The sequence below is a fragment of the Ovis aries genome, chromosome 4 (assembly GCF_016772045.2).
Source record: "Ovis aries strain OAR_USU_Benz2616 breed Rambouillet chromosome 4, ARS-UI_Ramb_v3.0, whole genome shotgun sequence".
NCBI classification, from domain to species: domain Eukaryota; kingdom Metazoa; phylum Chordata; class Mammalia; order Artiodactyla; family Bovidae; genus Ovis; species Ovis aries.
Window position 1 is genome coordinate 89,680,450 of NC_056057.1, and position 121,768 is coordinate 89,802,217.

The 121,768-nt window shown below is 39.3% G+C and overlaps 1 protein-coding gene, 1 long non-coding RNA gene and 1 other non-coding gene across 6 annotated transcripts; 2 read left to right on the forward strand and 1 right to left on the reverse strand.

The window, feature by feature from the left end:
- Positions 1-37,025: 37,025 nt before the first annotated feature.
- Positions 37,026-75,272, forward strand: LOC132659720 (uncharacterized). The gene is made up of 3 exons (XR_009600459.1): positions 37,026-37,264; positions 70,296-70,467; positions 73,140-75,272. It is a non-coding gene; the product is annotated as an uncharacterized LOC132659720 (long non-coding RNA).
- LOC114114661 (small nucleolar RNA U3) lies at positions 65,152-65,357 on the reverse strand. The gene has a single exon (XR_003589280.1). It is a non-coding gene; the product is annotated as a small nucleolar RNA U3 (small nucleolar RNA).
- Positions 75,273-87,828: 12,556 nt separating the features above from the next.
- On the forward strand, positions 87,829-113,327 carry HYAL4 (hyaluronidase 4). Of its 4 annotated transcripts, none has more exons than XM_042248761.2 (4): positions 87,833-88,131; positions 101,187-102,187; positions 108,454-108,543; positions 111,245-113,327. In XM_042248761.2, the coding sequence occupies exons 2-4, from the start codon at positions 101,234-101,236 to the stop codon at positions 111,644-111,646; spliced, it is 1,446 nt and encodes a 481-aa protein (XP_042104695.1). In that variant the 5' UTR covers positions 87,833-88,131; positions 101,187-101,233; the 3' UTR covers positions 111,647-113,327. The 4 variants fall into 4 exon arrangements, with proteins under 4 accessions (XP_060271071.1, XP_042104695.1, XP_060271070.1 ...); XM_060415087.1 differs by lacking the exon at positions 87,833-88,131 and adding an exon at positions 91,837-92,022; XM_060415088.1 differs by lacking the exon at positions 108,454-108,543 and having other exon boundaries at positions 87,829-88,131.
- Positions 113,328-121,768: the final 8,441 nt, after the last annotated feature.

A 121,768-nucleotide genomic window follows, 5' to 3' on the forward strand; every position in this document is an offset into this window, starting at 1 on the left:
ATTCATATGAATTAAAAAATAAAATGATACTGCAAAGGTTATAACAACAGGGAAACCCAGAAACTCTGTGCTTCATTTGCTATCCCCTTTGCTCCCCCAAGAGTCATCCAGTCTGAACTGTTTCTTTTGGCACTTATATATGTATTTCTAAATAATATCTAAGCTACTATATATTGATTGATCAACTGAAATAATTATTTATCAACTTCATATTATATTTGCTGAGGATTTATCTCGCTTAGATTCAAGGGATTAGATCTGATAGACAGAGTGCCTGAAGAACTATGGACAGAGGTTTGGGACATTGTATAGGAGACGGGGATCAAGACTATCCCCAAGAAAAAGAAATGCAAAAAAGCAAAATGGCTGTCTGAGGAGGCCTGACAAATAACTGTGAAAAGAGGAGAAGCAAAAGAGAAAAGGAAAAATATACCCATTTGAATGCAGAGTTCTAAAGAAGAGCAAGCAAAGATAAGAAAGCCTTCCTCAGTGATCAGTGCAAAGAAAGAGGAAAACAATAGAATGGGAAAGCCTAGAGATCTCGTCAAGAAAATTAGAGCTACCGAGGGAACATTTCATGCAAAGATGGGCTCAATAAAAGACAGAAATGGTATGGCCCTAACAGAAGAAGATATTAAGAGGTGGCAAGAATACACAGAAGAACTGTACAAAAAAGATCTTCATGACCCAGATAATCACAATGATGTGATCACTCACCTAGAGCCAGACATCCTGGAATGTGAAGTCAAGTGGGCCTTAGGAAGTATCACTACAAACAAAGCTAGTGGAGGTGATGGAATTCCAGTTGAACTATTTCAAATCCTGAAAGAGGATGCTGTGAAAGTGCTGCACTCAATATGCCAGCAAATTTGGAAAACTCAGCAGTGGCCGCAGGACTGGAAAAGGTCAGTTTTCATTCCAATCCCAAGGAAAGGCAATGCCAAAGAATGCTCAAACTACTGCACAATTGCACTCATCTCACACGCTAGTAAAGTAATGCTCAAAATTCTCCAAGCCAGGCTTCAATAGTACATGAACCATGAACTTCCAGATATTCATGCTGGATTTAGATAAGGCAGAGGAACCAGAGATCAAATTGCCAACATCCACTGGATCATGGAAAAAGCAAGAGAGTTCAGAAAAACATCTATTTCTGCTTTATTGACTATGCCAAAGTCTTTGACTGTGTGGATCACAACAAACTGGAAAATTCTGAAAGAAATGGGAATACCAGACCAGCTGAGCTGCCTCCTGAGAAATCTGTGTGCAGGTCAAGAAGCAACAGTTAGAACCAGACAGGGCAAAACAGACTGGTTCCAAATCGGGAAAGGAGTATGTAAAGGCTGTATATTGTTATCCTGCTTATTTAACTTATATGCAGAATATATCGTGCTAAATGCTGTGCTGGATGAAGCATAAGCTGGAATCAAGATGGCTGGGAGAAATATCAATAACCTCAGATATGGAGATGACACCACCCTTATGGAAGAAAGTGAAGAAGAACTAAAGAGCCTCTTGTTGAATGTGAAAGAAGAGAGTGAAAAAGTTGGCTTAAAACTCAACATTCAGAAAACTAAGATCATGGCATCCGGTTCCATTACTTCATGGCAAATAGATGCGGAAACAAAACAGTAACAGACTTTATTTTGGGGGGCTTCAAAATCACTGCAGATGGTGACTGCAGCCATGAAATTAAAAGATGCTTACTCCTTGGAAGAAAAGTTATGACCAACCTAGACAACATATTAAAAAGCAGAGATATTACTTTACCAACAAAGGTCCATCTAGTCAAAAATACGGTTTTTCCAGTAGTAATGTATGGATGCCAGAGTTGGGGTATAAAGAAAGCTGAGCACTGAAGAATTGATCCTTTTGAACTGTGGTGTTGGAGAAGACTCCTAAGACTGCAAGGAGATCAACCAGTCCATCCTAAAGGAAATCAGTCCTGAATATTCATTGGAAGGACTGATGCTGGAGCTGAAACTCCAATACTCTGGTCACCTGATGTGAAGAACTGACTCATTTGAAAAGACACTGAAGCTTGGAATGATTGAAGGCAGGAGGAGAAGGGGATGACAGAGGATGAGATGGTTGGATGGCATCACTGACTTGATGGACATGAGTTTGAGTAAGCTCCAGGAGTTGGTGATGGACAGGGATGCCTGGCATGCTGCAGTGCATGAGGTCAAAAAGGGTCAGACACAACTGAGCAACTGAACTGAGCTGCCCTTGGAAAGTTAGTAATGGTTGAATGGATTGGAACCATAAGATAATATATCTTGATGTCATCTATGAATAGCTATTTAGCTAATCCATTAAACAACATTATAATATATAATATATATAATAGTATACTATGTTGTCAAAGCCAGTGATATATAGCTTTTCTATTTGGAAATTATCATTACTTTTTTTTTAAAATGAGTATAGTTGTTTTACAGTGTTGTTAGTTTCTGCAATACAGTGAAGTGAATCAGCTATATGTATACATATAGCCCCTCCATCCTGGACCTCCATATCATCCCTCACCCCAGTCTCACCCATCTACGTCAGCACAGAGCACTGAGCTGAGCTCCCTGCACTATACAGCGGGCTCCCACTAGCTATCTGTTTTACACATGGTAGTGTATATCTGTCAGTCCCAATCTCTCAATTTATCATATCCCATTCCCCCCGCCCAGTGTCCATGTGTCCATTCTCTACATCTGTGTCTCTATTCCTGCCCTGCAAATAGGTTTATCTGTACAATTTTCCTAGATTCTATACATACGCATTAATATATTTGTTTTTCTCTTTCTGGCTTACTTCACTCTATATGATAAACTCTGGGTCCATCCAGTTCTCTACAAATGACTCAGTTTTGTTCCTTTTTATGGCTGAGTAACTTTCCATTGTATATCATTACTTTTTAAATGTCTATCTCCTCCATTATTAGTCTTAAGTCTTTCTCAGAGCTCGGACCATGACTTACTCATCTTGATACAATATCTTTTAAATTCTTTATACTGAACCTGTATGCATTGTCATTTCAGTCACTTCAGTTTTGTCCAACTTTTTGTGACCCTATGGACTGTGGCCTACTAGGCTCCTCTGTCCATGGATTTTCCCAGCAAGAATACTGGAGTGGGTTGCCATTTCCTCTTCCAGGGCATCTTCCTGACCCAGAGATCAAACTCAGTGTCTCCTGCATCTCCTGCATTGCAGGCAGTCTTTACTGATGAACCACCTGGGAAGCTCTAATTGATTTACAAGTATACATTTAATATTGTATATTGTATTGTATAATATTGAACCTATATAATATTAAATGTATACTTGTAAATCAAATGATCATTTTTGATCCACAGCACAACATTTGAGTATTTTTCATGAGTTACAAAATAGCTATACAGGCTCTGAAATCAAGTCAAGAAAACTTCACGTCTTCTCCAAACTCTGCCATACACTACTAAGCATGTGATATTCCAAGAGCCCTTGGAGAGAAAATACAATCTGCAGAAATCAGCACACAACCTAATGGGAGCAGGGAGAGGGGTTGTGGCTAACAACAATGAACAGGAATGGCCTCAACCTTAGTTGCCCAGCAAACTAATGCACGTCCAGAGTATGAAATGCTGTGTTTTTGTTTTTGTTTTTGTTTTTGTTTTCCTGAGAAGTCTTAGGTATCCAGGGGCCCAGTCTGAGAGGAGAAATACAGAGCATATTGTTAGGGGTTTCTGGGAATAATCATTTTTAGCTCGATTCAGTTGCCAGAACAGTAAACCAAGGTTGACTTGGTCTGGAAAGCAACTTTGGAATGAAATACTGTAGTGAGAACAAGAACCAGAACAACATACAATACACTGGCCGTCTCTAGGGACTTAAGGAGATAGACCAGTAGTTCTCAAAATGTGTTTCCCCTCCCCGGTAACCTCACTTGGGAACTTGTTAGAACTGTAAAACCTCAAGCACCACGTTGAATCAGAAACTGAATCAAATGCTGAGGGTTGGCCTCATCAGTCTGTTTAAAAAGAACCATCCTGGTGATTATGATGTATGGACCTTCATGAGGATATCCAGAGGATTAAATTTACCTCCACCAACAACCACCTCCTCCTCCCTCAACATAGAATACAGGAGTTGGTTGCTATTTCCTTCTTTAGGGGACCCAGGGATCGAACTCAGGTCTCCTAGTTGCAGGCAGATTCTTCACCACTGTGCCACAAGGGCACAGTCCATTTCTTTTAAAAAAACTGAATGTCTTTCCCCATGGAACTTATTATACAATTTTAAGATGAAAAGGACTTTGTCAAGTTGCTTCAGTTGTGTCTGACTCTGTGTGACTCCATAGAAAACAGCCCACCAGGCTCTGCCGTCCCTGGGATTCTCCAGGCAAGAACACTGGATTGGGTTGCCATTTCCTTCTCCAATGCATGAAAGTGAAAAGTGAAAGTGAAGTCTCTCAGTCGTGTCTGATTCTTCACAACTCCATGGACTGCAGCCTACCAGGCTCCTCCGTCCATGGGATTCTCCAGGCAAGCGTACTGGAGTGGGTTGCCATTGCCTTCTCCTCTTTAGCAATCATTAATTAATTCCTTTCATTTCACAAAGAAGTAAACGGAAGCACAGAGAAGTTGAGTAACATTACTGAGACTAGAAGAAATGGAGTAGCCCTCATAGTTAAAAAAAAAAAGAGTCTGAAGTGCATTACTTGGGTGCACCTTCAAAAATGACAGAATGATCTCTATTTGTGTCCAAGGCAAACCATTCAACATCACAGTAATCCAAGTCTATGTGCCAACCACTAATGCTAAGGAAGCTGAACAGTTATATGAAGACCTACAAGACCTTCTAGGACTTACACCAAAAAAAAGATGTCCTTTTCATCATAGGGGATTGGAATACAAAAGTAGGAAGTCAGGAGATACCTATAGTAACAGGCAGGTTTGGCCTTGGTGTACAAAATGAAGCAGGGCAAAAGCTAAAGAGTTTTGTCAAGAGAACACACTGGTCATAGCAAACACCCTCTTCCAGCAACACAAGAGAAAATTCTACACATGGACATCAACAGATGGTCAATACTGAAATCAGATTGATTATATACTTTGCAGCCAGAGATGGATAAGCTCTAGCAGTCAGTAAAAAGAAGACCTGGTGCTGACTGTGGCTCAAATCATCAGCTCCTTATTGCAAAATTCAGGCTTTAAGAAAGTAGGGGAAACCACTAGGCCATTCAGGTATGACCTAAATCAAACCCCTTATGATTATACAGTGAAACTGATGAATAGATTCAAGGGATTAGATCTGATAGAGTCCCTGAAACTATGGACAGAGGTCCATAACATTATACATGAGGCAGAGACCAAAACCATTCCCAAGAGGAAATGTAAAAAGGCAAAGCTGAGGAGTCTTTACAAATAGTTGAGAAAAGAAGAGAAGTGAAAGCGAAAGATGTACCCAACTGAATGCAGAGTTCCAGAGAATAACAAGGAAAGATTAGAAAGCCTTCCTAAGTGAACAATGCAAAGAAATAGAAGAAAACTATAGAATAGGAAAGATTAGAGATCTCTTAAAATTGGAGAAGCCAGGGGAACATTTCATGCAAAGATGAGGATGATAAAGGATAGAAACAGCAAGTATCTAACAGAAGCAGAGGAGATTAAGAAGAGGTGGCAAGAATGCACAAAAGCATTAAACAAAAAAAGGTCTTACTGACCCAGATAACCATGACGGTGTGGTCACTTACTTAGAGCCAGACATCCTGGAGTGTGACATCAAGTGGGCCTTAGGAAGCATTACTAGGAACAAAGTCAGTGAAGGTGATGGAGTTCCAGTTGAGATATTTAAAATCCTAAAAGATGCTGTTAATGTGCTGTACTCAATATGTCAACAAATTTGGAAAACTCAGCAGTGGCCACAGGACTGGAAAAGGTCAGTATTCATTTCAATCTTGAAGAAGGGAAATACCAAAGAATGTTCAAATTACTGTACCATTGTGCTGTTTTCTCATGCTAGCAAAGTATTTCTCAAAAATCCTTCAAGCTAAGCTTTAGCAATAAATGAACTGAGATTTATAAGCTGGAGGATTTAGAAAAGGTAGAGGAACCAGAGATCAAATTACCAACATCTGTCGTATTATAGAAAAAGCAAGGGAGTTCCAGAAAAACAACTGTGTCATGGATTACACAAAAGCTTTTGATTGTGTGGATCACAACAAACTGTGGAACATTGTTAAAGAGATGGGTATACCAGACCACCTTACCTGTCTTCTGAGAAACTTGTATGTAGGTCAAGAAGCAACAGTTAGAACCAATTATGGAACAACACATTGGTTCAAAATTGAGCAAGGAGTACATCAAGGCTGTATATTGTTATCCTGCTTATTTAACTTCTATGCAGAGTACATAATGAGAAATGCCAGGCTGGATGAATCACAAGCTGGAATCAAGATTGCTGGGAGTAATATCAACAACCTCAGATATACAGATAATACCACTCTAATGGCAGAAAGTAAAGAGGAAATAAAGAGTCTCTTGATGAAGGTGACAGAGGAAAGTGAAAAAGCCACTGTAAAACTCAACATTCAAAAAACTAAAATCAGGGCATCTGGTCTCATCACTTCTTGGCAAATCAGTTAAGTTCAGTTGCTCAGTCATGTCCAGCTCTTTGAGACCCCATGCACTTAAACACGCCAGGCTTCCCTATCCATTACCAACTCCTGCAGCTTGCTCAAACTCATGTCCACTGAGTCAGCGATCCCATCCAACTATCTCATCCTCTGTCGTCCCCTTCTCCTCCCACCTTCAATCTTTCCCAATGTCAGGGTCTTTTCTAATGAGTCAGTTCTTCACATCAGGTGGCCGAAGTATCAGAGTTTCAGCTTCAGCATCAGTCTTTCCAATGAATATTCAGGACTGATTTCCTTTAGGATGGACTGGATTGATCTTCTTTCAGTCCAAGGGACTCTCAAGAGTCTTCTCCAACACCACAGTTCAAAAGCACCAATTCTTTGGTGCTCAGCTTCCTTTACAGTCCAACTCTCACATCTGTATGTGACTACTAGAAAACCCATAGCTTTGACTAGATGGACCTTTGTTGGCAAAGTAATGTCTCTGCTTTTTAATATGCTGTCTAGGTTCAGTTCAGTTCAGTTTAGTTGCTCAGTCATGTCCGACTCTGCGACCCCAAGGACTGCAGCACGCCAGGCCTCCCTGTCCGTCACCAACTACCGGAGTTTATGCAAACTCATGTCCATTGAGTCGGTCATGCCATCCAAACATCTCATCCTCCATTGTCCCCTTCTCCTCATAGATTCTCTTCCAAGCAGCAGGTGTCTTTTAATTTCATGGTTGCAGTCACCATCTGCAGTGATATGGAGCACCCCCCTCCCAAAATAAAGTCTGTCACTGTTTTCAATGCTTACCCATCTATTTGCCATGAAGTGATGGGACCAGATGCCACAATCTTAGCTTTCTGAATATTGAGTTTTAAACCAGCTTTTTCACTCTCTTCTTTCACTTTCATCAAGAGGTTCTTTAGTTCTTCTTCACTTTCTGCCATAAGGGTGGTATCATCTGCATATCTGAGGTTATTGATATTTCTCCCAGCAATCTTGATTCCAACTTGTGCTTCATCCAGCCCGACATTTTGCATGATGTACTTTGCATATAAGTTAAATAAGCAAGGTGACAATATACATCCTTGATGTACTCCTTTCCCTATTTGGAACCAGTCTGTTGTTCCATGTCCAGTTCTAACTTGCTTCTTGATCTGCGTATAGGTTTCTTACAAGGCAGATCAGGTGGTCTGGTAGTCCCATTTCTTTCGGAATTTTCCACAGTTTGTTGTGATCCACACAGTCAAAAGCTTTGGTGTAGTCAATAAACCAGATTTAGATGTTTTTTCTGGAACTCTTACTTTTTTGATGATCCAGTGGATGTTGGCAATTTGTTCTCTGGTTCCTCTGCCTTATCTAAATCCAGCTTGAACATCTGGAAGTTCTCAGTTCATGTACTGTTGAAGCCTAGCTTGGAGAATTTTGAACATTACTTTGCTAGCGTGTGAGATGAGTACAGTTGTGTGGTAGTTTGAACATTCTTTGGCATTGCCTTTCTTTGGGATTGGAATGAAAACTGACCTTTTCCAGTCCTGTGGCCACTGCTGAGTTTTCCAAATTTGCTGGCATATTGAGTGCAACACTTTCATAGCATCATCTTTTAGGATTTGAATTAGCTCAACTGTAATTCCATCACCTCCACTAGCTTTGTTCGTAGTGATGCTTCCTAAGGCCCACTTGACTTTTCATTCCAGGATTTCTGGCTAGAATGCGAATAGATGGGGAAAGAGACTTGGCAAAAGTGTAAACAGTGACAAATTTTATTGTCTTGGACTCCAAAATCACTGCAGATGGTGATTGCAGCCATGAAATTAAAAGATGCTTGCTCCTTAGAAGGAAAATTATGACAAACCTATACTCCATATTAAAAAGCAGAAATATCACTTTGCCAACAAAGGTCCATATATTCAAAGCTATGGTTTTTCCAGTAGTCATGTACTGATATGAGATTTTGACCATAAAGAAGGCTGAGTACCAAATAATTGGTGCTTTCAAACTGTGATGCTGGAAAAGACTTTTGTGAGTCCCTTGGACAGCAAGGACATTAAACCAGCCAACCCTAATCAACACTGAATATTCAATGAAAGGACCATTGCTCCAATACTTTGGCTACTTGATGCCAAGAGCCAACTCACTGTAAAAGACCCTGATGCTTGAAAACATTGTTAGGAGAGGGCAACGTAGGAAAAGATGGTTGGATGGCATCATCAACTTAATGGATATGAGTTTGATCAAACTCCAGGATATAGTGAAGATCAGGGAAGCCTGGCATGCTAAATTCATGAGGTCGCAGTTAATCACAACTTGGCAACTGAACAACAACAGTAAGATAGTGCAAAAAAGAAGATAAACCTATATTATTCTTTTCATTATTACAAATAATCTGTTTGTAATGAATAATATTCATTCATAAAAATGAATATTTAAGCCTGTTTATTAGTCTGCATTGTGCCCCTGCCTCTTAGAGGGGCACGAGAAGAATTATAATCCTATGAGTGTAAAATTCCTACTTTTAATTACCTCAGTAGAATATAATAGGTAACTGGTGACTATGATTCATGGATTTATTGCTCTAATATGTATAATTCATATTCAAAACTAGATTGTAGATACTTCTCTAGTTGTCTAGTTTTTGAGATGCCACTCTTCAGTGAGATGGACATGGGTTCATCCCTGGTTCAGGAACTAAGATTGCACATGCTTCTTGGCATGGCTAAAAAAAAAAACCCCATATATTCTATACTACTTGATAATTTTAAATCAATCATGCCTCTCAATTCCCCTTTGCTGGAAGTTACTGTCATTTTTTTAAAGTACCTAAGTATTTGAATGCTCAAATAATTTAGCCAACATCAGTGGTCATGTTTGAATAAGTTCCTTCTTTGTTTCGGAGTCAAGGGACCTTAGCAATTATTAGTTCAAACCCTTCATTCACTAATGCTTAAAAATGGAAAAAGCAAAAAAGTATAAGAGTATACGTTGGATATCTTTGGTTTATTATTTAGCCACAGCTGTCAGTTAAATGTGTCTAAAAGTTTTATTGAGAGGCAGTATAATATAATGAAAATACTGCAGATGTTATAGTCAAAGAGACTTAGGTTGATGACAGATCCTTGACTAAGATACTACTTTAATTTGAAAAAGTTGTTTAAAACTGAAGTTACATATTTTTTTTTCTCACATTTCCATCTTTGTGCCTTTAAGAGAGTTAGGAAGATAAACACAGTGGAATACTGGTACTTTTTTTATCACCTGGACACCTTTGGCACTGAATCTTGTATGTTTACTTTATATTCAGTTAGACTAAGAGTCTGAATCGATGAAAGAGGAAAACTGTAATGAGCAGGAAAACTGACTTGATGTGATGACTCAACTCCTACGTAATAATGGTGTCTATGTTGTTGTTATTTAGCCAGTAAGTCGTGTCTGCCTCATGCACTGTAGCCTGCCAGGCTCCTCTGTTCATGGAATTCCCCAGGCAAGAATACTGGAGTGAATTGCCATTTCCTTCTCCAGGGGATCTTCCTGACCCAGTGACTGAACCCACATTTCCTATTTGGCAGGCAGATTCTTTACAATTGAGCCACCTGGGGAACCCAGCGTCTATGTGCACCCACATTATAAGGTCTGACACACATGAGGGGAATGTGTCCTCCTATCATGGTTTCCTGTTTTGATGCAAGTTCATACTCATCTCAGTGTTATGTTCCTCAGGCTCTCCAAGCACCATTGGATTTACTCTAGATCTACAGCTCCAACTGGGAAGCTCCATAAAGCCATCATGCACAAGTTCAAACGCATGATCTCTGTTACAAATCTTTCTTCTTCAGGTGCTTAATCTTGTCTTAGTGAATAACACTGATATGTACTCTGTTCCAGTCAAAAACCTCATAACCATCCTGTCCTCCTATTCCTTACACTACCTCTGTCCTCTCATCTCCAGCTACTATAGCTTATCAATTGTACCTCCTATTCACTATCTATCATCACCTATTTTTCATCTCTTCTGCCCATGCCTCAAAACAGCCTTTCGATATCTGTCCCTACCAACTTATTCAACCTCTTGCTCTGGTAACTCCTCCCCCTGCACCCAACCCCTCAGTCTTCACACTCCATTGGTCTTGGAGTTGCCTCAACAGGCCACATTTTTCACACCTTATTCCCTCTGCTTGGAATGTCTTCTCGCCTGTTTCCTTAAGGTTGTCTCTGTGGCAAGTTTGTACTTCAACAATCAGTTCAAGTATTTATCACTTTTGTGAAGCCTTTTCTGAATTTCCCAGGTAAGATGCTCCTTTCTCCTCTGTGCCCACATGGAATCTTGCATGTAATTCCACTACAGCTTAAAGCAAATCAAACTTATTTATATTTATGTTTCCTCACTTGACTCTAAGGTGATGGACCTTGTTTTTTTAGGTGCATGCAATCCCGTATATTTGTATTTTTCAGGTACCTGATCCCCTGCTGCCTAGCACAGATTCTCGATAAATATTTGTTGACTAAGAATTGTAGAAACATAAAAGGGAAGGGAGGAAGGATAGAAAGAGAGGGAAAAACTAAAGGAGGACAGTTCAGAGTTCTAAGAAACTACTTCAGATCTTTGTATGTCTCAATCTCCTTTTCTTCTAAATAATCTTGGCTCTCCCAATGCAAAATTTCTGAATCATGGCTGAAACTTCTGTTCTCACTCATCAGGATGTAAATGTGGTAACTACCCTCTGCAGCCAGCTAAGTTCCTTCAAAATTCTCCTATTTTCATTGGAAAATCTGCCATGTACCAACTTCCTCTCTAATCTTATTTACTTTTCTCTGACACTCTTGATATATATAACATCTCATAAACGAAGAAACCAAAAATTTGTTTTGAAATGTGGTAATGAATCTGAATGATAAAATACATTCAAGAGTAGTGATGGATTGCCCAGGAATTATGTATTATATTTAAGTAATCTGTCTGAATATATTTCTGCTGTAAAAATGTAATAGTAAGGGTTTAGAAGCTTATTATTTTGAGCATTTTATTCACTATTCAAAGTATATATTAATCAAAAAGCTTGTCAATTTCTCATAGAAAAATGAACATCTTTCTGGAAGCTCTTGTCTTTTATTTCTTTTGAATTAACAAAACTACAAGTGATAAGTAAAGATGAATTGTCACATTGAGAGTGAAGAAAGGTGATAATCAAGTGGTGATGTTGCCTGTATGGAATAACCTTCTTGTTTTCTAAGTAAGTTAGGCAGGAGTATAAAAGAGGGCTGAGAAGGCTATGGCAGCCCACTCCAGTACTCTTGCGTGGAAAATCCCATAGACAGAGGAGCCTGGAAGGCTGCAGTCCATGGGGTCGCTGAGGGTCTAACACAACTGAGTGACTTCACTTTCACGCATTGGAGAAGGAAAAGTCAACCCACTCCAGTGTTCTTGCCTGGAGAATCCCAGGGACGGGGGAGCCTGGTGGGCTGCCGTCCATGGGGTTGCACAGAGTTGGACACGACTGAAGTGACTTAGCAGCAGAAGCAGCAGCAAAGAGGGATGTCATGTCAGTATAAATGAAGAGAGAGATTGACAGTATACAATTGTTTGGGTTATAACATGTTATGGATTTTTGCAAGTTAATTGTTTAAAGTGTAATCATTAGTGGAAAAATCACTGCTCTAAAGACAATATTGGTTATCTGTTAATTCTATGGGAAATATGGTGAGAAGGAAACTTAAGATCTTTTACTCTAATATTTAATATTTTACCTTTAATTCCCTTCTTAATTTCCATAAATTTCTAAGAAGTAATATATGCTAATAAGGCAGTTTTTCTTGCAAATAGGTATGCAAGTAAAAGAAAAGTAACAAATCTTTAAATTATCAGAAATGAAGGTTTAAAGGAATAAGTGCTTTTGTAGTGCTTCTTTCTAGAGTCTGCATTTCTTCAACTAATTTACTGCAAAAACAGTTCAGGTCTTGGTCTTATCTTCTGGTGTCTCAGACAGTAAAGAATCTGTCTTCAGTGCTAGAGACCTGGGTTCAATTCCTAGGTCAGGAAGATTCCCTGGAGAGGGAATGGCTACCCACTCCAGTATTCTTGCCTGGAGAATTCCATCAATAGAGGAGCCTAGCAGGCTATAGTCCATGGTGTTGCAAAGAGTCGGACATGACTGAGCGATGACTACTTTTCATATTTGTTTAAACCAAGGCTATGATTAAAATTGTTTCATACATAAAATAAAAAACAGTGTACTCTTCTTGCTTTCTACGTATAGCAAAGCATTGTCCCAAGTTCAAAGCAATATCTCAAGGAGCTTTATTCTTTGGGTATGTTCTAACACTCTTCTGTTAGATCAGGTTTTATTTTTTAACACTTTGCTCTTCCTGTTTCATTTGTTTCCCAAAGTACGCTTTCCAAGATCAATTTCTGATGTTTCTCTCATTTGCCTATTGCTGTTGTTCCACTGGGCTTCCCTGGTGGCGCAGATGTTAAAGAATCTGCCTGCAATGCTGGAGATCCAGGTTTAATTCTTACCTCAGGAAGATCCCCTGGAGAAGGGAATGATTACCCATTCCATTATAATTGTTCCTTATTTTTCTTTCTTTAATAAATTGTTAGGTTTCCCACTCTTCAATTTGTATTTCTATAGTTCCTAACTGAAAAGATCTGCTAAAAATGAATTTCTAATAACATATTCTCTCCTATGGGACATTATGTTGATATCTTACCTATTATGAGAAGGTTCCTAATTGTAGTTGATACAAAAGTCTTTGAATTACAAAAAAGCCTTTTCTTTTTTGTCATCAATAATAGTTGTCTTTTGTTCTCTTGATTTTGAAAGCCTCAGAGTCTGTCCTCAATTAGAAATGTAGAACACCAGTCCTTCAAAACCACTTAAGAAATCATTAAACCATTATTTTTTTGCTATTCAGTTACTCCCAATACCCAGTGAAAAATGTGGGATTTTGAAAAGTTTTCAAAGGAAGTGCTCTCGATTGAAACCCCTAAGTAACTTAATTTTTATTTTTGCATTAAATTAGATTCCTGGGAGGCTGCATGGTTATACTGCATTAACTTAAGCCTCCTATAGAACCAAATGCGCTAAATTATAATGTAAAAACTCTTGACTTTGATGGAAGATTGTTGTAAGAAAAAGTATTATGGATTTACTTTTATGTTGATGATAAGACTATTGTCCAGAATATTTTACTTAAGTTATATAAGTTAATAGTCTTTCTGTAAGATTGCTAAGTGAGAAATTTCTTTTGGATTTTACAGAGAATCAGCTCTCCAGAAGCATTGGTACATTTTCTCTTTTCTGATGCTACTTGTAAAATAATGTGTTTCTTTCCACATCCCACCCCCCCCCCCAAACCCCACTTGCCTTACCTCAGTCTGCTCAGATATTCAGAGCAAAATTTAATGCTATCATGTCAACTCTGTCAATGCTTTCAAAATTTCAGATATTTGCATAACACCTTTATGCAATATTCTCATAGCTCCAGAAGAATTTATATTCTAATCTTAATCAAGCCAGGTTTTTACTTTTAGAGATGTATTTTAATAGGATACTTGGATTTGGCATGCTCACTATATTTTTAATCTACTTCAAAATATTGTTAAGGTGTCAGAATAAATGAATTGTATAATGTTTAAAATATACATATAATCAGTAGTACATATATCAGACATTGGAAAATACTGGACTATATTAACTTAGGATTGGCTTATTTTGCCCTCCTATATCTGGTTCTGATTTTCTTTTAAATAATTCTATTGTGTATACCTTTTGTTGCCTCAAAATGTCTTTGCTAAAAGGGACTCTTTCCTGCAGGTGTCAGAAGCTAAGTGCAACTAGCTTATGTAAAGAAAGAAGAAGGAGAGGGAGAACTGGGTCTATTAACTGACAAGTTTGAGATAGATCTCTAAAGGCTTAGCTGGATCTATCTTCATTGATGTCAGTAGGTCTCAGTCCTTTATTCTCTACCTTTCAGCTTTGTTCGGTGTAGCCATGATCCTTGGGCAGTCTCCCTCAATGTGCTAACTCCTTGCAGCTCCTGGGCTTATCATCTACCAGTTTAGCAATAGTTCCAGGGGAAAACACACAAGCAAGCTCCTCTTTTCCTGCAACTAAAACAAAAGTCTTACATCTAGTTCTCATCACCCTGAAAAGCATCATGTTACTTAACTAATCACTGTGGCATAGAGTTTTGCAGTGTTCTGACTAGTAAATTTGCATCATGTGCCTGGGGCAGATGGGTCAGCTCTGTCTACACCATATATAAGAATCCTAGGGTAGATAGTTTCTAAAGTAAAAGAGGGGCATGGTTACCAGCTGTAATAGACTAAATGTTTTTATCTCCTTTCCTCCTGTGTATTGAAATCTTAAATTTAAGAGAAATTTCTTTTGGAATTTAGTTACAGAGAATAAGCTCTCCAGAAGTATTGGTACATTTTCTCATTGGAATTTTTGAGAGATAAGGAGAAAGGAGATAAAAATTCCAAAAGAAATTCTCTTAAAGAATCTTTCTATGTATTGGAATCTTAACCCCCACAATGTGATTCTATCACGAGGTGGTGCCTATTGGAGGTAACTTGGTAGTCAGGGTGATTTCAACAACTACATATAGGGCCGCTGTGCCTCAACACTATGGATATTTTGAACTAGAAAATTCTTTGCTTTGGAGGGTATTTTAAACTAACAGATTGATCATAATATCAGAGTCAAAGACAGCTCCTTCATTTTTTTGTTTAGTTTTTAAAATATCTTTAGTTTTATTAAAAAAATTTTTTGTTGGCATATACTTGATTTACAGTGTTGTTTAGTTTCTGCTATATGGCAGTCAGCTATACATATATTCTATAAATATATATATTTACACACATACTCCTTTTTAGATTCTTTTCCCATATAGGCCATTACAGAGTACTGAACAGAGTTCCCTGTGCTATACACTAGGTCCCTATTGTCTATTTTATATATAGTAGTGTGTATACCGGAGAAGGCGATGGCACCCCACTCCAGTACTCTTGCTGGAAAATCCCATGGACAGAGGAGCCTGGTAGGCTGCAGTCCATGGGGTCGCATAGAGTCGGACACGACTGAGCGACTTCACTTTCACTTTTCATTTTCATGCACTGGAGAAGGAAATGGCAACCTACTCAAGTGTTCTTGCCTGGAGAATCCCAGGGATGGGAGAGCCTAGCGGGCTGCCATCTATGGGGTGGTACAGAGTCAGACACGACTGAAGCGACTTAGCAGCAGCAGTCACATCAGACTCAGTCACATCAGACTCTTGGCAACTGAATTGGGCTCTACCCAGTACATGCCAGTAGCATTTTAATGGCCCCAAAATGTTCCCAGTGTGTATACGTTAGTCCCAGTCTCCCGGTTTGTCACTTTCCCACCTCCAAGGATAGCTGTTTAAATAAATGCAGGCATGTTTAACAATGTCTGCGCAGTATAGGACATTTAATAACATCTCTGGGCTCTACCAACACCAATAACCTCAGATATGCAGATAACACCACCCTTATGGCAGAAAGTGAAGAGGAACTAAAAAGCCTCTTGATGAAACTGAAGGAGGAGAGTGAAAAAGCTGGCTTAAAGCTCAACATTCAGAAAACTGGTTCCATCACTTCATGGGAAATAGATGGGAAAACAGTGGAAACAGTGTCAGACTTTATTTGGGGGCACTCCAAAATCACTGCGGATGGTGATTGCAGCCATGAAATTAAAAGACGCTTACTCCTTGAAGGAAAGTTATGGCCAACCTAGATAGCATATTGAAAAGCAGAGACATTACTTTGCCAACAAAGGTCTGTCTAGTCAAGGCTATGGTTTGTCCAGTGGTCATGTATGGATGTGAGAGTTGGACTATAAAGAAAGCTGAGCGCTGAAGAATTGATGCTTTTGAACTGTGGTGTTGGAGAGGACTCTTGAGAGTCCCTTTGGCTGCAAGAAGATCCAATCAGTCAGTCCTAAAGGAGATCAGTCCTGTGTGTTCATTGGAAGGACTGATGTTGAAGCTGAAGCTCCAGTACTTTGGCCCCTCATGTGAAGAGTTGACTCATTGGAAAAGACCCTAATGCTGGGAAGGATTGGGGGCAGGAGAAGAAGGGGACGACAGAGGATGAGATGGCTGGATGGAATCACCGGCTTGATGGACATGGGTTTGGGTAGACTCTGGGAGTTGGTGATGGACAGGGAGGCCTGGCGTACTGCAGTTCATGGGGTTGCCAAGAGTCTGATGTGACTGAGTGACTGAACTGAATTGGGCTCTACCCAGTAGATGCCAGTAGCATTCTCCATTTTAATGGCCCCAAAATGTTCCCAGATATTGCCAAATTCTCCCTCTTCTCAACTGGGGAGGAAAAGTTGCCCCACTTGAGAACCACTGCACTGTATGTAGATATTGATATACAAATATAATGACACTTATAGTTAGAAATGAGCCTCATGATTAATGGTTTGTGATTAATGGTAAAATGCTATTGGTGGTATTATAACCGCTCCATGACCATTATTTCCTTCCTTTTTACATCTACATTAAGACTACCCTTTGTTGTATGAAAGTGAAAGTAGCTCAGCTATGTCTGACTCTTTGCAACCCCATGGACCCATACAGTCCATGGAATTCTCCAGGCCAGAATACTGGAGTGGGTAGCCGTTCCCTTCTCCACAGGGTCTTCCCAACCTAGGGACTGAACCCAGGTCTCCCACATTGCAGGCAGATTCTTTACCAGCTGACACACCAGGAAAGCCCAAGAATATTGGATTGGTAGCCTATCCCTTCTCCAGCAGATCTTCCCAACCCAGGAATCAAACCAGGGTCTCCTGCATTGCAGGCAGATTTTTTTACCAGCTGAGCTACTAGGAAAGTCACTGATAAAATTTATTGAATTTATTACTTGTGCTTCTGTATCTTTACCTCACGGATTCATAATTATTTACACTCCAAATTACAGAAACCACCTCTACTGCATGTCAGAGGAATCTGTCAGTTGCTGCTGTCACACATAGTTCTATGGCCATTACTTACATGTGAAACTGTATTTTATTTCAGTCCATCCAAATTTTTCTTGTTTTCAGCCCATCATCCACATACGTTTGTAATTCTGCATTTTTCCTCCATATGTGTTCTTATAGTTGAGCTACACTATAGCATTATACCTTCCTGCTAGTATATTGGTTGCAACTTAGAACCTTTTAGTTATAATATTTTTGGCATTTTTGTTATGGGTGGTTTGTACATGATTCAATTACTTGGATTTGAAGAGAAGTCACTAAGACTAGAAGTGAGTGGTTAGTGGATAGAATCCATGGGTAACTGCATGTTCAGTCACAGTTCAAATGAAGCGGGCACCAAAATTTACAGTGGGTGGAAAGAGCATCATCAGACACTTAGTACTCTGGCATCTAGATGCAGTTGTTGTCTGAGGCCCTGGTGTATAAATAACAGTGTTTCTAACCATTAAAATGATGTTTCTGGTACACAAATTCAAACCCAGAGGCTGCAATTTAAAAAAAAATTGATGGCCCCTTATCTGAGTGGTGGGAATGATCAAGTAGGCAAGAAATTAGAATAGAAACTGAGAATTCTGGATAGCACAGAGGTCCCATTAATTCAACTACGTGGTATAGAAATCGTGACTTATGGAATAGTTAAGTGAAACCAGTGGTAAGCGGGGTATCTTTGAAACAGAATAATAGAAAATTGTCATAGAAAGAGAAAAATCAGGTAATAATTAAACTTTACCTGATGAAAGTGCCTACTCGGGCACTTTCTGCCTCAAGTCAAAAGTGAAAGAGCCCAGAGAGCTATCTTTGCACTGATGGGCAGTGGAAGCTAATAATCGATGTTCCAGTTAGAATACTAGATTTGTTAGCAGGCTGTACCACACCCATGAAAAAAGATTCATAGCATCAGCTATTGATGACACAATATGATGTCTCCTAAGATTTATTGGTTGTCTTGGTTTGATTTTCTTTTTCCTGTGTCACTGGAACCTTTATTCCCTTAGTAGAATATTTTTATAATGGTTTAAATCTATTCTTATCTAGAGAAGCTACTGGCAGTCTTTAATCTTTTTCTTGATTCTTGTTCAGATTTATTGTTTCCTTGTTCATATTTGGCAGTCAATTCAGTAGTTCTGGTACATGCTCTTCTTGTATGAGTTCCTGTTTGTGCCCTTGTACGGGACAGAATTGCACAAGCTGTAGCTTATCAGGTTTGAGCCTAGTTCTACATTTTTTTTTAAAAATTAGACATTTGCTATTTTAGTTATTTAATAATTATAATTAGGAAAAGTATATAAAGAAATAACATAAAGTTTGTTTTGTTGTACTTTTTAGTTTCCCTCTTTTCTATGTAAAGTTAAGATACATATAAATTGATCACTACCTTATTGGTTTTTAAATTTTATGTTAAATTGTACTAGTTCAGTTTTACACTGGTTTAGACTTTCACTTTTCACTTTCATGCATTGGAGAAGGAAATGGCAACCCACTCCAGTGTTCTTGCCTGGAGAATCCCAGGGGCGGCGGAGCCTGGTGGGCTGCCGTCTATGGGGTCACGCAGAGTCGGACACAACTGAAGGAACTTAGCAGCAGCAGCAACCGAGAAGGATAACTACAGTGTGTTTATATGTTCATCACATAGAATTTTCACTTAGCCTGCATTTCTCACATAGCGTTAGCTTTCTTTCCCAGTTTTACTTTAGTATGTGTGTGTGTGTTTTCTTTACATCAACCAGTGCATTGTTTGAGTCAAATCTTTACTATTTGCTTTACTTAAATCCCTTAAGCTTATGTTTCAGATCTCACAAGATATCACAGAAGTCTCAACCTAGATGGGAAATTTTGAGTTGTTCAAATTGAGCTGTCTTTTTCTTTAGCAATGTTCATTCTTTGTTTTAATCTTTCCCCTCAAGTTCTCTGCTTTTCTTAACTAATAAATGTATGTAGTCAGTCAATCAGTGAATTCATGTTTATCCATCCATTCATCATATATTTGCTTCATGCTATGTTCTACATGACAGCTGGCTAGGCAGTGGAGAATCAAGGGTGAATGAACTTTGCTTCACAAGCTGGAGTCTTGCTTCTATGCTTTGCTTACCTGTGAGGTATGCTCCCCTGTCCTGCGCCCTTCAATTACTGAGCAAATCCTGTCAGTTCTGCCTCTTTCTTACTAACTCTGTCTGTATGCCTACCTTTCTTACTAACTCTGTCTGTATGCCTACCTGTCTCTGTTACTGAAGTCATAAATCTGTGTTTTGTCTTTGTGTACATGGCAACCCACTCCAGTACTCTTGCCTGGAAAATCCCATGGACGGAGAAGCGTGGTGGGCTACAATCGATGGGGTTGCAAAGAATTGGACACGACTGAGTGACTTCACTTTCACTTTCACATAAGTCTATGTTTTGTCATCAGGATAAACTACAACTGATGAATCTCTCTTTCTTTGCTTCTTATTCAACTCTGTAGTCATAGGATCTTCCTGAAAAGCAAATCAGCTACTCATAAGCCCTTCTATATCTCTTGTCTCCTACAATGAAGTTGATATCATGAACGTTCTTCAAGGCTTTTACTGATCCAACTCAAATATGTTTCACCTGCCTTATCTCTTGATATTTCCTCCCTGAAACGCTTCAGGAACTAGAACATGTACTGTCTCACCTCTGGGTCATCTAAAGAGCTTTCCATTTTGACTCTTCACCTCCACAGTCTTGATCTTTTCACCTCCTTCACCACCCTTTCCCCAGATAATTCCAGTTCATACTTAATGTCTCAAGTTTGATATCACTACTTCCAGTGTGAAAGGAGAATAAAAATGGAGTTGATATTGCTGAAAGAGCTCTCTACAATGGAGCCAAGACAACTTTAAGGAAGTGTGGCTTAAATGCACATCTCAGCTTGAATGGAATCTGACTTTTGACCTGAAATCATCCAGAACACCAGCCAGAAATTCAAGACACTTATCAAACCCTTACCCTAAAATAACTCAAGACGGGTTATCTACTCATCAGACCCCTACCTTAAAATAACTTGTAATTCCATAAGGAGAAATATTTTCTGACTCAAGTTAGAGTCAATCAGAATTCTCACCAGGCAGCTTTTAACTACCTGTGGCTTTTTTGTCTTTTATAAGCCCCTGATTCTTTGCCTTCCTTGAAATACTCTTTTAGAGTTACCTGAATCTGTGTCTCTGAATTGCCTTAAGACCCCAGATAAACTCTTCTTCTTTGCAGCATCCTGCAGGTTTTTTTGAGGGGAAGGAGGTGGGATTGATACCAGTACAGCTTTTTAGGTATCTCTTCTATGGGTACATTTACCATAGACCATATTGAAATTTCTTCTCTTCTTATCGTGTTCTGTATGCCCTTATCTTGTTTTTACGTCTCTTCTTGTCTTTATAAGAAACAAGGGAAATGTCTTTTCCACTCTTTTTACCTGGAACCTAGCTTAGTAGTTGTTACATTACAGGTGTGAAAAAAGTACTTGTTGAATGAATAAATGATTGAACAACAGAAAAACTCATAAACTATCTCAAATATTAAAAAAAAAACACCCTCCAAGTCTTAAAATATGCCAGTAAAGTCCCTGTCCCATACTCCATACAAGGATTGTAAATAGAAAATAACCAATGACTTTGTTAGCTTTTGGCCATATCTGGAATAAGAAAAAAATAAATAAATGTAGGAAAAGAACCACTTTGCTTTGTGTCATGTATAAAATACTAGGTGCAGCCAGATTCAACAGGGACTTAGATTTAGATTTCTTCATTTTAATCTCTGGATTTCTTCCCCCCTCCCATTAACTAATACACAGAAAGAGTGCCCCCACAAACACACACACTTTTTTGTTATCATTTTCCATATGAATCCTTAAAATAGCAAACTTTCTAGGCAACCGTTATAATGGAATGCTCACTGAGCCAGAAGTAGAAGACCGACAGCAATTAGGAAAAATGGGACAGACTACGTTTATCTCAAATTGAGGCTTAAACTGGTTGGGCCACTTTTTCCATCTGGAAAATTAGAATTGGATTAGAAGAGGCTTTCCCAGAGAAACCAAATATTGAGATAGCCAAAAAATTCATTTGCGTTTATCCGTAAGATGTTATAGAAAAACCAGAATGAATTTTTTGGTCAATCCAATACTTACTATTCTATATTCAATTTTAAATAGGGATTAATTTACAAATTTTGAATTGATATAAAAGTTTCAGGAAAACATCTACTACATAAAATAAAGGTATATTTCTATAGATCTCTGCATTTAAATTACCTTAACTTGCATGTAAATTCTTATGTGATGGGAATCTCAACTTCAAAGTGGACTGAGCCCACTGCCAGGATTTAGGGATGACTAAGGATTTCTTGAAAACTGGTAGGACAGACCTAAAAAGAGTCTGCTTTTCATGAGTTGATTGTCATGAGGGAATTGTTTGGGGCTATGGAAAGTCTGAGGAAGTTTAATGCATAGAGACTTGCTCACTAGAAACAAATGCTGTGGAGGGCACCATGTTCCTTCCTGTAGTTGTTATTGTTTAGTCACATAAGTTGTATCTGAATTTTTGCAATGTCATGGACTGTAGCACACCAGGCTCCTATGTCCTTCACTATCTCCCGGAGTTTGCTCAAATTCATGTCCATTGAGTCAGCGGTGCTGTCTAACCATCCCGTCCTCTGCTGTCCCCTTCTATTTTTGCCTTGAAACTTTCCCAGCATCAGAGTCTTTTCCAATGAGTTTATTCTTCACTTGCTCTTATCAAGTGGCCAAAATACTGGTGCTTCTGCTTCAGCATCAGTCCTTCCATGATTATTCAGGACCGATTTCTTTTAGGATCAAGTGGTTTGATCTCCTTGCAGTCCAAGGGACTCTCAAGTCTCCTCGAGCACTGCAGTTCAGAAGCATCAATGCTTTGGTGCTCAGCTTTCTTTATGGTCTAAATCTCACATCCAAACAAGACTACTGGAAAAACCATAGCTTTGAATATATGAACATTTGCTGGCAAAGTGATGTCTCTGCTTTTTAATATGTTATCTAGGTTTGTCTTGGCTTTTCTTCCCTAGGAACAAGTATCTTTTAATTCCATGGCTGCATTCACCATCTGCACTGATTTTGGAGCCCTGGGAAATAAAAAATCTGTCACTGTCTCCACTTTTTCCCCTTCTATTTGCCATGAACTGATGGGACCAGATGCAATGATCTTAGTTTTTTGAATGTTGAGTTTCAGGCCAGGTTTTTCACTCTCCTCTTTCACCTTCATCAAGAGGCTTTTGTTCCTCTTTACTTTCTGCCATTAGGATGGTATCATCTTTGCATATCTGAGTTTGTTGATATTTCTCCTGCCAATCTTGATTCTAGCTTATGATTCCTTCAGCCTGGCATTTCCTATGCTACACTCCATGTAGAAGTTAAGTAAACAGGGTGACAATGTACAGGCTTGTCGTACTCCTTTCTGAATTTTGAACCAGTAAGTTGTTCCATATCAGGTTCTAACTGTTGCTTCTTAACCCTCATACAGATTTCTCAGGAGACACATAAAGTGTTCTGGTACTCCCATCTCTTTGAGAATATTCCATAGTTTGTTGGGATCTACACAGTCAAAGACTTTGACGTAGTCAATGAAGCAGATTTTTTTTTTTTCTGGAACTTCCTTGCTTTCTTCATGATACAACAAATTTTAGCAATTTGAACTCTGGTTCCTCTGCCTCTTTGAAACCCAACTTGTACAACTGGAATTTCTCTGTTCACATACTGCTGAAGCCTAACTTGAAAGATTTTGAACATTACCTGCTAGATTTCCCTGGTAGCTCAGCTGGTAAAGAATCCACCTGCAATGCAGGAGACCCTGGTTCGATCCCTAGGTTGGGAAGATCCACTGGAGAAAGGATAGGCTACCCATTCCAGTATTCTTGGACTTCCCTGGTCCTCAGTTGGTAAAGAATCCACCTGCAATGCAGGGGACCTGGGTTTGATCCCTGGGTTGGGAAGATCCCTTGGAGAAAGAAAAGGCTACCCACTCCAGTATTCTGGCCTGGAGAATCCCATGGACTGTATAGTCCATGAAATCGCAGAGTCAGACATGACTGAGTGACTTTCACTTTCACTTTGCTAGCATGTGACATGAGCAAAATTGTACGATAGTCTGAATATTCTTTGGCATTGCTCTTCTTTGGGATTGGAATGAAAATTGACATTTTCCAGCGCTGTGGCCACTGCTGAATTTTCCAAATCTGCTGACATATTGAGTGCAGCACTTTAACAGCAATTGTCTTTTAGGATTTTAAATAGCTCAGCTGGAATTCCATCACCTCTACTAGCTTTGTTTGTAGTAATGCTTCCTAAGGCCCACTTGACTTCACACTCCAGGATGTCTGACTCTAGGTGAGTGACCACATTATTGTGGTTATCCAAGTTTTTAAGACTTTTTTTGTATAGTTATTCTGTGTTTTCTTGCCACCTCTTCTTCATTGCTTCTGCTTCTGCTAGTTCCTTACCATTTCAGTCACTTATCTTGCCCATCCTTGCATGAAATGTTCCCTTAATATTTCCTATTTCACTGAAGAGAATGTTTCTAATCTTTCCCATTCTATCGTTTTCTTCTATTTTCCTTGCATTATTCATTTAAGGAGGCTTTCTTATCTCTCCTTGCTGTTCTCTGAAACTTTGCATTCAGTTGTATATATCTTTCCCTTTCTCCCTTGTCTTTCACTTTTCTTCTTTTCTCAGCTATTTATAAAGCCTCCTCAGACAAACCAATTCACCTTCTTGCATTTCTTTTTGTTTGGGATGGTTTTGGTCACTGCCTCCTGAACAGTGTTATAAACACCCATCCCTAGTTCTTCAGTCACTGTCTACCAGATCTAATCCCTTGAATCTCTTCATCACCTCCACTGTATAATCATAAGGGGCTTTATTTAAGTCATACCTGATGGCCTAGAGATTTTTCCCATTTTCTTCAATTTAAGCCTGAATTATACAATAAGAGTTCATGATCTGAGCGACCTTCAGCTTCAGGTCTTGGTTTTTTTTTTTGACTGTATAGAGTTTCTCTGTCTTTGGCTACAAAGAACATAATCAATCTGATATGAGTATTGACCAGCTGGTGATGTCTATATGCAGAGTCATCTCTTGTGTTGTTGGAAGAGGGTGTTTGCTATGACCAATGTGTTCTCTTGACAAAACTCTTTAGCTTTTGCCATGCTTCATTCTGTACTCCAAGGACAAACCTGCCTGTTATTCCAGGTATCTCTTGATTTCATACTTTTCCATTCCAGTCCCCAAAAGATGAAAAGGACATCCTTTTTTGGTGTTAGTTCTAGAAGGTGTTGTAAATCTTCATAGAGCTGGTCAACTGCAACTTCTTTGGCATTAGTGGTTGGGGCATAAACTTAGATTATTGTGATGTTGAATGATTTGTGTTGGAAACTAACCAAGATAATTCTGTCATTTTTGAGACTGCACCTGAGTGCTGCATTTTGGACTCTTTTGTTGACTATGAAGGCTACTCCATTTCTTCTAAAGGATTCTTGCCCACAATAATAAATATGATGGTCATTTGAATTAAATTCACCCATTCCTATCTATTTTAATTCACCGATTTCTAAGATGTCTATATTCAATCCTGCCATCTCTTGCTTGACCATATCATTTACCTTGATTCAAGGACCTAACATCCCAGGTTCCTATGCAATATTGTTCTTTATAGCATATGACTTCATTTTCACCAACAGACATTCCACAACCTAGTGTCATTTCCCCTTTGGCCCATCTACTTCATTCTTTCTGGAGCTTTTAGTAATTGCCCTCAACTCTTCTCCAGTACCATATTGGACACCTTTTGACCTGGGGGTCTCATCTTCTGGTATCATATCTTTTTGACTTTTCATACTGTCTTTGGGGTTCTCTAGGTAACAATACTGAAGTTGCTTGCTGTTTTCTCTTCCAGTGGACCACGTTTTATCAGAGCTCTTCACTATGTCTCATCTAATTTGTGTGGCCCTGAATGACCAGGCTTATAGGTTCATTGAGTTATGCCTGGGCACTAGAAACAAATTCTGTGGAGGGCACCATGTCTCTTTCCTGATCTATTAAATGAGAGCCTCTTGGGAATAAATGCTTTGGGTGGGGAAGCTGAAGGAACTTTTAATGACAGAAGACGAGATTTGGGAGAGGGACATTTTCTACATTTTGGAGCACAACATTGCTTCTCTGAGACAATAAATTATGACTAATGTGGTTCCATTAGAACACAATGGAATGTGGTTCCATTTCTTATCCTTCAACTGCAGATTTAGAATGCACTGGGAGACACAGCCTTTGACAGTGATGATGCATTCCTTCAGGCGGTTTCTCAACTGAAGTAGGCATGGTGATTGTCTGTGAACATAGGCAATATATCCCTGGAAACTGAAAAAAATACCGTGATGAAGGAATATTGCAACACACTATTGTTATGCCAGGGCTTCTGGGTGACTCAGTGGTAGAAAATCCACCTGCCGATGGAAGAGATGTGGGTTTCATCGCAGGGTCAGGAAGATCCCCTGGAGAAGGAAATGGCAACCCACACTAGTATTCTTGCTTGGGTAATCCCATGGATAGAGGAACCTGGTGGGCTACAGTCCATGGGTAGGAAAGAGCAACTGAACAAATTCTTCTGTGGAAGCCACAGAACAATAAGCTCCCCAAATTTGAGTAATTGCTATCAATAAAAATTATTTTATATCCCTTAGGATGATGACACCAGGGGAAACTTGGATTAAATTTTCAAAATGGTCATATGAATACAGTTTCTAAGGCATACACTGCCATTGGGCTATTTTTAAATTTTTGTTTATTTTACTTTTTTATTCTAGTACAGTTCCTCTGTGTATTATATGTTACAGATGTATAATGTTGTGATTCACAGTTTTTATAAGTTATTTCATTCATAGTTATTATACACTATTGGTCATCTTCTCTGTATTATAGCTTATTTTATATATAATAGTTTGTACTTATTCCCCTACCCCTGTATTGTCCCTTTATTTTTCCCTCTCCCCACTGGTAAGCACTAGCTTGTTCTCTATAGGCTTGAGTCTGCTTCTTTTTGTTATATTCTAGTCTGTTGTAAACTATATCATGATAATATATATGACATCATACAGTATTTTATTTCTCTCTTTGACTTAATTTACTTAGCATAATGTCCTCCAAATCCATGCGTGTTGCTGTAAATGGCAAAATTTCATTATTTTTTACAGCTGAGTAGTAGATGGAATTCCAGCTGAGCTATTTCAAATCCTAAAGGATGATGCTGTTAATGTGTTGCATGCAATATGTCAGCAAATTTGGAAAACTCAACAGTGGCCGCAGGACTGGAAAAGATTAGTTTTCATTCCAGTCCTAAAGAATGCTAAAGCTACTGTACAGCTGCTCTTATTTCAGATGCTAGCAAGGTTATATTCAAAATCCTTCAAGCCTCAACAGGCTTCAACAGTGTATGAACCAAGAACTTCCAATTGTATAAGCTGGGTTTCAAAGAGGCAGAGGAACCAGAGATCAAACTGCTAAGATTTTTTGTATCATGGAGAAAGCAAGGAAGTTCCAGAAAAAAGCACCTACTTCTGCTTCATTGACTACGCTAAAGCCTTTGACTGTGTGGATCATAACAAACTGTGGAACATTCTTAAAGAGATGGGAGTACCAGAACACTTTATGGGTCTCTTGAGAAATGTGTATGTGGGTTAAGGAGCAAGAGTTAGAACCAAATTTGGAACAACTTACTGGTTCAAAATTCAGAAAGAAATACAACAAGGCTGCATATTGTCACCCTGCTTATTTAACTTCTATTCAGAGTACATCATGTGAAATGGTGGCTGGGTGAATTACAAGCTGAAATCAAGATCGCTGGGAGAAATATCAACAACTTCAGATATGCAGATGATACCACCCTAATGGCAGAAAGTAAAGAGGAACTAAAGAGCCTCTTGATGAGGGTGAAAAAGGAGAGCAAAAAAGCTGGCTTGACACTCAGCATTCAAAATCTAAGATCATGGCATCTGGTCTCATCACTTCATGGTGAATAGAAGGGGAAAAACTGGAAACAGTGACAGTTTATTTTTTTGAGCTCCAAAATCACTGTGAATGGTGATTGCAGCCATGAAATTAAAAGATGCTTGCTCTTTGGAAGGAAATCTATGACAAACCTAATGTGTGTGCGTTAGTCACTCAGTCGTATCTGACTCTGCAATCCCATGGACTGTAGCTCTCCAGGCTCCTCTGTCCATGGAGTTCTCAAAGCAAGAATACTGGAGTGGGTTGCCATTTCTTTCTCCAGGAGATCTTCCCAACCTAGGGATTGAACCCAAATCTTCCACATTGCAGGCAGATTTTTTACTGTCTGAGCCACTAGGGAAGCCCTATGACAAACCTAGACAGTGACATCATTTTGACATCATTTTGCTGACAAAGATCCATATAGTCAAAGCTGTGGTTTTTCCAGTAGTCATGTACGGATATGAAATTTGGACCATAAAGAAGGCTGAGTGCTGAAGAATTGATGCGTTCAAATTGTGGTGTTGGAGAAGACTCTTGAGAGTCCCTTGTACTGCAAGGAGATTAAACCAGTCAATTCTAAAGGAAATCAACCCTGAATATTCATTGGAAGGACTAATGCTGAAGCTGAAGTTCCAGTAGTTTGGCAACCTGATGTGAAAACCTGATTCACTGGAAAAGACCCCGATGCTGGGAAAGACTGAAGGCAAAAGGAGAAGAGGGAGGCAGAGTATGAGATAGATAGCATCACTGACTCAATGGACATGAATTTGAGCAAACTCTGGCAGATAATGAATGGCAGGAAAGCCTGCTGTGCTGCAGTCTATGGGGTCACAAAGAGTAGTGCACAACTTGAAGACTGAACAACAACAACAGCAAATGGTAGTTCTAGCCTTAGTTTTTGAGAAACCTCCAAACTGTTTTGCATAGTGGCTATCCCAAGTTACATTCCCATCAACTGTGTATGAGGGTTCCCTTTTCTCCATATTTTCCCCAACATTTGTTATTTGTGTTCTTCAAGGAGATCCAACCAGTCCATTCCAAAGGAGATCAGCCCTGGGATTTCTTTGGAGGGAGTGATGCTGAAACTGAAACTCCAGTACTTTGGCCACCTCATGCAAAGAGTTGACTCATTGGAAAAGACTCTGATGCTGGGAGGGATTGGAGGCAGGAGGAGAAGGGGACGACAGAGGATGAGATGGCTGGATGGCATCACTGACTCAATGGACTGAGTGAGTGAACTCTGGGAGTTGGTAATAGACAGGGAGGCCTGGCGTGCTGCGATTCATGGGGTCGCAAAGAGTTGGACACGACTGAGCGACTGAACTGAACTGAACTGAACTGATGATAGTCATTCTCCCAAGTGTGAGATCGAATCTCATTTTGGTTTTGATTTGCATTTCCCTGATGACTCGTAATGTTGAGCATCTTTTCATGTAGCCATTTCCATCTGCATTTCCTCTTTGGAAAAAATGTCTATTCAGTTCTTCTATTTTTTAGTTGGGTTGTTTGTTTCTTTGATGTTGAGTTGTATGAGCTAATTATGTATATTGGAAATTAATTCCTTATTGGTCATACCATTTGTAAATATTTCCTCCCATTCAGTAGATTGTCCTTTTTGCCCATGGTTTCCTTTGTTATTCCTTTTCAGTTTAATTAGATCTCATTTGTTTATTTTTGCTTTTATTTCCTTTACTTTAGGAAAGGGACCCAAAAAAAATATTACTTCAATTTATGTCAAAGAGTGTTCTGCTTATTTTCCTCTAGGAGTTTCATAGTATTTTGTCTTACATTTAGGTCTTCAATCCATCTTGAATTTATTTTTGTGTGTGATGTTAGAGAATGTTCTAATTTCATTCTTTTACATGTAGCTGTCCAGTTTTCCCAGGTCCATTTATTAACAAGACTGTCTTTTCTCCATTGTATATTCTTGCTTCCTTTGTCATAGATTAATTAACCATAAGTGGGTGAGTTTGTTTCTGGGCTGTCTATCCTGTTCCATTGATCTTTGTGTCTTTTGTTTGTTTATTTTTTAATAGAAGAAATTCTCCTATCACTCTTTTGTGTGCAGAACTGTAGCCACTGGTCATATTGGTCTGTTGAGTACTTGAATTGTGGCTCATCTGAATGTAAATGTGCTGTAAATATAAAATACTGATTTCTGAGACTTGATATTAAAAAAGAATGTAAAATATCTTAATATTTTAATAATTTTAATATTGATTGTATATAGAAGTATTATTTTGGATATGTTGGGTTGAATAAAACATACTCTCAAAATTAACTTCATTTCTTTTTACTTTTTAAAATATGGCTCTAGAAAATTAAAAACTATCAACACACAAGTGACCTGTATTTTATTTCCATTGGACAAGGCTGACTGATAATTAACATTTGAGCCCTAAAATATATGGCATTTATTTGAGTTTTTAAATTATGGATGCAAAAATTTTTTGGTTAATAAAATTACAGACTCCTTAAGGATAAATTCTGTGTTTCTGTTTTTCGTTTTTCCAGGTACTTGTACTACTGATAACATGTAATAGATTTTACTGCATGCTTATTAATTTGAATTGATGTAATAAGACTATTTGTTTATTTCCATAAAACTGTGAAGTACTTTTAGACTGTGGCCTAGAAAAGTGTATAAACAGACCTTTGTATTGTAAAAAGTATTCAGTTCAGAATATGTGTTAATAAGTAACAATTATTTTAATTCAATTGTGAGCTTTTTCCATTTTCCATTTTCTTGCTTTGTATTTTTAAAATGCAAGTTAAGAAAGGTTTTAGAGCAGTTTTATTCATCAATGTGTTTGTTTATTTTCTATAAACCTTTTGATAACTTAGTATAATTGGGAGAAATTTTAGCTGAATTTCTAAAATTCCAAATTAGTATATTTCTTTTTAACTACTTATTTCGAAATAATTTTCCTATAGAAGATACATAAATAACATAAGAAACTCCTGTGTACCCTTCAACCAGATTTATCAATTATTTATATTTGCCACATTTGCTTTATTATTCTCTGTTTTGCCATCTATCTATCAATATTATTAATGTTTTCATGAACCATTTGAGAGAGAGACACAGACATACTTCTTTACTCCAATTTATGTTATATCTCCACCGTCCACCCCCTATCATTGCCCGGTCCAGGGTCTAATTCAAGAGTATGCTTCGCGTGTAATTGCCATGTCTTTTTCAGGTGCTTTAAATTAGAACAAGTTCCCCACCCTTTTCTTCCTATATGGGCTTTCATGACAGTAATTTTTTAAGAATCTGGGACAATTGTTTTATACTGTGTTTTTTGATGTGAGTTTCCTAGTGATTAGAAGCAGATTATGAATATTTTGAAACATGTATAATAAAAGTGATCCTGTGATAGCCTCAGGCCTCACATCAAGAGAACATGATGTTGGTTTCCCATTTTGGTGATGTCAGCTCCATAAAGGTGGTGTCTACTAGGTTTCTCCACAGTAAAGTTACAATTGTGCTTGAAAAACTGTATGTTTTTAATGAAGTGTACTTCATAAACCCAGGGATCGGGGTTCAATCCCTGGGTCGGCAAGGTCCCCTGGAAAAGGAAATGGAATGGATAGAGGAGCCTGGTGGACTACAGTCCATGGGGTTGCAAAGAGTTGGACACACCTGAAGTGACAGAGCACAGCACATTTTTAGAGTACTTATTGAATTTGTTACAATATTGCTTCTTTTTTATGTTTTGATTTTTTGGCTTTAAGGCTTGTAGACTCTTAGCTCCCATCCAGGGATTGAACTCGTTCCCCCTGCACTGGAAGGTGAAGTCTTAACCACTGGACTGCCAGGGAAGCCCCTGTAAAGGGACTTTGAGAACAAAAAGTTTAAGAGCCATTGTCCAAGACCAAATGAAATGCTGACACTACTGCTATAACCTGGAAATTTCTTAGGAAAGTGGCAGTGAGGGGGGAATTAAAGCTGAGATTCTTAAATTAAATCTATCTTTTGAACAATGGCTGATGTTCACTCACTTTGCGACCCCATGGACTGTAGCATGCCAGGCTTCCCTGTTCCTCACCATCTCCTGGAGCTTGCTCAAATTCATGTCCATTGAGTCTGTGATGCCATCCAACCATATTGTCCTCTGTCAACCCCTTCCCCTCCTGCCTTCACTCTTTCCCAGCATCAGGGTCTTTTCCAGTGAATCAGCTCTTCACATCAGGTGGCCAAAAGTATTGGAGGTTCAGCTTCACCATCAGTCTTCCAATGAGTATTCAGGGTTGATTTCTTTTAAGATTGACTGGTTTGATCTCCTTGCAGTCCAAGGGGCTCTTAAGAGTCTTCTCCAACAGCACAGAACAATGGTATACTCAGTATAAGCCTGAGATTTTCTACAGGAAATTCTTACCTTTTGGAAGTATATACTATAATGAGAGGTGAAATAATGTGATGTCTGAAATTTCTTTAATACAGTGGTGGTGGTGGTAAGTGAACAGATGAAATGAAATTGTGCTTTCAGTTGTTGAAACTGTGTGATTGGTACTTATGGATTCATTATAAAATTCTGTTTTGAGTATGTTTGAAAATTTTCAAATTTATTTCAAATGTTTCATCTCTACATAAACATTTTAATGTTATAGTCTTGGACACGAATAAAGCCTATTTGCTTGGAATGTCATAATAATTTAAAGCATATAAGTTACAGTTTTTTGGATATATGTAAATGCCTTTCTTCTAAAAAGTTCAAACTGATTTACCTTGACTGGTTTTTACAACATGAATACTCATTATCTATTTCTTTGACCTTTGCAACATGTTAGGGAAATTTGCAAAATAAAAACAGATAATTGAATACACATCAAAAGCTCATACAATGGAAAGCAATAGTATTGAATTTTTAGAATTAGCTGTAACACAGTATATATTATCAAAAAATCAGATCTGAGTTTGATTCCTGGCTCTGCTACTTTATATTATTGATAATAACATAACACTAATAGAAATAATGTACTCATGAGGCCAACATTAACTGAGCTTAATATGTGACAGGTTTTGTGCTAAATCTTTACATTAGTATATTCACTGAATCTTTTCAACAAAATCAGAAATAACTTTTGTTTTGTAAATAACTTGCCAGATGATCACATTTGGTAAAAGATTGAGTAGAAATTTGAAGCTGGGGCATGGATCAGCTGGATCAGCATCCTGGTTTTATCCTCCACTGCATGGCCTTGTCTTATCAGTGACTGCCATGAGCAAGTTATTTATTCTCTCTCAGCCTTAGTTTTATCTCTCATAAAATAGGAATTCAAATAGTAACTACCTCACACGCACAGGGATTACATTAGATAATACATGTAAAACACTTGATACAAGTGGCTAGCATGTAGGAAAATAAGAAATGCCAATTACTATTATTCTCATTACCTAGTTTGCTTCAATAAGTATTTGTGTTGACAACAGTGACAGGAAAATCAGAAGACTATTAAACGCAATGATGTATTTTATTTTCACCCAGAAATCATCTGGACAACCAAATACAAAATATGTCAGAAGTTCTAGAAGTTACTCTCCAATATGGTAACCACTAGCCACATGTGGCTACTGAGCACTTGAAGTGTGGTTGATAATTGAGTTAGGCTGTAAGTGATACACACATGTGTAATACACACATTCAAAGATTTAGAGTGAAAAAGAAAATATCTCATTCACATTCTTGGATTACTATAGCTATGTTGAGTTAAAAATATTAAAGTTAGCTCCACTTGTTATTTTTAAGTAATTTTCTAAGGTGACTATTAGAGTGTTTAAAATTACATAATGGCTCTTGTGTTTTGGGGACAGTGCTAGTCTGGAACTTGGGTTACTTCTAAGCGGCGTCACGCTTATGGAGCTTTTTGTATCCTTGTTCAAAAGTGTGAAATACTGCTACCTTCCTGAAAGTTAAAATCATTTACAATATGGCCAATCCTAGCTGTTGAGTGAGGAATTACATTGTGTTCTGTTCTTCCCCAATTCTATCATCACTTCCATCATTCATATTATAGACTTTCAAAGGAGAAGTTGTAAAAAATGGTGAGGATGGTTGTGCTGGAAAAATTGAAATATAACATTTGCTTAATAGTTTTGAAATTTTCATGCGCTGTACCATCCACTCAAATGCTAATATTGGATGTGTATTAATATAGAAATAGTTTTCAGCTTTGACTTGCTAGTTTAGCTTTTCTCAAAGTGTATTCCAAAAGAAAACTAATCCTGTAGAATTAGGGTGATCATACATCCTGGTTTTCCTGGCATAATCTCAATTTATACCTATTGTTCTGATACAAATATTAACGCTCATGCATTCAAAAGTGTCCCAGTTTGAGCAATAAATTATATGGCCACCCGATCTTCTCTAATGAAAAGATTGTTTTGTCAAATAAGTTTGGGAAATGTATCATACTCCACCCTCCTTTTAGAAATTTACAACACATACCGGGATTTGATAAGTCATACAATAAAGTAACTTGTTTAATTTCATTTAACTCATTGTTTCCTAAATTTACTTGATTGTGGAATTCCTTCTTTCCTGGAATACATATTCCCTAAGATGCATACATGCTCAATTGTGCCAATTCTTTGCAAAAATTCTGTGGACTGTAGCCCACCAGTTTCCTCAGTCCATGTCCAGGCAAGAATACCGGAGTGGGTTGCCATTTCTTCCCCCAGGGAATCTTCCTGACCCAGGGATCAATCCCACGTCTCCTGAGTCTCCTATATTGATAGATGGATTATTTACCACTGAACCACCTGGGAAGCATTAATATCCCAAGAACATACTTAAAACTGATTTAACCATACTTAGAATTTTTCAAGGCCAGATTTTTGACTAATAGTTGCAATTATTTTTATCACTATGTAAATAAATATAAAGTATTTATATAATAAACCTCTACCTTTTTTCTCAAGTGTAGCAGTGACGTGAACAGATACCTGTTTAAGGAAATGTCTTTTATTTATGATCAGGAAATCCAACACTGAAATCCTGATTCACTTAAGTAAATATTCACTGTGTGTCTTTTATACATCAAACCCCGGCCTAGTGCTGATAATTTAAAGAAGAATTAGACCATGATCATTATCTTCAGTTTGAATATAATTACACGGATAGATTTGCCTCCTCTGCAGGGACTTTTTCCCAACTTTTGGTTGGTTAGTTCTGTTTTCTAATTATATTTCTTTTTCTTGTCTAAAACTCTGGAAATGTTATGAAGTTTAGTGGTAGACCACATATTATCATGTTAGGTGCTTTAAGACAGGTGTAAACAGTGTTAGCAAAACAGAGAGGGTAACTGCTCAACCGTCCCCAGGGTCATTGAAAAGTACTTCACTGAGAAGGTGTTATGTGAGTTGTTGTTTAATCACTAAGTCATGTCTGACTCTTCTGTGATCCATGGAGCCCAGCAGGCTGCTCTGTGGGAGTAGAGAGCATTAAAATATTGACAGACACAGAAGGAGTAGAAGTATTTACAGGCAAGAGAATTATTTGTACAAAGAAGCAATGCCAGAAAAGCTTGTTTCATGCTGATGGGAGTAGATTAGGTGTGTTGGGGACAAATATAAGTTTGAGAAGATAATTGTGAACCACCTATATAGGCTCTTTAAACAGTATTTAAGGCTCCTGAAGAAATCTTGAGAAGTACCTATGCTTCTCATTACTATGACTTTATGACCTGGCTGAGTACTCATCTGTATTCAGCCATCTGTTTTGAAGATCCTGAAGAGCAACTTTCATAGGCATGTTAAAACTCTACCCAAAAAATACAATGTACTGAATCACCACTGTGTGTAACAGCATTTAGTCACTCCCCTTCAATAACATAATAATCATACTGTGCTTATATCTCATCTTATTATTTTGGCAAGGACTTCCTCTAGAAGGTACATGGTTGCTGCCATTGCTGGTGCTGTGTGCTTGTGTGTGCGCGCACACACAAGCATAGGCATATAATAGCATCGTATATATGTAAAAGGGGGCTTTATTCAGTGGTTTGGATGTCATTTAGTGTGAATGATTTTTAGATAATAAATAATTGTCCTAGTATATTGAGATGTTTCTAGTTTTTATCTTTTACAAATTTTTTAATTGCAGTCTGTTTACTAAAATAAGATGGCAAGGATAAACTGAAAACACACATACACAATAAAAAAATAAGATAAGTGGTTTCAGCATGTTCTAAATTAAGCACAGACTTTTAGTATGCTCTGTAATAGCAGTGTGACAGTAGGTTTTAGAAACTACTGGGATGTTTGGAATCAAGAATCTTTATTTTCCAACAGTTGAGAAGTTGCTTAATTCCACTAGAAAGTGTGACACCAGCCCCACACTGGCCTCACTTAACGATTAGCCAAATAGAAACAGAAGTTTAGAGATTTCACAGCTGCTGACAAAGAGTCCTTGGAAAGAGTTATGTTGGAATATTCTAACTGTTGCTAAAGAAAGGAATTAAAAAGGTCAGAAATAAGAAACCAGGAAGAAAACAAGCCTGTCAGCATTCAAAACTGATTACCAGGGAATTACTTCGTGGTTAAAAATCCACAGTGTTTCAGCAACTTATTTAGGAATGTTTATCCCAAGGACTGTCGCTGCATGTATTTTGCTACAAATAAATTTGCTTACCTTAACTCTATCAGAACTTTACAAACCACAACTGCTTGGGTTTGAATTTGCCAGTTTTCACAACAGCTACCAACTCCACTGGAAAACAGGAGCCTTCCAGGATGTGGGAGGGGCCCTGGTAGTCCCAGCGCCCAATTATGTGGCTGTCCCTTTTGTTATGGTTCACATTTTAGAAGAAGTCACATAATGAGGTGCAGCTTCTACCATTAACAACTGGGAGCCTGATAATTGTGTGGAAAGTGGAAATGTGCTCAGTCGTGTCCGACTCTTTGCGACCCCATGGACTTTAGCCTACTAGGCTCCTCTGTCCATGAGATTTTCCAGTCAACAGTACTGGAGTGGTTTGCCATTTCCTTCTCCAGGTCATCTTCCCCACCCAGGGATTGAACCCAGGTCTCCCGCATTGTAGACAGACGCTCTACCACCTGAGCCACCAGGGAAGCACAACCCCTTACACTGAGGGCTTCCCAGGTGGTTCAGTGCCTAAAGAATCCTCCTGCAATGCCAAAGACACAGATGTGGGTTCCACCCCTTGATTGGGAAGATTCTCGGCAAGAGGGCATGGCTACCCACTCCAGTACTATTGCCTGGAGAATCCCATGGACAGAGGAGCCTGGTGGGCTACAGTCCATCGCGTCTGAAAGAGTCTGACGTGACTAAGTGACTGAGCACACAGGCACCTCTACACTGAGTGTCAAAAAGGGAAACGGTGTTCTTCTAATCGAAAGCAGTCTGATAATTTACTTTCATTCTCTGTTGTTGTTCAGTTGCCAAGTCGTATCTGACTCTTTGCAACCTCATGGACTGCAGCATGCCCTGTCTCTCGCCACCTCCTGGAGTTTGCCCAATTTCATGTCCATTGAATGGGTGATGCCATCCAACCATCTCATCCTCTGTCATCCCCTTCTCCTCCTGCCCTCAGTCCTTCCCAGCATCAGGGTCTTTTCCAATGAGTCGGCTCTTCACATCAGGAGGCCAAAGTATTGGAGCTTCAGTTTCAGTCCTTCCAGTGAGTATTCAGGATTGATATCCTTTAAGATTGACTGGTTTGATCTCCTTGCTGTTCAAGGGACTCTAAAGAGTCTTCTTTAATTTGCTGTGATTCTCTAATTTCATTCTCTAATTTGCTTTGATACCTGTGGCATAAAAAATTATTGAAAAATTAAATACAATGATTTCTTTGAACAAACAAAAGAATCTTTCACTGGGATTAGAGAATCATAGTGCCTATAAAGGGGGGTACTGGGCTGGACATGAATTGAGCTTCAGAGAACCTGTACTCCATTTTCTACCTATTTATTGTTTGCTTAGTCTCCTCTAAGGTAGTTTAACTTTCTCAGTTTCAGTTTTATCATCTTTCAAATGGAAGTGATGATACCTGTAGCACAATGATGTAGGGATCAAGAGAGATAGTGTATTGCCAAAGTATTTCATTAAAACAGTAATTTACTATTCTGCCTCATTTTCCATCCCTGCCATAAACACAATTTTGCTGCTCTGAGTTCCTTGAACTCAGAGCTAGATTAAGGTGTGGGCCACATGGACAGCCCCAGCCCAGTGCCAACTTCTAATAGTACTGCACAGCCCTGAACTACATTGAAAATATGTTGCCAGATGATAGAGGCTTTGACCTGCTGTCCTCAGCAAAATGTAAAGTTTTTATCCCACTTCTGCCAAAAGAGGCAAGTCTTTGAGCAGATATAAAAATACAAAACAAAGCTCTCCTTGCTAGAATTAGCTCTCTATACTGAACTTTCTTGCAAATAAGCAGTAACAAATAACCAAAATGCCAAGGTCCAGGGCGTAGGTCACAATGCTGCTTAATGGGGATATGATTCATCTTTTCATTTAAAATTTTTAATCTATGAATAAGCATGCCACTAAGTGGTCACATTTTTTTTTCAGAGCATTGACTATGCTTTGGCCAGTGGAAGTCAACCAGTAAAGGAATTTGCTTTATGCAAAATTTTTTGTTGCTATAATTTTCCACACTCTTTGAATACATCCTCAACAAGTATTTTTGTATATTGGTTAAAAGAGGTGCCAAACCATTTTCCTGCCAATGATGCTCAGATTTTCTTGCATTTGTGATGCTTTTCCCATGTATTTCCATCTACAAATATGTTGTCTTTACTCCACTTTGCTCACTACTCATCTTTTGAGTACATTAAAACTAATCAGTTCCTCTATTATACCTTCCTGTCCCCCTTAGTTCCCCACAGGGAATTATAATATTTTCTTGATTCTAAAACAGCAACTTTTTTTTTGAAAATCAAAGCAAAGCAAATAAAATGTTAAAGATATGTATCAGTTTTAAGACATGTTCCAATAGCAAAACACTAAAGTGATCAAACAAGTTTTAAAATCTGGGGAGTGGGGTAATTGCTATCTCTTAGGAGCATTTCAGGCACACAGTATACTCTCTCTTTAGTATTTCTTTATCCATCTGACTGTAAGGAATATGAATTTGTCCCATGAGACTCACACGAAGCAAAAATCATATTGCCTTATGTTGAAAAATCAAAATAAACCTTGCTCCGAACTCTCTTGCTAGCATGTTTCATACTGACTGATACTAGAGAGCTCTTCCTTGAGATGGTTCATGATTCCCAGGGGCTTTGTATAGTATCCTGTGTCATCAAGGAGGAAAAGATTCTTGAGTTGAGTTCATTCTAGTTGTCTAGTTGTCTTGCCCGTTGGTCAAGCCCATGCCACCTAGTTTAAGTTAGGCTACTTTCTTGCTATGTAGTACCCTACCTCCATGATCGTCTCAGCCCCAGAAGCAATCTCCAAGACGCAGAGGACCACAGAGATAGAAATTGAGTCGGTCGTCTCCTACATCCATCCCCTGTCAGGGGTCCTTCTGCCTACTGAGATCTGAGTGGGCATAAAATTCAAGTCCCCATGCACCTCAAGAAAACACCTCTAGGTTTCAATCACCCCCTTTCTTCAATTCCAAATAATAGACTTCTATCCATGCCCTTTCTGTGATAATCCAGTATTATCTTCCTCAGTGGGCCTGAATCCAGAAAAGTTAAACTTCATTTCTAAAGAATTCTGTTTGCGTTTTTTGAGCAAGGAAGGGGCAATCGCAATATAAAGGGAGAAAGATCTTACCTTTTCAGCTGCAAGATAGTAAAGGGGATCATCTGTTTTACCACAGTGAATAGACAGAAGGGAAAACTAAAAGTAACATTAAGCAACAATCAAGATTTAGCAGTTGAATTAGTGTGTATGTCCACCCTCTCCCAATAACCAGTGGTCTTCCTGAGGGTGGGAGCTATGTTTTCCTCATGGATAGGTCCTCAACTCTCAATATAGTTTTATTATATGTTATCAATCAATAAATATTGGATCCATGGATTGAGTGTATTATAGATGGTTATAGATTACTTTCAGAGTAATGCTGGCTTTAAGAATTTTTAGGTGCATTAAAGTGTAAAGCTAGTTGAATAGAACTCAGAAAAATATTTTTGCTCTCCAACCATACCATTTCAATGAATTTTCCTTCTGAGATACAAGGAATATTGCTTGTCAAACATGTAAATTGGAATTTAAGTATTCTGGGACCTAAAATAGATTTCAGCTCTGTTTTTTACTCCAGAAAAGTCATTTTATCTTCTTGTGCCACTGTGTCTATTCACAAAATGCTAAGTTAGTAAAGTGTTCTGAATTTAGATGAAAAGTACACACTGTTCATTGAAGGCATAAAAATATCTTTGAAAGTGAAATATTTGATGCTGTACACAGATACTTGTACTTTGCTTTTGTTACATATTTAGCAGTGAATTTATGTCACTGATAAATATCAAGAACATTTCATGAGAGAACAAGGTAGTACCTTGGTTACTATGAAGTCACCAGAGTTCACTTCAAAGCCTGTGTGATTTCACTACCTCTGTTCATAAAATTCCCTCATTTAAAATGTCATTTTAAGCCAACTTTCAACCTTGTAGCTAAAGCCCCATGCTGTTGCTTTTCTGCTACTGCTAAGTCACTTCAGTCGTATCCGACTCTGTGCGACCCCATAGACGGCAGCCCACCAGGCTCCCCTGTCCCTGGGATTCTCCAGGCAAGAACACTGGAGTGGGTTGCCATTTCCTTCTCCAATGCATGAAAGTGAAAAGTGAAAGTGAAGTCGCTCAGTTGTGTCCGACTCTTCACAACCCCATGGACTGCAACCTACCAGGCTCCTCCATGGGATTTTCCAGGCAAGAGTGCTGGAGTGGGTTGCCATTGCCCTCTCCGCATTCTTTCACTACCTGATAAATATTCACCACTGGAGCTCTGTCACATGTGAGTGATCACAGTCACTCTGATAGAAACTCCTTATGGGACTTGTTATAGACAAATTAGAGAAAAGAGCTTAAACTCAAAAGACCAAAATAACCCACAAAGGTTTATTTATGCAGTATATATGTATCAAGATATCTTAGGCAAGGAGCTACTGCAGGCCCTGATGACAGCTCTGATTGATCAGTGTTATTTCCAGATGTAGGATTGCTATTTCCAGGTGTGGGAACAACACAAATGCAAATAACTACTTCAGGACATAAGGTGATGAATACTGTAAGAGGAACAGAGTCGAAAGGGGTAGTGACAACTTTCAGCTAGAGGAACTGGGCATTTCCCCTCAGGAGAGCCACTGAACTGTGCCTTAGAAAATGGGTTGCATACCATTCATACAAAGGATGACTAGGAGAGAAGGTATTCCAAATGCAAGGAGTGCCTTGAGCAAAGGCACACACTCAGGCCTCAACAAGCAAATCTGCTCCCCCAAACAACAGCAAACATTCATATTTCATCAGTCTTCCTACTTGGGTATATTCAGTGTGTACTTTTCACTAGAATAATAGAAGATATTATCATGAAACATACTCTATAATAACTATATATTCAAAATTGACCTAGAGAATATATGTCAAGAATAAATACAACTTTCTGAGTTTTCTTTGATTGCTTTTCACATTTTTCTAGTCAAAGTAAGTTCTTCGTTCAGAAGAGCTATTTATTAGAGAGAATTCTCGAGAAGCAGAACCAATAGAATGTGTGTGTGTGTGTGTGTAAATATGTGTGTACATGTACATGTATACAGATATACATATATCTGTATATACACAGATGGTCTGCTCTCCATATCCACAGATAAGGCGGGCCAACTGTATTCATTGTACTAAATCATTTTATTTAAAGGATTTGAGTATCCATGAATATTGGAATCCATGAGGACTTCGGCAATCAAACCTCCATAGATACTAAGGACTGACTTTTTACGTATGTCTATGCATATATACCTATATATACCTTTCATATTTATTCTAGAGAGACTGTTATTTTAAAGAGTTGTCTCATATGACTGTAGGAGCTGGCAAATCTGATATTGAGAGGGCTGGTCGAGAAGCTGGATACTTTAGCAGGAGTTGCTGTGGTAGTCTTGAGTCTGAAGTCAGCCTAGGGACAGAATTCCTTTCTTCAGGGAACTTCCATTTCTTCTCTCAAGGTCTTCAACTATTTGGATGAAGCCCATCTGCATTATGAAGTATAATATGCTTTACATGATTTAAAGAATAATGTCAAAAATGTAAAAATATATTTTCACAGCAACATCTAGACTAATGTTTGATGAAACAACTGGGTACTATAGCTTAATCAAGTTGCCACAGGAAAGTGATCATCATAGTTACGATGAATCATGAAACATGGCAGTAATGGAAAGGGATAAACAGTCTTTGTTTGTGGTTCATCACAGTTTTGCAAACATTTTTGTACATATAAGGTTAAAAACCCTCTGAGGAAAGAAGGGAACATATGGCTATCAACAGTTTCTAAATGACAAATCTGAGGCCCAGAGAAATTCAGAATCTTAAAGGAGCTAGAAGTGGCACAGTTGGTATCAGAATGGAACTGATGTCTTATGACTCATCTAATCTTTCCATTGCACTTTCTACTAGTGATCCAATCAAATTTCCTATAACATTTATTTTCTGTAACACTCTCTTGACAATTCTATCTCTCCAACTAAATTCGAAGATGTACCTTTTTTACAGACAACTCTGTTGTGTCCTATATATAATTGAATATCAATAAATGTTTTATAAGAGTGAATTCTGCTACAAATCCGATTTATGCTGAGTAACAATTTGTTTATATAGCTTATGGTGACAGACTCCTTGGATTAGTTTTCAAGGCATGTGGAAGAAACTTGTTGCAGTGATTTTATAAGGCTGCTGCTGCTGCTAAGTCGCTTCAGTCGTATCCGACTCTGTGCAACCCCACAAACAGCAGCCCACCAGGCTCCCCTGTCCCTGGGATTCTCCAGGCAAGAACACTGGAGTGGATTGCCATTTCCTTCTCCAATGCATGAAAGTGAAAAGTGAAAGTGAAGTCGCTTGGCTAGCAAGTCTGAAAAGCCTAAATTCTCCATATTGTGTACTGTGCTGTGCTAAGTTGCTTTGGCCGTGTCCAGCTCTTTGCGACCTCATGGACTGTAGCCCACCAGGCTCCTCAGTCCATGGATTCTCCAGGCAAGAATACTGGAGTCGGTTGCCATGCCATTTTCCAGGGGATCTTCCTGATCAAGGGAATGAACGCACATCTCCTGCATTGCAGGCAGATTCTTTACCACTGAGCCCCCAGGGAAGTCCAAATTCTCTACTCTGTGACAACCTGGAGGGGTGGAATGGGGTGAGAGATGGGAGAGAGGTTCATGAGACATGAGACATACATATACCTATGGCCGATTCATGTTGATATATGGCAGAAACTAACACAATAATGTAAAGCAATTATCCTCCAGTTAAAAAAAAAACTTTTTTTAGGTGAGGCTTATGAGTCCTGTGAACATGGGCAAGTTGCTTAGCTTCTCCAAGGACTGATTTCTTTATTTGTAAAAATGAAAATGATACCAGAACCTCAGAAATGTATTGTGTGAATTGAAAGTGTGTTGCTACATGTATAATAGGTATGAATAGCTCCATATAACTCAAGGTACAAGAGTTGTCATGGTTCTTTATTTTCTAAATATCAGTTCAGTTCAGTTCAGTCACTAAGTCGTGTCCGACTCTTTGCGACCCCATGAATCACAGCACACCAGGCCTCCCTGTCCATGACCATCTCCCAGAGTTCACTCAGACTCACCTTCATCGAGTCTGTGATGCCATCCAGCCATCTCATCCTCTGTCAGCTCCTTTTCCTCCTGCCCCCAAATCCCTTCCAACATCAGAGTCTTTTCCAATGAGTCAACTCTTTGCATGAGGTGGCCAAAGTACTGGAGTTTCAGCTTTAGCATCATTCCTTCCAAAGAAATCCCAGGGCTGATCTCCTTCAGAATGGACTGGTTGGATCTCCTTGCAGTCCAAGGGACTCTCAAGAGTCTTCTCCAACACCACAGTTCAAAACCATCAATTCTTCGGTGTTCAGCCTTCTTCACAGTCCAACTCTCACATCCATACATGACCACAGGAAAAACCATAGCCTTGACTAGACGGACCTTAGTCAGCAAAGTAATGTCTCTACTTTTGAATATACTAACTATGTTGGTCATAACTTTTCTTCCAAGGAGTAAGCGTCTTTTAATTTCATGGCTGCAATCACCATCTGCAGTGATTTTGGAGCCCCCCAAAATAAAGTCTGACACTGTTTCCACTGTTTCCCCATCTATTTGCCATGAAGTGATGGACCGGATGCCATGATCTTCGTTTTCTGAATGTTGAGCTTTAAGCCAACTTTTTCACTCTCCTCTTTCACTTTCATCAAGAGGCTTTTTAGCTCCTCTTCACTTTCTGCCATAAGGGTGGTGTCATCTGCACATTTGAGGTTATTGATATTTCTTCCGGCAATCTTGATTTCAGCTTGTGTTTCTTCCAGTCCAGCGTTTCTCGTGATGTACTCTGCATAGAAGTTAAATAAGCAGGGTGACAATATACAGCCTTGATGTACTCCTTTTCCTATTTGGAACCAGTCTGTTGTTCCATGTCCAGTTCTAACTGTTGCTTCTTGATCTGCATACAGATTTCTCAAGAGGCAAGTTAGGTGGTCTGGTATTCCTATCTCTTTCAGAATTTTCCGCAGTTTATTGTGATCTACACAGTCAAAGGCTTTGGATTAGGCAATAAAGCAGAAATAGATGTTTTTCTGGAACTTTCTTGCTTTTTCCATGATCCAGCGGACGTTGGCAATTTGATCTCTGGTTCCTCTGCCTTTTCTAAAACCAGCTTGAACATCAGGGAGTTCATGGTTCACGTATTGCTGAAGCCTGGCTTGGAGAATTTTGAGCATTACTTTATTAGCATGTGAGATGAGTGCAATTGTGTGGTAGTTTGAGCATTCTTTGGCATTGCCTTTCTTTGGAATTGGAATGAAAAGTGACCATTTCCAGTCCTGTGGCCACTGCTGAGTTTTCCAAATTTGCTGCCATACTGAGTGCAGCACTTTCACAGCATCATCTTTCAGGATTTGAAACAGCTCAACCGGAATTCCATCACCTCCACTAGCTTTGTTCATAGTGATGCTTTCTAAGGCCCACTTGACTTCACATTCCAGGATGTCTGGCTCTCGATTAGTGATCACATCATTATGATTATCTGGGTCGTGAAGATCTTTTTTGTACAGTTCTTCCATGTTTCTTGCCACGTCTTCTTAATATCTTCTGCTTCTGTTAGGTCCAGACCATTTCTGTCCTTTATCGAGCCCATCTTGGCATGAAATGTTCCCTTGGTATCTCTAATTTTCTTAAAGAGATCTCTAGTCTTTCCCATTCTGTTGTTTTCCTCTATTTCTTTGCATTGATCACTGAAGAAGACTTCTTATCTCTTCTTGCTATTCTTTGGAACTTAGATGCTTATATTTTTCCTTTCCTCCTTTGCTTTTCACCTCTCTTCTTTTCACAGCTATTTGTAAGGTCTCCCCAGACAGCCATTTTGCTTTTTTGCATTTCTTTTCCATGGGGATGGTCTTGATCCCTGTCTCCTCTACAATGTCACGAACCTCATTCCATAGTTCATTAGGCACTCTATCTATCAGATCTAGGCCTTTAAATCTATTTTCACTTCCACTGTATAATCATAAGGGATTTGATTTAGGTCATACCTGAATGGTCTAGCGGTTTTCCCTACTTTCTTCAATTTAAGTCTGAATTTGGTAATAAGGAATTCATGATCTAAGCCACAGTCAGCTCCTGGTCTTGTTCTTATTGACTGTATAGATCTTCTCCATCTTTGGCTGCAAAGAATATAATCAATCTGATTTCAGTGTTGACCATCTGGTGATGTCCATGTGTAGCGTCTTCTCTTGTGTTGTTGGAAGAGGGTGTTTGCTATGACCAGTGCATTTTCTTGGCAGAACTCTATTAGTCTTTGCCCTGCTTCATTCCGCATTCCAAGGCCAAATTTGCCTGTTACTCCAGGTGTTTCTTGACCTCCTACGTTTGCATTCCAGTCCCCTATAATGAAAAGGACATCTTTTTTAGGTGTTAGTTCTAAAAGGTCTTGTAGGTCTTCATAGAACCGTTCAACTTCAGCTTCTTCAGCGTTACTGGTTGGGGCATAGACTTGGATAACTGTGATATTGAATGGTTTGCCTTGGAGACAAACAGAGATCATTCTGTCATTTTTGAGATTGCATCCAAGTACTGCATTTTGGACTCTTTTGTTGACCATGATGGCTACTGCATTTCTTCTAAGGGATTCCTGCCCGCAGTAGTAGATATAATGGTCATCTGAGTTAAATTCACCCATTCCAGTCCATTTTAGTTCACTGATTCCTAGAATGTTGACGTTCACCCTTGCCATCTCTTTTTGACCACTTCCAATTTGCCTTGATTCATGGACCTTACACTCCAGGTTCCTATGCAATATTGTTCTTTACAGCATCGGGTCTTGCTTCTGTCACCTGTCATATCCACAGCTGGGTATTGTTTTTGCTTTGGCTCCATCCCTTCGTTCTTTCTGGAGTTATTTCTCCACTGATCTCTAGTAGCATATTGGGCACCTAATGACCTGGGGAGTCCCTCTTTCAGTATCCTATCATTTTGCCTTTTCATACTGTTCATGGGGTTCTCAAGGCAAGAATACTGAAGTGGTTTGCCATTTCCTCTCCAGTGGACCACATTCTGTCAGACCTCTCCACCATGACCCGCCCATCTTGGGTTGCCCTGCAGGCATGGCTTGGTTTCACTGAGTTAGACAAGGCTGTGGTCCTAGTGTGATTGGATTGACTAGTTTTCTGTGAGTATGGTTTCAGTGTGTCTGCCCTCTGATGCCCTCTTGCAACACCTACCACCTTACGTGGGTTTCTCTTACCTTGGGTGTGGGGTATCTCTTCACGGCTGCTCCAGCAAAGCACAGCTGCTGCTCCTTACCTTGGACGAGGGTTATCTCCTTACCGCCGCCATTCCTGACTTTCAACATGGGATAGCTCCTCTAGGCCCTATCACAACTTATCAAAGTCAATAAATGAAGTCCAGTATAAGTGATTAATTGAGGTTACCCTCACAGGAGCTTACAAAAGCCCTGAGGCTTACATATTCCTATGAAAATCTGGAAGAGCCTGGCTCTTGGTCAACAGGGATGGCTACTATCCATCTCTGGTTCTCAGCAATAGTTGGGCCCTACTTCTATGCCACATACTGGAGAGGGCCTCCTTGGGTGGCCTGACCAATATATAATTGCAGTGTTTCTCTCTATCAACTCCTTGGTCAAAAATGATTTACTCCAGGTGCTTAACATGCAGCCTTTAATGATAATTATCACAGGTATTCAAACATCCATTCTCATATGTGCTGTGCTGTGCTTAGTCTCTCAGTCCTGTCCAATTCTTTGCAACCCCATGAACTGTAGCCCACCAGGCTCTTCTGTCCATGGGGGTTCTCCAGGCAAGAATACTGGAGTGGGTTGCCATGTCCTCTTCCAGGGGTCTTCCTAACCCAGGGATAGAATCCAGGTCTCCCTCATTGCAGGCAATTCTTCATCATTTAAGCCACCAGGACTTGTTATCTCCAGAATGCTGAGTCAAGCACTCGAAGATTCTACAATCTTCCCCGTGTTTCAACTGGGGAACAACCTCCAGGGTTGGGTCACTCTTTTAAAGCCTCCATTTTTGTCTCTTTTGGGACAATGCAGTTTAATCCCTGTATTGGCAGTGGGCTTTGAAATGAGTCCTGAAACTCACTCTGAGGTAAAAGAAATCTAAAATTCAAAGGTGTTCAGTTCAATTCAGTTGCTCAGTCATGTCCGACTCTTTGTGATCCCATGAACCACAGCACGCCAGGCCTCCCTGTCCATCACCAACTCCTGGAGTCTACCCAAACCCATGTCCATCCAGTCGGTGATGTCATCCAACCATCTCATCCTCTGCCATCCCACCATCTCATCCTCTGCCATTCCCTTCTCCTCCTGCCCTCAATCTTTCCCAGCATCAGGGTCTTTTCAAATGAGTCAGCTCTTTGAATCAAGTGGCCAAAGTACTGGAGTTTCAGCTTCAATACCAGTCCCTCCAAAGAACAACCAGTACTGATCTCCTTTAGAATGGACTGGTTGGATCTCCTGCAGTCCAAGGGACTCTCAAGAGTTTTATCCAACACCGCAGTTCAAAAGCATCAATTCTTCAGTGTGCAACTTTCTTTATAGTCCAACTCTCACATCCATACCTGACCACTGGAAAAACCATAGCCTTGACTAGATGGACCTTTGTTGGCAAAGTAATGTCTCTGCTTTTAAATATGCTGTCTAGGCTGGTCATAACTTTCCTTCCAAGGAGTAAGCGTCTTTTAATTTCATGGCTGCAATCACCATCTGAAGCAATCTTGGAGCCTAGAATAATAAAGTCAGCCACTGTTTCCACTGTTTCCCATCTATTTCCCATGAAGTGATGGGACCGGATGCCATGACCTTAGTTTTCTGAATGTTAAGCTTTAAGCCAACTTTTTCACTCTCTTCTTTCACTTTCATCAAGAGGCTGTTTAGTTCTTCTTCACTTTCTGCCATAAGGGTCGTGTTATGTGCATATCTGAGGTTATTGATATTTCTCATGGCTTGTGATTCCAGCTTGTGCTTCCTCCGGCCCAGCGTTTCTCATGATGTACTCTGCATATAAGTTAAATAAGCAGGGTGACAATATAAAGGTGTAGGGCCCTGGTATTATTCCTTGGTGAAAACACAATAGAAAAAAATCAAAATATTGATTAATTTATCAATAAATTACATTGATGCACAGGCAAATCACTCAGCATAGAATAATTGCTCAACATATGTTCCTTTTTATCAAGTTATTTGGAAAACTGTAAGTGCACATTGATTATGATCCATTGAACCTTCTGTATTTCGGGAAGCAAAGGGTACGGGGCAATGATCCTGGCTTTTGCAGTCACACAGATCAGGCGTTGACTCCTGAGTCTGCTGTTTAGTATCTTTGTGCAGTTAGGTGACTCATATCACTCAGCCTCAGTTTTTCTTCTGTAAAATTAATTGTGCTGGTTCAATGCACATAACCTGTAGCCTTAGGCTTCAGCTGACAAGACACATAAGGATTTCACATTGAGGGCTTCTCTAGTGGCTCAGTGATGAAGAATCCACCTGCTGATGCAGGAGACACGGGTTCAATCCCTGGCCCTGGAAAATCCCACATGCTCTGGAGCAGGTAAATTTGTGCACCACAACTACTGAGTCTGTGCTTAGGAACCATAACTCCTGAGGCTCTTGCACCACACTACTGAAGCCTATAGGCCCTAAAGCCTGTGCTCCGCAACAGTAGCAGTCATCTCAATGAGAAGCTTCCCACAACAACTAGAGAGCAGCCCTTGCTCGCTGCAACTAAAGAAAAGTCCATGCAGCAATGGAGGCCCAGCACAGCCAAAAAATAACTGACTAATAAATAAATGTATTATATTTCACATTTATAATAATGTCTCTAACTCTCAAGGCTTTGAGACCATCTCCTCAACAATAAAAAAATCAGGTTTTTGATGGCAGCCCTTCCTGGTGGCTCAGATGGTAAATAATCTGCCTGCAACGTGGGAGACCTGGGTTTGATCTCTGGGTTGGGAATCCACAGAGGAGGGCATGGCAACCCTCTCTAGTATTCTTGCCTGGAGAATCCCCATGGACGGAGGAGCCTGGTGGGCTACAGTTCATGCGGTCGCAAAGAGTTGGACAAGATTGAGCAACTAAGCACAGCACAGCACTTCCCACTAATTTAATTGTGTCTGGGAGGCCCTGTGGGTGAGGTTTGCCTTCAGTCATTTTTTCTCCTGTCCCTACTCTTAGCCTCAGGCTGCTGTTCTCATGTTTCTCTCCCTTTCTGAGCAGTAGAAAAATTCCTGTCAGGTCTCATGATGAGAGATATTTCAAGTTAGTTCCCTAGAACCAGATTTGCAGGTAGGTCCCAGCTGTAGCACACTCATACCTGGTGAGAAGCAATGTCAGGGAAGGTCATGTGCAGACTCTTGCTGCCACATCCATGCCTTTCTTTGACATTCAGACAAGCTACCAGCTTAGAGCTGTTCTATATCTTCTCAGAACTTCTAAGATCCCTTTCTCCAGGCCGGCCTCCTTCAAAGAATCCTAGGCCCCTCCAATTGTTTGTGGGTGTCTGAATACAATATGTGGATCAGGTTTAAATTCTCACTTACAGATATCCTGTACCCGTGCAAAACAAGATGTGTGTCAAGATGTCTATGTCAGTCCTTAGGAGCACTCTGTGATGGTCACAAAGTCCCTGGGACATTTTGCAACAAGAAGCTGTGCTATTAGGCACAAATAGAGGATCTCATATCATGCTTCAACCTTGACCTGGTCCAAAATATCCCTTAAAGCAACTAGCGTCTTCCACACAGTAAGATCTCAGTAAATAGAAGTCCCTTTCTATCTCCTTTGCTTAAGAACAGTTTGATGTATTTGCCAGACAGTTGACTATAAATCATATTTTATCTTTATGCCAAGCAAACTGCTTTTATAGTAATAAAATCTGAGACCCAAAGTCCTCTGGGTCATATTGTTAAAACAGAGCTCCCCAGGACTTGGGATCTTACTATCAATGTAGTCTATGTGGTTGTCAGCTTAACTGGCTTAGTCAGAAACACAACTAGTGGAATGTACAGTAAATTACCAGGGAAAGTCAGGGTATTACACCATGGTAAGAGCCATTTCATGCTGTACCCCAACAAGCAAGAAATTCATACCAAAAAATGGAGCAGAACAAAACTGGCTCCTTGAGTGCCATGTGACAGAGACATATAGGGTAAGACACTATAGAGTTAAGAGTGTAGGGCCAAGAAAATCATTAAAATTCTTCCCCAGAACTTACAAATAAGGTAGGAAGTAAAGTGTTTGGAAGCTACGCTGCAGGGAAATGAAGCCTCTATAAAGTTTATATTTAGGTGAACTTTGATCTTTTGCCAATGTAAAGAATAAGCACTATTTATTAATACCTGTTGGAGAAGGAATCAGCAACCCACTTCAATATTCTTGCCTGAAAAAATCCCATGGCACTAAAGAAAAGTCTCAATTTAAGCACAGAAAAACACGGCTTTAGACATTCTTGGAAAAAAAACAATGATTAGTACTGGAAAAGGTGTCCAGGTCTGATGAAACCTGAGACTGTTCTTTTTATTACAAAAGGATTAGGATTCTCACAAAATCTTTAAAGAAGAACTTAAAATTGATTAAAAAAACACTTGTGTGATGTTTATAGTTATAAGCCTTTTACATAGTTACTTGCTTTAAAACAAGCATGTGAAGTACTGTTGGCTCCATTCTATACGAAAAGCAACTGAGGAAAAGTTTGCTTAAAAACACAGGGTAAGAAAAGAGGCAGAATTAAAAATCAAGTCATCATTATTAAATATAGGTATCATATAACCTAAAATTCCATTTCTAGGTTACGGTAATTTCATTTGAATTCAAATGAAAGCATATGTTCACATAAAAAATATATATATACAAAAGTTCAAGGCAGTATTATTCAGCCAAAATGTGGAAAAAAACCAAATGCCCATTAGGGGACAAATGGAGAAAAAAATGTTATTTCTACATATAAGGAATGAAATATTATTCAACTGCAAAAAGGAAAGGACTGATATATACTACAATATGGACAAAGGCAATGCCAAAGAATGTTCAAACTACCGCACAATTGCACTCATCTCACATGCTAGTAAAGTAATGCTCAAAATTCTCCAAGCCAGGCTTCAGCAATACACGAACCGTGAACTTTCAGATGTTCAAACTGGTTTTAGAAAAGGCAGAGGAACCAGAGATCAAATTGCCAACATCCACTGGATCATGGAAAAAGCAAGAGAGTTCCAGAAAAACATTTATTTCTGCTTTTTGACTATGCCAAAGCCTTTGACTGTGTGAATCACAATAAACTGTGGAAAATTCTGAAAGAAATGGGAATACCAGACCACCTGACCTGCCTCTTGAGAAACCTGTATGCAGGTCAAGAAGCAACAGTTAGAACTGGACATGGAACAACAGACTGGTTCCAAATAGGAAAAGGAGTCCGTCAAGGCTGTATATTGTCACCCTGCTTATTTAACTTATATGCAGAGTACATCATGAGAAACACTGGGCTGGAAGAAGCACAAGCTAGAATCAAGATTGCCTGGAGAAATATCAATAACTTCAGATATGCAGATGACACCACCCTTATGGAAGAAAGCAAAGAAGAACTAAAGAGCCTCTTGTTAAATGTGAAAGAGGAGAGTGAAAAAGTTGGCTTAAAGCTCAACATTCAGAAAACTAAGGTCATGGCATCTGGTCCCTTCACTTCATGGCAAAAGATAGGGAAACAGTGGCTGACTTTATTTTTCTGGGCTCCAAAATCACCGCAGATGGTGATTGCAGCCATGAAATTAAAAGACGCTTACTCCTTGGAAGGAAAGTTATGACAAGCCTAGACAGCATATTTAAAAGCAGAGACGTTACTTTGTCAACAAAGGTCCATCTCTAGTCAAGGCTATGGTTTTTCCAATGGTCATGTATGGATGTGAGAGTTGGACTATAAAGAAAGCTGGAGAAGACTCTTGAGAGTCCCTTGGACTTCAAGGAGATCCAACCAGTCCATTCTAAAGGAGATAGCCCTGAGTGTTCATTGGATGGACTGGTATTGAAGCTGAAACTCCAATACTTTGGCCACCTTATGCAAAGAACTGACTTATTTGAAAAGACCCTGATGTTGGGAAAGATTGAAGGCAGGAGGAGAAGGGGATGACAGAGGATGAAATGGTTGGATGGCATCACTGACTCAAAGGACATGAGTTTAAGTAAACTCTGGGAGTCAGTGATGGACAGGGGGGCCTGGCTTGCTGCAGTCCATGGGGTCGCAAAGGGTTGGACATGACTGAGTGACTGAACTGAACTGATGGACATACTTTGAAAACACTTTGCTAATTGAAAGAAGCCAATAACAGACTGCATGTGATATAATTCCATCCCCATAAAATGTCACAAATAGGCAAAACTGCAGAGATAGAGAGTTGATCAGTGGTTGCTTTGGGTGAGTGGAATGCGGAGTAGATGTGAGGTGGGGAAAGTGAAGCTAATGAGTTAAAAATTTCAAAAAAAATCTGGTTCAAGATTTGAACTTTCAGCTCCTGGTCTAAGCTATATTTATTGACCCCCAAAACTTGCTATCTAGAACTTCTTGCTCTGTATACTTGAATAGTTTAAAATACATTTAGTTTTGATATGCACAGGGGTGGGAAAGTGAGGTGAAAATAGTCCCTTCAAGGAAACTGGCTCCATGAATCTCAATTATAAATGGATGTGTGACATGTTGTATAAAGTTTCAACATCTATTTGCTTTGACTATTCTTGTATCTTCCCTTACTGTAGATCAGGTCTACCACTGTTCTGTTGCTACTGAACATCACAGAGAAGGAAGGGATTGAAGCATCAGAGTAGGGTATTCCAGAACAGGTTCATTACATTGTTCTGTTTAACTAATTTCACCTATCAACGAGGTGGTCAACTAGGACTCCAAACTTTATTTCTCAAGAAGCTGTGAAAAATTAATAAATAGAAACATCAATTAAATAGAGTTGGGAGACCAGAAAGGAGCTCTCACACCCTGCAGAGATAACACAGCCTTTGGGTAAAAGAAGACTCCTCTTGTTTCCTGGATGGACTCAATTAAAAGCCGTGGACTCCGTTTACTAGAGCTCTTCCAACTTCCTTTTCCCCTCTATTGGCTTGACCTGGTTGCAGACTCTGAATTCGTATTCTTACTGATCCCCAAACAAGCCTATCTTCACTGAAGAAATACCTGGCAGAAATAATTTATTTCAGCTTAACAAAGCAATCGTCAAGCTGTGAGAAAATGTCAGCTATATAAACGGGGCACAGATGTTTGAAAACTGAAAACAAATTTGTTGTTCTTCTTTTGTCGAAAAAAATCTCACCATTAGTTTCTGATACTGACCATAAATAGATGTGAAGAAGGGACCTCTGCTGACTCTTTACTATAAAGTACTAAGTGAATTGGAGGCGTGTACTTAGGGCCGTAGGCCAGCAAATTTTTTAAACTTACCAAGACACTGGGCTCTTTGATAGTAATAGTGTCAGTTTGGTTGTAAACCACCCTCTCATCATTACCACAGATTCCTCAGGTTCTCGTGAGCAGCTATCAATCAGAAATAATAAGGTGAAAAGTTTTTAAAAAAGGTCATACACCCTCTATTTGTCCCTGTTTTCTAAGAAGTTGATTTCATTCCTCAGGCCTCAATTTCAAAGCTCTTAGAAGCTTTTATCTGGAAGTCTGAATATATCTATAGCAATTATCATAATTAAAAAAAATTTTCCACAACTATGCATTTCCTAATAAATAAATCTCCAAATTCTCCTGTCATTCTTACCCACCAGGTGGTGCCACCTACATTTCCTAAAGACTCAATTTCTGAATTAACTTTTTACAGTAGGTTCAATTCTCTGTGTTAATATTCAAATTTGCAAACTTGTTATTCAAGACTTATAATGATATAAGAAATTTTGTAAATGGAACCCAGTTGTCGTTGAAAACGTGGTTGCAACACATTCAGATGTTTAACTTTGAAGTCACTCTTGTATATTTCAACCAGAAGTAAGGCCAAAGTTTAAGGGCAAGCTGTGGGGATAGAATCCACGCAACCAGCAGACTCCACTCTTCTATTTGGGTGGTGCCTTACTCCTGACAGGTGTAAGAGCAGATGTCTTCTCTGTCCATAAACACTGCTTCATTATAAAACACACATGATATTTCCTACAATGATCTTAGACTATAACTTAGCCTTTAATAAACTTCTAAAAATCTTGAAGTATTCTTCCTTGACCACGATATGTAAAGCAGTCTCTAAAACAAGGGTAATAGTATTTATCCTGAATGTAAAGGCAACTCTGGAAATGAAGGAGCTGAAGTTAGGAGGAGGCAGGATGCTGGATATCTGAATTATGCTCAAAGGAGGAAGCAGATCACATCTATTTGCTCTCCTGCATTTCCTGGTCACTTTGTGTTCAGTTCAGTCAGTTCAGTCGCTCAGTCATGTCTGACTCTTTGCGACCCCATGAATCGCAGCACGCCAGGCCTCCCTGTCCATCATCATCTCCCTGAGTTCACTCAGACTCACGTCCATCGAGTCAGTGATGCCATCCAGCCATCTCATCCTCGGTCATCCCCTTCTCCTCCTGCCCTCAATCCCTCCCAGCATCAGAGTCTTTTCCAATGAGTCAACTCTTCGCATGAGGTGGCCAAAGTACTGGAGTTTCAGCGTTAGCATCATTCCCTCCAAAAGAAATCCCAGGGCTGATCTCCTGTAGAATGGACTGGTTGGATCTCCTTGCAGTCCAAGGGACTCTCAAGAGTCTTCTCCAACACCACAGTTCAAAACCATAAATTCTTCGGCGCCCAGCCTTTTTCACAGTCCAGCTCTCACATCCATACATGACCACTGGAAAAACGATAGCCTTAACTAGACGGACCTTAGTTGGCAAAGTAATGTCTCTACTTTTGAATATGCTGTCTAGGTTGGTCATAACTTTCCTTCCAAGGAGTAAGCGTCTTTTAATTTCATGGCTGCAGTCACCATCTACAGTGATTTGGGAGCCCAGAAAAATAAAGCCTGACACTGTTTCCACTGTTTCCCCATCTATTTCCCATGAAGTGATGGGACCAGATGCCATAATCTTCGTTTTCTGAATGTTGAGCTTTAAGCCAACTTTTTCACTCTCCTCTTTCACTTTCATCAAGAGGCTTTTAGCTCCTCTTCACTTTCTGCCATAAGGGTGGCATATCTGCATCCTGCATATCTGAGGTTATTGATATTTCTCCCAGCAATCTTGATTCCAGCTTGTGTTTCTTCCAGTCCAGTGTTTCTCATGATGTACTCTGCATAGAAGTTAAATAAGCAGGGTGACAATATACAGCCTTGACCTACTCCTTTTCCTATTTGGTCACTTTGGGTAGTTGAGTCCAAAGAACTAGTTCTGACCAGCAAAATACTAATTGATGTAAATGTATTATTTGAAATGCCTTTGCAAGTGGCTTGTTTCCCTCCTCCCCTAACAGAACACCCGAGGAAGTTGCATGCTCAAGCTGGAGCAGCTACGGAAGGGCGGCAGCTCCTCTGGCTTGTGTCTCTGAATGATCGTGTGGCACAGAAAGTCAGCCAACTCATATGGGAGATGTAGTGTGGACAAAAAATAAACCTGTGTTTAACTCAGATTTCGGGGTTTATCATCACCTTTGAGCACATGCCCAGATGATTTCAGCTTTCAGCAAATATTTTCTGCTCTCTTTCATCATTCCTAACCAATACATGACTTCAATCCATTTCAGATTATTTACCTTTGGGGTTCTTTTCAGGGCCTCTAGATCTAATCAACTTAGATTTTGAGTTGATCTGTACTCATCTGTATTACACATCAGGAAGACCCCTGGATAAGGAAATGGAAACCCACTCCAGTATTCTTGCCTGGAGAATCCCACAGACAGAGGAGCCTGGCAGGCCATGGTCCATAGGGTCGCAGAAAGTCAGACAACACTGAAGTGACTAAGCATGTACTAAGCATGCATCTGTATTACATATTGTATTGGAATCCTTAACTTTAATCCTTTCATTTTCTTCTCTTTGCAAGGATTAACCCACAAAAATTTCAAGAAAAGGAATTTTAGTTTGACCTTGGTAGATAGAATTGGTTGAAATCCCAATGAGGTCATTTTATAATTTGTGTTACATAATCTTGGTGAGCATGAGTTATCTCTTTTCTAAATAGGATCAAGAAGAGTATCAATCTTAGAAGGTTGATGTGAGGATTGGTTAAATTAGATAATAAATATATTTTGAGTACTTTTAAAAATAAATAATATAATTTTCTTTTTGACTTTTCTGAATTCATGATTTTACCTTGGTATTGAGAGTTTCCATCTGTGAAGGCTGAATCTAAAGCTCATTATATGAGGAATACAAATACAATAAGTTAAAATTCTGCTTCTGACATCCACATTTGATCATGTAATAAGATGACAGCCTTATAAACTTGTAGGACTCAGCTTAGCAGTTCATCAGTGATGGAGAGATCTTACCCCTTCTACCTGTGACAACAGCCAGGCCCTCTCTAGGGTAAAAGTCACCACTTTCAAATGAAGGTTAGTTATGGGAAGAAGAGAAGAGTAAGAGAGTAAAGAGAGAGGATTCTCCACATTTTCCCCTCTCTGGGTTGTGGCTCTGGCCTAGATCTGAGCATTCTTTAAGTGAGAGGAACACCAAGAGTGGAGACGTTCACTTTCACCCTCTACTCTCCATCTGTGGTTCTGAGGAAGCAAACACGTGGGCTGTCATATTCCAACCTGAGAATGAACCAAGGTCAGGAGGAGGAAGGCCTGGAGCTTTAGGTTTCCTGTGTTGCCTTTGAGCTTATATAGGATAAACTGACCCCAAGAAATTGAACATCAGGCTGGAGAGCTTTCAGCAGCATCCTGATGGAGTAAGAAATTCCACTGAAGCCAGAAGAGGCAACGGACATGACACTCAAGACCCCTGATCTTTCCCTGCTGAGATGAGGTTGTTTAAGTTGCTCCCACATTGTTCAATTGCTCAGTCATGTCTGGCTCTTTGACATCCCATGGACTGCAGCACAACAGGCTTCCCTGTCCTTCACTGTCTCCTGGAGTTTGCTGAAACTCATGTCATTGAGTCAATTATGTTATCCAACTATCCTATACTCTGTCATCCCCTTATCCTTCTGCCTCAGTCTTTTCAGGGTCTTTTCCAGTCAGTTGACTCTTTGCATCAGGTGGCCAAAGTATTGGAGTTTCAGCTTCAACATCAGTCCTTCCAATGAATATTCAGGGTTGATTTCCTCTGGGATTGACTGGTTTGATTTCCTTGCTGTCCAAGGGACTCTCAAGAGTCTTCTCCAGCACCACAGTTTGAAAGCATCAATTCTCCGGCACTCAGCTTTCTTTATGGCCCAACTCTCACATCCCTACATGACTACTGGAAAAATGATATCTTTGACTATATGGACCTTTGTGGACAAAATCACGCCTCTGCTTTTAATATGCTGTCTAGATTTGTCATACCTTTCCTTCCAAGGAGAAAGCGTCTTTTAATTTCCTGGCTAGAGTCACTGTCCACAGAGATTTTGGAATCCAAGAAAATAAGGTCTGTCACTGTTTCCATTGTTTCCCCATCTATTTGCCATGTAGTGATGGGACTGGATGCTATGATCTCAGTTTTTTGAATGTTGAGTTTTAAACCAGCTTTTTCACTCTCCTGTTTCCCCTTCATCAAGAGGCTCTTTAGTTCCTCTTCACTTTCTGCCATAAGGGTGGTGTCATCTGCATATCTGAGGTTATTGATATTTCTCCCGGCAATCTTGATTCCAGCTTGCGCTTCATCTAGCTTGGCATTTCTCATGTTGTACTCTGCATATAAGTTAAATAAGCAGGGTGACAATATACAGCCTTGACCTACTCCTTTCCCAATATTGAATCAGTTCTGGATGTTCCATATCCAGTTCTAACCGTTGCTTCTTGACCTGCATACAGATTTATCAGGAGGCAGGTCAGGTGGTCTGGTATTCCCACCTCTTTCAGAATTTTTCACAGTTTGTCATGATCTGCACAGTCAAAGGCTTTAGCATAGTCAATGAAGCAGAGGTAGATGTTTCTCTAGAAATCCTTTGTTTTTTTCTGTGATCCAACGGATGTTGGCAATTTTATCTCTGGTTCCTCTGTTTTTTCTAAATCCAGCTTGTGCATTTGGAAGTTCTCAGTTCATGTACTGTTGAAGCTTACCTTGAAAGATTTTGAGCATTACCTTGCTAGCATGTAAGATGAGTGCAATTGTGTGGTAGTTTGAACATTCTCTGGCATTGCCTTTCTTTGGGATCGGAATGAAAACTGACGTTTTTCAGTCCTGTGGCCACTGCTGAGTTTTCCAAATTTGCTGACATATTGAGTGCAGCACTGTAGCAGCACGTTCTTTTAGGATTTGAAATAGCTCAACTGTAATTCCATTACCTCCACTAGCTTTGTTCATTGTAATGCTTCCTAAGGTCCACTTGACTTTACACTCCAGGATGTACCCCTGCATGAAAGGACATCATCCTCATCCTTAGGGAAGAGATAGAAGAAAGAAGAAGACCAGATAAGACTTTTACTCTATAGAAAAAAACATTATACTTTAAAAGATGTTGGATCGGATTAATTTTAATGGAACTGGATCGTTAAAGTTTTTCTTATTCAGATGTAGGGGATTCAAATTGAAAACCAAAGTATTTAAGGATAAAGCAATTACATTCTACATAATTTACTTAAGATAATAAATACATTCATAAATAAACATATATATGCATGTATGTAAAATGTATATATTGCATATGTGAAATGTATGTAATATATATGACATAGTATGACTCAAAATTATGAGCTTCCTCTTTATATAAAATACTGAACACAGTACTCAAAATAAGTGCTTAATAAGTTTTCCCTTTTCTTTTATCTCCACATCTAATCCAGCAGGAAATCTTGTTGGTTTTCTTGTTAAATATGTGTTGAATGTTTCTTTCTCCCTTTCTTCATTATATAAATTTAATGAAAACCAATTGGATTTCTGCATTTCCTTATCAGGAAATTGCCTCATCCATTCTGTGTTTCCTCCAGAAGTCAATGTAATCTTTTAAAAACATAAAAGTAACTCTGTCAATTCCTTGCTTAAAACCCTTTGATGACTTTCCATTGATCTTGGAATAAAACCAAAACCCATCACTTCATCAGCAAAGCCCTGCATGGGTTGTTCTCTGCCTGGCTCTCTAACTTCATCTTTCTCCACTCTCCTCCTCCCTCCCACAGCTCAGATCTTACAGGACTCTTCTATTTCTCAGTCATGTTCTTTGTGTCTGGAATTCTCTTTCTCTGGATCTTTGCAAGACTAGCTGCCTCACAGTCCACAGATCTCATCTCCAATACCTCTTCAGACTTTCCTGACTATCCTTCTCATTCTTTATCAAATGTTTATCTCCATTATAACATTTATCACGATCCATTACTATTTTCATTTAAAAATTCTGCTTGCCTGTTTGTTGTCAGCAGACTATAAGCTTCATAGGGGCAGAAATCCTGTCTATTCACTGTTGTATCTTCATAATCCAGTACCATTAGCTGTACGTAGAAGAGTTCAAGAAATATTTCCTGAAAGGAAGAAGAGGGAAGGGAAAAAGAACAGAAGGAAGAAAGAAAGTAGGAGAGGGAACCAGGAAGGAAGGAAAGAAAGATGTGGGTAACAAATGAATGCGCCCAAGGCCAAATCATTAATAAAGTTCATTATGATGAATATAATATATATTAACCTATTTTCTGCTATATAATTCAATAACAAACCACTTATTATTTATAACAAAATTAGCATAAATATTTCTACAATCATTGTGTATTCTGAACCAATTTCACAGGAAATTTTATTAATCTTGGTTACTAAATTGTTTTACCAGTTTTGAAATGCAATTCACTGTGTACTATAGTTCTAGTCATGAAATATTTCCAGCTTTTTTCCTTCAGGTAAATGGTAGAAGTCTATTTTCTGGGCCCTGTTTTGGTTGGGTGGGGCCATGTGATTAGTTCTAGCTAATGAGTAATGAGTTGTAATGGAAGTGGTGGGTGTCATTCCCAAAGCGGAGCGTATAATTACATATACAAATTCTTTCAAAGATTTCCTTCCCCTCTAGGTGTTACCATGTCCTGGTGGGAGGAGTCAGGGGGTGGGAGGGATGTTCAAGTGGGATGGGAAATGGGTAACCTATGGCTGATTCATGTTGATGGTTGGTAGAAACCAACACAATACTGTAAAGCAATTATCCGTTTATTAAAAAAGAAATGAATTAAAAAAATAACAGAGGAAATGAGAAAACCTAAGGGAGACTCAGAAGTCTAGGATTTAGAGGAGGTGGTCAGGGTAGGGCTCACTGGGAGAGGGAAGAACAGGCAAAGTCTTGAGGGACGTGTGGGACTGATCCCAGAAGATTTGTGAGGGAAGAGCCCTTCAAGCTGGAAAGGGACTCTCAACGTTTTGGTCTTGGGCCTCTTTTACACTCTTCAAGTTTGTTGAGTTTTTGTTCTGTAGTTGACATTTTACATCCCATGAAAGGGTCCTTGAAACTTACAGAGATTCCTGGGGCATCCCTTGAGAATTGCTGCTGGAGTGAAGGCTCTGAGGAAGACACTTGACGGGTCTGTTGTAATGACTCCACGAGTGCCTGTGTGACTAGAGAGTGATCCTGGGGAGAGCCAGGAGAGGAAGTCAGAGAGGTAGGTAACTGTGTCCCAATCATGTAGAGCTTTCCAGGATCAAAAAACCCTTAAGTTTTACACTGAGGCATATGGGGCATCACTGAAGAGCTTTGAGCACTGTAGGGGTATGATCTGACTTAGGGTTGTAAGAGGACACTGTGGTTGCCATGTTGCAACTAGACTGGAGAATTCAGGAGTGGAAGCTAGCAGACTTGTAAGAGACTTACAGTCATTCAGAGATGTCAGTCAGTCAGTTCAGTCACTCAGTCGTGTCCGACTCTTTGCAACCCCATGAATTGCAGCACACCAGGCCTCCCTCTCCATTACCAACTCCCAGAGTTCACCAAAACTCACATCCATCAAGTTGGTGATGCCATCCAGCCATCTCATCCTCTGTCATCCCCTTCTCCTCCTGCCCCCAATCCCTCCCAGCATCAGAGTCTTTTCCAATGAGTCAGCTCTTTGCATGAGGTGGCCAAAGTACTGGAGTTTCAGCTTTAGCATCAGTCCTTCCAGTGAACACACAGGACTGATCTCCTTTAGGATGAACTGGTTGGATCTCCTTGCAGTCCAAGGGACTCTCAAGAGCCTTCTCCAACACCACAGTTCAAAAGCATCAATTCTTCGGTGCTCAGCTTTCTTCACAGTCCAACTCTCACATCCATACATGACTACTGGAAAAACCATAGCCTTGACTAGATGGACCTTTGTTGGCAAAGTAATGTCTCTGCTTTTCAATATGCTATCTAGGTTGGTCATAACTTTCCTTCCAAGGAGTAAGCGTCTTTTAATTTCATGGCTGCAATCACCATTGGCAGTGATTTTGGAGCCCCCCAAAATAAAGTCTGACACTGTTTTCACTGTTTTCCCATCTATGTGCCATGAAGTGATGGGACCAGATGCCATGATCTTCATTTTCTGAATGTTGAGCTTTAAGCCAACTTTTTCACTCTCCTCTTTTACTTTCATCAAGAGGCTTTTAAATTCCTCGTCACTTTCTGCCATAAGGGTGGTGTCATCTGCATATGAGGTATCCACATTTATTAGTTAACTCTAAATACGTAAGTAGGCTAATTCCAAACTTCCTTCATACTGTTAAAGTGCTGCCACTTTTCTTTGATTCACATTCAATGTATTCTCTTCTCTTCCTTTTCCTCACAGCCTTATGTAAAGATGTTATTTCTTAATTGCACATTTTCTGTAATCTTTTTATTAAAAGGCAAGAAAAAAATCACTTATTTTCTTAGCTGCATTTTAGCAAATATTTTTAATTCCTTACTCTTTTATCAGCAAACTCTTTTCTCTAGATATTTGGAAAAATACAATACTTTGAAAGGGAATTATGAATCCTTTTGTTAACATTTTTGTTGCCATTTTTTAATTTATTCATATCAGCTCTATGTTTTCATTCTTTTTGTTATGACACATTTATCTATAATGAATGTCTTGCATTTTAAACCTGGTTTTCCTTGACTCCAATTCCAATATGAATTTTTTTCTGAACACATTTGTTTGGTACACAAATTCCTTATAAAGTAAAAATAGAAGTTTCTTTTCTTTTGGTACTTAAAAAGTCAAACAATTCTATCATTTGTATGATTTAATTAGTTTGAAGTCACTCTGTTTCTCTACATTTAAGAAATTTCTTCCAGTGTAATATGCATCCGTTTGAAATCTCAGTGTTATTTTGAAACATAGTTTATTAGCCAGCATTGTTTTTTATGTGTATTAAATCCTCTTGAAGAATAAGTTTCACATTTTCCTTTACCCACCACTCATAACCTGTTCCTTGTTGGCTCATGAGGTGAATTTAGGCATTTACTTATATTCTCATTTAGTTTTTGTTTTCATATTGAGGTGTTAGAAAAAAAAATCTTATTAAACCTTCAAAAATACTTTAAAACTTAAAAAAATTGAGGAATAATTGACATAGAACATTATATTAGTTTCAGGTGTACAGCATAATGATTTGACAATGACTGTGTTGCCAGATGGTGTCCATCTTAAGTCTAGTTAACTATTTGTCTCCATACACTGTTTTCAAAAATTTTTCTTGTGATAACTTCTGTGGTTTAATCTCTTAGCAACTTTCAGTTATGCAATACAGTGTTGTTAAGTATGGTCACTGTGTACATTACATCCCCATGGATTATTTATTTCATGACTGGCAGTTTGTACCTTCTGACTCCCTTTACCCATTTCTCCCACTTCCTCCCTCCCACTGCCCAGTCTGGCAACCACCTATCTGTTCTCTGTGTCTATTACGTTGGTTTTTCTTAGATTCTTCATTCAAGTGACCTTCTATTATATTTGACTTTCTCTGTCTGATTTATTTTACTTGATGTAATCCCTTTAAGATCCATCCGTGTTGCTGCAAATGGCAAGATTTCACTTTGTATAGCTAAATAATATTTCATTGTATATACATATGTTTGTGTGTATCACATTCCTTGGGCCATTTATCCATTAATGGGTTTCCATATCTTGGCTATTGCAAATAATACTTCAATGAACATGGGAGTGCACATATCTTTTCAAGTTAGGTGTTTTTGTTCTCTTCACATAAATACCCAGAAATGGAATTGCTATATCATGTGAGAGCCCTATTTTTAATTTTTGAGTAAACTCTATACTGCTTTCCATATTGGCTACACCAATTTACACTTCCATATTTAGTATCCAAGCTCCCTTTTGAACATCTCCTCCCTTGCCAACACTTGCTATTTCTTATCTTTTAAATAATAGTCATTCTAACAGGTGTCAGATTTCATTGTTAGTTTGATTTTCATTTCCTAATGATTTGTGATATTGAGCATCTTTTCATGTACCTAATGGTCTTCTTAATGTCTCCTTCGTAAAATGTTTACTTAGCTCCTGTGCCTATTTTAAAATCAGATTGTTTGTTTTTTTGTCACTGAGTTGTGCGAGTTCTTTATATATTTTGAATATTGACCATTGATCCAGAATATGATTTGCAAATGTTTTCTCCCATTCAGTAGGTTACCTTTTAATTTTGTTGATAGTTTCCTTTGCTGCACAGAAGCTTTAGTTTGATGTAGTTCTACTTGTTTATTTTTGTATTTGTTGCCTTTATTTTTAGTATCAAATCCCCCCAAATCATTGCCAAGATAGATGTCACAAAGCTTACCACTTATGTTTTCTTCTAGAAGTTTTATGGTTTCAAGTCTTTAGTCCATTCTGAGATAATTTTTGTGTGTAGTAGAAGATAATGGTCCAATTTCATTCCTTTGCATGTGGCTGTTTGGTTTTCCATTTATTGAAGAAATTATCCTTCTCCATTGTATATTCTTGACTCCTTTCTCATAAAGTAATTAACTATATGTGTATGGGCTTATTTCTGGGTTCTCTATTCTGTTCCATCAATTTATGTCTCCAAAACAATTACTTCTTAAATTTAATTGGAATTGAGTGGGGTTTGGGATAGTTTGGTAGTTAATCCAGAAAAGGAATTTGGGTGTATTCTATATAAATGGACTTTCAGTCAGTTCAGTCAGTTCAGTCGCTCAGTCGTGTCCGACTCTTTGCAACCCCATGAATCGTAGCACGCCAGGCCTTCCTGTCCATCACCAACTCCTGGAATTCACTCAGACTCACGTCCATCGAGTCGGTGATGCCATCCAGCCATCTCATCCTCTGTCGTCCCTTTCTCCTCCTGCCCCCAATCCCTCCCAGCATCAGGGTCTTTTCTAATCAGTCAAGTCTTTGCATGTGGTGGCCAAAGTCCTCGAGTTTCAACTTTAGCATCAGTCTTTCCAAAGAAATCCCAGGGCTGATCTCAGCATTCTCTTAAAAATAAATGAAATATTTCAGTGTGCTCATTAACTTGAACCAAAGATTATATGAAGCCTTTCCTCTCATGAGGAGAAAGAGTAAAAAAGTACAAATTTGTTTATTAAAGATAACTAACAATTCTCTAATTAAATTTTAAAATATGAAAAACCTTACTCTTATTTCTAAGCTGTTAAATTCTCATAAAGAATAAAGTTAATAAATAAAATTATATCAACTGATGTCACCAATTTTATTGTTTTGCTTTTACATTTTTTGTAATTTCATATTCTTCCAGTTTGTAGGCTAATTACGAAGTACTTTGAAACTTCTTTTTTTGTTCTTTGCTTTACTCAGGCAGTGTCCTCTCCCTCTTGCTCCTCAAAGGAAGAGAAGAATGATCATCAATGGTTAATGGCAGTTGCAGAACCAACACCAAAAAGAAGCTTCACACTCAGGAGGGAACACTAAGCTTGCTAGGGTTTTGGGTGCTCTTCACATTCAGAGAAACTTCTTTCATAATGAGCTATAGAAATGACCCCTGAAAACATAGTCTGAAACTTCTGTTTTCAGTGCAGACATTTCCTGACTTATAGAGGTTCGACGATTTTTCAACTTTATGTGAGGCAAAAGCAGTATTCATCCAATGGAAACCATACTTCAGATTCTAATTTCTGATATTTTCCTGGGGCTAGTGATTTGTCCCTTTCTCTCTTGTGATGCTGGACAGCTGCAGTGCCACAGCTTCCAATTGACCACACAATCACAGGGCTAAACGACTCATACACTTACCACCATTCTGCCCCACACAAAGATTCTATTTTTTTCTTTTCCTTCCTTCTGAGATGAAATTTATTTATCTCAATAAATTTCATGAGATATTCAGCATTTTATTATAAAATAGTTTGTGTTAGTTGATTTTGCCAAATGTACATGTTCTGAGTATAAGATAGGCTGCTCTAAGCTATGATGCTCAGTACATTTCAGTTTCAGTTCAGTCGCTCAGTCATGTCCGACTCTTTGTGACCCCATGGGCTGCAGCACACCAGGCTTCCCTGTCCATCACCAACTCCTGGAACTTGCTCAACTCAAGTCCATCGAGTCAGTGATGCCATCCAACCATCTGATCCTCTGTTTTCCCCTTCTCCTCCTGCCTTCAATCTTTCAAGCATCAGGGTCTCTTCCAAAGTGAGCTCTTTGCATCAGGTGGCCAAAGTATTGGAACTTCAGCTTTAGCATCAGTCCTTCCAATGAATATTCTCCAACACCACAGTTCAAAAACATCAAATCTTCAGTGCTCAGCTTTCTTTATGGTCCAACTCTCACATCCATACATGACTACTGGAAAAACCATAACTTTGGCTAGAGGAACCTTTGTCGGCAAAGTAACGCTCTGCTTTTTAATACACTCTCTAGATTGGTCATAGCTTTTCTTCCAAGGAGCAAGCATCTTTTAATTTCATGGCTGCAGTCACCATCTGCAGTGATTTTGGAGCCCCCAAAAGATAAAATCTGTCAGTTTCCATTGTTTCCTTACCTATTTGCCATGAAGTGATGGGACCAGATGCCATGATCTTCATTTTTTGAATAATGAGTTTTAAGCCAACTTTTTCATTCTCCTCTTTCACTTTCATCAAGAGGTTCCTTTTCGCTTTCTGCCATAGGGTGGTGTCATCTGCATATTGATATTTCTCCTGGCAATCTTGATTCCAGTTTGTGCTTCATCCAGCCCAGTATTTCGCATGATGTACTCTGCATATAAGTTAAATAAGCAGGGTGACAATATACAGCCTTGACCTACTCTTTTCCTAATTTGAAACCAGTCCAATGTTCCATGTCCAGTTCTAACTATTGCTTCTTGGCCTGCATACAGATTTCTCAGTAGGCAGGTAAGGTAGTCTGGTATTCCCACCTCTTGAAGAATTTCCCACAATTTGCTGTGATCCACAGATCCACATAGTCAAAAGCTTTGATGTAATCAATAAAGCAGAAGTAGATGCTTTTCTGGAACTCTCTTGCTTTTTCTATGATCCAATGGATGTTACCAATTTGATCTCTGATTCCTCTGCCTTTTCTAAATCCAGTTTGAACATCTGGAAGTTCATAGTCCACATACTGTTGAAGCCTGGGTTGGAGACTTTTGAGCATTACTTTGCTAGTGTGTGAGATGCGTGTAATTGTGTAATAGCTTGAACATTCTCTGGCTTCACTTTTCTTTGTGATTGGGATGAAAACTGACCTTTTCCAGTCCTGTGACCACTGCTGAGTTTGAGTGCAGCACTTTAACAGCAGTTTAGTAGGTTACATCTATTAAATTTGGTTTCAACTCAACAATATTTTCAACTCATAATGGGCTTATTGAGACTTAATTCCATTGTAAGTTAAGAAAGATCTGTGGCATACTTCTCTTGAATCTATATGGAGGAACTGCTACATATGTAAGGTGTACATAAAACTTGTTCTCTAAATTGGAATAAAATTGAGAATTAAAAGTGCACTACAAGGTGTCAATTATGACTGTCCCCAGCACCCCAAAATGTCTGCTCACCCTATATACTTGTATCAGAGAAGCACCTTTCTTCCATGGTTTTTGTGTCCTGAAGGAAAAAAAATTTCCAGAATAGTATGGTAGAAACATTTTTATTTTTCTCTGCCTCTTTTTCATCCTTCCCTAGAAGAGGAGGAGATTGACAAGTTTGGGAGAAAACTGAGCATGAAATCTCCAAGTATAACCACTGCCAAAGCAACCAATGTAATACTTGATGCTTCCCAAAATAAAGACTTCCCCAGATGCCTGTTGCAGAAGTTTCTGATATTACATAAAACGATAATTTTTGCTTGATAATTCTAATTTTAAATGTCCATATGGAGTTTTGAAAAATTAAATTTGAAATATCTCTCTCCTTCCTACAGCTCCCCCTACTGTAAATCTTTTCAAAATAGGAAGAAAATTCTTTTCAAAGGAACACTTTCTGTTCAGTTTTACGTAGAATCAAAAGGTAGCTTCTCTGTTTCTGAGAATCCTCTGTTTAATACAATTTACATTTAGCTTTTGTCTTTTTGCACTCATTAAGGGTGCAATCTACTTTATTTTTTGTGTTCTTAAGCTCCATTTATTACTAACCTAAAATTTAAAATCAAACCCAAAATGTACAGTCCAGGTTGGGAAGTTTTTGTTTTTCGTCTTTTAAAAGCTTCTCTGCAAAAGAGTGCCGCTCAAGTGTCTGTCACTTCTGAGCAGCCTACAAAAGAAACTAACAATAAACATTAACAAAAGCCTATTTTCAACTGCTTGAAAAAAATAAGATGGTTTAATAAATAAAGATGCAGTACTGTTCTGAATGTAATCTATCTTTTAGATTATGAAATACCTACAGTTGTACACTACTATATCAGCTCACATTACCCCTATCTCTTGAATCCATCAAAACTGACCACACTAGTATTTCAGAACTAAAAGACATTGAGCTCCACACACCTGATTATTTACTACGACTCTAAATCTAGCATCAGTGTGTTCTTTTAGCTCAACAGGAGTAAATCAGTTGAGTATATAAAAGTTGAACGTGCTGAACCATCCAGGCATCTTTTCTTGAGACTGAAGCCTCCCTTCACCCTGGCTGAAGAGTCCCTAGGGAGAGACATCAGAGGACACAGAGACTGCACTCAGTCTGAGAAACAGTGCTGCCTTCACTAAACTGATTTACTCATAAAACCCTTCCCTCTCTTGAAACTGCTGTGCTGAAGTCACTAGTTCTTGGTTCTCATCTTACGCAGTTCATCACCCTTGTCCTTGGATACACTGTCCTGTCCTCCCTATTCCCTCATGGGTTTAGTTTTTTTCCATCTGTTATTGATTATTTTCTCTCCTTTTTCAATTTTGAGGTGATCTTTAAAACCTTCTGGTGTCATATTTTCTCTGTAGATATTTTCCTCCTTTTGGTCCATCACCTCCTCAACACAGAAGATTCCTAGTTCTACATTTCTATAAAAACTTCTAACTGCCTGCTGGACTTCTCCATCTCAAGATATCTACGCCTCACAAAGCAACGTCTGTTACCTTTTGTGCAGGCCCTTTATCTCTCTTCCTCTGTACTTTCCTTCTTGCTACTCCCTCCATCTGGAGTCCCTTTGCAGTTTCAGAGTGTTCAAGCTCTGTTAAGTTCAAGCCTCAGATACCACTTCTAGCTCAAGCTTATCCAGAGTTTTTAACCACACTTGATATTTTCATGTGTTGAACTCAGGCAGTACTCTGGGCTGTCTTCTAAAAGTGATTCCACTCCATATATTTTGTAGGTTATTTATATATCCTTATACTGTAGTTCACAACTGACTCTTACTATAATATATATGTGTTAAGAAAATGTAGCTTTTCCCTCTATAACCAGGATGATTATCCTCATAAGCCACCACACACCTAATGTGTCTAAAGCACAGGAGTAAATGGCATATAGGACATGACACTTTTTTCCTAAAGAAACATGTGATGACTGGGGTTATTCAGATATTTTTTCTGACTTTACCTACCACTGAGGATGAATGGGTCCATGTGTGACAATACACAGACTCCAGTGCTCTGAGATCCCTCATATGGATAGATAGTATTTTACTCTGCCCCCTCTAATTTTTGACCTGAGGAGTCCTGGAGGCTGGGAGAAGAAAAGTTCTGATTTAATCCGCACTTTGAATTCCTTCTGCTCAAATGTCCTTTGCTTTGACTTTGTGACCATTATTACCGTTTACTTAAGGGATTTGTCCTGGCCCATTTCTGTATGACTACCAGTCTACTCCTCTCCTCTAAATACTGATCCTTTTATCTCTCCCCAAATAGCTGAGAAGCTTGTTATTTCAATTCCATGGAGAAATTATAATAGGACCCTGCAGCAGTAGGAACCACAGCACTTTCATCCATACCATTGCTCTCGTTTATCCAGAGCAGGCAAGCTATTGAAGGAAGGAGTTTAGGGAGGAGCCAAAGAAGGGTCAGAAGATGGTCAGCTCAGTCTCACACTGTGCTTAGACCTTTTCTCTCCAGTTTTTGGATGCTGGACCTCAATCTCCCTACCCTTCGAGAATACCACACTCTTCTTGTAGTCCCTTCCAATCAAGTCTCTTTCAGGGAGCCTAGATTCATCTGACAGATCTTACAAATTGGAAAGCTATCTGCAGGAAAGATTTATGCTTTCTCCCACAGTCCTAGGCTTCACAAAGACCATGTCTGGACTTCTGTTCTAGGGACCCCAAGGCCATTAGACTGAGGTGGCTCTAATGCTGTGCAGTCTATATAAGTGAGTAAACCAGAGTGTAAGTCTGTACCTTCATCACCTTTATAAAGAATATTTTACTTTATTATTATTTTTGGTAGGAGGATTTAAATAATTTGAATTGACCTGTCCTGCATTTTATTAGAAATTGGAAATACGGGTGAATTTGAACAAGTGCCCTAATGGAGTCAAATCTGCTTTAATCCTTATTTTTCTTCTTTGCCTTTTTAGGAGAAGGTGAATGGCAATCCACTCTAGTATTCTTGCCTGAAAAATCCCATGGACAGAGGAGCCTGGAGGGCTACAGTCCATGGGGTCGCAAGTAGTAAGACAAGATTGGATGACTAAGCACGAAGCATGAATTACTCTTTCTGAGAAAATCAAGGCCATAAGTAACCTGCAGGTAAATAAAAAGCTTATTGATGCCATGTGCCTTCTGTCCCTTTTACAAAGCTCTAACTTTCAGGCAAACAAGGCCTGCCTTGAGAGAAAACTTCAGCTATGTGTGGAATGCCCCACAGCACATTGTAAGAGGCTCTGTGATGTAATTATAAACCTTTGCTGATTTAAAGTTGTTGTAACCCCCAGTGTGATTTAGTACTGGATCCTGAGGTAATTGGAGTTCTCTGGTAGTTCAGTTGGTAAAGAATCTGCCTGTAATGCAGGAGACCCTGGTTTGATTCCTGGATTGGGAAGATCCACTGGAGAAGGGATAGGCTACCCACTCCAGTATTCTTAGGCTTCCCTGGTGCCTCAGAGGGTAAAGAATCTGCCTGCAACCTGGGAGACCTGGGTTTGATCCCTGAGTTGGGAAGATCCTCTGGAGAAGGGAATGGCTACCCATTCCAGTAATCTTGCCTGAAGAATCCCCATGGACAGAGGAGCCTGGTGGGATACAGTCCATAAGGTTGTGCAGAGTTGGACACAACTGAAGTGACAGAACACACCCACGTTGCTTTACAATGTAATGTTAGTTCCTGCTGTATAGCAGAGTGAGTCAGCTATACATATACACATATCCCCTCTTTTTTGGATTTCCATCCCATTTAGGTCACCACAGAGAACTGAGTAGAATTCCCTGTACTATACTGGAGGTTGTCATTAGTTATCTGTTTTGTACACAGAAGTGTATAAATGTAAAGTCCAATCTCTCAATTCATCCCACTCTTTCTTTCCCCCTTGGTGTCCATACGTTTGTTCTCTACATTTGTGTCTTTATTTTTGCTTTGCAAACAGATTCTTCTGTACTGTTTTTCTAGATTCCACATATATGTGTTAATATATGATATTTGTTTTTCTGACTACATCACTCTGTATGACATCCTTGTAAGACTCCATCAGAATACATCCATCATGCCTTTAACACATAAGCCCAAAGTCCCAGGTTATTTTTATCACTTGTATTTTCCTCTCTCTATCCTCTCAGGGATCCAGATTCACATACCTCCCTGACCTGACAAACCTGTCCATTTTATCCTTGTAATTTAAAATCTGCAGTCAAGGAAATCCCTTAGATCATACATCTCTTTTCTGAATGGTCACTGTGCTTTCTTGCTTTCTCTGCAGCGTTTTTTTTTTTGTTGTTGTTGTTTATTTTTAACTATGGTAAGGTAAACATACCATAAGCTTACCATTTTAATGATTTTTCAAATGTACAGTTCAGTGACTTTGTTGTTCAATCAACCCGCTATCCACCTCGTGGACATTTCCCCTGCAGCCCCTTTGACTGATGGTTATTTCTGTCTCACCGGTCGACTCTCACTGGACAGGGAAGGAGCAGGTGTTTCCTCATTGCTGTTTAGGAACATTGCTCTTCCATTAGTTACTTGTTGGACAGCCCCAAGTTATTGAAGCATGTGGAATCAGATTCAACTGAACATCAGGCTACACCTCTCCGAGTTGAATCATCCACAGACCCCTAGTTACAATGACTAGATTTCAGCACCGTGATCACTCATTATAGAGTTAAATTAAAGTTTAATAGAAAGTTAATATTTTTCTTTTTTCATTGGCTTAAATTGTTTGGGAACACATTTGCCATGAGAGAAGGAAGGTGGGACTGGCTTCTTTTCCATTGTCTTTCTCGCAAATACAGGCTGCTGCTGACTCCATCAGGGTGGAAGAGTGGAGTGGCTTCAGGGAGAAGCAGGAAGTGTTTACTTGACAAGTGTCAATCTGTAACTGAGTCTTAAAACTGACTTTTGTCTTAGGATGGCAACTTCAAAAAAAGTAATGCTTGACTCTTAAAAAGACATTGAGTTTGATTGCAAAAGAGCCAAGTTTGTGATTCTGTTATTTAAAAGAAAACTGCATGATAAAATAATTTTTGATATATAATTTCAACCACATTGCTTCAGGATGAGATCTCATTGGCTGGAATGCATAACAATTAGACTGTCCTTGACAGGGGAGATTCTTTGGCAGGTTTTGGCTTAACTGATTTTATTTTATTTTATTATTATAGGGATTTAGCCAAATTTCATTTGGGAATTGATCAGTGAAAATACAGTCCAGTTTCTTCATGTAAAACCCTGGAGTTAAATAATTAATTGGTTCTTAGTTTTATTTATGTACCCAGGAGAAGATAGCACTGAAATCTATAAATAACAGCAGATAAATGCCATTTCTACCTATTTCCTAATTCTAAAGGTAAATGTTGCATTAAAAAAAATCAAACCAACAAATGAACAAATACATGTTTGGGGCCAATCCATTTCAAATAGCAAGCCAGGTATTACTTACTGTTAGTACCATTTGATATATCTTTTTGTCTGTTTTAATGGTTGATTGTAGTTGGAATTACAGGAAATTAAAATCAGAACATCTAGAAAATAGAGTTTTCATAGCTAAGAATTTGTGTGAAAGTTTTTACTTTGGTTTTTATTCACTGGATTTTTTTCACTTTTCTAGTTAAAAAAAAAGACCCTCATTTTTCTTCCCTTTTAGGATAAAAGTATAAATTCAGTTTAAACACTACCATGAATTTACTTGGTTTGCTATTCATTTTGTAACATAAAACTAAAGAGACATTTGGCTTCATCATGTCTAATTCTTTTTCCTCTTCTCATTTTTAAGGAGAATGCTGTGATGGTGAAAACTATGAGTCAGTGTAACCCCTGGGTGGCATGGTTAAAAGAGATGCTGCTCTTGATAGTGTTCCCTCATTCAGCCCTCAAGCCAGCAATGTCTCCGGTGATTAAACAATGACCTTTCAACATTTTCTGGGCTGCCCCAACAATGCGGTGTCAGCATTTCTTCAATGTGGATCTGAATCTTCAGTTATTCAATATTATATCAAATCCTTTGGAGACTCAGAATGGATCAACAATTGCCATAATGTATCCAAATGGATTAGAGTATTATCCTTATTTCTCTCCAGAAGGAAAATCTTTTAATGGAGGGATACCACAGAATATATGCTGGACTGGATGAAGCACACGCTGGAATCAAGACTGGCAGGAGAAACATCAATAACCTCAGATACGCAGATGATATCACACTTATGGCAGAAAGTGAGGAAGAACTAAAGAGCTTCTTGTTGAACATGAAGGAGGAGAGTGCAAAAGTTGGCTTAAAACTCAATATTCAGAAAACTAAGATCATGGCATTCAGTCCCATCACTTCATGGGAAATAGATAGGGAAACAGTGGAAACAGTGACACTTTATTTTTGGGGGCTCCAAAATCACTGCAGATGGTGACTGCAGTCATGAAATTAAAAGACTCTTACTCCTTGGAATAAAAGTTATGACCAACTTAGACAGCATATTAAAATGCAGAGACATTACTTGGCCAACAAAGGTCCATCTAGTCTAAGCTATGGTTTTTCCAGTAGTCATGTATGGATGTGAGAGTTGGACCATAAAGAAAGCTGAGCACTGAAGACCTGATGCTTTTGAACTGTGGTGTTCAAAACAAGACTCTTGAGAGTCCCTTGGAGAGCAAGGAGAATTAACCAGTCCATCCTAAAGGAAATCAGTCCTGGATATTCATTGGAAGGACTGTTGTTAGAGCTGAATCTCTAATACTTTGGCCACCTGATGCAAAGAACTGATTCATTGGAAAAGACCCTGATGCTGGGAAAGACTGAAGGCAGGAGGAGAAGGGGAGGACAGAGAATTAGATGGTTGGATAGCATCACTGACTCAATGGACATGAGTTTGAACAAGCTCCGGGAGTTGGTGATGGACAGGGAGGCCCGGCATGCTGAAGTCCATGGGGTCGCAAAGAGTCAGATATGACTGAGTGACTGAACTGAATTAACCACAGAATATGAGCCCTCCTACATACCTGAGAAAGACTGCTGACGACATTGTAAAAGCTGTTGCTTGGTGGAGATCAGAAGGTCTTATTATCATTGACTGGGAAAGCTAGAAGCCACAATGGGAAAGAAATTGGGGCAATAGTGTAGTAAAAATGACTCTTTAAACTTTACTAGAAATCACCATCTGGACTGGTCAGAAATGAAAGTGAGAACAGTTGCCCAAAAGGAATTTGAAACTGCTGGAAAGAGTATTATGAATGCTACTCTCACACTGGCTTTAGAAATGAGACCAAAATGTTTATGGGGCTTTTATCTCTATCCAGACTGCTACAATTATGATTATAGGATAAATCCAAAGATCTACACAGGTAAATGCCCTAGTGATCAAATTTTCCTCAGTGACCAACTTAAATGGCTATGGGAAGAAAGCAGAGTCTTTATATTTCAGTATGTCAAGTTCACATGCTTTGAAATTTATTCATTACTGAGTTAGAGAAGCTATTAGAATTGCTGAAATGGCTAGATATGGCTATGTTTCACCAGTTGTTATTTTTTTCCAGACCATTTTATTTGTATAGTATTGAAACTCTGTCACAGGTAAGAAAAAATGTTCACATGTTTTAGAAAATAAAATTTAGTACATTTTAAATTTAGGAAAAACTGTTTTAGAATGCTTATTAAAGTTACCTCTTCAAATGTCAAGCCAATTCTGGAACAGTGTCAATGACAAATAGATCTTTACCTAGAATTTTTAGATGATGATTCTTACCAGCTTAACATTTAAAAGGATTTCCTGCAGAACAATTGTTGAGCATAAGCTAAATTATGTAACAGATAGATTAGCTTGAACCAGGGAGAAATTTCATTTAAAAAAAAAGCTCTTAATATCAAAGAGTAGCAGTAACTTTTCAAATAAGAAACATAAGAAATAAAGCTTAGGTGAATTACTAACCAACTATATAATCAGTATATTCCATTTTAATGTTTTAATTCATTAGGTTACTTGAAAAATAACATAGACCCTCCTGATTTTATTGTTGAGAATCTACAATGTGATCTAGTAGTGTCAAGGCCCTAAAAATGGTTTATATAAATGTAAGCCTTTGACTGTGCGGATCACAGCAAACTGTGGAAAATTCTGAGAGAGATGGGAATACCAGACCACCTGACCTGCCTCTTGAGAAACCTGTATGCAGGTCAAGAAGCAACAGTTAGAACTGGACATGAAACAACAGACTGGTTCCAAATAGGAAAAGGAGTACATATATTGTCACCCAGCTTATTTAACTTATATGCAGAGTACATCATGAGAAACGCTGGGCTGGAGGAAGCACAAGCTGAAATCAAGATTGCAGGGAGAAATATCAATGACCTCAGATATGCAGATGACACCACCCTCAGTGGCAGAAAATGAAGAAGAACTAAAGAGCCCCTTGATGAAAGTGAAAGAGGGGAGTGAAAAAGTTGGCTTAAAACTCAACATTCAGAAAAGTAAGATCATGGCATCCGGTCCCATCACTTCATGGCAAATAGATGTGGAAACAGTGGCTGACGTTATTTTTCTGGGCTCCAAAATCACTGCAGATGGTGACTGCAGCCATGAAATTAAAAGACGCTTACTCCTTGGAAGGAAAGTTATGACCAACCTAGATAGCATATAAAAAGCAGAGACATTACTTTGCCAACAAAGGTCCATCTTTTCAAAACTATGGTTTTTCCAGTGATCATGTATGGATGTGAGAGTTGGACTATAAAGAAAGCTGAGTGCTGAAGAATTGATGCTTTTGAACTGTGGTGTTGGAGAAGACTCTTGAGAGTCCCTTGGACTGCGAGGAGATCCAACCAGTCCATCCTAAAGGAGATCAGTCCTGGGTGTTCATTGGAAGGACTGATGCTGAAGCTGAAACTCCAATACTTTGGCCACCTGATGCAAACAGCTGACTCATTTGAGAAGCCCCTGATGCTGGGAAAGATTGAGGGTGGGAGGAGAAAGGGATGACAGAGGATGAGATGGTTGGATGGCATCACCGACTCAACAGGCATGGGTTTGGGTGGACTTCGGAAGTTGGTGATGGACAGGGAGGCCTGGCGTACTGTGGTTCATGGGGTTGCAAAGAGTCAGACACAAGTGAGAGACTGAACTGAACTGATGTGAAGAGCTGACTCATTAGAAAAGCCCCTGTTGCTGGGAAAGATTGAAGGCAGGAGGATAAGGGAACGATAGAGGATGAGAAACGTTGGATAGCATCACCAACTTGATGGACATGAGTTTGAGCAAGCTCCAGGAGTTGGTGATGGACAGGCAGGGCTGGTGTGTTGCGCTCTGTGGGGTCACAAAGAGTCGAACACAACTGAGCGACTCAACTGAACTGAACTGAATATTATTTTTAGATTTAACACAATGTGGGAAGCACAAAGATGTGGAAATGAGCTGTTTTGGAAGATAACGAATTTGCAGACACTTGAAAGTGTTCAAATTTTAGGTAGATTGTTATTTAAGTAGGATGTTGTGGTAGGAATTCCATCATTGGATGGGGTAGCTAGGTGAGAAACTCCTTAAATTTCCATTCATACCTGTGAGCTCATTATTTTGCTATTCTAGTACCTAACACAGAAGTGCTGCAGTCCATTGGGTCACATGGAGTTGGACATGACTGAGCGACTGAACTAACACAAAAGTGGGGCCATTGAACAGACAATAGATAGCTCACCTCCTTGAACCACTTATATTTGAGATAACAACATTTAAATGCAGTATAAATTCTTCCTCAAATATTTTAGAATTAAATCTATTGATCCAAACACTGTTGATTAGTCCTGACATTTCCATCCTTGAAGGATTACTCAGTATTACTCAAAATGGAGTGTTCTCAGATTTAGGAGGAAAAGAAACAGTACCATGACAAAAAGTTGAGGGTGTCAGAGGTACCTAATCTGCCTCTCACTCAAACATGCATCTTTTCTTACCTTTTTTTTTTTTTTTTTTTTTTAGCATTTTTTGATAAGGCTTTCTGTATTCCAGCAGGAAAACTGCCATATGGGAAAAACACTAATTCCTGGAAATTGTTGAGTATGTTGAGTCTATTCTGCTTCTGGCTAACTTCATACCACTGCTAGTTCTAATCCTAACTTCTGGTGCAACATTGAATAAATCAAATCCTTATTTCAAAAATCAGTTCTCCAGGTATTTGATGATGTCAGTCATGCCTACCAAAGTTGTCTCAATGAGCTATTTCTCAACTAACAGATCTCTCAACTCATGTCATATTCTTAGATCTTTTTTGGAAAAAGACTAGATTATATTTATCCATTCAAAAATATACTGAGTGCTTACAATGTGTTAGATACAATATATTATTAGTAACAATGAGTAGAAAATAATAATCCGTGCAGTCAGATAGTTTGTCTTGAGATAATGAGATGAGCTACATTTTAAAGAAAGTCTTGTTTATAACTTTCCCATTTTTTTGATTTTTAAAGTAAATTAGGGGCTAAATATCACCTCTGAGCTCTACTTCAGATAATCAAAATATAGAATTATCTGAGTAGTTCAGTTCAGTTCAGTTCAGTCGCTCAGTCATGTCTGACTCTTTGCGACCCCATGAATCGCAGCACTCCAGGCCTCCCTGTCCATCACCAACTCCCGGAGTTCACTCAGACTTGCATCCATTGAGTCAGTGATGCCATCCAGCCATCTCATCCTCGGTCGTCCCCTTCTTCTCCTGCCCCCAATCCCTCCCAGCATCAGAGTCTTTTCCAATGAGTCAACTCTTCACATGAGGTGTCCGAAGCACTGGAGCTTCAGCTTCAGCATCAGTCCTTCCAAAGAAATCCCAGGGTTGATCTCCTTCAGAATGGACTGGTTGGATCTCCTTGCAGTCCAAGGGACTCTCAAGAGTCTTCTCCAACACCATAGTTCAAAAGCATCAATTCTTCGGTGCTCAGCCTTCTTCACAGTCCAACTCTCACATCAATACATGACCACTGGAAAAACCATAGCCTTGACTAGACGGACCTTAGTTGGCAAAGTAATGTCTCTGCTTTTGAATATGCTAGTAGTATATTGAAATGCCTTAATGCTATCTTATTGCCTTCCATGGATCACATATCAGCAAACAGCATGGATCTTTCTCATTTACTGTCTAAATAACATTTATTTTGTCATAATATCATCTTATGTTCTCCATAAAATAATTATAAACCACTTTAAACCAACTCTGCTGGATATTTTCTTTCCAGTGTCTCAGTTTGAAAGAGAGACTTGATTTCATTTAATGAACACAATGCTAGTTACTATAACAGAAGAGTGATTTTCTTTCTCATTTCATTATGTAGACAAATTGTGAAACATAATGCTAGGTTACTGGAGACTTCATATAATGCAGAGGAGCTTTGCTGTAGCATGGCCATTTTCTCATTCTGCCTTTTGAACACTTTTCTTTGTACTGGATCCCTGATTCTCCATACCTTGCAGGGAAGGAAAGAATGCAGACTGTCCATCAGTCATTCCTTCTCTCTTTCATCTCTCCCTATTTCCTGCTTCTTTGCTCTTGGTCTATAATCATGAACATGACCTCCTCTGTCTCTCATCCTGGTGAATTATAATCTACTTAGTCATCCCACTTGAAAGTCACCGGGATGCCTCCCTTCTCTCTCCATTACCCAGTAGGTAACTAAATCTTATCCATCTTAATTTCCAAAGAACCATTCAACCTGTCCTCTCTGCTTTACACAGACTGACCTTGTCTTTGTTGAGACCCTTATCATTTCTCACTGAATGGTTTGCGTCGTCTCCTAATTTGGGGTCCCTGCCTGCCATCTTGACTTCTCCCTCTTTATGGGACAGTCAAATACCTATCAAGATTGCAAATGTGTGGTCTTGCAGTACCAAAATTTTCTTATAGTTAAGCCCTTATACTTTAAAATAGCTTAATAAAGAATAGCATAAAAGACACTGTATTTGGATTCTATTTACATACAACGATCCAGATGCCTTTACTTCTCCCCAACTCCTCTGTACTTTTTATCGTAAGAGTTACTGGCACCTCTCTAGATGTACCAGGCTTATCCCTGTGTATCAGTCTCTGCTATTTTGCTTCATAATGGATATAGAACTCTTATGGGACTTTATAAGGGATTAGTCTATCATTTAAATGATCAATCCTCTTTGTATTTTGGTAAGGCTCTTTCTCTTGCTGCTGCTGCTGCTAAGTCGCTTCAGTCATGTCCAACTCTGTGTGACCCCCACAGACGGCAGCCCACCAGGCTCTCCCATCCCTGGAATTCTCCAGGCAAGAACACTGAAGTGGGTTGCCATTTCCCTTTCCAATGCATGAAAGGAAAAGTGAAAGTGAAGTCGCTCAGTCATGTCTGACTCTTAGTGACCCCATGGACTGCAGCCTACCAGGCTCCGCCATCCATGGGATTTTCCAGGCGAGAGTACTGGAGTGGGTTGCCATTGCCTTCTCCTTCTTTCTCCTGAGTCTTACCAAAATACAAAAGTCAGGTATTAGTAATACTAGGCTTTCCAGGTGGCGCTAGTGATAAAGAACCTTCTTGCCCTTGCAGGAGACTTAGATGCACATTCAATCCCTGGATCAGGAAGATCCCCTGGAGAAGGGTATGGCAATCCACTCTAGTATTCTTGCCTGGAGAATCCTATGGACAGAGGAGTCTGGCGGGCTACAGTCTACAGGGTTGCAAAGAGTTGGACATGACTGAAGATACTTAGCATGCACACACACGGATAATGGAATCACATTTTGAAAGTGATCTAATGAGATCTCTGTTTCCCCTGTAGGGGACCTGCTTGCCTGTGCAAAATATTATTCAAGGGCCATTGGGCTTATGCTGTTTATGTTAATGTGCAAAGTCTATGTAACAATAATAAGGGATGTGTTTGAAAAACAGCTGAATCTTCTACCTGTCTCCATATGCATGAAAGTAGCAGTAAGAGGTACATCCTAAATAAGAGCTTGAGGGTCGCCGTTTCTCTAGTCAATAAGCTGAAGACAATAAAGAGCGTGAAGGATGGATTTGGGTGCTGCTGCTGTTACTGTCATGGTTGGCTTGGAGACTCTTGCCAGCAACATTCTTCAGGTGTCTTGAGAGAGAAGAACAAGGCTCCTATGGCTAACTTTACATTATCAGTTTTTCTCAACATGACCTTATCTGTGATTCTGTTGTTTTTCACTCCCTATGGCATGTCAATTTTTCCTTGAAATACTGAAGCGTAGAAAATGCTGATTTTTTTCCTTTAACTTCAATTTACTTCTAGAATATTTGTTACCTTTAAAGTTTAAAAAAATGGGTATTCATTGGCTCCATGCATTGATAGAGTAAGTATTTATTGGATGCTTACCTCATGTAAGGATAAGAATGTGAAGTACCAAAGTCTCTGTCCTTGGGGAGCTTAGCTTCTTGTAGGGAAATGAATGATAATAAATGAACAAATACATTTATATCAAATGGTGCTAAGTGCTGTGGAGAATAACAAGGCAGGATAAAGGGACTGGGGAGAGCACTGGAGAATGTATCCAGGATCGCCAGACACAGCTCCCTAATGAGAGGACCTGAAGTTAGGAGGACCAGATCACAAGATGTCTGAGAAGAGCATTCTCAGATTAGGAAAGAACAAAAGCAAGAGACGTTACGTGAGAGCAAGTTTGGACGGTTTCAGGTCCTCAAGAAGGCCAGTGTGACTGATGCAGCAGGAAGAGCGAGTCAGGTCATTAATTAACTCTATTTGAACTAAAGTCTGAGTGAAGTTTCAAACTTTAAAAAAATAACTTAGGAGAAATTTCTGGAGGAAAATGAGGCAAAATATATCAATATTTTATTATTATTATTTTTTAAAGTATCAGCTCAGTTCAGTCGCTCAGTCATGTCAAAGTCTTTGTGACCCCATGAATCATAGCATGCCAGGTCTCCCTGTCCATCACCAACTCCCGGAGTCCACTCAAACCCATGTCCATTGAGTCGGTGACACCATCCAACCATCTCATCCTCTGTCATCCCCTTCACCTCCTGCCTTCAATCTTTCCCAGCATCACAGTCTTTTCAAATGAGTCAGCTCTTTGCATCAGGTGGTCAAAGTATTGGAGTTTCAGCTTCAACATCAGTCCTTCCAATGAACACCCAGGACTGATCTTTAGGATGGACTGGTTGGATCTCCTTGCAGTCCAAGGCACTCTCAAGAGTCTTCTCCAACACCACAGTTCAAAAGCATCAATTCTTCGGTGCTCAGCTTTCTTCACAGTCCAACTCTCACATCTACACATGACCACTGGAAAAACCATAGCCTTGACTAGATGGAACTTTGTTGGCAGAGTAATATCTCGGCTTTTTAATATGTTGTCAAGGTTGGTCATAAATTTCCTTCCAAGGAGCAAGCGTCTTTTAATTTCATGGCTGCAGTCACCATCTGCAGTGATTTTGGAGCACCCCAAAATAAAGTCATCTGAGTTAAATTCACCCATTCCAGTCCATTTTAGTTTGCTGATTCCTAGAATGCTGACGTCCACTCTTGCCATCTCTTGTTTGATCACTTCCAATTTGCCTAGATTCATGGACCTGACATTCCAGGTTCCTGTGCAATGTTGCTCTTTACAGCATCGGACCTTCCTTCTATCACCAGTCACATACACAACCGGGTATTGTTTTTGCTTTGGCTCCATCCCTTCATTCTTTCTGGAGTTATTTCTCCACTGATCTCCAGTAGCATATTGGGCACCTACCGACCTGGGGAGTTCCTCTTTCAGTATCCTATAATTTTGCCTTTTCGTACTGTTTATGGGGTTCTCAAGGCAAGAATACTGAAGTGCTTTGCCATTGCCTTCTCCAGTGGACCACATTCTGTCAGACCTCTCCACCATGCCCGCCCTAGATAGCATAATGAAAAGCAGATACACTACTTTGCCAACAAAGGTCCGTCTAGTCAAGGCTATGGTTTTTCCAGTGGTCATGTGTGGATGTGAGAGTTGGACTGTGAAGAAGGCTGAGCACTGAAGAATTGATGCTTTTGAGCTGTGGTGTTGGAGAAGATTCTTGAGAGTCCCTTGGACTGCAAGGAGATCCAACTAGTCCATTTTGAAGGAGATCAGCCCTGGGATTTCTTTGGAGGGAATGATGCTGAAGCTGAAACTCCAGTACTTTGGCCACCTCATGCGAAGAGTTGACTCACTGGGAAAGACTCTGATGCTGGGAGGGATTGGGGGCAGGAGGAGAAGGGGACGACAGAGGATGAGATAGCTGGATGGAATCACTGACTTGATGGATGTGAGTCTGAGTGCACTCCGGGAGTTGGTGATGGACAGGGAGGCCTGGCGTGCTGCAATTCATGGGGTTGCAGAGTCAGACACGATTGAGTGACTGAACTGAACTGAACTGAAAATAAAGTCAGCCACTGTTTCCACTGTTTCCCCATCTATTTACCATGAAGTGATGGGACCGGATATCATGATCTTAGTTTACTGAATGTTGAGCTTTAAGCCAATCTTTTCACTCTCCTCTTTCACTTTCATCAAGAGGCTTTTTAGCTCCTCTTCACTTTCTGCCATAAGGATCATGTCATCTGCATATCTGAGGTTATTGATATTTCTCCCTGCAATCTTGATTCCAGCTTGTGCTTCCTCCAGCCCAGCATTCTTCATGATGTACTCTGCATATAAGTTAAATAAGCAGGGTGACAATACAGAGCCTTGATGTACTCCTTTTCCTATTTGGAACCAGTCTGTTGTTCCATGTCTAGTTCTAACTGTTGCTTCCTGACCTGCAGATAGGTTTCTCAAGAGGCAAGTCAGGTGGTCTGGTATTCCCATCTCTTTCAGAATTTTCCACAGTTTATTGTGATCCACACAGTCAAAGGCTTTGGCATAGGCAATAAAGCAGAAATAGATGTTTTTCTGGAACTCTCTTGCTTTTCCATGATCCAGCAGATGTTGGCAATTTGATCTCTGGTTCCTCTGCCTTTTCTAAAACCAGCTTGAAGTTCATGGTTCATGTATTGCTGAAGCCTGGCTTGGAGAATTTTGAGCATTACTTTACTAGCGTGTGAGATGAGTGCAATTGTGCGGTAGTTTGAGCATTTCTTGGCATTGCCTTTCTTTGGGATTGGAATGAAAAGTGACCTTTTCCAGTCCTGCGGCCACTGCTGAGTTTTCCAAATTTGCTGGCATATTGAGTGCAGCACTTTCACAGCATCCTCTTTCAGGATTTGAAATAGCTCAACTGTAATTCCATCACCTCCACTAGCTTTGTTCATGGTGATGCTTCCTAAGGCCCACTTGACTTCACATTCCAGGATGTCTGGCTCTAGGTGAGTGATCACACCATCGTGATTATCCGGGTCATGAAGATCTTTTTTGTACAGTTCTTCTGTGTATTCTTGCCACCTCTTCTTAATATCTTCTGTTTCTGTTAGGTCCCTATCATTTCTCTCTTATATTGAGCCCATCTTTGCATGAAATATTCCCTTGGTATCTCTAATTTTCTTGAAGAGATCTCTAGTCTTTCCCATTCTATTGTTTTCCTCTATTTCTATGCATTGATCACTGAGGAAGGCTTTCTTATCTCTCTTTGCTATTCTTTGGAACTCTGCATTCAAATGGGAATGTTTTTCCTTTTCTCTTTTGCTTTTCACTTCCCTTCATTTCAGAGCTATTTGTAAGGCCTCTTCAGACAGCCATTTTGCTTTTTGCAGTTCTTTTTCTTGGGGATGGTCTTGATTCCTGTCTCCTGTACACTGGATGCTGTTGCTGCTGCTGCTAAGTCGCTTCAGTCGTGTCCGACTCTGTGCAACCCCAGAGACGGCAGCCCACCAGGCTCCCCCTGTCCCTGGGATTTTCCAGGCAAGAACACTGGAGAGGGTTGCCATTTTCTTCTCCAATGCATGAAAGTGAAAAGCAAAGTGTACATTGGATAGAATATATAATATGATTAGATGTTGCTACAATGGTCTTGAGATTCCAGTTGTTAACAACAAACTGGGAAATTTGTAATAAGTTCATATGAGATATGGAATGCACAACATGGGAGCTAAGGAAGGCAACCGTTGTGTGATAGCTGTCCCTACTCCAGGGATTGGCAATTCTACATGACACAAGAGACCCTAGGTTATCAAATCATGGGTCAAGAAGGAATCTATACTGAATACTACAGGGCTCAATTTCGTTCCTGGTAATTCATTTGGCAATCATCAATATCAGAAGGTAAGTCCTATTAGACTCTCCTAAGATGGAATTTAGGACTTCCCTGGTGGCTCAGACTACCGGGATAGCATCTGTCTACAATGTGAGAGACCTGGGTTTTACACAGGAAATTCTTTGATGAGATACTTGCTGGTTTATTAAAGTATACTATATCTCAGTAATTGATTTTCTCTTAGTTTTTAATTCATGGCAAGCCATTTGAAAATTTCTCAATGCCCTTTGATCTGACCTAGCTGTAATTCAGATCATTTTCTTTCATAAAGACTCAAAAGAAATTATAATCTCAAATATTGTTTTCCTCCTTAATTTAGGGGATGTATTATCTTGCCTGATACTTTCCAAAGATTAGATTTTTGTATGTATTTTCAGTTCAGTTCAGTTCAGTTCAGTTCAGTCGCTCAGTCGTGTCCAACTCTTTGCGACCCCATGAATCGCAGCACGCCAGGCCTCCCTGTCCATCACCAACTCCCGGAGTTCACTCAGACTCTCGTCCATCGAGTCCGTGATGCCATCCAGCCATCTCATCCTGGGTCGTCCCCTTCTCCTCCTGCCCCCAATCCCTCCCAGCATCAGAGTCTTTACCAATGAGTCAACTCTTCGCATGAGGTGTCCAAAGTACTGGAGCTTCAGCTTCAGCATCGTTCCTTCCAAAGAAATCCCAGGGTTGATCTCCTTCAGAATGGACTGGTTGGATCTCCTTGCAGTCCAAGGGACCCTCAAGAGTCTTCTCCAATGCCACAGTTCAAACGCATTTATCCAGGCATATAGAACATAGATAGGTAGATCCCTTTCAGATTCAAACTTCATTTGTTTGTGTATTCATTCATTTTCAAGAGAAGTAAAAGTTAAAGGGGCAGTGAGCCACATTGGGGGCTATTTGTAAGTTCACCTATTTTGTTGGTATCCTGCTGTTGCAAAGCTGCAACTGAAGTAATTAGGTTCTTGTGCCCAAGCAAGAATTTTTTTTTAATCACTGTTAATAAGTTGGTGCTAAGTCATGATAAGTGAAAAGGAATAGCTCCTTCTATCCTTACAGTGAAAACTTTTTCAACAATTATATGAGTCTTGATATGCACTGAATTCTAATAAGGCAGGCAAATGTATATATTAATATATATGATCACTATTTTGAAGATAAAGAAAATAAGAAATATGATATGGAGCTATTAGAGGTATAGCAAATTTTACCCACTAATCAGTGAATATGTAAAAGATATCATAGACATCACTGCTCTCCATTGTTTAGCGGTGCCTCCAAAATAGTCAAGGCGTAAGAAGAATTAAGGTAGATAAAAGAAAAAGGGAAAGCATATGGAAAATACATAGAAAATATGACCTTCAATTCTATTACCCACAAATCATCATTTAAGTTTTTCTAAATTCAAAATGTTTTATTTCACTTTAATAGCAAGCCAAAGAAACTAAAACTAAAGAATGGCATATTGCTAACAATCGATACTTCAAAAATTTTTGTTTGTTAAAAATAATCTGCTCAAGTTAAAAATAGATTGTGGAAAACACTGAATTATTGTTATTTATTTTGACTTGTGTAACTTGGGGTTTACAGACAACTGTCTTACAAACAGTTTTATCTAAATTATATTATCAGTTATATCTAATCCAAAACCAAACATAAACATTTCTATTTTCCTTAAAGATTAGAATTTAAATACCATTCCTATGGCATAATTCTCCAAGAGACATTAATAAAGGTTACAAATGTAAGCAAGCTATCTTATAAATGCTACAAACCATTTTAGTAGATGAAACATACCTTCTAAGATGATAGATAATATCTGTTAGAAACCCTGAGAGTTCCCATCTCCTTCCTGAACTAAAGACACTTTGTCTGTTGTCTAATTCAGTGTTGTTTCTTACCTTCTATTAATTGTTAAAATCACAGTACCCTTGATTGAAGACACACGAGATATTTGTCTTCTTCCAGTGTTGTAGACGTTCTACAACGCGCATTTTTAAATTGGAAGGAATATATGTCTTCATCTCAGAAATGTCATAATTATGCTTTCTGGTCTTTAGCGCATCTGTGTCACTGTGCTTATTTGTATATGGGAGCTATTTTTCACAAAGCCTTCTAGTTTTCTCTTCTAATTTAGACTCTTGTGTTTAGCACAGGATAATTTTCTTTCACAATGTTTCAAATGGTTCCCTTTCTTTCATTCTCTCTGTTCATTTAAGAAATTACTATCAGATAGGTCTTTGTCCTTTTAGATCTATACTTGGTGTTGCTTTTCTTTCATATATTCTAAGCCTTTGCCTTTTTTCACTTTGTATCATAGATTTGCCCATTTTTTCTTCTAGAAAACTCCTTTAGTCTTCACCATGTTCTGACACTCATGTTTTTAATCCCAAATAATTCTTTTCTTGTGTGTGCAATGTGATCTTTGGCTATCCATTTATAGCTATGAAGAAGCAGAGTGATCCTCTGTCATTAAGGATCTCCCCAATCCCCGATAACCTCCTGCATTTGTTTGGAAATATATGTACGCAACAGGACTCTTATGTTAAAAGGGAGAATGGGCTGTAGACTGTGAAAGGGGCTGAGGTATGTTGACAAGTAAGATTCCACCTGGAGCAAGTGAGCAGAAAACAGGCAGATTGCTAGGAACCCTCACAATGATCAAAGTAAGGAGAAAATTATCTTGGAAGAGCAGTATAATTGCCTCGAGGACTGAGCAGCCTTTCCCTGTTGCTCCCCTCCACGCCTGCTAGGGAGATCCAGCTATATCCAGTTTAGCGCTGCTCTTGTATTTGGCCCCACAGCCCCTCTGAACCCTCCCGGGAAGATCTTTCTCTGTGTTTAAATGTCATGGGGTCACATGCCTCTTTTGCTTGTCCTTCTACATACTCTGGGAAGCTGAGTGGTCTGACTGGTTTTGCTTTCCTGGAAGCAGTATTTTAGTTGGTTGCTCAGACGATTGGTCTTCCACGCACTTGTGTTTTGTGGATCTGTTAATTGTTGCCTCTGCTCCTAAGGAGTCTCTCCCTAGTGGAAGTGGCATTCACACCTCTAAAGTGAATTTCTACTGTTAAAAATTTTCTGATTCAATTCCTTCTGTTTTCAATCTTTGAGTTAGGTCACCCTTTCTTATTTTCAGCTTTAACTGTACTTTTTCTAAGGACATCTACTGCAGATAACACTGTAAACCCACGTTCCCAGTTCATCTTGAACCACTGGTCCTGGTAAATTAGTGTATTTACTCAGGATGATAACTAAGACCCCACTAAGAGGTTGTCATTCCATTATCATCAAGGACATTTGGAAATCTTTCCAGCTTACAGCTTTTTTTACCTCTTTATTTTCCAACTAAAGTATCAATCAGTTTTCTTTCACCCTCTTCAGTCAGTGAATTTAAATTGGGTACTTTCAGAAAGCAGTGGTCACTTATACCTATGTGTTTTTAAGAGAGTCTGACTTTGGTTATAAAGAGATGTAATGCCAGCCTCCAGTTTAACTCGGAGGATTGAGTCACCTCTGTAATGACATGTTTCTCTGAATAGCCACAGGGCATCCTTTTGCCACTGAATCTCTGCTCTGCACCAGGTGACTAAAGGACCAGCAGCAAACAAAAGCACAGGTAAAAATATAGTTTTTGTTTAGTTTGAAAATTTTTTAGCCTGTTTTTAGAAACACGGTCTCTCAGAGGAGTTTAGAAGAAAACTACTTTTGCTTCATTTCTTGGAATACCTCAATTTCTTTTACAGCCTAACTTACTTTTGTTTACTTTCTAAATTCAGTATCTTTCAGAACGTGAACTTGCTATTCTGAGCTTAACATTGTAAAAAATACATTTGTCACTGATACATAGAACTTAAACTCCAGTTCGTTTTTTATTTACTATAAATTTGTATGTTAGGATTATTTTCACATTAATAACTATTCAAAACTTGTTTCATTTCTCTTCTACATGCACAATTTCTCTGAAAAGCATCTTTTTGCACTATGTTGGGTTATCATAACCTAGTACTTCAGTTACAATAGCATCAGTATGTATTCTCTGAAGCAGGTTAGTAAACTAACTTATATAAGACATAGAATATTTGGCTTTATGAGACAGCCACAGTGTTAATACTTTTTATAACAAGTAGCTGTGAAGAATTCCTCAAGCTAACTTTATATACCTAAATGTTTTTCTTTAGAGTATAAGTGTATTTCTTTATTTGATAAAGATTTCATTTTTGCGTGATTGTTAATAAAAGTGTACTTTAAAAGATATGTTACATAGTTATCATACTTACTATATTGGATAGTATTAGAGAATTGTTATTTGGAACATGTATTGCAGTTTTTAGGAAACATATGACATTTAAAATGGTTCAGAAGATGGTTATTTTGGAAGAATAAAAATAGGTTTTAAATTTTCTTTCCAAATACTAATAAAGGGACTGAATATTTAGAGATAAAAATCAACAGGCACTTCATACAAGAAAATCAGTAATTGAGAAGAGGATGTAAATGTATACATACATAAAGATAGATAGATTTAGATTTTCCAGGAAAGAAAGAACAAGTACCAAAACACTATGAGAAAGACAAATGGAGTTAAATATGACCTCTTTAACTCCTTCACTGCCAGCCCCTGAATGATGAACTTCTATCTAGACCCACTGGTAAGATATTCATGTTGCAAGAGTGCTGGAGTGGGTTGCCATTTCCTTCTCCAGGGGATCTTCCCGACCCAGGGATTGAACCCACGTCTCTCGCATTGTAGACGTACGCTTTACCCTCTGAGCCACCAGGGAAGCCTAACAATAAATACTTATATTGTAAAAATACTTGGGAGTTTAGTCACACGATTTATTTCAGCCTCATCTATAAATTAGAATTCAGTCTGATGACAGAAAGTAGGTTCCTTGTTAAAAAAGAAAGTGAAAAGAAAGTGAAGTTGCTCAGCTGTGTCCGACTCTGCAACCCCATGGACTATAGCCTGCCAGACTCCTCTGTTCATGTGATTTTCCAGGCAAGAGTAGTGGACTGGGCTGCCATTTCCTTCTCCAGGGGATCTTCCCAACCCAGGGATTGAACCCAGATCTCCTGCATTTCAGGCAGGCATTTTACTCATATATTTTTAATGTTTAAATGGAATCAGGAGCAAAGAGTTGGAAAGATGTTAAGTGGAGAATGTAAAAAATATTTAAAAAACAACAAGCTATAAAAAACTTCATGTTCAGAGATTCAGGGTTAATGTTCTTTATAATGTTTTTGAGAATCATAACATATGCCATGTTTTCTTAGCAATAGACTTCCATGGGAACCTGATTCTTTTTTGTGAAAACCTTTAGCAAATTCAGTAATTAGATTTATAGTTATTATACTTACATAATCATCTATAATTACTAGTTTGTTGAATCTAGTCTCCTGAAGCACATTCCTTGAATTTTTCTACGTATAATAGAATTGCAGATGCTATGAATTTCTACAGGAACAATTTTCAGTAGTCTTTCTCACAGACTGAAGTTTTTCACCTAAGCATTGGTCCAATGTTCATAATAGATCCAAATCAATAAATCCTTGATTGAGTTCCCTCTCATCAGAGTGAATGAATTCTCTCAGTAGTGTCCGACTCTTTGTGACCCGATGGACTGTAGTAGTCTACCAGGCTCCTCCATCCATGGGATTTTCCAGGCAAGAATACTGGAGTGGGTTGCCATTTCCTTCTCCAGAAGATCTTCCCTCTCATCAAGTATATTTAAAAAAAAAAACAAAACACACTTTCCAACTTTCAAGGACCACCATTTCCTAGATGCATTATATTGGGTGGTTTAAGAATTGGCTGTTATCCTAGGCTGAAATTACTCTGCCTTTGTCATAGGCGTTCCAGAAAAAAACATGTTGCAGCCTTAGTGCAACCCAGATCCTAAGACTGGAATATTTCTAAATTTCCTTATAGTATTAGGAAATTCTCTCAAGGTTACATTTGGAAACTAAAATGTATTTCAAAATATTTTCAAGTTATATGGTTTATGTTAAGCACGTGTATGCATGCTGTTACTACAGTCGTGTCAAACTGTTTGTGACCCAAAGGACTATAGCCTACCAGGCTCATCTGTCCATGGGATTCTTCAGGCAAGAATACTGGAGTGGATTGCCAATGCCTGCCTCAAGGGGATCCTCCCCACCCAGGGATCGAACCCTCATCTCCTACACTGCAGGCAGATTCTTTACCTCTGAGCCACTTGGGAAGCCTCTGTGGTAGACAGTAAACCGTCTGCCTGCAATGCGGGAGACCCAGGTTCGATTCCTGGGTCAGGAAGATCCCCTGAAGAAGGAAATGGCAATCCGCTTCAGCACTCTTGCCTGGAAAATCCCATGGATGGAGGAGCCTGATAGGCTACAGTCCATGGGGTCGCAAAGAGTCGGACACGACTGAGTGACTTCACTTTCAATGGTCTTGAACAAATACACTTTTTAAGGAACTAAAAATTCATTGTATAAAAAAGCATTTACTTCACATTTATGGTTAGTATATACTATTATAATTAATGTATAAACTCAACTTTCTTTACTAATATTAAAGTGCAACACATTTCTATCATGTGAATGGGTAACCACAGTACAGAATTAGTTCTATAATGATCTTTTACAAATTCATACAAATTAATGACTAATTGGTTACTATAGTTGGTGTTTCAACAGTTTATTATAATTTTTTTAAAAAGCATAATTTCGGCAATTTCACAATTGTAGATACTATTTCTTATTTAAATCTGATGGAGCTCAGGCTGACTGGCACATTCAGTTGCAATGTTAAGAATTTTATCTTTCATCTAGCAGGTGTACATGAAGTGGAAGCCTGGAGCCTTAAAAGGAGATATGAGATATCTAGGTAGCTAAGCATGTATGATCCAAACCTGAAAAGTGAAGAATATATGCCAGCACAATTTCTCCAATGTTTACTTTTTTATATACCACAGTCTTTTCAGAAAGCTTAACTGTAATGGGTTTGACAGTTTATAAGCAAGTTTACTGAAGGTTGACAAGGATGTTAGCTGCAATGCTAAGTTCAGTTCAGTTCAGTTCCGTCACTAAGCCATGTCCGACTCTTTGCGACCCTATGAATTGCAGCATGCCAGGCCTCCCTGTCCATCACCAACTCCCAAAGTTCGTTCAAACTCACATTCATCGAGTCGGTGATATCATCCAGACATCTCATCCTCTGTCATCCCCTTCTCCTCCTGTCCCCTATCTCTCCCAGCATCAAAGTCTTTTCCAATGAGTCAACTCTTCGCATGAGGTGGCCAAAGTTATCAGCTTTAGCAACAGTCCTTCCAAAGAACACCCAGGACTGATCTCCTTTAAAATGGACTGGTTGGATCTCCTTGCAGTCCAAGGGATCTCAAGAGTCTTCTCCAACACCGCAGTTCAAAAGCATTAATTCTTCGGCGCTCAGCTTCCTTCACAGTCCAACTCTCACATCCATACATGACCACTGGAAAAACCACAGCCTTGACTAGACGGACCTTTGTTGGTAAAGTAATGTCTCTGCTTTTCAATATGCTATGTAGGTTGGTCATAACTTTCCTTCCAAGGAGTAAGCATCTTTTAATTTCATGGCTGCAGTCACCATCTGCAGTGATTTTGGAGCCCAAAAAGATAAAGTCTGACACTGTTTCCACTGTTTCCTCATCCATTCCCCATGAAGTGATGGGACCAGATGCCATGATCTTCATTTTCTGAATGTTGAGCTTCAAGCCAACTTTTTCATTCTCCTCTTTCACTTTCATCAAGAGGCTTTTTAGTTCCTCTTCACTTTCTGCCATAAGGGTGGTGTCATCTGCATATCTGAGGTTATTGATATTTCTCCCGGTGATCTTGATTTCAGCTTGTGCTTCTTCCAGCCCAGCATTTCTCATGATGTACTCTGCATATAAGTTAAATAAGCAGGGTGAAAATATACAGCCTTGACGGACTCCTTTTCCTATTTGGAACCAGTCTGTTGTTCCATGTCCAGTTCTAACTGTTGCTTTCTCACTTGCATTATAGATTTCTCAAGAGGCAGGTCAGGTGGTCTGGTATTCCCATCTCTTGAAGAATTTTCCACAGTTCATTGTGATCCACACAGTCAAAGGCTTTGGCATAGTCAATAAAGAAAAATAGATGTTTTTCTGGAACTCTCTTGCTTTTTCCATGATCCAGTGGATGTTGGCAATTTAATCTCTGGTTCCTCTGCCTTTTCTAAAACCAGCTTGAACATCTGGAAGTTCACGGTTCACATACTGCTGAAGTCTGGCTTGGAGAATTTTGAGCATGACTTTACTAGCGTGTGAGATGAGTGCAATTGTGCGGTAGTTTGAGCATTCTTTGGCATTGCCTTTCTTTGGGACTGGAATGAAAACTGACCTTTTCCAATCCTGTGGCCATTGGTGAGTTTTCCATATTTGCTGTCCTATTGAGTGAAGCACTTTCACAGCATCATCTTTCAGGATTTGAAATAGCTCAACTGGAATTCCATCACCTCCACTAGCTTTGGCATTGCAAATTCATGTATGTGTCGACTGAGTATCAGGAAGTCAGGCCATAGTGGTGAGATGTTCAGAGAGCAATCCAATTCAGCAGGATTGCCATCTTGGTTAGAAAACCTGTCCCGTGTGAAAATGTCAACCAGAAGGCTATAAAGTTGCAGAGAGGCATGGAGGAAGGGGTGATGGGCTAGATTCCATTCCATATTCATATACTGAAATAGTAGAGTTTATGTTCACAAGAATAAATTTCAAAAGCTGAGAAACAGAGGATAGATATCAGTACTATATTTAGATATACAAAATGCTATCATTATTTATCATCATACCCTTGTCCCTACCTTCCTGGAAATACAGTACTGTGTTATGCTGTGAAGACAAATTAAAACAATATAAATAAAAATCAAATAGGTGAGACAGTGAAACTTTTCCTAGTGGACTGATGGTAACTGGTCCTAGAATCTAAGATTTTAACCTCTGCTCCATCCTGACTTCTGTTATATTGCACAGAGATTTCCTTATTTTGTGTTGTAAACACACCAGGGTAGTTGGACAGAACTCAAGGAAAGAAATATAGTTTGGGAAAGGATTTATGGTAGAGAGGCATGCAAAAGAATAAAAATAAAAATAGTGCCATAAAAACTGAAGAATTTTTTTTTTAAAGGTCAGAAGTCAATTTCTGTCAAAAAGGTACAATTGGACAAAATACAGAAGAATTGGAAGTGCTTAAAAAAACAAAGAATAAAAAATAAAAATAAATAAAAATTTTTAAAAAGCAAAAAAAAAAAAACCACACAAGAAAAAAATGATCTGAAGTTGAATAGGTAAAATCCAATTTCCTGGATTATTTAAAATTGGTTGGGTAAATCACCAAAATTAAACTTTAGACAAGGAAATAAAAAGAACAACCCAAGCGTCATTTTCGTATCCTGTCTCTCTGAATACTTCTATCATTCTGACTAGAGCTTTGCATTGTTTACAATCAGGGAAGGCCAGTTACTCTATAACATATTTTCTCACTTGTCATAAACGATATAGTGGCACTGTGCATTGCCTTTTGTAGAAAGTAATAACACTAATCAATTTTTTCAGGTCTGTCTACTGTTAGTTTTCCTTTACCACAAATATTTAACCTAAGATTAGCTTTTAATATTCATGCATCAGAATAGAGTGTTAAGTTACATGGCTGATGTTATTTACTACAATTACAAAAAAAACCTCTCTTATTTACTGAAAAGGGCTTTTTCTTGCCATATTGCAGAAAAACCTACCATTTTCTCAAATAACTTCATAAAAAACGATCTTTGTAGTAAAACCAACTCAAATGTTACCTTTTTTATCAAGTTATGCCTGATTCCTTATAGTCAGTATTAATGTACCACTTCTTTCTTTTCCAAAGAACTTTTAAATTTTTTTTAAAATTTGAGTAATGGTTTTGAATAGCTGCTAAATCAACATAGTACAAAATCCAAACAGAAGTTTCTTTCCCACCAAAATCTCATCCCACCTCTGCCCATTTCTCTCCTTCAGCCACAAGGTCTTTTTCCTGGAGGCAACCAATATAATTGAGTACTCTTCCAGAGATACTCCACAGTACACATATCACATATCTACACATACACATTACATATATTAAGTGTTAGTCATTCAGTAATTTGCGACCCCATGGATTGTAGCCCATCAGACTCCTCTGTCCATGGAATTCTCCAGGCAAGGATACTGAAGTGGGTAGCCATTCCCTTCTCCAGGGGATCAATTGCAGGCAGATTCTTTACCTTTGGACACCTGGCCTACACATACTTATATATACATGTATATATCATTTTCTCAGAAAAATAATGGCAGCATTATATGCATATCTAGCTTTTAAAAAATTTTAAGTATATTGTAAGACATATACATAAAATAAATATATACCTTAAAGAATAATTATGAAACCTGGTGAATATCCTTATTGATAAGGAGAAGAAACCTCATTCTTTGTTTCAGCTGCATAGTATTTCATTGTGTAGAAAGCCATAGTTTATTTAACCAGTTCCTTGATGATGGACATTTTTTTCCAAATTGCAAAAGATGGGCAATGCTGCAGTGAATAACAAAGAAGTGTGATTTCTGGGGGAAAGTTTTTGTGCATTTGTAATTCAGATAGAAACTTCCAGTCTCCTGTTTCTTCATTACAAACAGTTTGGAGCCAGTGCCTGCACATTTCACCTTGCTCAAATTTGCTACCTTACTAAAATATGTATGCTTGTACGGAGAAATGGGTGCTGTGAGCAAAACCAGGCCAACCCTAGATTCCAAGCAATTCCAAGACAAAGGCAGAAATCGATATTAGGTCATGCTTACCTAAAACAAAACAATATGTCCTGGCCACAACCTTTGTCCTTCCACATGCCTGCCCTGCCACTCTAGTGTGTAGCCTGACATTCAGATCTGGTATCTGGTATATGACATTCAGAACCTAGATCAAACTCCTATTTAAATATCATTGCAGTCCCTGGACCTGAGGTTTGGCCTCAGGCTCTTGTTCCTTGTTTCTGTTGCTTATTCTGCCCGTATCCCAGCTCTTCTGTTCAATGACTTGCAAAATATTTGGGGGTAATTGGGTGTTTTAAGTTATAATCTTGACCATGGACATTGAAAACAATCTTAGTAACATTTCATAGGCCACTAAATTGCTTTATAGTTCAAAAACTCTGAGTAGAAAACTGAGGGTTTAAATCAACCTAATGTTATTTTAAGGAGCTTAGTTAAAAATGGCTTGACAGAGGGAACGTTTTATTCAAAATGTGGTCCTAAGATTTTGTGTGCTTTTCCAAGAAAGCTGTTGATCTTGACTGTAAGAAATTTCAAGTTCTGAAGGAGAAGTAACACTTTTTGACAATGACTAAGTGTATATGCTTATGTAAAGACAATTACTCTTTCAGGTTGTAAAATGTTCCTGCTTCATAAAAAACATGGCCTTTCACACTGAAGAGTGAATTTCCTGTTAGCACAATAACACTGAAACAGGCATTTTCATATACTTACAAAACTTAAGTTCATTTTTAGGAAGGGAAGCAGTTTTTTACAATCAGGATAGTCCAGTAGTTCCAAAATGTATGCAGATGGAGGAACACTCGTGTTCTTCAGTCATGATGTAGAGTTATAATAAAATTCAGTACCTAATGATGAATTGTGAAACTTATATCGATCTTATCATATAGTAGATTATATTATAAACTTATATGCATGAAGTTGTTAAGAAAAATGTATGGGAAAATATCTATCCATTACAATATATATTTTCTTCTGCTGGGACAATTAGGTCTAGCTTTTACAATACTGATATTTCATGAGAGAATAACTTAAGAACCATCAGGATAAGACAGTGATTAACAGACTAAGGCAATAATATCCTTCAGAGGAAAAAAATGGGAGCCTATTATTGGCTTTTTCTCTAATTAGCAGGTTAACAATTATTTCTACAGAGTTGATTTGAACTCAGCAGCTCTGCTCTGTTTTCCATTCTGACAAACATTTAGCATATATATATTTATTACTGGCAACAAAATACCACTCGGAAAATACTTTACTTAAAGGTTTGTAAGTAAAACACTGCATTTTAAAATTTCCAATAAAAATGGGAACCATGACCTTCAGGATATCTGTTTAAACCCTGTGGATTTAGGAGCAGACACTTGGAGTCTTAAAGGTTTTGAAAACAAATACCAATAGCATGAAAGAAAAAGAAACAGAAGAGTTGTAGATTAGGGAAATTAATTCCTTTCACTAATACATTAATATTGAGATGCATGTGTATGTTTTAAGGGAATACTTCCCAGAGTATTTCCTCTAATCTTACAGATTAGTATGAATCACCATGTTCTATGGAAGAAAAAACTACCCTGAGTGTATAACAGAAATTTAGAGTGGCAATCAAAATTAAAACTAGCAGGATTAATTTATGGATGTATAATATAATTATTTTTCTGTGTTGGTGATTGTTAAAACTACTGTGAAGTTCTTCCAAATGACTGGATCCTGCCGCTCTCATCTCTGTCCTGGATTGACAAGAGCTTCCCCCCAGGCTTCCTGCCTCTTTCCTGTGCCCTTTCCCTTTCGGGCTAGCCTCAGCACAGCTGCCTGAGGAGTCCGGTTAAACCCAAGCCACTCTTCTCTCCAAACTCAGCAATTCCTTCCCATCTCATTTAGACTGATGGCCAAAGCCTCAGCAAGGCCTTGCAAGACCCTTCTCTTACCTCTCTGTCCCTTTAGTCACTGGGATCTTTGAAGTCCCTGAAACACAGCAGGCATGTGCCTGCCTCAGGGCCTTTGTGTCTGCTTTGCCCCCACACTTCCCCAGACATCCTCCAAGCTTACACTCTGTCTTCTTTTCATATCACTTCTTTTCAGATTGCCAAGGCATTCCCATCTAAAAAGAATCCTTCCTTAATTCTTTTCTTTGCTAGTAACGCTTTCCAGTGAACTCTACATTTATTTGCTCACCTTGCCTGTCTTCCTTGCAAGGATTTAAGCTCTGTGAAGGCAGAGGGCTTTTGTCTGTTTTGCTCAACTACTGTATTCCTAGTACTTAGAATGGGAACCTGGTATACAGAAGGTGCTTGATACAAATTTTCTGAACACTAAATAGTCTGCTTTCACACAGGGGCCGGGGCCCCAGAGACCACCAGGAACACACCTGTCATTCCGTGAGTTGGGTGATGACACGTGTAGCAAAGGAAGATGCGCCTATGGGAGCTGGAGTGTCTCGGTGAGAGGGGCTCAGACCGAGTTTAGGCTGAGTTGGGTGATTTGGCAGAGGGCCTGAAAAACCAGGGATTTGCTCAAGATTGGATGCAGTCAGGACACAGGGGCACTTTTATGCCGAATAAAGAACAGAGGTCATTCATTTAGCAAGAAAGGCATGTTTGATGCTCTGAGGGTAGCCCTGGGTTCCTGGTTTTATCTCTGCTTAGACACGATGAAAAAGTGGCCTTGCTTAGTCTCATTTTATTATGGTGTAAGAGTAAACATGTTTGAAGTTTGCATTCTGTGAGATTGTTTATGACTAGTAGAATAAAAAGGCCTAGTTGTGAGTGTTGAGAACTTCTGAAATCAGCGGTGGTTAGGGGAATGCTTTTTTAAAAATGTATCACAAGCAAGTAAACTTTGGGGGAGGAAGGCGTGAGAAGGGACATAGGGATAAGCAGAGCGGAGAGACTTCTCTTCAAACTCTTGCATCTGTACATGACAGGCCTTGGAAAAATCCCTGATGCTGGGAAAGATTGAGGGCAGGAGGAGAAGGGGACGACAGAGGATGAGATAGTTGGATGGCATCACAGACTCGATGGACATGAGTTTGAGCAAATTCCAGGAGTTGGTGATGGACAGGGAAGCCTGGAGTGCTGCAGCCCATGGGTTTGCAAAGAGTTGGACACGGCTGAGAGACTGAACTGAACTGATGATGGGCCTTCTCCCCTAGGGGGGCCCCTCTCCCTCCTCACCATCCTTCACAGTCAGGACAGGGTAGGCTTACTCAGGTGATGTCTGAAGCCTGCTTGATAGTAAACAGTCCCCACCTTCTTGTTGCTGGTGTCACACTCTTCCTCTCAGTGGATGAAGAAGGTCAGAACTGTGAAGTGAAGGTCAAAGCAGAGGCAGCTAAGCCTTCATCACTGTGACTTCCTTCTACCAGAGGAGGTTCTGAGGAGAAAACTACTTCTTTTTACCCTGTGGCTTTCCTGTACATATCACTTTTCTGGGAATCATTTATTCAGGGCCCTTCAAAGTGCCTTCATTGAAGTTTCCCAGTTGGAGGAAAGGAGTTTGTCCTTAATACGTGCTCCAGAACAAACCTAAAAAGAGAAAACTGGTTAATAAAATTTAGGGGAAGAATCCAGGTTGAACTACTCTTGCATTCCCACTCCTAATATCCTGCCAGCTCTTCCTAAAATGTCACCACTTAGAGATTTCTTTAAAGGAGTAAAACTTCCTGGACAGATTGTGAGAGGGAGGAAGGGAAAAAAAGCAAGGAAGGTGTTCCTGGTGACTCATGGTTAAGTGTGGATAATTCACAGATTGCTATGCTCTGCTGACTAGTCAAGATACAGGTAGAACTGGGCAGTTAGGATTCTGATGGCCTGAGTGGGGTGAGGGGAAGTGGTCGAGGGAGATTCTGAAGCAAAGGGCGGGCCTGGAGAGGTTCCCCTGTGAAGGAAGGAGGGTGGGAGGAGCACACAGATAATGACTGCACAAGGAGGGGAGGGAATAGGACAAAGTGTCTGGAGGTGCCCAACGCTGGAGTCTCCTCTCAGGAAACCATGGTTATTAGGAGAGTGACTGAAGGACACCAGTGCCATGACCTGCCTGTGTGGGAAGACAAACAGCGAACAGAAGACACGGGCAGTGAATTTTCCTTATTTATTTTGCCTGTATTCGCTTCCACCTGCACATTTTATCAGGAGGTCTGCCAGCCGACTGCCGCGGAATGTGCGCCTCCCATCAACTGGAATAAAAAGATGAACAATGTTCATGAACAGTGAACAAAGGATAGGAGACAAGAACCACTTGGTAACTTTGTAGTAAATGAATGAAGACCTTAGTGTGACAGTGATGAGGCAGGGGACAATAATCAGTGGAAAGTGATGTTTTGAATAAATGCAAAAGCCAGAAGCATTCTGGGAGAACAGATTTTTTTTTTCTGTATACATATGTAAATTCTCTAACATAAACTGAGAGAAAAAGTTTTTTTCTATTAATGTACTACCTTATGTGCATTCATTTTTTTGTTATCCTGAGGCAAAATATAATAAAAAAAATTCAAGATAAGGGGCAGTTTTGAAGACTACAATTCTTATTGTACTCATAAAATTATACTCCCTTGAAACTATTGTTCTCTTCCAATCATAATTTATGCCTTCAGTATATTTCATGTTACTAAGTAATCTCACTCATCTGTGCACTGAAGAGGAATACAGATACTTATTCAATGAATGGGTGAGGAAAATACCTACCTCTATAGCTCTTAAAAACTGATATTTTGCGCATTTTTATTGACTTGTGCTCTGCTGTGCTTAGTTGCTCAGTCGTGTCCGATTCTTTGAGACCCCATGGACCGTATCCCGCCAGGCTCCTCGGTCCATGGGGATTCTCCAGGCAGGAATGCTGGGGTGGGTTGCCATGCCCTCCTCCAGGGGATCTTCCCAACTCAGGGATTAAACCCAGGTCTCTTGCATTGCAGGCGGATTCTTTACCGTCTGAACCACCAGGGAAGCTCATTCATTAACTTAAGACTTTTTAAATGTCTTTGAATAAAGTCTTACTTACAATTATTGTTTACCTCAGTGTCCTAGTTGCGAAATCTTATAAGGTTTGGCTGGTGACACCTGGTGGTTAAAAATGATAATTACATACCACATGCAGCCCATGGTGATCAGCTTTGCTGTGAGAAATACAAGCCAGTTTCCTTGGAAGCATTTCTGTCTGAGTTCCTGCTTGGAAGCAACCAAAACAAAGCCTCTCTGACCTGAACAGAAAGGCACTGTTCCATGAGCACAGTGCTGCCACCTAACGTTCACACCGTGGATATCAGATTCTGGATGTCCCAAGTATCCACTCCTGGACACAGGAATTAGTATTATCACTGGCACCATCTTTTCGCCCCTTTGATATTCCCAAGGTCTCAATTCAAAGTCTAAAGTGGGATAAATATAAGTCACCTGGCCACAGTCACATATTAGCACCCTAGCTGCAAGGAAGGCCAGCAAAGCAACCAGACATTTGGCTTATTGAATGAAATAAGGAAAGGTATTATAAGATTAAATAAATATTTATTCAAGACCTAAGAACAGAACCTGAGATTTGATAGATTTTCTAAAATGGTAGTGAACACTATTTTACATCTTTATTTGATCATAAGATTCTTTTGAAGGCAAGGACCACATCTTAGTCATTTTGTATTCTGGACTCAGCATCTGATGCTCCATGAATGTTTGCTGAATTGCATTGCTTGCCCTTGAATAGAAACTGGGTCACTGCAATCACTTTTGTGTCCCAATTTATTTACAGGGATCTTTAAGACCTTTAAATAAAATGCACTTGGATATAAATATAAAAACTATAATAACCAGCTAACGTGTTTAAGTCTTTTTCCTCAAAATTATCACTAACAGAAAATTAAATCTCTCCACAGGTCTTACAGAGTGATATTAAGGTGGAAGATAAGATTTTTATCTCATCATGAAACCATTATCTGAAGGACAGCTAAGGTTTTATGTTGTTCAACCAATACATCTCATGTCATGGCTATTCATACTTTTCATTCTGAAGTCTATCTCTTCCCTGAAACCTGCCCGACTTCCAGTTTATCAAAGAAAGCCCTTTATAGCAGCCTGGAATGCTCCAACAGATCAGTGTTTGATGAAATATAATATAAGCCTGAATTTGAAAATGTTTCAGGTGATTGGAAGTCCACTGGCCCGGGCCAGGGGGCAAAACATCACTATATTTTATGTCAACAGGTTGGGATACTATCCATGGTATACACCCCAAGGAGTTCCCATTAACGGAGGTCTCCCCCAGAACATAAGTTTGCAGGTGCATCTGGAAAAAGCTGACCAAGATATCAGTTATTACATCCCTTCTGAAGATTTCAGTGGGCTTGCTGTTATAGACTGGGAATACTGGCGACCCCAGTGGGCCAGGAACTGGAACACAAAAGACATCTACAGACAGAAGTCAAGAAAGCTTATTTCTGAGATGCAAGAGAATGTATCAGCTGCTGATATTGAAAATTTAGCCAAAGCAACCTTTGAAGAAAGTGCAAAAGCTTTCATGAAGGAAACCATTGAACTGGGGATTAAGAGCAGACCCAAAGGCCTTTGGGGGTACTATTTATATCCCGATTGTCACAATTATAATGTTTATGGCCCAAACTACACTGGGTCATGCCCGGAAGAAGAAGTTTTGAGGAACAATGAGCTCTCTTGGCTCTGGAACAGCAGTGCTGCTTTATATCCCTCTATTGGAGTCAGGAGATCTCTCGGAGACAGCGAAAATGTTTTGCGTTTTTCACAATTTCGGGTGCATGAATCTATGAGGATCTCTACCATGACGTCCCGTGATTATGCCCTGCCTGTGTTTGTCTACACAAGGCTAGGCTACAGAGACCAGCCTTTACTTTTTCTTTCTAAGGTAAGACGCCTCTTGCCAAAGATAAGATTTCTTCTTATTTCTGAAAGAGACATTGCTTTGTTAATTATGTTCTTGTAAGGATTCTCAAATAGTAGTCTGTTAGGAGCATAATTCCTCCTTTGAGTAGTCATCCACTCAGATCCTCCATTTATACATACTAAATTTGAATTATTTATTATTAGTCTTTCAAGGAACAAAGTATGTAGGGAAGGGGGTTAAAGTACAATGTCAGTAACTACTTCTGCTCCCCAACTGTGATTGCTCTCTTGCAAAGGTTACTGAAATGGTTGGGGGTGAACAGGTTGGAAAATCAGAGAGGACACTGTAAAATGGAATAGTTTGCTCATATGTGTGGAAGCAGAATTGTAGGCATTTCTGCTACTGGCATCACCATTAAAAATCTTAAAAGAAGAAAAGTATTTTCTTTTTAATGCACAATAGCAGGTTTGATAAAAGGCATAAGGGAGACACAACAATATGAATATACTTAGAAATAACTAAGATAGTAAATTTTATGTTTTTCTCCACAAATAAAAATAATTTTTAAGGGTATAAGGGAATTATGAATCTGCTAAAAGTAGGTAGCTGTATAGATTTAACCATCTGGTTTATTCTTGAGTCTATGACCACAACTCATGGAAAGTTGCTAAGAGTGGTATGAATTTCTGAGTTCAATAATAAATTCATTACTAGTAGATGGTTTTGTAACTCTAGGTTAAAACTTACAAATAGAAGTTTTGCTCTAATTATTCTACTCAAGTCATATATGTAGCCAAAGACGTCACACAAACTGTGTCACTTTTAAGATAGATGAAGCTAGTTAACTTAAGTTGCTTCAGTCCTGTCTGACTCTTTGCAACCCTATGGACTGTAGCCTGCCAGGCTACTCTGTCCATGGGATTCTCCAGGCAAAAGAATAAACTTCTCCAGGCATAAACTTTTTATGATGAGGACGCTTGAGCCTGGTTCACCTTCACATTTGCAGAATAGAGGTGTCTTTAGATATTGCTATACACTAGGGATGGATCATTTTTCTTTTTTCTCCATCATTACAAGTTTCAATTCACCAGCATGTATTAAACTGTAAAGATGTTCTGGTATTAAGTATCCAAAGGGAGAGATTCAGAAAACACCCTAGTGAGGGCTCTACCATGACCAGTAGGTATCTATGGAGCAGACAGAGAGTAGAGCTTACTTCTCAGAAAGCAAAATAACACGAATCATCAGGATTTGGTAAACACTATGCCTCTGACACTGTTGATGAGTAAGGAAAAAAATTCTCTCTTGTAAACTGATCATCATACTACCTAGAATAATCAGCAACAACTGATTGAGAATGATAGGAAAAGTTCTAGAATTGAAAGTTGAACAACACCCTCTTATCTATGAAACTTCTTTTGCTTTTCAATGTTTGCCTCAAGCAAGTTCCTTTCTTTAGTGATAACACATTAAGTTTTGGAAGAAATAATAAACTTTAAAGGACAAAGTGTTCATTTTAAAAGATTAGATTAAATAACTGCTACATTCTGTGCATTCTGCAAGCTGATGGTAAGCTCATTCTTGAATAACTACAGCCTCAGAGACATACTGTTCTAAGGGAATAAGGAACAACAGTTAGAATCTCACCCTGAAACAATTTTCTTTTTGAGTCCCATGGTATCACTCTGTAAACTTTCTGGATGGCGAGGCATTTCCTCATCTTTGAAACCATCAAACCACCACTTTATTCCATCTTGCATAAAAATCTGCCCATAAATTTTAAAAATCTGATATTCACTTATTCCAAATTGTAAATGCTAGTAATGACTTCCATTTCTGACTTTCTGAAGATATCTGCATTTCAGAATGTGTGTGTGCATGTGTACAGAAATATAATTAGGATTAGAAAAACAATTTATCAATAAGTGGCAAATCTCCTATCTCTCCAGACCTCAGCGCCTCACTGCTTAATCTACAAAATGACACGATATTACCTGCCTTACCTACCTAGGAGAAACATTATGAAAAATGAGAAGATTAAAAATGAAAATTTAAAGTGTTAGAAAAATATATATGGTGTAGCTGCTCACTTTCTAATAAGTATCAGAGCCTTGAACTTGAAAGAAGAATATGTAAGAATGAAATTTCAGTCAGTAGCCATTATATTAGTCGATCAGTCATGCCCGAGTCTTTGTGACCCCATGGACTGCCGCCCACCAGGCTCCTCTGTCCATGAGACTTTCCAAGCAGGGATACTGGAGTGGGTTGCCATTTCTTCCCTGATAGCTCAGCCATTATACGGGGGTTGTAAAACCTCATTTCACACAACAGATTGCCTAAACCACATATATAAATGCAATATTGATATCACTTGAGCTGTGCTTTAAAAAAAGTAACAAAAGGGATTTTCTTGGTTATTGATTTAAAGGTGTTTTTCCCAGTAATTAATATTCCCTCTGGTAATACGCAAAGGAAGCTCATTAGTGATGCTCCAGCTCCCCACACTGGGCTCCTTACTTACATGCACTGTGGTAAAACTTGAGCGACTAAAACCCAAGTGTAAAGAATAAATCCTCTGTGTGCCCCTGCTTTTTCCTTCCAAAACCTTGATTGAGCAGAGAATCGTGGGTAGGGCACGGCAGCCCTGCAACATGCTGGGACCTGAAAGATGCGTTGCTATTATGCTGCTGTTCATTTACTTTTCCTTTCGTGTGGCATCACTCACGTGGCCCAGCTCTCAGGCGGTCCCAACTTACTCCTAGAGGCATCTTACTTGTGACTTCAAGCACTGAGTAGTGTCCTTGCTTTTCTGGTCCCCTAAACATAGCTGTTCTGTGATTATTCAGCACCCTGCTCTCCACTCGGTGACAGTGAGCTAATTTGGTCACTGAGAGGATTTGGCCTAAATATCTACTAGTGACTCCTTACCTCCAGTTAACATGCTAGAAGACTTGCCATTTTGAATCATTCCCAATAAACTCTCTTTGATAATGACTGTCAATGACACATTGGAAAGAAACCAACATTGCCTCCTGATATCAGCCTCAGAATGGGTAGCTTTCACCATAAACATCTGTAGTTTCCCTAGTTACTGCATATGGATCAACAACAGATAAAGAAGAATTGTAAATTTTGTATCTACCCCTCCCTCTGATGACAAAGCCTTAAACTAAAGGAATTCATGGACAATTTCTTGTTTCCAGTTTAGCATGCAAGAAGCTTGAAAGTTGCCACTTGGCCCTAAGAAATAAAAGGCTAAACAAACTGAAAAAAAATCCAACTCTTCATAGAATAATAAGAGAAGTGTGGACACACAGGGAAAATTGCTGCCTTCAAATTTGGAGAGACAGACAGGTGAATACAGAGAAACCCAGCTTACCAGATCAGAAGTCCTTGGGCAGAAACCTCTGTGGGAACCACTGACAGAGCACAGAAAGCTGAACTGTAATTAGGAAACTGCTGGTGGCTCAGCAACAACAAGACTGAGAGATTAAAAACTCCAGGGGCACCCAGTCATGCGGGCTGGGGGAGCACACTTTCCCCTGCAGGAGCTCACTAGGTCCTTCTAGTGAATATTGGAGAAACCCTCCCCTCATGCATCTAATAGGTGAAAAAGAAAAGGAACCATTTTGAGTATTCCAGAGCATTCTGTTCTTCTGCACAAGGTCCAGCCCCAGGAGAAACTGTTTAACCACAGCCAAATTGCTGAGGTTTTACCAGAACCTAACTGGTCTGCAGAAAAGGAAACCAACTCCACCTGGTTTTAGATTTCCACTTGGAAGAAGGAACATACCCATCTCTAGCCCCATCTAGCCAGCCTGTTCTACCTAACAGGGAGTGGCAGCAAAAACTGAGAAGCAGTTGTGAAGTTCACAGTCCAGAGGCAAAACCTCACTAAGACTGAGATCTAATCATAGGACTGTAAAGTCTTTCATTACGCCCACACCTTACTGGCATATTACTAAAGGTCTATTTATAGCAGCTACTCTTGACTCAGAGGGTAAAGAATCCACCTACAATCAGGAAACCTGGATTTGATCCCTGGGTTGAGAAGATCCCCTGGAGAACGAAATGGTAACCCACTCCATTATTCTTGCCTAGAGAACCCCCATGGACAGAGGAGCCTGGCGGGCTACAGTCCATGGTGTCCCAAAGAATCAGACAACTGAGTGATTAACACTTTCACTTTTACCTAGTACGAGCTATTTACTTATGGAGAAAAATCAAATCATATCTAGCTATCAAGGAAACAATTACAAGACATAGTAAAAGGCAAAAACACAACTTGCAGAGACAAAGCAAACACCAGAGCTTGACTCAGATACAGCAAGGATGTTGGAATTATCAGACCAGAAATTTAAAACAATTATGATTAATATGCTAAGGGCTCTAATGGATGAAGCAGAACAAATGCAAAAACAGACAACATAAGCTACATAAGAGAGATGGAAGTTGCAAGAAAGAAGCAGAAAGAAATGCTAGCAATCAAAAACACTGTAACAAAAAGGAAGGATATCTTTGACGGCTTTATTATTAGACTAGACGCAGCTGAAGAAAGAATCTCTGGCCTTGGAGATATCTCAGTAGAAGCCTCCAAAACCGAAAAAGCAGAGAGAGCAAAGACAGGAAAAAAAAAAAAAAACACAACAGAACAGAACATCTAAGGACTGTGAGAGAGCTAAGGTGTAACATACACATAACAGGAAATCATGGGAGACTGTTGGGGATTCTGCCCCTCTGATCATGTCGTGTGACTATGACATCTCTACATTCAGGAAAGTTTCAATGTGAGTGGAGGGAGAAGCTCTGCTCCTTTAGGTCTTTGTTAAAAGAGGCAATGGACCTGGACCCAGCAGAGTCCTCATTCTGAGCTCTGCATCACTTACTTCTCCTCTTTCCAGTATTTCTCATATCATAGATAATTCTCAAAACCATTTCACTTACACTATCTCATTTGAACCTCACAAAAACTCCTCCCCTTCCTGTCATGTCATCTCTGATCTGTTCAGCAGACATTGTGGTCCTGGGAAATGGAAAGAGATGTGAACCTGAAAACAAATTAAACCAAAATTACCAGAAAATTGCCCAGAAAAAAATTTTTTTAAAAAAAACCTGAGATTGTAAAATCTTTCATTTAGTGGACTATAAAAGTGCGGGTGATATGAATATAAAATGTCTAAGATAAAACACCATTTGAAAGTTCTGCCTTTAATTTCTACCAGATTGCCCAATTATATTTCCAGCACAATAGTGATGGAAATTAATCTGTGAAGTAAAAGGTTAATGCTTAGCATTCAAAAGAATGAGAGAATATAACATAGCAAACTTATTTAGAAAATCAACTGCAGAAACTTAATTTAGGAAGCCAACTGTACACATTCAAGTTTTAATTTCCCTCTGAAATTACCTAGATTCATGTTAATCTTTAAACACTAAAACAGTAATCCTTTAGGATTACAAAACCAAAACTCTCTCTGCAGAAATTTTGTTTTCGTCTGTCTTAACCATATTGAGAAAAATCCCAGTGGCCTTACCCTGACTGGATGATCATAAATAAACCCACTAATCAGGTACAAATAATTAAATACAAATCATTTCACGGACCAAATATAAGCGCCAGATCAAATCAGATCCTGCAGATCTATAACACTGTGTTCCTTTGCTTAGACAGGGAATCCAAATGACACAAAACCCCTCCGATAGAAAATAAAAATGAAAAAAAAAAAACAAAAAACCCCAACTCTCCCCACCCTCCACCCCAAGCCACTGCAGAAGCAAAGTTTTCAGGAGAGTTGCAAACTGAAAAGGGAACTTGGGTGAGATGACTGCAAGGCATTCCTCACATTTAGAGAAGGAAAACTTTTGGATTCTGTTTCCAGGTCATATACTTATTGTTGATTTGTGTGTATATGCCCCTGGTCAACTTTGATGGAAAGTACTAGTTGCTCAGTTGTATTCAAGTCTTTGAGACCCCTTATGCTGTAGCTCTCTAGGTTCGTCTGTTCATGTAACTTGATTAAACAACTTTTAATGGCTATTTACAGGCTGTCTTAAAAATAATATCCCGTTTGGCAAAATATACTTTAAAAACATATATTTAATATGTTTTCTGTATGATTATAGAGTATAATTTCTGAGCCCTGGTTCATTTATTTATAGCATTTGCATTACTCTAAGAAGTTGGAGAATAGGGTCATCCTATTTTACTGAATTTAGCTTCCAATCCTAATTCCTGGCATGTTGTTTTATATTCAAATGAATAATGAACTCTACTGTCTTCAATCTAGCAAGATCTAATCAGTACTATTGGAGAAAGTGCTGCCTTGGGAGCTGCGGGCATTGTTATTTGGGGAGACATGAATTTGACTTCATCTGAGGTAAGACAGTACCTTAGGGGTGTAGTTACTATTATTTAAATTCTTGCTCTGTTCTCCAATAAAACTTTAATCAGATCTCTCAGGTCTCCCATAGTAAACCTGTTTTATGATTACAGTCCAATTTACCACCTGATACAGAGAAGGACTTTATGTTTGGGGGCTCCAGAATCACTGCAGATGGTGATTGCAGCCATGAAATTAAAAGACGCTTACTCCTTGGAAGGAAAGTTATGACCAACCTAGTTAGCATATTGAAAAGCAGAGACATTACTTTGCCAACAAAGGTCCGTCTAGTCAAGGCTATGGGTTTTCTAGCGGTCATCTATGGATGTGAGAGTTGGACTGTGAAGAAAGCTGAGTGCCAAAGAATTGATGCTTTTGAACTGTGGTGTTGGAGAAGACTCTTGAGAGTCCCTTGGACTGCAAGGAGATCTAACCAGTCCATTGTAAAGGAGATCAGTCCTGGGTGTTCTTTGGAAGGACTGATGCTAAAGCTGAAACTCCAGTACTTTGGCTACCTCATGCGAAGAGTTGAGTCATTGGAAAAGACCCTGATGGTGGGAGGGATTGGGGGCAAGAGGAGAAGGGAATGACAGAGGATGAGATGGCTGGATGGCATCACTGACTCTATAGACATGAGTTTGGGTGAACTCCAGGAGTTGGTGATGGACAGGGAGGCCTGGCGTGCTGTGATTCATGGAGTCACAGAGTTGGACACAACTGAGTGACTGAACTGAACTGAACTGAACTGACATAGAAGGAGTGCGATAAAGGTGAACTTTTGCTAAGACATTAATAATAATACTGACCATTGTTGAGCATTTACTATTTGGAAAGTTATGACCAACCTAGACAGCGTATTCAAAAGCAGAGATATTACTTTGCCAACAAAGGTCCATCTAGTCAAGGCTATGGTTTTTCCAGTAGTCATGAATGGATGTGAGAGTTGGACTGTGAAGAAAGCTGAGCACTGACCTGATGCTTTTGAACTGTGGTGTTGGAGAAGACTCTTGAGAGTCCTTTAGACTGCAAGAAGATCCAACCAGTCCATCCTAAAGGAGACCATCCTAGGTGTTCACTGGAAGGACTGATGTTGAGGCTGAAATGCCAATACTTTGGCCACCTCATTGAAAGAGTTGACTCATTGGAAAAGACCCTGATGCTGGGAGGGATTGGGGGCAGGAGGAGAAGGGGACCCCAGAGGATGAGATGGCTGGATGGCATCACCGACTTGATGCACATGAGTTTGGGTGAACTCCAGGAGTTGGTGATGGACAGGGAGGCCTGGTGTGCTGCGATTCATGGGGTTGCAAAGAGTTGGACACAACTGAGTGACTGAACTGAACTGAAGATTGTACTAAGTGCTTTTTTTGTTTTGGATTTGCTCACTGATCATAAAACCCTTATGAGGTAGGGACTAGCATCCTCATTTATAGATGAAGAAATGGAAGGAAATCTAACTATAAGAGCTACTTAGGCTTGCTAATGGTGAAGCTGCCACTAACCACAAATGGTACAACTCTGGAGCCCTTACATTTAGCCATTATATAAAATGTGTGATAGCATATTTTTTAAAATGGAATTGGTAATTTTTAATATCTACACTGAACTTATTTTTCTTCCTTGGAGAAATTAGCTAAAAATTAATAGTATTTAAAGTAAGGTTTATGTTTTTTTTTCAAATTTCTTCCAGCTCAAATACTATCTACTCTTTCTAGTTTTCTCCAATCCACATTAATTGCAATCTCTTCTGTATTTCCAGATGCTGTCTGTTCATATCTCTATAGTGTAATACACTTTGCTTTGACTTATACTACTTGTTTCCTCAACAATTTTGTTAAATTGAATTTTTGCAAGTTCATGGTGATTTGATATTTTTTTAATTTCACATGCTCAAGTTGTTGCTACTGAGATGCTGCTCGTGAAACTGTGACAATATAAAGTTAAAGTCTCCTCTGTCCACATATGAATTAGGTAGACACTGAGAGGATCAGTACCTGACTCTCCAGCTGTGATATTTCCCCTCCAGTCCATGTGGTTCCTGAAAAGATGGTCCTCAGGAAGCTGGGTACACAACCAGGAGGCCTCCATTTAGAACACACAAATGGAAGAATACACAAATGACCTGGTCAGCCTTCTAGGCATCCCTGTCTTTGAATTGTGCAGAGGTGGCTAGATCCCAGGGCGGTAGATATTAAAGCATAACTAACAGGAAAATCTGGAAGGCTCAGGTTGACAGTCAACAATAATTTGGTAGAACAGGAGGATTCATGTTCTAACACAACCCTGAAAGGTACACACACCTGAAAGGTGGCCAGAAGACAGAACTTTGGCATGATTTCTAAATTTCAGCTTGTTCCTCTTTTTTTTTTTTTTTTCACACCGATTAACTTGGGATCTAGAAGGAAGAAGAAACAAGGATGTTAATTGTAAGAAGGCATGGTCATGTATGCTGACGCTAGGGCCCATTTCCAAGCTCAGTTAGCTTACAGTAACCTAATCTCCATCTCCTGTCACGACCATCTCTCAGTTTTTCAGGTCTGGGTCCCCTGTGTTACAGCACCTGAGCCTAAGACTTCACAGGCAGGAACCAAGCCATTAAGTTTCAATCCAGTTCAAAGAGCTGCCTTGTGGGTCTAGATATACCGACCCTACCAGTATTAGAAAAAACACTAAATCCCATTTGTTTCTCCATTTCTAGGGCAACTGTACAAAGGTGAAGCAGTTTGTGAGTTCTGATTTAGGGAGCTACATCGTCAATGTGACCAGAGCCGCTGAGGTGTGCAGCCTTCATGTCTGCAGGAATAACGGGAGATGCGTAAGGAAGGCGTGGAAAACACCAGATTACCTTCACCTGAACCCTGCGAGTTACCACATAGAGGCCTCCGAGGATGGAGCATTTACTGTGAAAGGCAGAGCATCTGACACAGACCTGGCAGCGCTGGCGGAGAGATTCTCCTGTCATTGTTATCAGGGATACCAGGGGGCTGACTGCAGAGAAATGCAGACGGCTGACGGCTGCTCGGGGCCTTCCTCTCTGCCAGGCTCACTACTCACACTGTGTCTGCTGGTTTCCACAGGTTATCAGAGCTGTCAGTGGTGAGATAGTTGAGCTTAAAGGGAATTGTGTGGCCTCTAGAGTCATCACTTAGGGAAGAGATGAAACTTGTGACAGTTTTTTTTCTCACATGAAATCCATTGAGAGGCACTATAAGTAGACATGTGTGTCCCTTGATATAAACAGGAAACATTGCATTCTTTAGCTCCAGTTTGGCTAAGAAGTCAGAGCCAGGAGTAAAATCAATGCACTCTTCTTCCTTACTGGAATGTTTAAGCTGTATTTAACCTAGAACTACTATATTTTAGTCTTCACATGAATATAGGTACATAAAAGTATCCACATAAATACTAAATTATTGAGTTCAAAGACTGGTTTTCCAGCTAGCAATTTACTTAAGTATATATTACTAAGCAATTATCTGATTTAACGAATGGGGTCACCTCAGGGTGTGACCTGGTCATCTGGTCCATTGAAGAGGATCAAATGCAGAATTCCCATTCAAGCCTATGTTCAAACTTCTTCTGGCTTCTTCTCCTTGCCTGGGCTCGATGAATGCAGAACCAGTGACTAATGTAACCTCTCACAAGGGCATGAGAACTGAGGCAGGGGGAGCTGTCGTCAACTCCCTGCGAAGACGTCCATTCCAATATGACGCCTCTCTTACCCACCAGGAGTCTCTCCCGCACAGATGCTGATCATGTAGATACAGTGAAAGATTTCAGGATAGTATTCATGCTTGCCTAGTCTGACATTGCTCTAGACGTAGAAACTGGAGCCATGCTAGTAACCCAAAATCATTAATAAAAAATATTTTAGTAAACAGCATTTAAGGGACACAGAAGTGCAATTGTGAAGGGATCCTACTAAGAAATACTCAATATTTTGGTCCCCATATATAAGTTTAGAGTAGTGGTTTTAGAACCAGTTTAAGTTTAATTTGAATCACTATCCTTCTGGCCTTGTAACTCTGGGCAGGTTACTTATAGCCCTTTTTCATCTGAAATTTGTTAATATAATTCCTAACTCAGTGAATTTTTCTGAGGAATAAATGGGATAACACATCCCATGCACACTTCAGCTATTAATACCATGTTGCTGATTTTCAGTTATCTTTCTTGACCACCAAATTAATGGAAACACATCGGAAAAAGCAGAGTCTTGGGCAATTTTGTCTTTCTGATGCTATGTTCTATATATAATCACTTATGCATGTGTTCTCTTGAAAGGCCTGTTTCAGTTAATAGGATTTCCTTCTTTTGGAGACGATCAACTTGGAAGGTAAACTCAAGAAGGTATGATGCTCTTATGGAAGGCGTGAGAGTTGATTCACCCTCCGCCTCTGCCTCTGTTGTCTTTCTGTGAAAGATGATACAGGTGTGCCCTTTCCAACTCTGTGTCCCTGCTTGTCGGGGGCTACTGACATTGTGACACTGTGAAGGTCTAATTTCTAAATGTAAAATACAATCAAATCCAGATAAAAAATTTTATAATACCACTAAAGACAGGTAGCATCATGTAGATTAACTTCTTAAAATTTTCATTTTTTAATTTTCATATCAAAGATATGAAACCTTATAGAAAATTTGTAACTATAAGAAATGATGGAAATCACCAATAATCACTATAATATATACTGGTAACTTTTGGTTTATTTCCTTCCAATCTTTCTTCTAAAAATGCTTTTTTAAACATGATTGTAAATAAAAATACATGTGTACCTTTGCATCTTGTGTTTTTCATTTATCTATACATTACAGTTTTCATGCTAATTCATAGTCAATAAATATTATTTAAATTATTGTAAGGTCACATCTGGATATAGCAATTTTCCTTAAATTCTGACTTTTAAATATCAAACTTTTACTATTTATTCTTTTTATCACTTCATGGCAAATAGATGGGGAAACAATGGAAACAGTGACAGCTTTATTTTCTTGGCTTCAAAATCACTGCAGATGGTGACTGCAGCCATGACATTAAAAGACTCTTGCTTCTTGGAAGAAAAGTTATGACAAACCTAGACAGCATATTAAAAAGCAGAGACATTACTTTGTCAACAAAGGTCCATCTAGTCAAAGCTGTGGTTTTTTCAGTAGTCATGCATGGATGTGAGAGTTGGATTATAAAGAAAGCTGAGCACCGAAGAATTGATGCTTTTGAACTGTGGTTTTTGGAAAAGATTCCTGAGAGTCCCTTGGACTGCAAAGAGATCAAACCAGTCAATCCTGAAGGAAATCAATCCTGAATATTCATTGGAAAGACTGAAGCTGAAGCTCCAATACTTTGGCCACCTGATGCAAAGAACTGACTCATTAGAAAAGACCCTGATGCTGGGAAAGATTGAAGGCAGGAGGAGAAGGGGACCACAGAGGATGAGATGGTTGGATGGCATCACTGACTCAAGGGACATGAGTTTGAGCAATCTCTGGGAACTGGTGAAGAACAGGGAGGCCTGGCGTGCTGTAGTCCATGGGGTTGCAAAGAGTGGGACAGGACTGAGCAACTATACAACAATATCAACCCCTCATTAGAGAAGACAATTTCTGATCATCTTTCTAATTCATTCATTCATTCACCTATTAATTAATTTGGACATTAATCAACATATTAAACATTACTTTTCATCAGGCTTTGAAATATATCCTGAACAAAACAAAAGGCCTTGCCTTCATAGAGCTCATAGTCTTTCTGGGAAGACAGACTTTCAACACACAAATAAGCAGTTTGCATCAGATGTTAGATCTACGGGAAAAACAGAACAGAGTTGGGGAGGGTGGATTTTCATATGTTGGGTGGCTTTGAGCAGATAATGTTTGAATGATAGAGAGTTGGCTGTGGGAATATTTGGCGGAGGGTATTGCAGGCAAATGTATCAGAAGTGCACATTTGGGAGTAGGCCTGGTATGTTCAAGGAAGAGCCTAGAGTACACTGTGGTGGGATACTTCTCTTACCATCAGTTTCCCTTGTTCATTTTCTGGTCTTTAGCATTTATTACCATCTGACATAGTACAGGTTATATATATTTGCTTATTTTCTGTCTTCTCTTACTGGAATGTAAACTAGGAAAATGAGGATTTCATTTTGTTCACTTCCAGAACACTACTTGGTACAGTACCTGGCACACAGTAGATGCCCAATAAGTACTTGAGTGAATGAATAAATGAGTGTTTCAGAAACCTGAATCAGTGGAAGTTATGTGTTACAGATTTTTAAAAAAATTCTGCACATTGACAGTTACCGCAAATCATTCTCCAGCGTTCTTCTCGTCTTATCCTAGTGTATGAGCCTCTGAAATCACATAGTTCAACTCCCCTGTGAAGAGCTGAGGCCTGAAGAGAATAAATCACTCAGCAAAGTCAAAGAGCCAGTTTGCAAAAGAGACCAATATGAAATCTGAGTTGCCACATTTTCTCTTCACCATAATTCTTGTTGCAACACAATCCAAATATATCCATTCAGCTTTTGACCATAAACTTAATATGTGTTTATTAATTGGGGCTGTGACTACTGGTTATGTTGTCAGTCTCCAGATCTCCCAGCTGCAGACAGTCTGTTTAATTTGGCTCAATGCTCCTGGACAGGAAGTCTACCTCTAGAAGCTGCTTAATGATGGCCAGCTTCTTGGGACTGTCCTAACTTCCCTTTATGGAAACAGCAAAGTGTTCAGGCTCTCTGATCTTCAGTGTTCTCCTTGACAGAAGGAAGATCATAATGGTATCTTTTCCCCTTGTATACAGTTTTGATTATATCAAGTAGATAAAATACTTAGCATAATACCCGGCACATAGAAATCCCCTGCCAAATGTATTACCAAGCACTTTCAATAGTACAGTGGGATAGCATTCAGCTTAAAAAGGAATGAGGAAGCTCTCTATCTGCTAATGTCAAAGAAGTCTAAAATACAAGTGTTTTGTTTAGGTTTTATTTTGATTTCTCTCTGATCATATTGAGGGAGACTCAATCTTACCCATTTCCAATTACATTTTAGAAAGAATTCCCAGAGATAGTTAAACTAATCTAAAGTTTCTTAAGCATCTATTGGGGGTGGAACTCAAAAGTACACAAATATAAAAGCCATAAGTGACTGGCCAACTAAGTTCAAGGACATAATAATCTCATTAAGAGAAGGGAACCAGAAGAAACCATTACCAAGCCATGTACATCAAATAAAAAGTGATATATAGAGCTATCAATTTTTAAGCTATTTGCTTATTCTAAATGTTGAGCAGCAGCTCTATTGTTATTATAATTTAAAATTACAGAATAAAATCTAATACCGGGAAAATATTTTATCAAAGTGAATGCTCATATTAATATTATCCCTTTTGTTTCTATCAGAGGACTAAATATATTAAAAGTTACTTCTTCCTTTGTCTTTATTACTAATCTTAAGAACTTGGAAAATGTTTAATGTTACTGAATGTTCGTTTATGAACTTGACACTTTGTTCCTCTCTGCGAGCCCAAGAGCCATCAACTTTTCATTTCAAGTTCCACTTTTATTGTGCAGACTTAGAACAGGGTACTCTGTTCTGTGTCTGGAAAGCAGAAGTCTTAGGTCATTATTGAGACCAGTTACTGCATTTTAAAATATTTAATTATTTTGCTGTGCCAGGTCTTAGCTGTGACATATCGGATCTTCGCTGCAGAATGCTGGGTCTTTCATTGCATTGAAACTTCTCTCTACTTGTGTTGGCATGGTCTCCAGAGCGAGTGGGCTCAGTAGTTGCAATGCACAGGCCTAGTTGCCCTGCAGCATGTGGGATCTCAGTTCCCCAACCAGAGATCGAACTCATGTCCCCTGCAATGGAAGGCGAATTCTTAACCACTGGACCACCAGGGAAAACCTCCTCCACTTATTACATTTTGTTCTATTCAGACACTGAAAGAAAGGAATTTTCTGCAGTCAAATTTATTGTAAGCCCCAAATAACTCAAAATTCTTTTGTCAAGACAAAATATATATATAGTGAATGTATTCTAATCTTCTAATGATTGCACTGTGTTTGTATACCTAACTGTAATAGGATGCTACACTTTTTCACCTAGGAGCATTTGTCAATTTTAATTTGCCTATATTCTAGCAATCCATATTTCCCCCTGGATTTAAGAAATCTGCTCTCATTCTCTTTTTTAAAAATATTAGTTTATTTTTCCCTCTAGAGGCAGATAGTTCAAGGCTCTGCTTTACAAAGAAGAGACGGACAAGAGTTGTTAGACTCACTGCTTCTCAAGATGCTGAATGACTTTGTAGCTATCACATCTTAAATTCTTGCTGACCTCAGTCATGATAGTTTATTTATTTGTGTGTTTGGCTACCTTTGTATGTTCAGTTGCTTCAGTTGTGTCCGACTCTGTGCAACCATATGGACTGTGGCCTGCCAGGCTCTTCCATCCATGGGATTCTCCAAGGTGAGAATACTGGAGTGGGTTGCCATGCCCTCTTCCAGGGGATCTTCCCAACCCAGGGATCAAACCCATGGCAACTCCTGCATTTTCTGCATTGCAGATGGATTCTTTATTGCTGAGTCATCCAGGAAGCCCAACCTTTGATTATGAGTTTGTATTTTGTTAAACTTAGTGTGTGGGAATTCTAAGTGTCAAAATTTGTGTTGCTTTCCTTCAGAAAGAATTTTTAAAGTTATAATATTTTAATGGAGATAAAACTCACATATTACATCAATTTAAAGTGGATGATTTAATGGTTTTTAGTTTATTCACAGAGTTATGCTTTCATCACCCCATCATATTTTGGAACATTGGACTGATGCTGAAGCTGAAGCTTCAATACTTTGGCCACCTGATGTGAAGAACTGACTCACTGGAAAAGACCCTGATGCTGGGAAAGATTGAAGGCAGGAGGAGAAAGGGACGACAGAGGATGAGATGGCTGGATGGCATCACTGACTCGATGGACATGAGTCTGAGCAAGCTCCAGGAGTTGGTGATGGAACAGGGAAGCCTGGTGTGCTGCAGCCCATGGGATCACAAAGAGTAGGACACGACTGAGTGACTGAACTGATCCTGATATCACTCCCAGCAAAAAATTCCAAGCCCATTAGCAGTCACTATCTATTTGTGCCCAACCCCTAGCCTCCTTAGGGAATCACTTATCTGCATAAACACACCTGGGCATATGTGGGAATAACATTTGAGAGAGACCCTGGGCCTAATTGGGTAATATGTTCTGCTATACAGCTGTTTGTAACTAAAAGAGTTGTAAGTCTTTCAATGCTTTCTACTTAATACCTTACAGATCAAAATTTTCTCCACAAGGAAACGAAGACATTTACTTAGTGGACCCTACACATCCTTCAGAAAGAAAATAATCTGTGATACTAATTAAAGTCAGTATCAGGGAATATTTTCTAGTTACTCCAAAAATATAGCAAGGATGTCCTTTATAAGTGATAGTGCAGGATCACATTCCATGTACCTTAACCAAGACCAAGCATCTTCTTTTCAATCCAGTACCTCTTTCCGTAAACTTTCAATATCAACATCTACAGTTACTTATTTGGCCTTCAACTTATTGAGAACTGATTTTCCCAATAAATTTATCATCATCAGGCTTGACTATGGAAATCCAAAAAGAGGTGAAGAAGAGGAGAAAATGCATTACACATGATTAATCATTAGTGGCTAAAGCGGGATGGACTAAACTGTCCTGACTGGGTGGATTCCTTCTGTCATCTCATTTAATAATCACAAGTAAATACTAAGATGTATCCACATTGAAATTAAACAGTGGGCTTGAACTTCTCTAATTCTATCCTTTGACTGACTCTTGACCCACCCAATGTTAACAGACGCTTGGCAGATTCCCCCAAGGCCCCTTCTATTGCCTGTTGTGTATCCCCTCCCCCAGATTCACTGTGCTTCCCTCCTCCCTCTCTCCCATTCAGTGTGGTTTTGCTTCCTGCAGTCCTTGCATGTATCCCTGATATGGTCAGGCTAATGCTGCTTCCTGCAGGACTTTACATGAAGCTGCACCCTTTCTTAGGTTCATGCCCTTTCTTCTGTGGCTTTTTTCTCTAAGAGGTTTTTTTCCTGAAAAACCTTCCCTCATGAATCACTTGCACATGAAACCTCATCCTTGGGTCTGCTACGGGGAATACCAACTGAATCTCATTTACTCTCCAAATATTTAGGAAAACAAACAAGCAAACATGAAAAAAGCAGCTAGCCTTTTGCATGGAAACAATACCACTGACAAGTCAAAAGAAACTGGACAAACACATTTGGGACATGTGACAAAACACTCATTTCCCTGATATATAAGAGCTCTTGAAAGTGAAAGTCACTCAGTTCTGTATGACTCTTTGTGACCCCATGGACTATATAGTCCATGGAATTCTCCAGGCCAGAATACTGGAGTGAGTGAGTAGCCTTTCCCTTCTCCAGGGGATCTTCCCAACCCAGGGATTGAATCCAGGTTTCCTACATTGCAGGCAGATTCTTTACCAGCTGAGCCACAAGGGAAGACCAGGAATACTGGCGTGGGTAGCCTGTTCCCTCTCCAGGGAATCTTCCTGACCCAGGAATCGAACCTGCATTGCAGGTGATAAGAGCTCTTAAGCAAATCAATTCAAAACAACTCAAACCTAACATGGGTAAAGGAGATGGACCAGAAATTAAAGCAAAGAAAAGATGCATAGCCCAATTTCTCAAAATAAAATAAATTATTATTAAATGAGATATCATTTTTACATTACTCAGATTGGCAGAGGTTCTGCAAAGCATCATAATACAGTGTAGTTTGGGTGTGGGGAGTAAGCACTAATTTTTGGAGGAAGTGTTAACTGGTACAATCTCTTTAGGATTCAGCTTTATATATTTATTATACACTGTAAAATAGGTAAGAATTGTCTTTTCAACTCTGACTGCCCTTTCTCATTTTTCTCTTTGAATTTTGTAACAGCATTTGCTGCATTCTGAATGTCTGCGCCCATCAATCTTCATATGCTGACCTCCTAATGCCTTTTGTGATGATATTAGGATGTGGGCCTTTGGGAGGTGTTTAGATCATGAAGGATGGGTGCCTTTATAAAGAAGGCTCGAAGAGTTTGCAAGACTCTTTCCTCCAAGTGAGGACTGCAACCCATAAGAGGGCCCTCATCTGATCATGCTGGAACCTTGATCTGAGGCCTCCCAACCTGCAGAATTGTGAGAAATAAACCTGTGTTGTTCATGAGCTACCCAGTCTGTGGGTATTTTGTTACAGCAGGTCAAATGGATTAAGTCAGCACTTATCAGTCTGAAAATACTTGTTTACTGTTTTTCTTATTGCTTGTTTCTTCCTACTAGAATGCAAACTCCAGAAAGATAGATCCTGGTCTATGTGGTATCCTCCATGTCTGTGCTTGGATGTGATGAATGCTCCACTTTAAATAGTTGAATCGTTAAGCAGTTGGCACTTGTAGTGTGGTTTGAAATGGCCCAATGGTTCTAGAACACTTCCTCTATAGCTCCCTGCAGTGTCTGAAATTCTCATTTAGGCAGTCAATGAACACACAGAGAGAGCCTATTAAACTATTCCTTCACGAAAATATAAACAGAAGTACATTAGCTAAGCAACTGCAGCAAGAAAGGAGTAAACTTTAACTGAGGCTGTGGACAAGTGGAGATCAGAATCATGCAGTAGGTTTTAACTGACTGCAAACGAGTAGATGACAGATCTTGGAGGGAGGGTGGGGAGCCTCACTTGGGTTGTGGAGATTATCCAACCCAAGTAGGACAAAAGATGTCTTAAGATAGTACAGAAGAGAAGCCAGATTACAAACCAAAGCAGATGGAAGACTATAGACAGTGTCCATCAGGATGCTCTGAACAGGGAAGCGAAGGCGAGGACACAGAGGAAAACTGAACGCATCGGGACAGTTCAGGCAGAGAGAAGCAGCAGATTAGAGCGAGAGCCTAGAGAGAACAGCAGGGCTGAGAGTAGAATCCATTTTCTGGGTGAAGGGGAAGCATTTGAGGTGCCAGTGATTTTAGACTGAAACAACGGAGCTCCCCAATTTCACCTCTAGTAGGAATATGGAAGGGGCAGGGTTGAGGTGTGCAGCAGTCTCTGTCCTTCCTTGTAGGACCCTCTGTCATCATCCAGAGGCCGCCAGGGCTACACTTGACTGCAGACCAATGCTACAGGCGACAGAGGGCTCCGGACACAGCCTAGGCTCCGCCAAACCACTGGTTTGGCATTTTGCTTCCAGTCACAGCTCTTCAGGCACTTTCTAGAGTTGTCTTCCTCAGATTAAAAAAATATATATATATATATATATATTCTAAGGGAGAGTTCCTGGTGGTCCAGTGATTGGGATTTGGCGCTTTCACTGCCATGGCCCCAGGTTCAATCCCTGGTCAGGGAACTGAGATCCCACAAGCTGAGTGGTGTGGCCAACATTTTAAAAATGATAAAAATTTTATTCTATGACTTTTAAGATAGCCAGAAACATCTTAGACATCACCCCAACCAGTCTTTTGCTAAAATGAATCTCTTGAGCTAAAGAACCCACAAGCCTCATGCAACTGGTTTCTTTTCTTCACCTGATGTTCTGCACTACGGCTCTCCAGGACTTTCCCAATGGACTAAGAATGGTTCTGAAATCTGAATCCAAGGGATTCAACTGAAATTTGCCCAGCCTGAGGTAAAAAGAAGTTGAGTGACATCTGTTGAGTGACAATCAACTTCATGAGGTTGTTATTAATATTAAAGGTGTTAATATGTGTAGAGTGTTTGAGAGAGAAGGAAGGAAGAAAGGAGGAGGGAATGAAAAAGGAGAAAAGTTAAAATATTAATGACCCTTCAACTCCTCTCAGGTTTGGGGCTAAGACCAGACTTGAGCTAGTATACTTTTCCCTTTCCCTTGTGGTGCTTTATACCCCAAAGGTGTGTAGGCTCGGTACTGATGGCCCAAACTTGCCCATCCTCCATGGCATTTTTTTCTGAGAAGGTTATAGAACAAGGCTTCTGGGATTTGGTGTTTTCACTGCCATGGTCCCAGGTTCAATCCCTGTTCAGGGAACTGAGATCCCACAAAGTGAGTGGTGTGGCCAAAATTTTAAAAATGATAAAAATGTTATTCTACATCTTTGAAGATAGAACAAAGCTTCAATATATAACTTTAATTGATCACTACTGGCAAAGTTAGAAGGTCACAACATT

Bases quoted from the DNA above. Each gene is read 5' to 3' on its own strand.
- HYAL4 (XM_042248761.2), top strand. From the start codon at position 101,234: ATGAAACCATTATCTGAAGGACAGCTAAGGTTTTATGTTGTTCAACCA. The intron at 102,188-108,453 runs GTAAGACGCCTC...TCTTCAATCTAG, and splicing joins CTTTACTTTTTCTTTCTAAG to CAAGATCTAATCAGTACTAT. The intron at 108,544-111,244 runs GTAAGACAGTAC...CTCCATTTCTAG, and splicing joins TGAATTTGACTTCATCTGAG to GGCAACTGTACAAAGGTGAA.